This window comes from Apteryx mantelli, chromosome 1 (genome assembly GCF_036417845.1).
Source record: "Apteryx mantelli isolate bAptMan1 chromosome 1, bAptMan1.hap1, whole genome shotgun sequence".
NCBI lineage: Eukaryota > Metazoa > Chordata > Aves > Apterygiformes > Apterygidae > Apteryx > Apteryx mantelli.
The window spans coordinates 195,134,774-195,278,952 of NC_089978.1; the positions used below are offsets into that span (position 1 = coordinate 195,134,774).

General features: G+C 36.8%; 1 protein-coding gene across 3 annotated transcripts; it reads right to left on the bottom strand.

The window, feature by feature from the left end:
* Positions 1 to 615: 615 nt before the first annotated feature.
* On the bottom strand, positions 616 to 94,191 carry CTTNBP2 (cortactin binding protein 2). Of its 3 annotated transcripts, none has more exons than XM_067315146.1 (24): positions 94,119 to 94,191; positions 81,591 to 81,698; positions 56,618 to 56,842; positions 48,508 to 50,164; positions 41,740 to 41,943; positions 36,252 to 36,351; positions 32,669 to 32,819; positions 31,263 to 31,517; positions 27,901 to 28,018; positions 25,140 to 25,415; positions 24,074 to 24,169; positions 23,579 to 23,658; positions 22,559 to 22,645; positions 22,377 to 22,476; positions 17,905 to 18,057; positions 17,437 to 17,624; positions 13,376 to 13,554; positions 11,354 to 11,386; positions 9,455 to 9,660; positions 9,030 to 9,215; positions 7,123 to 7,183; positions 6,132 to 6,264; positions 4,038 to 4,139; positions 616 to 1,512 (listed from the first exon to the last, which is right to left on the bottom strand). In XM_067315146.1, exons 1-24 carry the CDS (start codon positions 94,185 to 94,187, stop codon positions 1,267 to 1,269), a joined length of 5,013 nt encoding a protein of 1,670 aa, XP_067171247.1. In that variant the 5' UTR covers positions 94,188 to 94,191; the 3' UTR covers positions 616 to 1,266. The 3 variants fall into 3 exon arrangements, with proteins under 3 accessions (XP_067171247.1, XP_013803195.1, XP_067171262.1); XM_067315161.1 differs by lacking the exon at positions 616 to 1,512 and adding an exon at positions 2,866 to 2,935; XM_013947741.2 differs by lacking the exon at positions 11,354 to 11,386.
* Between the last annotated feature and the right edge of the window lie 49,988 nt (positions 94,192 to 144,179).

Below are 144,179 nucleotides of genomic sequence, written 5' to 3' on the forward strand. Positions count from 1 at the left end.
AAGGTGAACTGTTAGGATACACTTATGCAATCCTTTCCTCTTCCAGAATTAACCTGAGAAAAATACTACTTTGGAAAGTGTAGGCATGACCATGTTACTGTCCATACCTCTCAAAGCCACCTCCTGATAACACATCAGAAGGCATCTAAGTCTGATCTTAAGAAAACTATCCATTTTCCTCTGCCTATCAGATGAGATACCTCGACAGCGAGCACACCCACATGATTAGAATTCACAAACATGTAACTGGCTACCGTTAGGGGAAATACTCCCTTCATATGTAGTCTCCCTCAGGGGAAAATGATCCATCTTGGGGGGGGGGGGGGGGGGAAGCCTGTAACCCAAATATCATTTCACAGCAATTACATCTTAAATCCACAATAAAAACTGATAATTCCATAGTAACTCATGTTATTGCTACTACATCATCTCTGGATAATAATGTAGTTAAGCTTGTGCTCTAATTCCTTTTCAGTAAAATCTGTTCCTGTAAAACACTATTATTTCCTGGATACTTTTTAAAATGTTAATGAAAACATAAAAGTTTTATGGTATACATGAAAAACTAAGTTATTAAATGACCACATTTTCTTCAATTATATCAAAGAATATGAGTCTGAGAAAAAAATAACTGTTTTATTGCATTTTAATTCCTCAGTCTCTTTCCTTTTCTAAAAGGTAAGAGGTATAACGCAAATTCATGACATTTTAGATGAAGAGAAGCTTGGGAGAAAGAGAATCACAATTCAGCAGGCAGATGATGGGGAAATCAAAGTACTTAATATGGCTTGTAGCTGAAAGTAATTGATCTGCATTTCCAATCATTTAATTATTGCCACATTCCATTAATTTTTCATTAAGTGAAGATAAAAACATGTCTTTAAAATGCATGTACATTAGCTTTAAGCCATTACTGTACATATTGTGCAACTCATCTGAATGCCATTTAACACATGAACTTAATAGAATATATTTATGTACAGTATATATACAAACAAAATTCTGTGGTAATACCCCTGAATATCATTTACACAAGAGTCATTTTCATAATAAAAAAAAATTATGAAGGTGGCAAAACTGCCCATTTCTGCACTTTAAAATCAATATAATTTCCAGCTGATTTACATACAAATAAAGCTGTGGTCCTGTACACACTTTACATTACAGGGAAACAGTTTATTTTTAAAAAGTATTTACATATTTGAGTACTTGATTCTTTGCAATAGCAATTATGTGAACACTGAGAAAATTGTATGGTAGGCAGGTTTATTTATTAGATTTTTCTACTTGTTCATTTTTGTGCAAATTCCAGATCTCTCTTTTTGTGTTATTATCTGCCTCTATTTGCCTTGTATTACTGCTGCTGCTTTTTTTAGTATTCTGAGAAGGCTGGGTGACTTTACTTCTAGGTATAGGAAGAAAAGATTTAACTCTTGAAACACCCAACTCTGTCTTTGATTTACTGTTGCTGCTTTCCACAGTTCGACTGCTGCTGAGAGGATGGATTCCATCCTATGAATAAAAGAAAGCATTTTTTCTGAATAAACAATTATTGCAGTTAGACCTGAAAAACAAACACCTCCGCCCCTCCCTCCCCGGAATGCTTTTTATTTACAGTTTCCTGCAGTTTAATATGACACATTAATATATATTACAGATTTTCTTCGTATAAATTGGGTTTCAGCACCTCAAATTATTTATGCTAACGAGCTACATTATTAGAAACTGGACCATATCCCCCGCCCCCAAATTTAGATACCCGATGTGCCAAAGTCAGATATGTTGTCGCTTTTTGTTCCTTTACAGTCAAGGAGAAAGAGACGAGCTAAGCCATTTTATGATGGTCACTAATATATATCTTTCATAAGAGATGCCTCTTTCCACATGCAGCAAAGTGAGTCTGGGAGAATTAGGACCTTAGTTTTTAGTGTCAGTTGAATCTAGATCACTCTCTGGGAAGCTCTATTAAAAACGTTCGTCTTCACCTACTACGCTACTGCTCTTGATTTAAAGATTGGTGGCAGGAAAACCAACTATTTGTCATTGTCTATTTGTTGTTAACATCCTTAATTCCACCTTAATTCCTTTGTGTCACATGTCAGTTTTTTTAATCTCTTATCATTGTTCTTCCTTTCTCCTTCACATGTGAAAACTGTTTTTTCAGCCAGTCCTTTTTTTTTTTTTTAAACCAACAAAGAAAAAAAAGTCAACACATCTGTAAGTTATTTTAAGTTACTTCTCACATTACTGTTGATAAGCTCTCTTCTCTGGTCATGCATTATTAGGTCTGTTTTTGTTACCTATGTAATTCTATTTACTTTTGGAGAAAGATGTTTTTCTAATATCAAACTCTCCTTCAGAGACCAGTTCTTGCAGCCATACAGACTTATCATCCATATAATTTCCTCTAAATTTTCACTTCTGTTTCTAAACTGAGAGTCCATTCTTCTACATTTTTGATAAATTTGTTGTGGTTGTTCTTTCTATGCATAAACCTTCTTTGCAGTACCTTGTTCACACTAAGTAATGACTAAATCTAGAAATAAAATTTGTCAGTCCGTTAGACCTCTTTCCCCTCTAGCAGAAGCTTGGGCTGTATTTCCTTTATTTTAGCCAATATTTCCCCTGTAAAGATACAGTGAATCCAATTTTTTAATTCTATATACAGCCTTTTGACCTATTCCAGTACCTCTTCAAAAAACTCAAAGGTAGCTAAGCTTGTCCATCTCCAAAGTCAATATATTTATGCCTTACTATGTGAGAAGGAATTTAAAAGGGAAAAAAAAATCCTTAGGAAAAATTTACAGTAGGAATGGGCAGGTCAGCTGACTTACCAAATTATCCAGGCATCACTACTATATGAAGCTCTGATCTGCAATGTTTGAAATTAATGTGTTTAGAGAAACACACAAAAGCAGTACATCTAATTGTGGATCTGTAAGGTTAAAATTGTTTCCATTCAGTGGAGATTGTTTTCTGGACTTTAGGTAAAATTACAGAAAATAATCTAACATTTTAAATATCTGAATATGAAAAGATATGGTAAGGATAGTAAGTCATCTCATCCAACTTTAGCTCTTCAATGCTTATGTGCCCAATTAAACTATTTTCTAGTCTACTTTCTAGTTGGGGAAAGAGAGAACACCTCCAGAAAACAATTTATCACAGTCAGATAAAAGTGTCTGGATTGCCCTGCAGAGGATGCTAACGCTCGCAGGGCCTACTGAGGGAACTTGGACAACAGGCTGCAAGCTGGCTAAGCGTAGATGAGCTGTGCACTTGGAAGCCCTCTTCTTGTTCAAAAACCAGAGGAGCAAGACAGAAAAGGGAAAAAGATGAAAGGAGAGAGAAAGTAATTTTTACATTAGCGTACAAAGAATGAAACTTAAGGTGGATGTAACCTCCTTTTAAAAAAGGAAATCTTTCTCTTTACAAATCCTGGTAATACTGTGTCTTCTCAAAATTTCTACCAGTGAGAGAGAGCTTTGTAGTCAGAGCAGCTCAATTCTACTTATATAAAAACCCTTAGGAAAACAGTGGTTTGAAATCATATATATCTGAGTAATCACAACAAAAGATGGTACAAAAATAAACCATAAACAAGCAATTTTACATTAAGAATTTAAAAAATATTGTTTTGAGATTTTGCAAACATTAAATAGTTTTAATTGTTAAAAAAACCTGAAACTGGGCATCTTGGAGCTTTCATTTCTGTAAAAATCTGATGCAAATGACTTATTGTTGAAGGAATGTTAACAATACTTAGCCTAGGGAGATGGCTTTACGTAAACATAAAAACTGTGAAGCAAATACATCCGTTGTTTACTAAATCTTTAGTTTCCATCGCGACACATGGAAGAAAGTTGGCATGGTGTGTCCAGTAAGTTTCCTAAGAATCATTCTCTTCGTAATGACAGTTTATTCTTGTAATAAACAGGGTACTGAAGCACTCATTCTTTTGGATCCAATCAGGAGTTCAGATTTTGGAGAAACTTTAGATACATTCCCTGTCCCTACTATGAAAGCCATTCACCTACCTTTTGTGATGTTGTTTTACTTGAGTTAGTATCACTTGCTGAATATACAGGATTGTTCTGGGAACTATTGAACATCAATAGCTCATCCTTAGAATCTTCAATCTAATATGAGAAAATAGTGATTTTTTTTTTATTATTCACAGCAGAAATTATATTTCAAATTGCCAAGTTTTGGAGTCTTGGCTTGATTTACATATAATTTCTGTTCAATGCAATGCATAAATATCCGAAGAATGATTAATACATCTTTCCTTTACTCTTGAGTATGTGTGTGGAAGATAGGAGATAAAGAGATAGATTTAACATTGACTACTGTCAGAGGAAGATTAAGCATACATTTCCAGGACAATACTGTTCAATGGAGTTTAAGGGCAGTTTCACATTGAATATTATCCAACTCAAGGGATGTCACCAAAAGGAGTGATTCTGTTCTCCTCCTCCTGCTCTTACCACATGTTTCTTTCCTCCTATTTTCTATCAAACCTAGTGACCACCCAACAGCAGATCTAGTCTGATCAGCTTTCTGATGTCTCTGAAAACTAGGTGTTTTATGCTGGGGAGAGCTGATCTGATTCACCCTACAATTGCAAAAGTGCTCAATCCCAACATAACAGCGGCAACAGGAACATACAGAGAAGGGGCAAAATAGAGAGAGTAGAAGTACTTATTTTGATGGCAGCCTGAAATTAGATCACATAAAGCATAACATGCAACAGCACCCTTACAGAAGCCTCTGCTAGGCAGCTAGGGAATTAGCAGCAGAAATTCCAACCATGGATGGTTCCACCCATGATGAGGAAACCAAACAAAAGACAGTGACATCTATTCTCTTTCTTATCTAACCCATGTTTCCTTGAATTGTCAGCAACCCAGCAATTACATTTTACAGGTTATTAAACACAATTTTAAGTTGGTTACCATTTCTTTAAACACATCCCATTCTCTCAAGGATAGATACGGTAAATCCCTGCTAACTGACTAGGGATTAGCTGGCCAGCTTTTGTGCATGTGACTCATGGTCTGCAAGTACTTGAAAGAAAAAAACACTTAACGAAGGATTTAGGTAAAAGGTTTAAAAAAAAAAAATCTTCCAAATATAGCATTTCTTTTTTTAATACAAACTTGGTTGACATCTAAGAATAAACAGAATACATAAAGCAAAACTAAAAGAACTGTTGTCTAGGGAGATCCTAGAGTACATAATGCACAGCCCAAGCAGACAATAGCCTAGGACTAGGGAAGAGTGCTTGCTTTGTCCGTGTTTGAGAAGACATGGATCAGCTACTCCAGGGAGAACACAGCCTGCTGCCACAGCTATCTACTTCAGCTGTGCTAAGAGGAGGGAAAGGCAAAGAATAAATAGCTATGCCTACAGGAGGGCTGGATACTTTGGGTTGTGGAAGGAAAAATGAGAGAGATCCAAGCCTCCACCTTCTGCTCCAATAGGCCTCCCATAACCACCCAAATCCCACCCCAGCTTAGAACTTTGTCCCAGATTAGTGGCTCTTGCCAGCCTCCTTCCCCTACCCCACCATCTAGGGCCCTCTTCTGCCACTAAAAAGAAAAGAAAGAGAAAGAACAAAAAATTATGCCAAACAATTCTTTCTTGCTTGGGGCAGCAAAACTCAATTTTGCCTACTCAGTTGAGTAGCTTTAAGCCAGTTCTGTGATGACTAACAGGATTACATTAAACAAAGCAAATATGCAATGGACATTAGGAAGAACTTTCTATTTCTCTAAGACTACAGAACAGTTTCCCAGTGGAAGAAGTGATAATATGAAAGGTAACATGGGGAACAATAATGCAGAGAAAGTTATTGTCTCTAGCATTTATGAATCCATAAATTTCAGCCTCCTCTGCAAAATCTATATACAACAAGACAGTAAAGGTGTAATTTGAAATAATATATAATGAACCAGAACACACTCTCTCAAATGCATAATTTATTACTCATTGACTTTGGCTTAATTCCAAATAATTTAATAATTTTCTTCAGTTCAAGCAGCATTTATAAATTAAAAATTTATTTAAAATATGTAGCAAACAGCTGCATATGATAACGATGCAAATTATTTAAAAACCCTGTTGTTTACCTTGCTTATATCAGGCTCAGATTTGCTGGAACACATACTTTGAAGTTCTTGCACAAGATCTACTTCATCGTCAGAACCAAGGGACAGCCTTTGCTCTAGATTTAACATTTTCAATTGATCGTTGTCTGAAGATCTAGTAAAACAAAATAAAACAAAACTAAGAGAGAGAACAATTAAAATTAAGCTATGATACAGAATTAAAAAACAAACATACATTTCTGGAAAAAAGTCAATTCCTTTAAAATGACTTTTACCACCTCAAGCAAAGAAATGTAAATAGTTGTTATATCATAATAGACTTTCTATGAAAATTAGTCTCTTTACTCTAAAATTCTAACAGGATCCCTCTGCTAACTATATTTAAAGACAGCTCCCCTTTTTTAAATGGAGCAATTAATTTTATTCCCATCTCCTTTTTGGACTTCATCCCAACCACTTCAATTTAAAAAGAAAAAAAAAAAAAACACACTGTAAGCACGAAGGATTTTACGTATGCCTGTGAATATGGTGGAATCCAAGTTTCAGATTGGAAGTGAAGTCTCAAATGCAGTTCCCTCTGGCTAATTCATAAACCTCTCAGAGAAACTCAGTATCATTTAGACTAAAGTGCATGTACTATATAATTTTGAATTACTATTCAGTAAGCTAAAAAAGCTAGAGGAGTTTAAGTATAACTCCAGGAAAAAAAAAAGCATAAGGTTGGCTTTTCATGGCAAAATAAAAGTTTTACATAATATTCTCAAGTCATAGACTATTCTTATACACAAAGAACATGCATTGCTGCAAGGTTAGAACTACTGAAATGGATTCCAAAATTATATTAAAGAACTCAGATTTTCTTTTCTCCTAGAAAGGAGAATTAAAAAGCATTCTTTTCTTCAGATGTGGAGCCAAAACATTAACAAATACAAACTCTCCATCTATTCAAGATAATGTTCTGATTTACAGTACAATTTGCTAAGTGTTACAAATACAAGACATTAAAGCTTACTTTGTGGAGAGAGAAGCTCTTTTGTTACAGTTTGGTTGCAACATAGTCTTAGATTTTACACCTGCGCAAAAGAAACATTGACTTTTTAGTGTATTACCACGTGTGCTGATTTCTTCATTCTAAAAAATCTGTGATGAAAATGGAAAACATGTTCACATTTACAGGCTTATTATATCAATAGGGTCTGCCAAAGATCAGAATACATCCCTTGAAACTGTTTAGATCAGCTTTAGGGCCATATGGAATGTCTAGAACGGCAAAATAGGACATGAGTTGCTCATTCGCTTGTGGAAAACAGCACATGAGGTTTCTGAGTGTGGCACTTAAACCACACCTGCTGGTACTCTCAAACAGAAATTATTGTCAACAAGAAAGGATTTAAGAAAAATGAGATAACTTACCCATACTTGTAATCAGAAACAACATTTGATTCTGATGGTCAGAAGTGAAAGGCTATATTAAAATTAAATTCACCATCCTGTTTTTCACTACTTTACCCCCAAATAACTCATATTCCCAGATATTATCTGAACTCCAAGAGCATCCCTAGGTACAAGATACAGTATCAATCATGCTACTTCAGGTTATGTTCCAACTGAGTTCTCAAAACCCTCTTAGCAGGATTAGATTTGTTCAGAATTCAAATGGAGAACTAGTAAGCAAAGCTGGGACATTAGAGCTACAAGCCAGAAAAAGCACTCTTCACTCTGAGTGAGAGCTAAAGAAATGAATAGCTCAATTTAACATTAAAAAGTACCAGGCATCAGGTATTTCAGTCTTTTTTTTTATATGAGGTAACTGAGGCTGGAATGTCCTTAAAACATTAAAAAAAAAGAAAAAAAAAGAAAGAAAGAGAGAAAAAAACAAAGCCTCTCTAACCCTTCCTAACTCCCCTGTCTTCCTAATCATTTTCTGAAAGCAAAAATAAGCCATTTGATTCTGTCTCCTAGAAGCCTGCCGGTTGGATGTGGTATGTGGATATGGTATTCTTCAGTTTTATTACTAGACAGAAGTATACTTTTAAAGAATGTTCATTCCTATTGCACATATCCAGATATTATACTTTTGTACTAAACTGCTGATGGCTTATGATCTTGAGATGAAAAGATATTTCAAAAGAGTCAGCTACTAATATCACTACCACATTCATGCACATGCATAATCCCAATCATAGTAAGTTTTCTCATCAAGCAGCATACTTAAAATGACATGGCAGCCTCTTAAAAACTTTACAGTATCTCTGGCTACACAGAATTTTTTACATTTATCTTTTGCAAAGTGAAAAACAAACAGAAATCTTCAATTTAAAACTCAAAAATCTTCCTTCCACTCCAGGAGTTCTAAATTATTCTGTTCAACTTATCTAAAACGACAGAACAAGGGGTGTGTAATGTGAGAATGCATAGATGCATTTATTTTAGCCAGATTCATATAATCAAATTAGTGTAATGAAGATATAAAGTACATGTAAAAAGAATACTTTTCTGTGTGTACTGTAAACCAGGTGCAGAATTGAAGGGTGAAGGAGAGAAACTATACAGAAATGAAGCTTCCTTTCCTCCAGTAGTGGGAAGGAGAATGACAGAACTTCATTCCAGGTCATATGGGGTGAAACCATTGCTCAGTTTCCCACCCCCTCAGCCACAGCCCACTCCATTACCAAACAGGAAAGGCATTAGTAGAAAGAAAGAAAGAAAGAAAGAATTAGACTACCTCAGTCACAAAGAAAGTTACAAAAAATGTGAACAATTTTACCAGCAAACATAAAAACAAATGCTGTTTTATTGAGAATTTTTAATTCATGACATGAAAATAATTTAGATTCATATCTACCCAGCTTAAGCCTCCCCTCCTTTTTTTTGGAATGAGAGCACACCTTTTTTCAGAAATCAAATAGAAAGCTTTACCTTCAGTATTTGTCTCCTGCTTATTCCATGACTGGGAGGATAAGTGGCCTGACTTTTTGCGAGGACTTGTGCTCACTTTTCTCCAAGAAGCATTCTCACCTCTTTTCTTACCACAATTTTTGTAGCTTGAAACCATGGATAAAGGGAAATTTCCTCCCTTGAAATCTGCTATGTAATTATCTAGCTCTGAAACAAGAGTAGAACAATGTTAAAAAGAACTGGCTGTTGCAAATGTTGCTTATTTGACTGCTCATACAACTACTTAGTTTAGTGACAGCGAATGGTTTTAACCACACACCTTCCATCATAACTAAAATTATGTTTCCCAGAACTTAAAAAAAAAAAAAAAAAAAGGTATCGAACAGTTTAAGTCCCACTTGAACTGCAATGTACAACTACTTGCCTTTCAGCCTGTTCCCTGTTACCTGTTCTGGGAAGAGGACAGCCATGTAGAACAGCTTTATTTAGCAAGATACTGAGAGCAGCTTTAACAACAGCCTGTTGACCTTGGCTAGCACCTTTTTTGGCTATTGTTTGTCCTGGTACAGATGGTCTTTTCACAGAGGCTCTGGAGAGTATTGCTTCTTGAACTCTGGGAGCTATCACAGCATTCCATAACTTCGACATCCACCTAGAGGCAAATAAATAAATAAATCCTTTGGCTTCAGGGCAAACTATCAAATCCACAATTTTTCTATTTAGGGTAACATATCAGATTTTGTGCTTTCAAGAAGCGTAAATATTTTGGACTACTTACTGTACCCTATTTGAGAGTAGAAGTGATTTTATTACAGCAGTTTTCTTTTTAATATTCAATTATTTGATCTAACTATTCTCAGATTGTTTTGGAAAACTATTTATCATCTGATGCTTTTCTTCCTTCAGATAAGGACTATAAAACATCGTTTCTATTTTAAGGATAAAAGCAAGAATATCCCAGAAAGATGTGTGTCCATGAAGAAGAGAACATTCACCTTTGCCAGTGCACAGAGAAGTTTCCGTGATAGCAGATGTTCATTCATAGCCTATTTGCTGCCACGTTGGGAAAAAGGAGCCATTCAGTTATGATCATACCCTTTCCAGTATTCTTTCATTTCCAAACTTGCCCAGCTTAAAAGAGCTTTCTATTCGTACAGCTGCCTTGCTCTCCTTTTGTGTATTTGATCTATGGTGAACTGTGCTTCCAGGACGCTGAGGATTTTCCAGATTGTCTGGTTTAGAGACTGGGTCTGATTACAAAAATTTGATTCAATGAGACAAGGCTCTGGCTGAATTTTTGCTTTTCTCACAGATTATAAGTATTAGACTGTTTTAGCACAGGAGTGAAAAATTAATCTTATGAAATAAATAAATGCTATTTGTTACAGCTTATGGTTCTCAAAGGATAAAGGTCAGGAGTTTCAGGAGCGAAGCTGAGTTCACAACTATAACAGATAGCGAGATCATCTGTTTTAGACCGAATTCTGTTGTGTTTTTTTTTTTCCTCCTTATACCCTTTATGGGAGGAAGATAATAAGACTGAGAGTCATAGGGCTTATATTAAAGAAGGTCTATAAGAAATTATAGGCTATACTGCTGTGTCTCAGCTTTGCAGAAGTCCATCCAAAGAAGAGTAAGGCCAAAATGCCCGTTTGACTTAAACAAACTGTTTTGTTGGTCTGTTAATACACAGAGGCTATCTTATTACCCAGAAGTCTATGGTGACTTTTTTGACTAGTTAAAAAGAAAACACAGGCCTTTTTTAAGTTAGAATTCCTGAATCATTTGTTACACATATCTTTGGTTGGTTATGAAGCATAAGATTAAGTTTTTATGATATATAGCTGGTACAAAGCGGAGGTACAAGTCTGATAAAAGTTACTTGCATAGCCAGCATTACTTAGGAAATGAATTAGTATAGCTAATAAAATAAGGTGTAAAATGTATATTTGAGATGTTCCTTGGAGCTTCCTCAGGATGATGCTATAGACACCACTCTATACACAATTTGTTTCTGCCTGCTGAGTTAAGCTGCCAAAGTAAGCAATTGCTTTCATTTTAGTAATGAAGAACTCTCAACTTTATCTGTAGATTTCTGCTTGTGTAAGCTTTTGGCATTCTGCAATATTGCCAATATAAGTGGTCAGAAGTAAACCTAGCAAAGATAACAAATATTAACTGAGCCCATTCTAATCTAACAGTCAGCAACTGGTGGGCTTGTAAGAAAGGATGGCTGTACAATGCCATTCTCTCTTAATAAAATTCCAGCCTGCTGTTTAAATTCAGCCCTACATTTGCTTTTCATTTCTGCACATCTTGATTAAGTCCCCAATTCTTTGATATACCTGATATTTCCAAAGGTATAGCACCCTCCACTCCTGAAAAAAAAAAAAAAAAGCTGTAAAGGGAGACTCTTTCCTGTTGGAACATCATCTTTAATTCTCCAGATCAGAAACAAGAAGAAATTGTAGTGAGAGTTTTCCTCATTTATTCGATCATTCCACTCTCCAGAATTTGTGAAGCTACATGAAACAGCATGCAGCACGAAACAATTTACATCTCATTTCTGCTGAAAAGGAAATGAGGAAATGCAAAGGAAATGAGGAAATGCAAAGGAAATGCAAAGAAAATTCTCTCTCCATTTCCCTCCTTTCCAGCTGCCTGCTTCTACCGCTTATCTTGTGCTAACTCTAATACTAGTCATCAGCAAGATTTAAACCCCTCGCCTACCCCAGAACAATCCCAGTTTGTGGATAGATGCCTACTGTGTTAGTGAATGAACTGACTCAGTAAGGTTCCAACAAATGCAAAAAGCAGCATGACAGTGCAGTGGAGAGGAGGGGCAAGAGGAGAGGAATGGCAACAACATGGTATATCAACTGAGTTATTCATGGTTCTACACCCTAAATTATCATCACTTCCAAAAGCAAAGAGATGAAACAGCTGCCACTATGGCTTTCTGAGTTTATTGTTCAATTAGACTGAAATAGCAGCAGCCAGTGAACTGCTAATGAAATCTATTTATTGCTAGTTACATGACTATACTGTTAGCCATCATGCTGCCAAACTAGAAACAACCAGTAAACGCTCACTGCAGCTGTTCTTTTTGTTTATTGGTGGACAAAAACCTACATTAAAATGAAGAGTCAGATGGCATATCACTATCATAAGAGTAAAAGACATTATGGGGTTGCAGCAATAAACTCAAAATAAAGCATTTGAATCCAGTCAGGATTACACTTAGAAGAAATCCCAAAGTCAGAAATGAATAGTTAAGGAATCTTAACAACAATTTCTCCATCCTCTACTAATGTCATTGCAATAAATAAATGATTAAGACATTTCAGAGGACGTGATTCAAGAGTAAGACAAGAAACAGATGCATAGTATACCTTATTCATGGTTTATCTCACAGCAACCATAAACTTTGAAGCCCATGCTAAATCCACATTTAGATTTTGATAATTACTCTGGATACTAGAAAATCTGGGCTTTTAGAAAGAGAAGAGAATGAACAAGAAAAATTTATCAGGATCTGCAAACAGAGCAAAAGAAGAGAAAGCCAGGTGCACAGGCTAAGCAAAGGGTCCTGGAATAAGGGACAACAGAAACTGGCACAGGAGTGAAATATCATCGAGAGTGAACAGAACTGGCAATTGAGGAGACTGTCACGAAGCACAGTGAGAAAAGCATTAATTTTGCAATGCCACATTTCAAGAAACAAACATATTGAATAAGTTTGAATATTAATTAGAGGCTCATTACATTCTAATATAGTCAAGAAATATTTTAATTAATAAATTTTAGTTTTATTAAAAATTATAAATTTCAAATTCCATAACTATTTCTTGTATCAACTGCATTTACAGAAAAGTTGGAATGCAAGCAAATGTTCATGCAATATGCACTAAGCAGGAAAAGAAAGAAAATTTTTATTGTTCTTCTATTTTACTGGACATCTAACCAAGCATATAGCTGACAAGTATACATCTGCCTTATTTATGAAGCTAACTTATCTGTGAAATTGTATGTGTGTTTAAAAAATGATAGGTGAAAAAGCACTCCACTTCTCCAGATTTCTCTCATATGTGACTTTACTAACTCTTCTAGCTCAGAATTCTGAATCTTAGTTTGATCTGTTCCCTAATACACAGTTTTCTTTACAGCGCGGTCTTGAAATGAAGAACAAAAACCTTCAAGGGTTGAGCAGAATTAGCCATTCTAGTACAAGCAATACTTTGGAGCTCCTGTGTCAGAAAATAACACTGGTGTCAAATGGATGGGTTTGGGGGAAAATATAGTTGATACATTCATAATAAGTATCTAATTGGCACTTAACAGTGTCAAATAGGAAACAGAAATCTTACTTCACTGTCACTTGGCCATGACCAGGCACCACTGGACAAGAGAAGAAATGTTTCGGCCCCATAAGTGCTTCAGGCGCTCCTAGACGTGATAAGCAAGAGTTCAGCTGGTGCCAAACGGCAAGAATCCAGTCTATGATCTTGCACACAGGATCACAGGGAGGAGGTACTTTGCCTCTGAACTACAGAGAGAGAAAAGATGATTGACAAGATCTAAGATCTCTACCAAGAACGCTTTCCTTGAAACCCCAAGAAGGGTTGTTCCCCCCAACCCCCAGCATACCGATACTATGAAAATCAGGAACAATCAAAAATTAATCAAGCCTTTCTGTCAAGCATACAGAACTCTTGATGTATTAAACTGTATTTCCCTAGCTACACATTAAAAGATATCTCCTTATCAATAAATAATTCAAATATTTTGCTAGCACAAATTTGTGCAGTGACCTATAATAGCCAATATTATAGGTAATATAATACACACCAGAGAGGGGAAACAAAAACACTCGACTTCCAAATGTGGATAAAAAGAAACACATATTCCTGAAGAGTAACTTCTGGAAGCCTAAAAAAGACTGTTTGAAATAAAGTCTGCTTTCATAATGAAAAGTTAAGGCCTCACTGCACAAACAGAAATAAAAGTGAAAAGGAGTGAAGAGAAAAAAAGCTTTAAAAAGAGGGGTTTTTTTTGTCAAACGATTATTTAAGTGAAGATGACAGAATTATCACAGATTTTGGAATGAATACGTGCTACAAAATATGCATATAAGTCCTTGTTTCTGTTTCCTAACATATGAGGCTTATTAATTCCCATTTCCAAAAGATCAGTTAGAAAGTTTTCATTATACCTTTAATTGAAAATCAACTTTGGGACTTAGGGCATCAAATTTGGAAAAAGCGAAAAACATTATTTAAAAAAATGTTTTTGAGGCAATAGCAAACAGCAGACATGTATTAAAACCGAATATAAGACAGCTCTGTGGACCAAAACTACACCTGCAGCAACGAAAGACAGGTTCTGGTTTTGGTTAATGGCATACATGCATACAGTACTTCATTCAGGGATTCTTTGAAACAGAACCTTTTTTTCCATGTTAGCAGATGCAGGTCTGTTACTCTACAGCCCAGGACTGAAAAGTTTTTAAAGTTTCTGAACCTTTATAGCAATGGCCCAAACTACTGTGGAAATAATAAGCTTTCTGCTTACAAACTGCAGTTGAAAACTGAGGTAAAATAATCTAACTGAATTTCCAACGGACATGCTTCTAATTTCTTGTGGGAAACTGAGACACATATGGCAGCACTGCTTTTTCTGTGGTGTTGAAGACTTGAATTACAAGAGGCATCTTCCATATCCTATGCAATGTATGTAATATAAATAGGGTATATAAAAGAACACACAACCACACTGAACAGGAATGTCTAATCTAGGCATGTTCTCAGAAGACTCCTGTATTGATTTTATATTTGGTAGCAACAACAGAAAGATGCCCTCCTCTAAGACTTATATTTTTTGGTAGGCCTTTGGTACGTTAAAGGAAAATTATTTGACCAAAAAGATCTTCTATCTCATCTAAACCCAAATTACAGTCTTCATTCTAATCCTAGGATTATCCTCTGGAACAGTCTGAATTAAAGGAAGTACTAAAAGATGCACTAGGGATAGTATTTGCCAGCACTGAAGTCAGAGTTTCTTGAACTACCAACACAAAGTCTACAGGTGAACAGTTTAATGTTAATGTAGAAAAGCATTTAAACTCTCTTCCTAAATATAAAAATTCTAAATAAATTTCTAAAAAAGGGAAAAGAGCTTTTAATTTGAAAACATTAATATTAAGGACAAACAAGGTATTAGCATACAAGAGCAAGGATTTTTGAAATAGCTGATTGTTCAAATGATAAATGTGGTTTTACTTTGCCTTAGATCAATCTTTCTTCTATTTTTAACATTAGAAGCCACTATTTTCAGACCCACACCAACTGGCATTGGAGATTACATATGGCACATGCATATATAAAAAAAGTGTAAAATGTGCTAACACACCAGACACTTGTATTCATTATTTAACTAGGGAAGATACAGGAAGAGACACATGGCTTTTTTCTCCAAATAGCCACTCTGAGCATACATGCTTTAGAGAAAAAAACCATAATGAGATGATTACCCAAACTCTATTCAGCTTCAGTCAGAGGCAGAAACCTATTACATTCTCAGACTCTAATCTATGAGACTGAGGACTGTTTTTAGCCTAAATAGAATAACCTGAGAATGACATCTGTTAACACGATGCTGCAAGTTTAGGTAGCCACAGTGGTTTGGCAGAATAAGTTTGATCCAACTTCGTTCTTTGATCAAGTCAAGTTGTCACTGCTTCTCCAATTGTCCGCACGTTGCACTGCTGTATTTCTTGGTCCTGTGCTCAACTGAAGATAGCCCTTCTCTCTGATCTTGAATGATCTAGGATAAAAGTGTTCCTGTCCTTTTATAAACAAGCTTAGATCACATTTTAGATATTCTTCAATGGAGGCTTGAGAATGCAACCTTTCTCCTCAAGAGGATGGAGGGGAATTCTGCTGCATGCTTTTGTTGCACCGTCCTCTGGCCTATATCTCATTTCAGCACTATGGTGTAAGCTGCAAGAAACCGGCTTCTACTGTCCCCTCTTCTGGCCTACACACAATTGTTATCCCCCATCCTTTGCCAGACTTCTGGAAACTATTCAGACCCTCAAACATACAAACACTCATAACGATTCCTGCTTACTAAATATTTATAGCTCATGGAAAAAAGTAAACAACATTTCATAGAGGAAAAAAATTACTTAAAGACAAATAGCTATGCACCTGAAAAAAAGTAACCTGAGAAATGCAGTTGCTTTTCCTTTTTTTCCAGAGTGCTCTGTTAGGGTTTCACTGATAAGACTTTTCATGCTACTCTTCCAGAGCAAGAAGAGGAATACAAAATATAAATACAAAATATCTAGGAATATTTTTCCTCAGTATAATAACTGAAATGTTCAGGTACCACAGATTTCATCTTTACAATCTCTTTGAGTCAGTAAATTTTTATAGATGAAAACTGCGGCGCAGGATACAAGAGGTGACATCCTCAAGGACAACCAAGACACATGTACAGCTGTACACTTAGAACTGACAACAGGTCTGTTGTTCCTGACAAGGACTCTTTACTACTGACAGTTTTTCCTGCTCCTAGAGTAATTTCCTTTTTTAAACCTGTCCAAAACTCTGCTGCCAAGATTATCTTCCTTTGCAGCTGTTCTGATTAAACTCCCTCTCCCAATGTCTAACATTGCCTGTCTGCAATAGCTATCACATTGGAATCGTCTTCTTCCAAATAACTTTCAGAATTCCACAATTCTGCTTTTGTCCACATCTTTCTTTTTTATTTCCCATCCTCTACTTATTTATTTTAAAACAGACTTACCCATCTTTATTATCTTCTGGCCTCTTGTTCCAACTTTTGCAGACCTATTAGTTCAGAACAACCTCCCTCCTTACTGATACATTTTCATCCCTCTTTTCCTTGAATTGCTCATGAAAACTTTTTACTGCATAAAAATTTGACAATACACACAGAACACACAACTAGCTTATTTTAGATGTATAGAACAGATTCATTAAGAAAGAGATTTTACATTTGCTGAACAGATTTTTACTGCAGTGCCCAGATACATGATGAGAAAAAAATACTGAAAGGGGTTTTCATGCAGTGGATATGCAAGTATCCACTGCATTATTATTTGCAGTCTATCTGTGTATTTACGACAATCAACCAGGGCCAAACACCTTCCTATATGAGGCTGAGCACAGTATTTGCAGATACACAACCCATTTATTCCTGAAATAGATATTGCATTTGTTTCACTTATTTGAAGGTAGCTTTTGGTACAAAGTTAGTATTCTCACTGTTTTCAGTAAAAACTGAAAGCATGTTATTCTCCTGAACAACTTAGCTATCCACTCAGCTTTTGACATTATCACTGTACATATTTCACAGACTTGGTGATGGACAAAATACTAAAGCTGATTCTAGTTGTTCTCACCTTGTTTATAACTTTTCTTCTTAAAAACCTTTGAAGCAAGCCATGCATTGGTTCCCCATCCCACCGAAGCTGGACCCAACGGAAATGTTGCTGAACCAGCAGGTCAGAGCCATGAAGATGACACTTTGCGATTGTCCCCAATAAGAAGCAGTTCTCATGAAAGTAAAAGGCATCAGAAACTCCATTTGCTAAAAATGAACCATAAAACATTTTACTGAAATATTCAAAGCTTCAAAGTGATTTTACACAAAGGCAAGAACCATTGACATAATTAGAAACAAAAAAAAATTATATATAAATGAACTACCCTTAGAGTATGCTATATTTGGCTGAGAACAACTATGTTTGCAATAATACATAAAAACTGAACTAATGACATTTTTCTCCTCTAAGTTCTCCATTTGGTATGTATTATAATACAACTTGTATGTAGTAAAAACATTTCTTTATCCCAAATTCTTTAAATACCTCTTTGAATAGTGCAAGGATTTTCCGAACTACGATTCTCAAGAGGTGCCAGAAAATCTCCTAGTAATTCAGATAAAGAAGCTCTCTCCAGATTTTCTAAAATCACAATGGTTGTCTTGCTTACAGGAGGCTGTTTAACTGGGACCAGACAAGCTGAAAAAAAAAACAAAAAAACACATATTAATGTCTACTTAGGAAAATTAATTTTTATTTATGTATATAGATTTTACCACTGCTTGAGCAATGAAACTTTTTTTGCGTTTTTAATATTTTCACAGAAGCAGACAGGCCATAAAATACATTTAAAACCAGCAACATAAAATCAAACAATTAAAAGAATATTATATTGCACAGTAAGAAAACAAAAAGTGAAAGCTATTATTTAAAAAAGAAAACCTGAAATGGCTATTGGTCTTCAAATATACAAAGGATTTCAGCATATGAAAATAAACACAGCAGAAAAGCTAGCAGGCCAAAAGTATCTCTGGAAACATTTCTTATCATTTGCTGTAATACTCTTAAACTTTTAACATGAACTCTTTATACCATGCAGTGATAAATGGATTCAGAATATTCCATGTTCATAAAAAACCTTCTATTCATTTTGTGACACTGCCTACTTGTTTGCTACTGTCCTCTCTTCAGAACATCCTTCTTTAAGAATGACCCAAATAATCACAGTTAGTTTGAGAGACAATTACAAATAGGAGCTCCTGAACCTAACAGGTATTAAAATTACACATATTTCATTTCATCACATTCCAAATCTTTCATTTATTTTTTCTGATTTCAAGATCTTATGGCCTAGAAAGATACTGCCTTTGCAGGTGTTCCTAGAACACAAAACCCCCAAAGAAGGCTTCTGCAATATTAATATTAAACAAAAGGCTTGCCTTGAGTATATTGTACCTTGCTCTGTTTCAGAACTTTTTGAGGGTGATATTAAAGACTGTCATTAAGGACAAAGTTGAGTAACAGGGCAAAAATCAGAACAGCTAACATATAAGAACACATGAATCACAGTTACTGTGTGGGTAATTCAAAAAAACCTCAAATAATTTAATGGGCTAAAATCAGAAGGGATCACAATCTTCATCATGAAATACACAAAGTACAAGCACATAAGGAGTATGGAAGAAATAGGTTTATCACGTTGTGCAGTCTTCTTGTTTTGTTTAGGAAAAACAAACTTTGCTAGAGAACAAGAAAGCTCTCTAAATACAAAACATATATACACTAGATGTAAACATTAGAAATGGGAAAGAGCTATTTAAAATAAATAAGCAAATTTAAAATAAAATGCTGTCATATAAACCACACATTAAAAATTCAGGCTGGAAATCAGATTTAAACAAAGAAATGAAGCCTGGAATAGACTTTCAACAGGAGTCATTTGAAAATGAAGAAAAAAAAAGAAGAGATAGATCTACCTAATTTTTTGAAATGTCTCATATGTTAAGGGACTGTAAGATAGCTGCCCCATGCAGTACCTAGACAATGGACTCAGTGACTCATTGTTCTTCACCATCTTTACTTCTGCCTAAATTAATCAACAAGACCTAAGGTCAAAACCGTCACCTAAGTTTCTGATGATTAATAATTATATTAAAACCAGATCAGTTCTAATACAATCTGTGGAATATTCTAGTCTTATTTGCTTTGTATCACTTACCTCTGAACTTGCTTAGCATTTATGACAGTAAGGGCAACAGTCTTTGCAAATTTGGTATCTGCCAGGAGAAAGCAAATGATTGAACTCCAGCAGAAAATAGAAATTTCTTCACACTTTAAAGCTTGGCAATAACACATTAGGCATTTGTGCTGGAAGGTGAGGGGGATGCAGATCAGTCTTTGAATATTTTCAGGTTTTGACTGAACTGGAGACATGGGTGCTAGAACTCTTGGTGATCAAGCAAAAGGCTTCAGGTTTCTCAATTCCACTGAAGCAGAAGCCAAAGCCAAGAGAGGCTTTTCTGGAAGCTCTGATGCTCTTTCATTAAGAAGAGACAACTTTTGTGTGGGTCTGGAGAGCTTATGAGGTTCTTTGAGAGGTACAAGAGATTGCATGCAAGGTCTCAGAAGTCAAAAAGAAAAAATAATAAGCCTTTTCTTAAGCTGAGGATTTTTCCAACTGACAGTTCCCTAAAGTTTTAGCTCACTGAATTCCTCTGGTTCATTGAAGACCACCTGGGATTGTAAGCTTTCTCATTTTTGCAGCAACTGTATCCACAGCAACTGTAGGTGATGAATGCTATTTACTTATGTACAGTTTCCTAAGTATTACTGCTGTGTTTTACTAAGAAGATATAGCTGGGTAGCAGAAAGGACAGGTGTTTGTTTACCAAGTCCTAAATACTATCCTCTTGGTCTGATGGAGCCACTTAGAGAGAGGGAGAGAGCACTCTCCTAGGGTAGAAGAGGCAGCCAAACAAGGGGGAAAGGGGTAGGCAGAAAAACGAGAGACTCAACCAGCAACACACTGCTGTAACACAAGCACAGACTACTAAGAGAAGTATGTTGCTGGCACAGAGTCAAGCCTCCAAAAGAAGCAGCATTCCTAGAGACACAGAAGCTAGTAAATAAAACAGATCATGAATGATTTTCTGGCCTGCAGGCCAAAAATCAAAGCCTAGGTAAATTCTGACTAAATTTTCTCCTCTTCTTTCCAAGTAATGTGGTGGCACTCAAAATGCCAAGCAGGAATAATCACTGATACATGCTATCTTCCAAACTGTGATCAGGATTTTCTGGAAGAACACAAATTAACATGGAATAAAATAACACCAGGAAGTAGCTAACAAACAGAATTGAACACTGCATACCATTCCACTTGTTCTAATAAACCATTTGTGTTAGGACATTCGAAGTCCTCTTGGTATTTCTGATCTGTCCATACTGAGGAGGAAAAAAAGGTAGAGGTAGATCATCTCAAAGCTCTGTCTGTCTCAAAGTTTCAACACTGCAGCACATGGGACTGCATCAATAGATTTACCAGTTTCAAAGACCTGAAGCCCAGCCTCAATACAAGAAGTGAAGCATAATGATAACCCCTGAAACATAATTTTGTTAATAATGTTATTGTTAACATGAATGACCATACTGCATGAAAAGTAAAGTTAAAATCCTAGAGCTCTAGAAGAGGCCAGAATAATAAAAGAAAAAGGTCCAGCATTTTTTCAGATGAAGGCTGAACGCTACCAAGGTTAGATTCAAATTATACTGCTTGGTTTTGTTGCTCATTGACCTCCCTTCCAACCCTCCCCAAACCTCAGAAAACTAACTCTTATAAAATAGAGATGGAAAAAAACAAAAGCAAGCTGCAAAGGGGCAAAAGTAGCTATAGAGCTGAGAACTGCTTTCAAACAGCAAAACTGTATTTGAGTCAAAATTAATCTGAAAAAGTACTAAGGAGAAGGAAGTATTGCATCTCTCTTCAGGCTCTTATATTATCACTGTATGTGTACAATACGGTTGCTACTATGGCAAAAAAAACCGCAAAAATCAGAGCTCAAATGCATGAGGTACAGGCATGAACGTGGTACAATCTGCATATGAACAAGCCCTTCAGAGAAAATTTTGTTTTGCCTCTCGCTTTTAGCATTATTCTATTCTTTTTTTATGTTCTTCTTCCTACTTTTGCCTGATCCATGTCCCCTCATTCTTCTGGTCCCTTACTTAATTTGCCCGTCCTTCTTGTCATTCATTTTTGGCTACTCTGTCTTCTCTAATTTTTTTCATTCTTATCAATTATTCATCCTGACCTTTCAAAGGTACAGCCTACTGACCACTCTGAGAATATTTAATTGTGGAGCACCCACAGGATGAGACTTTAGCCTACATGTGGCTATTCATATCCGTTAAGAGAAAACTCTTCACTTTACACTGACAGAAATTCAACTTTGCCCTGCAGTAATGTGTCGGAATACACACATAGTAACATTTGTCTGCCTGGGTGCCAACAGTTGGGCTCAGAGCCATACATAAGTATTTAGTAAATAAATATCAAAAGCAAGTGGTCCGGCTTTTTAACTACTTTTTCACTGCTCCTTAGATTCCCAAAGAGATCATAATTATAACTTACCTTTTCATAAGATTTTTTTTTTAATATTAGAACACCTCAGCTACAATAAAGCAACAATAGACTTTCATTTCTGATTCAGTAGATCTGAACCTTTGCAATCAACTTAAAGGCTCACAAACAAAGGGAACAAGGAATGAGACAGAAGAAAACATATTATGAACTATTTTTACATAAATGGCATCAACTGTACAGAGAACTCCCTACTGAATTATCACATTTAGTTCTATCTCAGCTTAGACTCTTATCATTATTCCTCAAGTACCTGGAAAACCACAGGTTCTGTTAAAATATGCCCCACTCTGTGCAAAATGTTTTAACGTATTTCTTTTGTTTGTACCATTAAAAATATGCCTACAAGTTGCCAAAATTAGTTCTGCTGAAATAATCTTACCACTGCTGATGAACAATTCTGCAAGCTGCTCCTTGGAGAAACCAGCATCCACTTCAACTTTAACTATTTCACATGAGGATCCTGCAGCCACTTGTTTTTGCTGTGTTGAAAATTTAGAGATTTAGTGAAATGGTACATACTCCATTTTCAAACTAATGTACTTTACATGTTTGTGTTGATACCTTCATGCAGACCGCTATCTGATGTGCTATATAGTCTTGCAAACTTCCTTCTGGACCATGGAAGATGACATTACGATATTGTTCAACCTATAGACAGACAATGAATCATACATGAAAGTTCATAGACTTGGATATTTTTTACCCAGATGTGACAAAGAGCACCTAATGGAGGTCAAAGTTGATAACCCTTATTACTGATAATCTTATATATTAGATTCAAAATAGGCAGTTTTTGTATACTACAGCTTTGAAATATTTTCATAAAGGAAGATCCTGATTCATAAAACTACACAAAAAAACTATTCTGTCATTATACCAATCATTAAAACTTGAAAAATTCAGGTATCAAGGATGTGTTTAAGAGTCACAGACAAATATTTTCTGGATTTGGAATTAGAGTAGATAAATCAGAATGACCTTAAAATCAGTGAAGAGAGTAGTGTAAGTCACTGCTAAGGACTTAACATTATTTTCACTGTAACTTTCAACTTTATTTCCAGTTGAAACAGGATCATGTTACCAATACTGTAGAATAAAAATGGATTTCACTATCTTAACTGTAAAATTACTTTAGCTATAAAAATTCAGTACATATGAATAAGCAGTTAGAAAATACACTCAAGTCATTGTGCAATTGCACATTGTTGAATATAGCAGAAACCTATGGCACACATATTCACACATATATTAATGACTTATTCTAACTTACTTTTCCATCAAAAACTGAAATGAAAGAACTTTGTAACGACATAAGATATCACAGAGTTTTTAATATATTTTGCTACGCAGTTCAGTTAATCAGATGGCAACTATTTAAAGAAAGTTAATGCCTTCATGTAACTAAATTTACTGGGGAAGGATGAGAGGGACCTTTATTTTAAAATAATCTCTTTCATCCCTTTTCTTTTTTTTAAATCTTGACATTCTTTCATAGAGCAGATCAATATTTTTAATAAGCTCTATTAAAGAAATGTTTTCACATATGAATAGCATGAGGAGAGAAGCTAGCCTAGTACTTACGAGGCGGAGGTAATTCTGAAGTGTCTGAAGATGGATCATAGATGCATAAGTCACACTATTTAGACAGCCTTCTTGAGGTCCTTTAAAAGAGATAAGCAAATAACTTTTTTAAAACCTTCATGTTTATATGCATTTATGATAGACACACACGCTTTTCATACAGTATCTACAGTAACCTAAAACTACAGGCTATGCAAATCCAAATGGTGAAGAAATTAAAGGCATTCATCTATTAACATAGATGCATGGCTATCTATGACATAAGTAAAATGGATATTATTATATAATCAAAAGACTATTCAGGCTTTTATATGCCAACATATTTTCTAAATTTTGTAGGTCCTTTTAAATATAGTTAAATAATTTCATTAACCAGATATATTTCTGAGGACCAAACAACACTGAAGAACAAAAAGAGTAGCAAATGATTCTCAAATCATATATCTCATGAAGCATTTTAATGTTCAAAACTGAAAATTACAAATTGAAAATTACCCATCAAAAACACTGTGATGTGCTCAGCTCTGTTCCTCTTCAAAAAGTCCCATGGTGGCTGGGAAAAAATCTGGCCTGTTGACCATGAAATGTTTCCTGTTTAAAATAAATAAATAAATAAATAAATAAGATATTCACTGTGTCTATATAAAGTGTTCCACACTCAAAGCCTATTCAGTTGCCTGCAAAGATTGTGTGCATACACCAATTTGACGAATAACTCAATCCCACATACTAAATCATACGACTGATAATACTGACGTTTTCTGCTAATGAAGACAGAAGTTTAACAGGCTAGCTTGTAAGGAATATTTACATGTAAAATATTTATGTTACAGTTTAGCTAAAACAAGAAAATATGCCCAGTCAAATATGAATAGTGTTTTTATTTGCTTGTTTGTTTTAAGATGAAGCACACAAATTTCCAGTATCCTATGCAACTGCTAGCGGTTCCCAATTTTGGGCAACTTTCTTGTTATTTAGATTCTTTTTAAAGATGTTTCCGTTTTACCTTGATAAGTGAAGCTACATAAACCAGGAGTTCTTCTGCTCAACTTACGCTTAGGAAACTCAGTCAAGATTGACTGCACAGATTTAGTTTTCTGTTTAACAGGTCTTGATTCACCTGTAATACAGATCCCTTCTCTGGAGCGCTAAATTGAGTAAAGGACTAATTAACCTAGGACCTTGTGGTCCCGGAGACGAAATTAAAATGCTTAATCCATTATACCGCCCACACAGCTGAAACTAAGTAATACTTTCATGCAGGCAATGTTCTAAGTTTCAAAGGTAGTATCTTTCTTAGCATAAGATTTAAAAGATCCAGAAGCCTAATATATTTTTATTGAATTCTACTCCTTTACAGTAAGTAGTACTTAAAGCAAAAGTGTCTTTGAGTATAATAATGTTTTATTAAATGAACGTAGTCGTGACAATACAGATTAAGCAACTGTCACAAGTAGTTTAAGATATACTTAAAACTATGGAATAAGATTTCACAAATTCATGAAAATCCTGATAAGTTTTGCTTTTCTTTATTAAGATATAGATATACCAATATAGCTACCTAGTTTGACAGATAATATACTGCTTGCACTGAGGCCAATGCTGGATTCTGCAGCACTATTAAATGACAGGTCTTCTAGGCTCCTCCATCCATCAGAAGTGATTGCTTGAAAATGGTTTGTCACTGCCTGACACACTGCCTTTGAAAAATCATCCCATGATGTCTGCTGGCGTATGTTTAAAGCGCATATTGTGTTTTCTGTATCGAATTCCTCTGTACCACAATGGGCTGGTTCAATGCCACCGACTGAAATCCTTACAGGTACATTAAGAGCATCTGTTAAAAAACAGAAAACTGAAAATAAGAAAAACTGCAAACTCAGTAGAAATCCTATTAAAGACCAGTAAGATCTAATATTGCAAAGGAAAGCCATTACTTAACTCCTGCTATGGAAGAGTCAACATAAAAGCAGAGCATAGATCAATACCATACAATCAGAGCAGTGATGAAAAACAAATATCAAAGTACCAACTATTACATTAAAAAAAATGAGTATTATGTTCACTTAATAAATAATAAGAGGCAACACAAAACTTAATCTTTGATTTCCTCTTTACAAACTATTTTCTTATAAATTAAGAGAGATGGTGGGTGATTTCTTAACATTGTTTATTGTGGTTATTCATATTTTTAATCATCAATACAGAAAGGAATTTTTTAGCTCCAGTATACAAGTGAAGAAGGCAGTTAGCCAAAACAAGTATTTTTAAATAAGAAGCTAAATCAGAAAATTCACTTGGAAATGTATATTTAATTTGCTGTAGAATACATTGAGAACATGTTAAAAGAAGAAAATAGGGAAGTTACATACACATACTAGAAAACTGATTTAATGAAATTATTTTACAACTTGCTCTTTGAAAAATGGAATACAATTCCACAGGAGCATACTGAAATCTGTATGGATCATTTAGATGACTGAGTGAAAAATGAAAACGTCTTTCCAACTTTACTGCAAGAACAATATATTTCAGATATTATTCATGAAATACAAGATAAGTACACTACAAAAAAAGATATCAGCTTATTCTGGAAGATTCCAACATTATCTTAGTTTTACTTTTTGAATTCAGAAGTCAAATCTTCAGCTAATACAAGCCAATGAAGTTTTCCTGATGTCAGAAAAGCTCTGATTTAAACCCATCAGCCCACCATGAGGAAAAGATCACTCAAAGGCATGCTTCAGATGTGGAATTGTGAAAAACATATCAAAGGCTTGCCCTTCTAAAGGCTGGACCTCCGGGAAATGAGTTATGACCACGAGAAATATAGGTGGGTATCTATTAGAAAGCAGTCCCCAAGGACATTTTAAAGGGTACACTTAAACTTCAATGCAGGTGACCTCTACAGCACAGCTGGCAATCCAGGCCCCCAGTCACCCAGACCTGTTGGAGCATCTTCCTGTCCTATGTGCCTGTAATTCCTTACAGTGGAGACCTTACTGGGTAATGAGGGAGGCAGAGGATGGTACCCCAGTCTACCCAAAATGCAGTCTTGGCTGGTGGAGGTATATACTCAGATCCAAGAGTGGAGTATCCAAGTTTCCAAAGATTAGATGTTGTGGGGGAGAAAAGCTAATTATGATTGCAGTGATGTGAACTATAGGTTTAACAAACGAAAGAAAAAAGAAATGGAGTCCAAAGATGCTGACCTGGGGAACTGGATCCATTATCAGCCTAAACAGACAGATGTTCTAGGGTACTAGGGCTGATGAAAATAGTACAAGCCTCAATTTAGCAGGCTACAAATTCAGCTATCAGGAATTGGTTTCAGTCTGATAAAGAAGTAGATCACAGAACAGAAGTTTCTAATAGAAATTGAGTTCTATTCCACACTGCACCTATGAGAAAATGGTAGGAACCCAGGTCTTATGGCAACTGAAGAGGAAATCAGAATGAGTTCAGAAAGCTTCCCTACCTTCTTGATAATCAATGAACTTGACTAGCCACAGGCTTACATCCCACAACACAAAACACACAAAAAAGTGAAGAAATATGAACCACACAAATCTACAAAGACAATAGTTCTGCCTATGCATAGGAATAGAAAATGTAGAACTTGCTAGTGGCTGGACAAATTTCTAACCCCAGAAATATACTGTCAAGACCTGGAACCAGGTAGGCCAGCTCTATTCAATTTTGAGACCCTGCTTGGAAATGATGAGGTGTTCCCTATGCCAAACTTACACAGAAGAAGAAAGAAGACAGAAGACTGGTCTTCTGGCAGAAGTTATTGATGCTGGAAAAAAGAAGTAGTTTGATGTTTTCAGTCGTTTTGAAGAATAAAATAAACAATCTCCTCAACAATAAACAAGTGACAAATAAAACTGCTCTAAAACAGATTCAGATATGACTGGAAGATTTTCTTAGTCTGAGGAAATACAACAGCTATCCACCTAGTGATTTTTCTGCAAGAATATGAAGAAAAGAATGAAAGTATAAGAGGATAATAGCTTTGGAAAAAAAATAACTACTAATACTAAATTCTGAAAGGATATGGATGTTTGCAGATGCGTACAATATATACTATCTTTTCAAATGATTTAAAAACATAAATATGTAAGTCATTTAATGCCTTCCAAAAAGATTTTATCATGTATTTTTGCAAAATTTGGAATAATAATAACTTGCTTACTTAAGGAAAAAAACTTATTTTGTAGTGACAAAAAATGTTAACTACCTTTTTAGTATTTCTCATTTGTGTCCCACAAGCTCTTTATTAAAAACATTTTTATATAGTGCTGATAGCAAGTATTACTTACTTAAGTTTTCTAGGAGATGTTTGCAATCATCAGTAGCAACATCATGCAGTGTTCGATTACACTTATCTTTTCTTTCAGCCTCTAGTCCACCATGGCTACAAAGGATTTCTAGACAGTTCTGCAAAGGTAAGAACTGTATTATTCACTTGTCTGTTTGTTGCATTAAACAGGCAGTTCTACCAATAGGTATTTAGACTCTGAATTGAAATTCTTACACATGCTCAACTCACAGAACTCACAGAAGTTCTAGTTACGCATGTTCAAATTATGTTTCTCACAGAGCTGAAAACCAGGAGTAAAAATATTTTATGGCAGATTTGAAATTCTCAAACCAAGATTTTGAAAAAGCAGAACACAGGCAGCCAGGCTTCTGCAGTTTTGAAACATCTAGTGCTGATGAGATGAAATGAGCAATTCTTAACATCTGCCATTAGTTTAGGTATTCAAATGAGGAAACAGAAGTCCAGCTAAACATTGTTTTGAAAATCTTTGCTTCAATGTTCAAGCAATATTAAAAAGGCAATTTTAAAGCCTAATACACACAAATTAATGAATCTATTCAGACTGCAATCTACAGAACCTGTTTCACTTAGCAATTCACCAAGTATTAGCAAAAGTATGAGCTTCCATTATGCTTGACATGTGAGTGGTACACAGCAAAAGAACGTGGATCACTCTAAAATCACCTTACGTGCTGCTTCTTTGGCAGGTAAATCTGAATTTCTGCAATAGTAGTAACAATGGATTTATACTAAATTCAGAGCACAAATATTTAGGGGATGCCAAGAAAATGATGCCCTTTTAAAATTCAAAGACTTAAGATATACTGAAGAAAAGTAATATGCCTTAAAAATGCAAAAATTCATTATAGTTCATTAGAAACAAGCCACTAGCAGATAAATTTGGATTGGTAATACTGTAATAACGAAAAAAAAAAGAAAAAATAAGAAAAAAAAAAAAGTAATAAGAAAAAAAAAATCAATTACACAGTTCCTCCCAGACTAGCAAAACAACCCCTCACGAAACTCCATTTCATGTGTTGATCCATTTGTGATGAAAAGACTGACTAAGTTCTGATTGTTAATGTTCATCCAACCAACAAGAATTCAGGTGGCCTACATGAAAGCATCATCATTCTCGGACATGTCTTTCAAGAATAAATATCCATATAAAAAAATCCACCATTACAAACGATACTAGTTAATACTGTATTAATAACCTTTGAAGTTAATCTTAGCAGAGAAGTCAAACCTTGAAAAGACAGAGAAGCAGGTATTAAAATCCTGATTCAGAACAGTGGCTTCTTGAAGGTTTGGCTGCTGTTATCTATTTTATAGCTGTTCTAACAGAAAGACTTCTGTCAGGGTATCGGAGATCTTGACAAATTTCACAAACATAACAGTAATTTAAGCTATTTCTATGAGATGTAATTTTACCATATAGAGGTTCCAGCACTTGTCAGAACCTTTCAAAAATCAACTAGCTCACTAACTTTGCAAGAAGAAAAAAAAAACTAACCTAGAAAAAAAACCCAGCTTTTTTCTTTGGTCAGGTTAGTAAATTAAAACTCTCTCTCAAATGTGTAGAATGCAAAGATAGCAGAACTGTGACACTGAAAGTGGGAAAGTAATATGGGAAAAGAGAAGTGGGAGAGGTCAAAGGAATGCAGCCCCTGTTTCCTCAGGAGAATTCAATTCTATGTTGGCTCTGCTGCCCGTGAAAGAGCAGCTAAGATGTCCTAGCACAATTTATCTGTAAAGAATGGCATCTATCAGTCTTCGAAGATTATGCTGCAAGTGCCAGCACCATTTATATGCAATGTCTCATGTACTGTCATCGGTGACATGCTACAGAAAGCACAGATAAATGACTAGCGAATGAAGTGTTAACAGTACTTGAGGATGGCTATTACACTTTTTTCAGCTTCTTAATATCTAAAACATCTCTCTTGAGTCAATAAATACATTTAATCAAATACAATTAAATCAAGTCTCCACAACATCAAAACCAGAAATCTGACTGCCAGCTATACATTGCCTTCATCATCTAAGAGCACACCCTCAACCCTCAGGGGAGAACTTACTAAACAAATGACTAGGAATGCGCTCAGAAACTCAAAAATGCAAATTATTAGTGAAAGGTATATATGAATAGTTCCAGTCTCTGTGCCTTCACAGAGAACACCTAAGCAAAACCTCTCTTAGACGATAAATAAAACCTTGCTTCAAAGTTACAGAGGATTATATTATTGCAGCAGGAAGCAGCATGTTCCAAACCATTTAGGAATTTGCAGGCAATAACTAATACCTTAAATTGCCATCTGAAGTGAGATGAATGAAGGTTATCTGAAGTAAATGTCTGCACCTGCCTAATGGATACTGGTAAAAGAACACCGACTTGGTTCCTAACGCAAAATGAAGAGTAAACAGTGGCTGGTCTCTGATTAAACATAATGTAATAAATCAGTTCTTAAATCTGTGGCTATTATAAATTTATCATAGCAAATTTATCTGAAAAAGACAAATATAACAATAGATATTGAATTAGGCATTTAATCAATAGCCACTTTCTAAAATCTTGGGCTGTATTTTCCTAAATTTGACTTTCTTCTGTGTTTAGTATCCTCCATTTATCTTCTCTCTAGGCAACAGTTTCACAGTAAGATCTGACTGACATCTGTCATTAAAAAAAAAAAAAAAAATCTTTTCAACAATCCATGTCAGAAATGTAAAGTTTCTGATGTCAAACCCTTCAAGCAATATTCCATGTCAGGAAATCTTCCTGTGTATAATCAACAAGCCCTGTCAGGTCTTTCCCCATGCTATTCACAGGGGGTGATAAAAAACTTAAAAGGCATACTAAAAAGCCTGCCCAAAATAAGAAATTAAACAATGTATCCAACTCACAGACATCTGACTCTACTATTCCTTCTCCTCCCTCCATCAGTGAAAATTGTTCATAGTTAAATTTTCTCTAATTATAAGTGGAAATTATATCCATCTACTATCTATATTAAATACAAGACAACCAATGAACAGGCATTTAGAGTGGAATTCACCTCAACTTTACTTTGAAAATCTGAATCTCAGGTAATCACTTTTTCTCTCTTTATAATCCCCACCACCAACAACACTTCCAAGGAAATAGGCATTTACAGAGGATGATTCATTCTGTTGGGATACCTAGCTTCTGGGGTAAATGATCTGTTGGAAGTACCTCTCTGTCTGTTAAATTAAGTGGAACAACAAACTAGACAAACTTAGACTCTACACCTGATTTTTAGTTCTTCAAAGTTAGAAAAAAGTAGGATTCATCTTGCCTAAATTCCATCAGGTTACTGGAATTTGTTCTTATAGACTGACCTTAAAGCCTTTTGATGCTGCTATATGGGCAGCAGTCCAACCCTCTTTGTCAGCATGGTTGATGAGATCTGGAGAAATAACAGGCTTGGCTTTACTGCTGAAGTTGTCTTCTCTGTTCTCCAAATCAAAGTAGTCTAAATTAGGCTCTGCATCATTCAAAGAGGTCCCATTGTTTGGCTCTTCGTAGTACATAAGGAGCTTGAGACTGTCAACATTACCAGAATCCACTGCTGCATGAATTGGTGTCCAGCCATCCTAACAAAACAAAAGAAAAAGCACACTCCCACCAAACACACAGAAAAATGTTTACAGAAATTGTATCAGCAATGAATCTGTATGGAATGCTGTGTCTGGAAATTAAAAAGATAGGCAACAGTGACATAATAATTCTTTGGGAAAATGGAGTTGCTTGTATGTGTGTGGGGTGGAAGAAAGGAAGGAAAGGAGGAAAGGAAAGGAAGGAAATGTAGCACACTAATTTTACAGTTTTTTCCAAGGACAGGGCAGTAAATAGACTTCGAAATTTTAGAGGAGTCTAAGTGATACAGGGCTGTACACACTGCTAAAAGATTTTCCTTATCGTGTATCCAACTACCAAGATTCTAACAATCAATAATTTGTTTCATGTGGCACAACTCAATTTATCAGTCAGATCTTTTCATGTTTTTGAAATCATAACTTTCTCTCATTTCAAGTCAAATATATTTACTTGCTAAAAAACAGCATAAATGAATCAAAAAAAAACAGCGTAATAATAAGGGAGCAGAATGTATTGTGAAGTTACTTTTTTTGTGCTGTGATTCTAGACTGCCTACACCAGACATTTATTGTCATGTTTATTTCAAATTTTTAAGAAATAAACTTCAGGAAACCCCTGAAAAGAGCAATACCTAAATTTTAATTTGGAGACAGTCTTCCCTTCTTTTCCCTTCTCCTGCATGCACAATTTCTTTTTGCCACATTCTTCTCTTTGCAATATGAGAGACTTTACAATACTGGCTGGCAAATACTGGAGGAATCTTTTTCCCCCTCAGGGACAACAATGATGCATCCTTACATAAAAGATGGAAGCAAAATCCCTATCTGCACCTTAGAGTAAGTCAAACAGAAGAGTTCTGTTTCTCATGCTTGGTGCAGAAGGAAGACCTGCAGCAAATTGCAGGCTCAATCTGAAATACATAAAATAAGGGGAAAGTAACGTAATTTAGGAGATTTTAGAGAAAATACACAGTTTAAAAGACCAAACTATAAGGTATGATGAAAAGAACAAAACACTAATTTCAAATTACATGGTGTATCACAGCTTTAAAGAAAACGTTAGATAAATACTTTAAAAATTTCCTAGGTTTTCATAGTTATTCAGTACTATACAAGGTACTTTACCTTTACAAACTATTTTAACTTACACTGGTTTTTACTGTTCGATCTGCTCGACCTTCCAACAACAGCTTAATACATTCATTATTTCCATTTTTACAGGCCAAGTACAAAGGTGTCTGTCCTCTTTCAGCAGCATGGTTAATATCAGCCTGATACATAATTAATAATTCTGCACACCTAAAGGAAGTGATAAGGTAATAAAATTATCCTCTATTTGACATTCAAAACTCTTTACTATTTACAACATTTAAATATTTAATATTTTTGATATTGTATGAATTTTACAGATAGAGAGGTACCTGTGATTTTATCTATCCCACACATATAGGTATAATTTTATAATTAGGTTAATTTAAACACATAAATCTTAAATTGCTATAGATGCATTTAAAAACTGTGAATTTAAAACATTTAACTTCACCAAGCTGATAAAAACTTTTCGTGACAGCTGCTTAAGAAAAACCTCCAGCTGAGTAACAAAATAACATTTCTTTCCTGACCACTGATAGCTAAAATAGTTTTAAAAGAAAAAGAAAACAAAAAAAATACAGCAACTCCCATTCCTTTTATCAAACTCCTGGGAGTTTTATTTGTTGGCAGGACTAGCTTTAGGTACCAGCAAGAGGGACAATTGCATAGGGAAGTAAGCTGGTAGGGACAGCATAACAGCTATGGCACTACCTATGTCAGATGCCTGAACAGAAGCTATACCGCTGTCACTGAAGGATGGTTTGGGGTGTGTTGGTTGCAGTTACTGAAGTAAGGAGGATAGAAGAGAATAGGCGGAAGTTTGAAGAGAGTTGGTGACCCATCAAGGGACCAACATTTGGATCCAAGGTCCTGTACTTCCTCATGAACCAGTAGCAGTAGGTCCAGTTTTCTTCCTCATTCTTATTCCAGCTTTGCCCCCTTTTCCCTTCCCAAATCCAGCTTTTCAGAAACTCTCAAGACTTTAGAAAAATCTTAATTCAGATCTATTCCCTCCCCAGTTCAGAACAGGACTTTAAAGCAAGAATCCCATCTTTCTGCCTGTATATTTATCAGTCCATTCAGAATGGAAGGATATCAACAAAAAAAGCCTGACAGCAACTGTGCAGTGCTGTATAATTACTCGTTAGGGGACCACACTAGAGCAAAGAGGATGACAAAGTACTTTAAAAAAAGAAAAAACAAGTAAATAAGAAATTACAGATTGAAAAAACACAAGTACAATAAAAAAAACTCAGTGAATTTTTTATTTAGTTAGAAAGTCAATCAAGATTAAGATAAAACGACCAGTTTTAGAAAAGTATAAAAGAGAGAACATTAATTTGAATGACTAAGCTGGACCTTCTGAAAATGACACTTCCATAAAACAACTGCAGATTGAGTTTCAAGTCTGCTATGTTAAAAATACCTATTTTGTCATTTTGCATTGTACTCAAGCCATTGTATTGTATCATTTTAATAGGTTCTAAAAATCTAACCAATCTAATAAGACTCTGAAGAAGCCTCTCTGATCCCAGGTCTGTAAATAAAAGCTTCAAGCAGACTTCATTGAATGCTCTGCAAGGGCTCCCTGGGGGACTGAATGATTCTGGAACTACTACACTGACTTTCCATCTCAAAGTCAGGTAAGGTCAGCCTGGTTTAGGCCACATGTGAAATGATTTTGAAAGTTTCCCCTTAATAGCATTTTCTGAAGTGGTGAGATTACTGAACAATCCCAAGCAACTATTAATTTTTTCTGACTCTAACTATGGCTGGAACAACAGTACTGTCACAGTTCAGGAATAAGGTTAATTGACATCTGTCACAGGGGACTTGTCAGCAAACCTATCACAGACAAATACTGCACAGTTCATTGCTGTCAGTAGTCCCAGATTCCTGCTGCTGTAGAAACACAAGTAACACAGACTGTGCAACCGGATAATCCAAAATGGACAGATTATACCATTGCCCAAAATTCTGCCCATAACAGAATTTTTCTGAGCCAGAACTTTGAAGGGATCAACAAGTCAAACAGCCTAAAGCATTACTGAAGCATTTGTATTCTGTAATATTTTCTTCTAGACCTGTTTTTATTCCACACTTACCTTTATAATTCATTTCACATTTAGTACGTAAAAAAATTGAAAGTAAGAAAAGTGTTTAGGGATATCATACTACATAGGTAACTCTACGGGAAAAAGAATATAAAGTCTGCAACATCACAGCACAGATGACTATATATAGCAAAGTGTTGTGAGGGTAAGTCAACGAAAAAAATAGCTTCCCATTTAAATGAACAACCCACCCCTCCAAGTTATATTTATTTTAGTGAGAGAATATGAAGACTATTTTTGTACATCTTGTTAAGTCACAGCTAATTTTTACAGATTTTACGTAAAACACTGAAGCGTTTAACTATATATATGTTTTTGTGCTCAAAACACCTACTGGGGATCTGCTACCTCTGGTTTAAAACAGCAAAAGGTATACCCTAGTTGATAAGCTTGAAGTCTTCTAAGAAGTGGCAAGATGGTCCTTATATACTCATGGAAGAACATGAGAGGACAGGGACAAACTTTCCCATTGCTGGGTGAGGGCCTATCACTATACAACGGCACTCTAAGACTGTGACCCCTAGATGTTAATGTCTCAGAGAGAAATCCTTAGGAATAGTGAAATGCAACATCAAAAGAATCAAAAGTTGAGAGAGAAGCAAAAATAAAGATACATAAAACAAACCTAAAGTTTTTAATTAAGATTTCTTGTCAGACTGTTTAATACTTTTGGCATCTGTGAAATAGCTCTGTTCTGTGTAAATGTGCTCTGGAAAAGGTTATCTAGAAGTTCCTTTGAACTTTCAGTTCTATTTTCTATGATTAAATGATATACAGTAAAGCTGCAAAAAGGAAACAGTGCCAGCCTTCAGCTCCCCCAACTTAAAGAAAATGGAGGAAAAAGAGTCATCTGGATGAACTGCTGTTTACTGGTTCTCAGTATAAAGAGATGACAGAATTTTCCAAACATGCTGTCATACACTGATTCTTTCTAAAATTAGCCATGAAAAAAAAAAGAGAAATTATTGTAACTGCATTTCAAAGAACGTTCTTAGAAACCATTCTTTGACCTATACATAGTTTTCTGTTTTTCAAACTTACTGATATGAAAAAAACTTAAACCTTAAAAAAAATCAGTTTCAGTTGAAGTAATTTGATTCTATATCACACATTTGAATACTCAAGAAATGCTCTTGTATCTCTGTATGATAAACCATAGTTCCCTATACTTAAAAAAATTAATGCAAAAATTATTTCTTTCCTCCTCCCCATGTTAATTCTATATTGTCTGAGGACATGAAGAAAATCAAGAAATTCAAAGGTAAGCCTGCCATGGAGACCAGTGTCACATCGTGGTTACAAACAGTACACATGTTCAGCAAACTTAAAAGCTGCAATTGGAAACAAAATAAATGGAAAATATTCAACCAGAATGGCATGTGAATATGAGATTCAATAGTTGCTTTCAATAAATGACAAATGCATTTATAGCAATTCATAGAGTGGAACACTAAAGTATATAATGTAAAGAGAAAGTAAAATAAAAAATAACAGCTGATGGGTAAAATCTTAAGACTTCACTTACTTGACATGTCCCTGAGCAACTGCTGAACACAAGGGTGTAAAGCCATTTTTATCAGCAGCATCAACTTGTGCTTCTGCAGTCAGCAGCAATCTCACACAGTCTATAAATTGAGAATAAACATAGACTGATGCAACAAAAATAAGTGGTTAAAACTGTGTGAAGTTTAAAAACTGCTCAAGAGACATCATTTTGGAGCAACAGCAGCCAATCTTTTTGACTACATACACCACATACCTTTGTGAACTGCAGTAGAAGCTCCAGGCTGGCAGGTGAGAGAAGAATGATTCCCTGAGGGCACCACCACTCTTCATAAAAAGGGCCTGGGTCCATACTGGGATCCATATATATGCCCATTAATGGCAACTCCCTTACTGACAGCTAATTTATGTACTTGCAAAGCTGGGAATTTGAATTATCCAGCAGTCCCCAATGACAGCACAGTCCCACTAGCAGTCACACAACACATCCCGAGCCACAGGGGAAATGTTCACAAGTTATCCGCAGCTCATACAAGAGGCTGGCCGCTCTTGTTTTAGGACCCTGATACGGGATTGCAATGACTAATAAGATAGGCTTACAAACTCCAGAGGAAAAAAACAAACCATTCATGTTCAAAATGTTTCCAAAATGACATGCCAAAAATAAAATCAGCCTGATTCCACCATTCTACAGCTAAATTAACTTAAGATCATTAATTGCATAGTAATTAGATTGCTTTTCATCCACAACAAATGGGAATATCATTTAACCCAAATAAGTTTGAAGAAAATCCTCAATCTGCTCCATATTCTTAGAATTGGTTCTAGACCAAAATAAAAAAGTCTTCTGGAGTTGAAACTACTACGCTAAAAATAAGCTCAGCTAGAACCCCAGTTATAAACTCCTGACCAATTCTCTGAGCAAGTTTAATGCTTTCTTTTCCAACACTGGCTAAGATCCTGGAGCCAAGCTTTGTCAGTGCAGCTTATCTCTAGAGATCAGAAACATGTATTTAGAATTATTCAGAAATCTGACTAATCTAACATATTTGCTCTTGTTACAATTCTTTCAAATATTACTGCAGATGTTGTGGAGTTGATTGAATGAGTAATTTAAAATTAAAAAGTAAGATTTTAAAACACTGGTATTGTAAATTAAGATTCTTAAATAAGTAACCTGATTTGAAATGGCACCTATTTTTTAAGTTGTTTGTTAGGATAAGCTACCCAGACTTCATCTGAAAGATTTTTTAAGTCATAAAGAGCTCTCATTTATCTACTTTATTGAATATTTCTACTTGTAAGACAATGCCAATTAAAATCAAATTATATTTTCAATCTTTTTGTAGCAGAAAAAATTCTATACTACAAATGACATAAACTTTTCTTTTTCCATTGTCAATCCCAGTCTTAAGGTAAACAATTAACTTAAAAATACAGATTCTTACTTGACATCCTAAAATTCTTCTAAAGCTCTTTGAATTATGTTGAATAAATTTTCTTCAAACAGTTTCATGTATTTGGCTAGACCACTGTTTGGTTTCTTCCCAAAAACATTTGTGAGCCATGCAGAAGCAACGAAGAATGCACAGAACAAGACTATCTCTCTAGAAAGGTGCAATTAACTTGCAATTAGTGATTAGCAGATCATTCAGGCAGTAGCTTATCTACGTGAAAATATTGCTTCTGATGAAAATCATTGCTCTGACCTCTTCTGTTCTCAGGGATAGGTGCAAGCATGAAGAAATAACAGTTACTTTCATAAGGCATAGCATGTAAGCTAGTAAGCCCTGTGGGACCTGTCCTGGCACATTCGGTAGAAGAACACTATCTCCAAGAAGCCTGGGTCCTCTGGGTAGACTTTCAACTGGCTTGAGAAAAGCATAGTTTGAGTAAATCCTGTCTCATTAATTCCCATTCACTGATGTCTGCCATAGAAGTAATTGGCAGTGGAGGGCACTGGGCAGAAGGGCAGGCACAAGAAAGGCACTGAGGTTGTCACTGAGTTAAAGGCTTTGGTCAAAGCAAAAGAAAAACCTGGATGTTTATTAGCACAAACACCTGGAGACTTGAATATTCTCCACCAAAGCTGGGTGGTTAGCTCTTCCAGAGTGCTGGCAAACACAGTGCAGATACATCCGGTGGCTCTGCAGAGCTGACTCTGTGTAGCTCCATGTCCCTGTACCTCACCCCTTTCTACTTCCCACACCATTCCAGTTTTTCCTATCAACCATGCTGCCACAGCCTCCAAATACTCAGGATAGAAAAGAATTGATTACACCATAAATACATATAATTAGCACATAACTGAGGCCAAAGGATATTATTCTCTTCACATCTCTCAGTTTCAGGGACTTTTATTATTTCATTCTCTCTTTCTCAGCTACCTCTTGCACGGCAGAGAATGGTCAGGATTACCAACACAGTGCAGATACACAGATATATTAGCTCAATGAACTACTGTACATATTATCAAGTAGGAAACCCTTTTTCAGTGTATAATAGATTGAGGTGGCTCCTGCTTTGTTAATGGATCAAATCAAGATGCCCTGACAAAACAATCTGTTCAGCTGCCCCAATCTAGTGGTTAAATCATAAAATCAGTTTCCCAGTGTCTAGTCAAACACAAAGAAAGTATTTAGTGTATATTTTCATGGTGAAGTTCTCCCTCTCAGACCTACAGAATGGGGGACAGTGTGTGTGCAGGAAACAAAGAAGCTGCTATGAGCTTCACGTGCTAGAAAAAACCCTCAGCTGCAGCTCTCAAAGTGCAACCATTTACAGAGGAAGGATAAAGCCTTGCAACTAAAACTGACTAGGAAAGAGTATCTCGAGTGTTCTCTTCTCTTGTGCAAGTCATTTTTCTCTATAGACTGGGCTTTGAGCACGCAACAGCTGCTGCCACCACATTGGTTACAGCATACTTTACCTTTCCCTATTAATCTACAAATCTTAAATACTGTATTTCAACTGTGTGTGTGTGGAGAGCATTTGCTTTCCATCCTCCTCAGGCTCTCTGTAATGCCATGTTTGTGTGTGAAGGGAGCTACTCACTATGCTGGCTCTTAATGAGTGTAGAGCTGCTCTTTTCTTTGGCCCAGCTGTTTCCCAGGAGTAATCAGAAAATCTGGTTAGTCAATTTATAGGATTTATAGGAGACAAGAGGGGTCCCAGAAATCTCCAAATATATTTAGTCACTAACTCCAGATAGAAAATGACCTCAATAAATGAAATCATGTTGCTATCACCCCCAGGATAAGTTTACATATTAAGTCATCCACAGAAAGAAAGAAGGAAAAAAATTGGTCAAAAGACAGTAACCTACCATTGAAAATACTACTCAATGCTATGAAAAATTTGTACAATTAAATGATTCTTTTCCTTCTCAAAATCACTTCATTATCAACTCTTTCCTAAGTCTCAGTTTTGAAGAGCTGCATCTATCCATACATTTTGGAATTAACTGCAAGTACCAAACAAAGGATTACATATTAAAGTTAAGCACAAAAACCTTTCATTCTTCAAAAATACTATAAATCCAGTTGTTCAGGCTGCTCTCAGTTTTCATACAATGTATTTGACAGAACATCAGAATGTGCAATTCTCCTATTCAGAATTCATATAATCCATTTAGTTGCTGAGAATGTCATGAAATTTTGATCGTAAAACGAAGTATTTTTCATATACTGTCAACTATAAATAGAAGTACAAAGCTAAGATCACACTAATATATTCTTTATCTGAAAAAGCAAAAGATACCAAACAATTACAGGATGCAAATGTGTGTGTTTGTTAGTATGCCTGTGTTTTCATATGTCTCTCAAGTGCCTCTTATTTGGAATTCTGACAATAAAGGAAGCAACCAAATTGCCTTTGCTGTCATTAAGAGCTCCTTAGTAATCGTAATTGAAAATCAGGGCATTTGCTTGGAAACATATAGGAATACAAGATGAGAACAGAAGAACTGGGCCAAGTTCAGTCTCCCACAAACACCACCGATGATAAACGGACTTAAGTCAATCAAGTCTAGAAGAATCTACAGAACATCCATTCTTCAACGGAAAAAAAAAAAAAAACCCCAACCCTTTTCAGACAGTATAACAAACTTGAGCCCAAAATGCTTGAGACAAAAAGTTCCAAAAACTACTAAGTCTCAGAAGAAGAAAATAAACTAGATAAAGGACTTTTCCAATATTTTAAAGATCTGGGCAGCAGCACAGAATCTGTCAGATGAAAAGGCCCAGATGTTACTGGGAACTAAACCATGGCACATAGCACACAAAGACAAAATACACCATTCTGAACATAGGGAAAATTCCTCTTTTCCTGATGTCTGGTAGTAAAATTAACCCTGCAAATGTCAGAGAGAAATATATAATCTCCCTTGTTTTGGATTTAGGAACCTAACTTTATACTTTTATTTTAAAAATCTTTGAGGAAAGAAATGGAACAGTCTCTATATACTATTTTAAACAGTGGATCAGGGATTTCTAATTATGTCACTAAGAGATACATTGCTAAACAAAAACACAAAGTACTCTTAAAAGCAGTGACTTTCAAGGCACTACGTTCCATTTTTTCTTGTGAAATAAAAATTTGAGTTTGCTAAAATTAATGGAATTATTGCCATTGGTATTGATGGCAGACATCAGTGGCAGACTTCAACATCCAAAACAGCAGAATGGTATTGTTTTAGATAAACACCTCTAGCAGGTTTCTACATTAGCAGTAATAAAAAATGTTAGTTAAATGTTTTGTAATTTTAAAGAAAGCTGTTGTTCAAGAGCCTTGTGTTAACAGTCCGAAAATCATTGCTCAGAGTTGGTATCAATGAAATTAACATTTTACTAATATATTTGCCTCATTTTCTAAATGTATCCATAAAATATGAAGTCTAACTGTTGAAACCTTCAGAGATGCTACCTCCTCAAGTCTGAGGATTGAGACAGTGGGGGAGGAGAAAGAAAAAAAGTTAACTACCTCAGAAGAGCTTGGAGAACAAACTACAGTTGTGTCATGTGGTTCGAAAATAAAGACAGTTCATTTCATTTCCCAAGTAACACACTACTCTGAAATCATTTTCATCATTTCCACTGCTGCTGCAAAAGCTCAAGACACTTCTGCTGACCTGTTCTTTCCCACTTACCCTCTATAGTGCACCACAGAAGTTCTTTCTTTCAAGCTTTTCCCTTTGTTAGAAAAGATCTTAAGTTTGTCATAGAAAATGAGGTGATGATATTTGATGGCTTTCTATAGGAAGGCAGTGGAGAATTAGAACAGGAGTTCCTGTAGGATTTTACTACAAGAGAGAAGGCTTTCGTGTTTCAAAACTCTGTCTTCAAAAGTATTGCTTATATGCATGCTTTTGTTGTAAAAATTATATATCTCACTTTTAAATTCATATTTTTAAAAGAAAATGCATTAGACCTAATTTAATATTATTTAAAACATGAAATAAGCTTCCAATACTTCACATGAATACCGTAACAACAAAACTGGGAATCATTTACCTGTATGTCCATTCATAGCAGCAGAATACAAGGCAGAATAGCCATCTTCACAAGAGTAATTAATGTCCAGTCCTTCTTCATTAAGCAGCATTGATAATAAAGTGACATTTCCCTGGGCAGCAGCTTGGTGAAGAAGGGTGGGCCTGCCACCCAGGGGGACAGGACCACCACTTGTTAACAAAGGGGTTAGGGAGGAAGACCAGCCTGTGAGTTAAAGCAACAGAAGTTAGAAAGAAGACACACAAATAAATTAAGCTCTGCATTTTCTCTGGTCTTTTAAAAATTAAACAGGACCTTCAAAATGACAGGGTTGGTTAGTTTAGCACAGGTTTTGTGATGCTGCTTTGTCTATAGATCAGAAGGCGATCTGAAGAATAAAAACTGCATATAAGGGTGACAAGGGGTTAATGCAAACAAATGGAATTTCATTACAACAGGTCAATATAAAACTCCTTATGACCTGTAGCAGCAGCTGGATGTCTCAGAAAATTTATACTACTAAAAAACTCTACTCAAAATTTTATACAAGTGCAAGTTTCAATTTAATTACTGATATGCTGAGAAAGTTTTTTAAAGTATCTAAGGAAAGGTTTCTAAAAGTATATTTATTTTCATATAAAATTTTATCCTTCTTCACAGTTTTAACCCAAACTTCAGTATTTATATCTCACCCACAGTTATATACACAAATAGGACAGAGAGCCTTTAATAACTTTTTAAGTGCCTTTCAGTAACAGTTTGTGAAAAAATGTAGAAGTACTTTTCAGAAATAAATGTATTTATTGTTGAACTGTGCCTTAAAGCAATGTTCATTTTACTCAGCAATACTTTAATTATATTGTATAAAATGGTCCAGTGTGAATGAAGAGCTGGTTACATAAAAATTACTAGTGAAAGCTTTCAGGTCACCCAGTTAAAAGGCAATATTCAATTCAAAGCTTTGAAAGCTTAGGAATTATATAGGTTAAGTGTTCCATTATATCATTACTTATCAGCTTTAGTAGGGAGTTTGTTAAGAATATGAAGTTTGCTGCATACAGCATAGAAGATTTTGTGCATTCTTCTTTGATCAAGGACTGCAAGAGAAAATAGGAGAAAGACCTTATTTTCACTATTACCTTTGGAAAATCCACATTATTCTTCTGAGTAAGAAACTATTTGTATTCTGTGGGCACACATATACCCTTATATGAGGCTGAAATCTGACAGTACAAAGCAAGTTTACCCAGCTTTTACTGTGGTTCCCCAACACCCAAAACTGAAGAGGAGCTGCAGAGTGATTACTTCCAGTTCCATCAAGCTGATCAAATGCTATCCAAACTTCAATACTTAGAAAAGCACACGGCAGTGGCTCTACCATGCTGGGATGATCTGCTCAGCATTTTGGAAACACAGAATTAAAGATGAGGGGTTCCCTGTAGAATTCTACAGAAATAATGTATTTGCAAACCTCACAAGATCTGGACAAATTTTAATCAAGGTGAAGATTTACACAAGAATACATAGCATATAGTTAGATCCCAGCTCAATATAACAAAAATAAATGCTTGAAGTAATTTTGTATTTGCTTTTCACGTAAGCTACTTTAAATTTATAATTTCAAATAAAGCTTACTAGTTTACTACATAAAGGAAACATTATACTTGCAGTATTTTCAGGATGTTACTTTATTACTCAACTTATAATCTCCTTTGTAGACTATAAAAAGTCATCACTATAGCTATGAAATTAGCTTCTAAATTTAATTTTAAACTGAGGATAAACTCTAAAGCTCATTCCATCTACCTTTATATAACTTCAATTCTGAAGTTACCTTCTGAATATTTTTCATATTTCATTCTTTTATGAAATAATACATTTACTAATATTTGTTTTTCAATACTTTTATCAGAGAATTTTGAAGACTTTCAAGCTCAGAAGTTTGTAAGAAACTAATCAATACACAAATTAAACTGCATCCTTTGAATGGTGAAAAATATTCTATATACATTTCAAATATTTGAGAACAGTTAACTCTTACAAAATCCCAAAGGGACTGACTGAAGAATAACTTTGTTTTTCCTTTCCATTATAAAAATGCATTTATTTTTCCAACACTTTATTATTCTTTGAACCAACTGTGTTGCAGCTGTTACTATATACCTCGAAATTTTTAAATGGTACTTGATGTGTAATTTTTTTTACTGTCTTGCCATGGTAGTTAAGGGACAGTGGATATTGTTTGTGTTATACTCTAAAGCTAACATTCTTTGTCCAGGTTCACTTCTCCAATTTAGGAATTCATCTAACTTATATTTGAATTATTTGGGGGCATTTGGAAAGCCTGACACTTAGTTATAAACATGAAGATCACTCTGTTTTGTAAGGTAAATAGTATTCATGGGTTCCCTTCCTTGTTGAAAATAATGCAAGTTTTTTTTAAAGCATCATTAATAGAGACATCAAAAAAAAAAAGAAAGAAAGAAAGGGGATGTTCATTGTGGTACGTGGTATCTTAATTCTCATTGCAACTCCTAGAGAGTAAAATACATCATTGCAATCCACTGATGAAATTCATTATACTAGATTATGACTGGATGAAAACCTTCTATGGAATAAGAAACAGAAACCAAATAATAACATAAATGAACATTTAGCTACTGTTATCAATATAAAGCAACATAATAAAGCTGTATTCATCCAGAAAAATATGTAGTCATGTTAGAAAATACCAATAAATAAAGCACATAATTTCAGATGCAAAAAGTTAGGAAATGTGAAGCATCTGTGAAAGCTTGTAGGACATGCAGTGATGAAGGGCAGAGGGACAGACAAAAACAGCTTCTGGCATCAGCTTCAGAATGTGAGATGGTTAATTTCAGAGCCCAGATCAGCCCCTCGCTCCCCCACTTTCCTCTTCTAAGCCAATTGTATAGAAAGGATAAACCAATCATTATAGAAATGAACAAAATAAGAAAAAATACTTCATTGAAGAGTGACATAAAAAGCGCAAAACCAAGAAGAAAGTGAAAGCAGAAGTCCCAGGGGTATGAAAATCCAACTGCCTAGAATCATTTCCATTTTGAACTCTTGCAGGCATTGAAACGTAGGAATCCAAACAGAGCAGAAGCACTTTGGCACCAGTTCAAAGGCTGCTGAAGTTAATGAAAACACTGTCACAGATTTTGAATCGGACCATAAACGTTCATTGTAATTTCTTTACATGCAGTCTGTTCAACATTAATGACAAAAGCTGGTGTCTTTTCTTACCAGGAATGAAAAGAGCAATACACAGTACAATGCCTCACATCTAAAAGAAGGTACTGTCTCGTTAATTTGACAGAATGCATAACTGAAACAACCTGTATTCTGATTTTTAAGTTTTCTTACAATACTTGCTCTGTCTAGAGCCAAAATACTCCCTATAGAAAATGATGCTATTGACATGTTCTTAAAGCAGTCTGACCTAACTAGGAAACTTATTTGAAATTAATAAAAGGAATACTTTAGTGATTAGGCTACTATCAACTCTTCTGACTCCACAGTCAGAAGAGAGATGCATGAATTTATTGACAATCCCAAAATCATGAAAATTCAGGATTCTTTCAATGTCTTTTTAATGTGTTAATTTGCTGTGCACTGTTTTTGAAAAGTATTAACAAATTCTGATTGAAGCTCACTACTTACCATACAATTAAATATAAACAAAGCAAAGAATGGTGAAATCTTAATGAAAAGTGACATTGAGATACTAAACAGTCTATGAAAAAAGTAAATAAATCAGATTAAAACCAACTAGAACATTAATAAAACTAACTGAAACTGTGGTAACAGGTCATGAAACTGCAGCTATGGGAAGGAGATTTCAGTAGTATTTGTAATACATTAGATTTCACCTCAAGAAAGATCACATTCAAAAATGAAAGTGAAAAGGCAAAATGGTGAATAAGTGACATGAATTCAGGCGTTACTGGCCACATCATGTTAATGAAAACTGTTATTAAATTTGGTTTAGCTTTTCTTTTTTAAGACAAAAATCTATTCCCACATATATATAGAAAATCTATTTCTTTTTTTACTTTCTGAGCATAAAATGTATATAGGAATACCTTTCCATGCTTACATAACATCTGCTGCTCAAAGTTCATTTAGTTCTAGTGCAGTTCATAAGAACACTTGACTAAAATAGATTAAGTTCCCATAAAAAATTAAATACAAAAGGGATTAGAGAATAAATGCAATTATATATAAATAAAAGTTTGAGTTAAAGACAAAGAAACTCCTGAATATTACCTGAATATTGCAGGTAAATTTATTAAAGTTTGTTCTTTCTGCCCAAGTTTGTAGGACAGTAAGGGAGGGATATTAAAATAACATCTCTGTATTAACAAAATAAGACAGCAGACCACCCACTAGAGTTTAAGCTCTCTTTCTTTGCACACTTCAAATTATGGAATATGTTTTCCATTTGCAAAACTTCACAAAAAGCTGTGCTACTTACAAAATATTAACAGTGCCAAATGTTCAGAGCAAGGATTATAAGGAGTTCAGATGATCCAAATTTCTACCCCTTTCAATATCAAGTGAATGGAGAGCAAAGTCCGAATTAAGGACAGCAATTTGAACACGTAAAACAGCGCAACTAAAAAAAACAAAAACAAAACAGCTTTTGACAAAAATCCTGCTGTTGCAGATTGCCTCTGAGAACTGTAATGAATTTCACAAGCAACAAAAATTTACAGTTTCGTGGAAGAGTCTTATTTAAAAGGCTAACTGTGCTCCTAAAGAAATGTTATACTTAGAAGTGCAAACTAAAACAGTAGTAGTACATGCAGTTATGCAGGTAAACAGGTAGGGCTTAAATTTTTAAGATTTAAGATTTTTTTATTTTTTTATTTTTTTTAAGAATAATGGAAAAACTGCCTTAATGATTATCAAAGATCATCTAGTTAATATAAGACTAACTGACACATACAGCCTAGTTCAAGTGATAGGGATTGTGCAAGCCAGCCTCTTGCCTGTAATGACTATAAAAACTATTCACTTTGAAGCTGATTTTCCTAATAATTTGTTGTATGTTAGTAAAATCTTAAATCCTTTAGGAAATTATAATTCCATTATGGAGTCTAATAGTATCTGAAGGCAAATGAGGTTTGGAAAATACTGACTAGGAAACTAATGATCTATCTGACATGGCAATCAAACCCAGCTATGAATAAAAATGAGGAATGACATTTCAGGGAATTTATATGCAAAACGGCAAACAAAGAGGCAGCCATCAAATCCCATGACTGTTTTGTCGGAGATGAAGTAGGCAAATGGAAGATCAGATTTCTGAGCTCACAGTTGTATGACATCCTTCAGAAAGGAGAGAACATTCTGAGCGTATGGCATCACAGCAAAATGTTAAAAGCACGACTAGATATCACTCCAGAAACATGCCAAAATTCTTCACTGAAGTGGAATAAAAATCCCTTAATAATGTTCCAAGGTTCCTTGGACCTCAAGACTGGAGATTTCGTTCAATTGCCTTATCAGACAGCAGTGCAACTACCAAGGGAAAGTGGTCGGTTGTGCAATGGGAGCAGACCAGCTGTCCTGGAGTTTTACACCCTAAAAATGATGATAAAGGGTCTAAAGTTACAAAGGACTGAAGAATCATTACTGAACTGAGAATACTGGTGTAAAATTTGAGACCATTTGAACACTCTTCAATGCTGATGAAGATTTTTGTGCCTAAAGTGTTCCAGAACTGTCAATCTTTCTTCCTCACTGCAGTGCATGTCAGGTTAAAGAGGGGCTACTACCAGATATTTCAGTGCTATTGTTTTCCAGCAGGGATATATGTTGAAAAAAAATTATAGGTGATCTGCAACTAATTCAAAGATAGATCAGAGCCTTTGTTCATTTAGCTGCCATGAAGAAGATACTCTGAAGTTGGCACAACATAAAATGTTACAGATTAAGCACAACTGATAAGAATAAGTCTCTGCAATACAAAATGAACAGCAGATGCATGCACTGACTCCGCACTTACTGGACTGTCAACACAGTATCTAGATTTCAACTCTCTCCAGCATCAAACTTTGCTGACATTAGTTGAAGTAAACCTATCTGAGAGATGCCATGGAAAAGCATTAATAAAGACTACAAACTATCATCATTAAACTACAGAAAAAATGAATATATTTCTCTAGGCATGAAGTGATATATTTGAAACTGCACTGTTATCCAGGCAATTATATACCTTCATCTTCAGGCATTTAGCGCCACAAGAGCAGAATACAGCAGCCTCAGCTACGCACCATTTTCTAAAAGATTCACAAAGCACCAAAAGGCATTAAAATACTGTATTCCATGGAAGAACAGCAGAAATAATTTGCAAAAAGAAAAAATGTTTCAGGCTGATAAAGCATTTTGAAGTCCAAAATAATAACATTCCAAAAAAGGAGTTTCTTTAATACAGCATAAACTGCAGACAATTTGCTCTAAACGTTGGTCCTCTTGACCTTAAAAAAACACACAAAAAAAACCCAAAAAAGACCCAATACTTCAATTTGGAGACCTTCTTCAGGAAGAAAAATAATTTATGACATTACTGAACTATGCAAAAGAATTCCCATACCCCTGAAACGTGGAAAAAACATAAAGGGAAATTTCAGCTTTTAGGAAGGTAAACTAGTTTAAGGGAAAATGATAAAAATAAATTAAAAAAAAGCAATGTAGAGATTCACAGGAAAAACAAAACATTTTAGAGGGAGACAGTTTGTAGCATATCAATCCCTTTACCTGATGCTGTTACCAGGAGGCTGTCTGAATCGCATGGTCTACAGGATGAAGCACTAACAGGGTTTATGGAGGAGCTACAGGCAATGGTGGTGGGAATGACAAAGGAATTTTCTGAACATGCAGGTTGGTTCAGTCCAGGGAAGTGGGAAGGCCAGGCACCCACCTGAGATGTGGCTATGGCTGGTATGGCACAGACTGCAGGTGCCACAGATAAATCTATAGCAGGTTTTGGTGGCAGCTGAGGTGAGGACTTAGAAATAATTTCCTCATTTATTACCCTGATTCCTTGTGGTGAACTTGAAAGAGGCGAGGTTGCGGTTTTGTTGTCAGTTTTTACACTTGTATTTGGGGATCGGCTACTATCCATTAAAACTTTAAGCTGCAGGTGTGGTGGTGAAGGAGTTTGCGAAAGCCCTGGTTTTTTAGGAGGAATAGGTGGAGGATTGCCTCTATCAATTCTTGATACACTGGGAGTCTTTAAACCCGTTCTACCGACTGGGGGGTACGTGCCAACTTCCATCGAATGTGACATCCCAGGTCGCAAAGGAGTGCTGCTCTGAGGACTTGTAAATCTGGAAAGGACTTGTGTAACTGTATTCCGAGCTACCTGCTTGGCAACTAGGTTGTCACGACTAGTAGGGGATACATCCCTTGAGGGAGGGCTTTGGGTTGTGTTTCCATTTTGGTCTTGATCATTAGCATTTGTTTGAAATCTAAATCTAGCTGCTTGGATTCGTGGATTTAGGCCTGGATGCACAGTAGTGTTGGCAGATGGTGAATGCAAGCTGTGCATAGATGAAGTTAATGGATAATTCTGAGTTGTGATAGTTGGTGTTGAAGGGGTGCAAAGGGAAGCATTATTCGAAAAAGGGGTAGTGCTACTTGGTAAATCAGGTGATAAGCCCATACTTGGTCCATTTTCCTCAATTCTGTTTTGACTCTGAGTTTGAACGGGAGTTGTGGGAGGGACAAGTTCACTGTACGAAGACTGCCTATCAATGACAGGTTTCACAAATGCTGCATTAGCACACACATTCGTTTTTGTATTGCCAGACAATAGTGGGTTCACTGTAGAAGGCTTTACAGATACAGTCAAAGGCAATTTCTTAACATTTTCAGTGCTACTGTCCATCAATACAGTATCTGTTTGGCAGGCAACAGTTTTTGAACTTGGCTCTTCTGTTTCAACAGAAACAGACACAGAACTCCGATCTTTATTTTTATGAGGAAGAGAAAGATTAGCTTTACTCTCATTTTCCTTTTTTAACTGCTCAATCATTTTTATCATTTTATCTCTCTCTTCTCTGAGGTCACTGGTGTGTGCTTCCTCTCTGTTAAGTTTGGCACGCAGCTGCTCTCTCTCTGTGTCAAACTCAGACAGCTGTTTTTCCATTTGAGCTTCCATTTGTGTACTCCTTTGTTTCTCAGCTGCAAGAGACTCCTCCAACCCATTAGCCTTTTTCTTTTCTTCTTCAAATTTTGACATCACTTCTTCCAGTTTCTGGGCTTCCTCTACAATTCGGCCAGACAACTGCTTACATTCTTTCACTAGCATCAATACTACATGTTTATTCTTGCCACGTTCTTCTTCAAGACGAGCAGATAGCTTTTTGTGTTCCAGCTCAAGATTCTGTAACTGAGATTTTTCCACCTCCAACTGTAAGAAAGTGTATATATAAATTCTCATTAATAAAATGGAAACTTTCAAAATAACATAGTATTAACATGACATTATTATTTTAACCTTTGAGAGAATGCCTAAAATGAACCTGTCTGACCCAGGAAAGTGATTCATGGTATCTAATGCAAGTGTCTGTAAGCCTATAAAAGCAAGAGAAGAGACAGGCAACTCTGAAGAGCAATTCAGAGACTTGAAGTAGAACATTTGCTTTTCTCCACTGACAACATAGAGACTCCCCAAAATGATCAAATGGCCTTGATTTCTGAGGGAGGAGCTACCTATTATCCAGAAATTAGGCAAATACTGCATGACTGAATAGGCACCTGATTCAGCCTGTACACAAGACATCACAGAGAGTCCTCTTCTAAGGCAAGGGATTCTGACACATGCAAGAAATTACCTTGAGCAAGAAATTACCTTGAAAGTTCCAGGCATTCCTCAGGCTGAAGGAGATGAAGGTAAAAATACACCATCCATCATGCCCCTAATAGGTGTCTTATGTATTGTGCTAACGTTAGCACAAAACTTTTTTCCCAAACTCTTACACAAGTCAAACATCAACAAAGGAAAAAAATCAGCATCTTTCTTCCTACTCCTCCCTTCCTATACCGATGCTGTAGCTTCCTGTATAACTCATCTGAATGACAGATTTTAAAAGTTCTGCATTCCATATTTATTGCATGATTATTCATTTACATTATTTATTAAATATCTTTATGATTTCACAACTTAATTTTATGTTCCTATTGTGATACCTGAAAATCTACTCATGCCATTTTGCCACCACCAGTATCCAAAAAGGATGCTGAGCACTCCTGCTCCTGTACAGTTTTTATCTCTTTGATCTTATCAGTTCAGATTAATATTTATGTGCAGACTGATAAAGCAAGAGCAATTCAGAACTGTACTTTCTACAGTGCATTTTCTAAATTGGTATTTTTACTATTCTGGAAAAATACTTTCAGGTACCTATAAAAAGTCAAGTGCTCACAAACATAAACATTTAATTTTAACTGCAACAGGAAAATTTCTTGCTTATATGATGCAAGAAAATTTCACAACAGATGAAAAATCATCTGAAGAGAGCTGTGGCAAAATAGCAATATACTTAAGAGCTTACTTAGAATAAATGCTTCACTTCAGTGAAGCATTTACAGCTTTTTATAGCAGGAGGAAGAATTATAGATGGTAAAATGATACTAATTGCAGAGTTTAAGACAATATAGTGTAGTGAATATATTTACTGTAAACTAATGTGGGGAACAAATGGCCTAGGGGATTGGTAATAGGATATGGAATATTTCTTCTCTAAGTTAGTGTTTAAAATGTCTTGGTTGCAGAAACAAAAACCAGTCATTACAATCTAATAGCTTTTTAGAAAGCCTTCTGTTACAGCATGCTATTCCCTGTCCTCTCCAATAGAGGACAAAACTTAGCTCTAGAACTATTTTTCCATGTCACTGTAGATGCATCTACAATTCATTTCAAACTAAACTGCATCTAATCTAAAGCTAATATAAATGCCATTTTTAAATAACACTTCAGTTACTCTCCAATTATACCACACAGCAGAAATGAAATTCATCCCATCAAGAGGTAAGTACAAGAGGGAGATAATCTGCAGTTAAAGAGAAACAAATCCCACTTGTTATAGCTCATTATGCCCAAGATAAATCTTTCCCCTGGGGTAAGTAGAATTCAAACACAAGAAAATGCTGAAAAGGGAAGGGAAAGAAAGGAATATTTCATGGAGAGAACAAGCAAAATGTCCTGAGGATTGCAGGATTTTGCAGGAATGCTTGTATGCATGTCTCAACCTCCCAACATTTGTAATCATATTACCATACTGTAAATTTCCTCCTCCTTTTCATAAAGAGGATGCAGAAAAAAGCATAAATGGGTGATGGCAATATTGACATAACGTATATCATGATGACAGTAAAATTTCCATCTGAAATTATACCATTATCATGAAAGCCAGTTAGTTAAGAGGAAGAAATCACTATAGCAAGCCATATCTACATTGTAAATGTCATCTCTGCTTCTTGCAATACCAAAAGACCTTCAAATACCAGGTGTTAAACTGTATTAGCATTGGAGGGGCTCCATCGTGGTTTTACAGCAACATCCCAGGGTAACCCAACACATCCTGTGCAGTTCAATTCACATAGCCAAGTTCACCCTTTGTTAAAAACGGTGTTAAAAATATAAAAAATAAAATACATTATCAGTCAAACAATACTAGCAACCATACCTCTCCAGTTATGTTAATGTCAGTACAGCTGCAAATTGAATTAATATGCTATTACGATGACAGTGGATTTAGGAATGATTCCTTTCACAAGTCTCCATAAGCAGAAAAATCACGAATTTTTATCTAGTATTTCATTACCTCTTTCTCATTCCACAAAATCAACTTTCACGGACAAACACAACTAGCAAGTAACTGTGAGGAAGACAAACCATTCAACAGGGCCTTTTTTGCTAAAACAGGTATGAGAATCATAGGAATTATATGTAATTTTGAAAGCTTGAAAATGCAGTAAGATTATATTGAAAATGGTTTAATCAAGTTTATCTGTACTTTATTACTCCTGTTAGAGACCATGAATTACAATGGACATTTCTCCATTTTGCTTTCAGATGAGGGACTGCTTTTGTAAAATAACTGTAGTGAAATTGTATTATTTTTAAATAATTACAAGTAGATTTTAACAAGAGAATATAGCTGGGATAATTGTCTTACCATTTTGTTATAGTATCTTATTTACAAGCATTGCACATAAATCAAGAATCCCTAATACATACATAATCCCTGCGAAGAAATTACTAGCAGTTCTGTATTTAATTTCAAATCAACAAGAGCATCAATTTCCCATTTTATGTTGTCTCCTATGCTCTTCCCACCTCCCTTTTATTTTTGGCTGTATCATCCTGAATAGGAAAAAAAAAATCTGAATATTTACACTGCATTTTGTCCTTTAGTTGACAGGTTTGGAACTAGCTGTAAATATTTATAAGCTTATGAACTAACTATGACCTGATTTTTGTGAGGTATACTGTATGCATACACTGAATTATACCAGTAACGTAAACATCTGGAAAAGAAAGATTTGAAAAAGAGTATAGAGGGATACTGAGAAAATTCATGGGGTCCAGCAAAGGACTACCAAGGTCCTGCAAAGGTCAGAGAGAGTACATGCCTTGTGAGAGAAGGTTGAGGGACCCTGGCTTGCTTAGTCTGGTGAAAAAGAGACTAAGGTATGATCTAACAGCAGCCTATTACTACTTGAAGGGCTCTGACAAAGATGACAGAGCCAAATTCTTCTTGATAATGGCAGGTGGGGCCCCATAACATACGGTACGAGTGATAAACTGAAGCTTAAGAGATTCAGACCGGACATTAGAAAAACGTTCTCCACAAGGAGAGTAATGCAGAAAGACTGTAGTATCACTGTTCCTGGAGAATTTCAAGACTCAGCTAGACAAACTGACAGATGACCTGATGTACTGCTAGTGATGGTCTGCTTCAAGCAGAACGTTAGACTAAATTACATCCATAGGTCTCTTCCAACCAACATTTCTTTCTTTGAACGTGCATCTCAATATTAACTTCTCTGCAAACACTTGACAGATCAAGAACTGTCATTTTGACGATATGGCTTTGAGTTCTCAGGAAACCTCAAAATGAATTTTTTTCAGCAGCTCCAGGAAAGATACTTTCAAAGACATGGAAAGGGATGAAGACTTAACACAAAGCAGATGGAATCTGGATTAGGTATTTGGTGTAAGGTAACCTAGGGCTGACAGTCATTTGTGCAGATCTTTTATTTTTTCCTGCATTCCTTTAAATTGTTATGATTTATTCCTTATGATTAAATAATAATTCTATTCAAAGAACGCTATAAGGATCACTGTATTAACAGATAGTAAGCCCCCAGGAAAAAGAGTTCAATGTGAGCCTGTTTGAGTCCAATAATATCCAGAGGAAATAAACAGAGCTGTTTCACAGACTTCATCACTTAGTCTAAAAGTGAGACAGTGAGGCAATTCCAAACAAGAAGATGGAGGCATCACACATTAAGAGAAGGAAGTACCACTCTTAGAAGGAGGACATGCAGTTGGCTCTGTATTTAGGTCACATTTGTCTGGGCTTTAATTTTTTTTGTTACTAAGAGTCAACCATATAGAAATCCTCCAAAATACCTTCACTACCTCTTTCACAGAAGGATTTGGGAGATGGAGACCAGGAAGAAAAATGTGGAACTAAGGGACAGTAAAACACTGAATGAATGGTTTGTGTAGGGTATTAATGGAAATAGTTGAGAGAAAAGTATGTAATCTGTTGGCACGTACCCAAGAAGTTTGGGATGGTACCCTGTTCAAGTAGCATTTCTAACTGATGGCTTTAAAAGAGGAAGGCGTGAGCTCACTAGGAGAGCCATGCATATGAGTGTTCAACACCATCGAGTTTGTTTTTAAATCCTGTCTTCAGCTAAATTCTCTACTTGTTAGATGAAGCAAAAAGGGTAGAAGCATAATGACACACTTTCAGAGCAATACAACATATTTTTTTCAAATCTGGTGCTTTGAAGTTTAGCTTAAAACTTACAGACTTCAGAATTAAGTCTGTAATTATTCAGAATAATAGAGGTTAGGAATATCTCAAAATAAGAATCAAAATGCAAGATAAATTAAGATCAAACTATTTCTTAAAATTATGATTTATTTTTTTTAATCTAGTTTTCTTCTAGGAAACAAAAAGGCAAGTGCATCCTTTTTCTGTAGATGCAGGCTTGTAGATACACACTTTGGTAATAAACCAGAGCCAAAAAAGCACCTATAATAATGGTGAAGCAAAAACATCTCCGGTATCAATTTTGGGCAGAAAAATGTCCACAATATAAATAAATGCATACATATTCAAGCACTTGAAGGAGCAAAACAGATGTAATGGCAGAAGTGCAGTCATTCCACTTTATTCAAAGTCAACATTAGATAAACTATTTTAGCTAGAACTTTGGACAATCCCTCCCCCCAAAACCTCAACTCTCTTACATAAACAGCATATAAAAAAAAATTAACATTTAAGAGTTTTCAAAAAGAAGTGCTTGGTAAGTAGAACAGTTCACTATATAGGCTATTAACTAACAGTGTAATCACTGTTTTAAGACCTAGATATCATGCATACCATATATATCATACAGTATAGTATTATTCATTTGTTTGGATATGGTATCCGAGTTTTTCTAAAGTCTAATGGATCAGGGATGTTCAAACTAAAATGAACAGAACTAAGAAAAAAAAAAAGGTTTGAATATTTAACTAAAGCAAATGATCAAATATTTCCAGTGTACAGACAGTAATTTTGTGAGTGTATTTAGTTCCCTTAGAGAAATTACTAGCAAAATGATGTTTATTCCAATGTAATTGCCTTTGTGTTGTTTTTTGTAACCAACATAAAACTGTATCCAAAATTCTATTTCATAGCTGCTGAAAACATTCTATCCAAGTTACACCCAGTGAGTGTGATTCAAAAACTAGCAAGCAATTATTTTCTAATTATTCAACAAAAATTGGTCTAGATTAGCTTCTTATATCACTGTTCCCCCCTTTCTTCTTTGAAACCCCTCCCTCAGCTCTCCTGTAGAATTGTATGGCTTACAATACAAAATATTAGTGAAGAATGCACAATAAAATTTTGTAAACAAGTTTGGAGCACAATGCACCAATTATATCAAGAAAGTAGTAAAAAAACATCCAATGTATTTAAGACAGATGATTCATTTTTAGGGCAGCAAGCGGAAAGTAAAATGTATTCTTCTGTACAGAAAGTAGAGTTTCAAAAAAAAGATAAGTTAGTTCAGAGTGGTATACCAACACCTTACTATATTCGGTATAGCAAACTTTTTTTTTTTTTGCAACATACTTGTTCCAAAATAATTTTATCTTTACAGCAAATGTCCTAGATATTCAGAAATAGTATTTTTTTTAAGAGTTATAATGTATTTTTACTGATTTATTAAACAGAGCTACCTTATATGACATACAAATAAATTATTTATTTTTCACTATTTAGGTTAAGAAAAAAAACGTATAACTGTAGATCCTCTAGGTTTTAATGGTGCTGGATTAAAAAAACCACTATGATAATGTTTCCCCCTAGCTCATATTGAGCTAGCCGCTTATGTAGTCCATTGACTTATACCAATTATATTTCTTCTACAGGTAGAGACAATATGGAATGAATGAGGTGTGCATACAAAATATCACCAGAAAACTAGCACCTCATCATATATGTCAAGGAAAATGGTAACATTTTAGCACTTGTGATGACAATCGAATTAGACAGAGATACAGATTTTTAAAAAGTGACATAAAAGAACAAATCAAGAGAAGGAAAAGGGAAAAAAATTGGTTGCAGGATACCTTCTTTTGTCTGTTTTCAGCAGCAACCAACTGAGCTGACATTCTTTCTTGCATTTTCCTGCAGTGAGCCATAACAGCTTCTAAAATGGACAGAGGGTTCATGCAGATGGGTTTCTTTTCCTTATCACCAGCACCTGCCTCAAAGTCTCTCTGAAGAGCCAGAAATGGGTCACTGAGATTAAACCTTCCATATCGTTCCTGGATAAAAACCTCTTTGCGCCGGGCCTGAAAAAACCCAAACAAACAGATAAAGGAATAAAAGTTAATGTATTAGGAGTTCATCCACACATACAACAGATCTAAACCTTAGGGAAATTATGATACTTATTTATATTTTTAAAATGTTTTCTTTGGGTATTTATTTACAATATCAAAAAGAAGATTTCATTACAGTCAATACAATTCACTACATAAACAAAAGCTTTCCCTTCTGAATTTAACACAGAAGTTTCAATTTGTAACCATTTCAGGAATATCACAAAAAGAATATTTTGTAAATCAGCTGATACATAGACAGGAAAAGAATAAAAAAACCATCTAAAATAAAGTTTTATATTTCAATGCATTAAAATGATGCTAGTAGAAAGCATGAAAATATGTTTCATGTATTTAGTGCAGTACCAAAAATGAGTATTTTTTAAAATAAACAAATCTGACAGTATGTTTACACATACAGAGATTTTCATAAGTAACAACAGCAGACAAGCAGAGAGGGAATATTCCTCCAACAATGCTCTTCTGAAATTAAGACTTTTCTTAAATCTGTGTTCAGGACAAACTTCATGATCATGTGTTTCTCCATACTATTATTTAATAATTACATTTCCAAAATGCAGTACAACACTTCATTGACAAAACAGAAATATTACACAATAATGCTTGGACTTAATTTTGCTTGAATTATTTTTTGTTCTTCAACTGAAGATGAAATCAGTGATTAAGATCAATTTCAGAAAAGGTATTTTTAAGATATTTAACACACAGTACACAAGAAGGCACATATTAATACTAGCTTTTAATACTTTTCATAGAAAAGTATTGGTTCATATCGTTCCAAAATCATCTCAGGCTTAAGTGTGTGTGCACACACACTCTTGTACAAATGACAGTAGCAGAAGGAAGCAATCCAAACCATTATAATACAAATTCTGGAGGAAGATGAAGGCTTGTTATCTTAAAATCAGATCAATCACCAGAGCAGGTCTTTAAAGAAGCATGTCTCAAAAATCAAAACCAATAAACACAGTGCAGAGAAACACTACGAGAAAGAAGAATCCCTCCAAAACCAGCATTACTTATCTGTGATTTGTTTCAATCTCAGGAAGCTGAATTTTGAAGAACAAGCAAAATTAGAGGAAGAATAAGCAAATTTCAGAGGGCAAAAGAGGAGGAATCAGCCTAATGGTTACCAAAGGGGTTAGCAGACTGTTCCAAAAGCCTGAAGTTAAGATTGTAACATACGAAAAGAAAGTCGTAAAAGGTGACACATATTTCAGAACATGAAAAAAAAAATCAAAGAATAGTATAAGAACTGTGTTTAAAAAGCCCTCTAAAGACTAAATACAAATAATGTACCTTAAAGAACCCCTGAATTTTGCCTAGATATATTCTACAAAATTGCAACATTGAGGAAAATTAAATGATAAAGAGAATTTGACCACAGTGGAAATATAGATGCACCTACTTATTTTGATGCTTGAAATAGCTTTAGCCTACTTTCCAATTTGATAGCATAAATAGAACTTGAAGAATATTTTAAAATCAGATCTTTGGGGCTCAGAAGGAAGAGGGGGAAAGGGGAAGAGGGGGAAAGGGGAAGAGGGGGAAAGGGGAAGAGGGGGAAAGGGGAAGAGGGGGAAAGGGGAAGAGGGGGAAAGGGGAAGAGGGGGAAAGGGGAAGAGGGGGAAAGGGGAAGAGGGGGAAAGGGGAAGAGGGGGAAAGGGGAAGAGGGGGAAAGGGGAAGAGGGGGAAAGGGGAAGAGGGGGAAAGGGGAAGAGGGGGAAAGGGGAAGAGGGGGAAAGGGGAAGAGGGGGAAAGGGGAAGAGGGGGAAAGGGGAAGAGGGGGAAAGGGGAAGAGGGGGAAAGGGGAAAGCAAGAGGAAAAAAAAAGCAGTCAATATTGGTGAACATTTGATGATTGGACACAGGCAGTTGAGTTTGTGCTCTCAGTTGGGGCTGCCCAGCAACTGTCTGCCGCCTCTGTATCCGGCAGGCTCCAAAAGGATCCTAGTACGCGATGGAAGGTTCATGTGGATACCAGTGACACAGAGACAGGAAAGAAATTATCAAGATAAAAATGTAGGCTACTGCGTAGGAAGTTCATTACTACATGGTGGCAGACATTATTCTCTGAAATGCTCCCTCTAACATACACAGCGATTAACAGAATAAGCAAGGCAGTCTCAGTGTGCAGCTGCAAAAATAGAAGGAGTGGGTGTTCAGATCCATTAACTAAAGAACAGATGTAACTAGATAGAAGGGATGGGCTCCATCTGAATGAAAATCAAATCAGACTGCTGGCATTAAGAATTAAAGCGGTTATAGGAAAATTTGAAATCTGAAGACTGTGGAAAAGCCAGTAGGTCTAGAACAGCACATGGTTTGGGATGACACATCCTCTAGGGCTGAAGTCCTAACTCTATACCCTCAGGGGTAAGATAAATCAGCAACTCACAAACAGGAAACAGCAAAGAAGTCTCAGAACACTTCTAATTCAAAAGGGAGCAAAAAGCAAAACATATAACCAAATGTTTTTATGCTTCCATACAAGTACTAAAAATCTAAAAAAATAAGATGAAGGAATGAGGATACCTAATTTCAAATGAAGGTATTGGAATAAAAGATACAGCAGAAGCTTGGTAGAAGGAAAACAATCAGTGGTACACTATAATACTTAGACACAAAGTGGCAGAATGACAAACTAGGCTGTGTTGGTAAAGGGGTTATGTTATATGCCAAAGAACAGTTATTACTCAGCTTAAACAAATACAGCTCCTATGGTTTGAAATTACTAGCCTAAATAGAAGTACAGTATAAGAACTGTTTTATCTACCAGCTGCCTGATCAGATGGTAACTGCAGCTGTGATCTGCTGAGGAATATCAGGGAGACTGTGGGAGGCAGGAAACACTACAGTGACGGGACAACTGCAGTTACTTCCATGCAGCCTGGGTAAATACCACATTAACTAACTTTTTAGACACTATAAGTGATTGCTTCAGGAAACCCACAATACCAGGTTATTCAGGACAAAAAAGACAAAGGCTGACTGTGAAGAGCTGCAAAAGGGCCCCTGAACACTGAATGACTGAATGATAAAATAACAGATGTAATTCAATGCAGAGAATCCTAAAACGGTGCACATGAAATAAATGGATACTAACTTTATGTATACAAAGATACATTCTAAATTCGCTGTTACCAGTAAACAACATGATTTTTGTTAAAATAGATATTGTCACAGAACTTTCAGTTGAATGCTTAATAAAATTCCCACAACAAATAAACAGATTTTCAGGGATCATTAAGAGCAAAATAAAGAACAAAAGAGCAACCATCGTATTGCCATTGTATAATTAACATTTTGCCTGCCTCATGAATATTGCATGCAATTGTGATGATCCACTGTAAGGAGGGTTGTATCAGATCTAGATAAGACACAAGGAAGGACAACAAAGACAATCAAAAGCTTGGAACAGCTTCCATAGTAGAAATTTTTATCTAGGAAAAGGACCTTTTTGCTTAGAAAAGACTGTGGGAGGATACAATAAACTACCCTGAACACAGAATCACAAGTGGCATGAAAAAGGTGAATAAGGAGTGACAGTTCACTCTTATCTTCTACTACAAGGATTTTGGGGCACTTAACTCCAAGATGGTAAATCAATACATAATAACAATAAGTAAATAATAATCAATAAAAGATGGATGCCATGAATGAATTCTTGCTAGAAGCATAATGATTCAGGAGAGCCCTGTAACTCTGAAATCTATCGTGGCCAACTCTTTTATCTGGTATGTGTCATGCATTGACAGAACCAAGCTTTCCAGGCAGGACTATCCCTCAGTATCACCTGTACATATCACAGAATTTTGCAAAAACCATGCTGAGTGCCAAGAATACCTAAACCGAAACATGATTTCGCTGGGAATAAATCTACCTCAGTGATAAAGACATGAATCTATACTGTGTCACTGGCATCTTTTTTCACATGAGAACACTTGCCACAAAAGATGCTAAGGGCATCTGTATTCAAGGAAGGCAAAGATATTCAAGAGGAAACCAGACAAGTTAATGGAATTGAAATCCATTGATGGTCCCTAAACACACAAAACCCACACCTAATTCAGGAAGCTTCTGAAATGAAAACAACTGGAAGATGGGAAAGCATCAGGAGGAAACATCCTATACGCTTGCCCTGTTCTTACATTCTTGCTTAGGCATCTGTTTACAGCTACTGTTGGAGACAGGATACTTGTCTAGATGGACCTTAGGTCTGAAATGGCATGACTGTTATGTTCTTATATAGCTTATATAAAAATGATTGACTGGAACAGAAAGATGAGAACAACAGCATTTTGACTATACTGAATCTCAGTAGATAACATTAATATCCATCAACATTTGTCTGTATTCTCTATTTTTGTTGCTCCCTCTCAAAAGCCATAGTGTTGGTCCTAAAATAAGACACATCTAGTAGAAGACATTGCACTGGGCAATCTGTGCTCATTACCCAAGAAGATGTGTTGATCAGAGCTGAATTAACACCAATATTCATGTTCCCAATTAATCTTGCATACATCACCAGGGGTGAATAGAGCTGCACATAGAGTCTCCAGCACGTCCTCCTCCTAGCTGCACATGTGTGTCAACAGTCATCATGCACTGGCACAGCCTTTCATTGTATGTGTGACTTACTACTCCATTAAACAGAAACCCAGGATTTACTGGGCTATTTCTGGAATGTGTCGTGCCGCAGAAAAATAGAAAAGAAAAGTAGTTTAAATAAAGAAGCTTTGAATAAAAGAACATAATAAAAATACACTGCAAAGTAAAACCCTAACACTGAAGGAAGAATGTCAAAACATTAATTGATAAATGAGTATTCTGCACAGAGAATATCTGTAAAAGTATTTTTAATGCATTTTCTGCTTTTCAAAAAATATTCAATCTCTTTTAGGTTTCTGGTCCTAAGAGGTTATGAAATTAAACATTGTCTAATAGAAAAATGAAAAGGTCTCTTTTTTTCCTGTTACCTTATTTCTAATTTGCTTTTTAATTTAAAAACTTTTAAAACCTGTAGAAATATACATTTTTATATAACACTTCATAACACAGGTAGCTTTTTTAAAGCCAGAAAAAAAAAATAATATACATTTCTGCTTGTAAATCCTGCTATTTTAATTTCTTCTGAATCATGCTAACCATCTTCTACAGACTTAGGATGTATTCTACTGACACTATAAATAGCAAAGAATATCAGAAAGTCATCTTTAGTGACTATCCATGGTTAAACTTAAGCAGATGAATAGCAACACAATGTTTAATATATCATTTCCACACCAAAATGTAGTACATAAACATAAAAGAATAAACATAAAATGCATACTTACTCAGAGTGAAAGCATCACAGCCCTTCCCATATATCAGTATCTATTATAATCCCCAAATTACAATTCATGTCAAATTTGCAAATTGCCAAAAACCTACTTTAAAATGAGGACCAAATATTTTAAATGAAAAGGCAATCTGGATATTTTGCATTAAAGAACTTTATGAAACATTGCAAAATCATGGGGTATTCATTCGAAGTTACAGTTTTCCAGAAATTTTATTAGCATGGGTGAGAAGAGAACTGATGACATCTTAACATAAACATAACATTATTGTTAGAAATCTGCAGAATTCACCAAAGTACTAAATTTCTGGGCTACTGCAGAAACTTCCACAGTCAGAAACTTGTTTGAAGAAAGGAAGAGAAAGGGAGTGGGAGAGGGAGAGAAAATAATACATTTAACTCTATTAGGGACATAACACAACATGGCCTTTCACAAGCATCACCTCCAGAGTCTCTCTTCACTTTCTGCTAGGTCATTTTTAGGCTTTGAGGAGCTTGTATTCTCAGCCAAAAGCGGCCTGACTTAGGCAAAGAATGCTACTTCCATACTTGCCTTTGCCAAAAGGAGAGCTATAAAACCACACAAGAAGGAGCACTGGGTTTGAACACTATCAGTTTAACAATACCTAAAATACAAGTCTGAACGAATATAAACATGACATTACTCTGCAGAAGGAAGTGCCACATTCACTTCTTTCTCCTGCTGCCATGCTTTTGAACAGAATCCTGTATTTTCTGAGGAACTAAAATGTTTTCTGTGTAACACTGTGTGTAGGTGTGAGTACACCTATGGCATCTGGCTCTTAGGGACCTCAGATGTAAAGACACCTAATTTGTGAATCCCAAAATAGCCTTACAGTGGAGCCAGGTGCTTACATGTTTAGCCAACTTGGTGGAACCTTCAGGCACAGGAGAGTGGAACTGCTGGCATGTAAATGAAATACATCATAAAAACATAGGTGCCTATCGACTCCAAGGGACCCTGGTTTCACAAGGCAGTGTCTTCCACATTAAAAAAGCAGACTGAAGTGTTGACATCCTGCCTGTCCAACCTCCATCGCCATGCAATGCTTACTTATTAATCCTGGGAAAGCTCCCTGTGGAATGACACTGTTAACAGGGAGAGGGGAAGACAAACAAAAATCCCCAAGCTTCTTTTCCCAGGTTATCTTTCTTGCAGGATCAGCTCCACAATCCTCTTCACGGGGCAGCCCACAAACAGATGTGCTGACACAAATAAGGAGGCAGCAAGCTACAATGGGTAACAAACTAGGGGGGAGAGGGAAAAGGGAGATAAACTACTTTAAGCTAGTATGACTATGAAAGACTTCCGTTCATGAAGCTAATGCTGGATATGTATAACCAGAACTCTTTTTGCAAATTTTTATTTTAGCCCTTACGTACTACCTCTGTTTCTTTATACTTCTGAAATGAAATATACATTTCATATGAGAAACAAACACTGGAACTGGAAAATTTCCTCTCTTACACTGTCTCTCTGCATTGAATTTCAAGAGGTAAGAACTAGTATCAAGATAGCTGTTCTTGATGGCACACATTCTCTCACAAATGGACAGTCTAATGTCACAGGGGTAACGGATTCTTTAAGATAGTCTCTGCATAATTTGGTGGCTGTGCTAGAACAGTATTAGCAATGTTTAATATATTAAACTTGAACTGCACAGCAACATATATAGAAAATCACAAATTTAAATTTTTTACTTGCAAACACAATCAACTGAATGTATTTTCAAACATAGATTTAAGAGACAGAATACTCAGCTACTATAGGAAGTAATCATGATAGCTCATTGTAGAAGGTGCTATACAAATTCATAAAGCATTAGCTTTATTTTCCTGTATGTACACACACACACACACACACACACACACACACCAATTAGCCTTTTAGTGAAAGGCCTGAGATAGAAAGTATTTAAAAGTATAAAAAGATGCCTATGGGAAATTATACTTTTTGCAGTATATGCCACCAGTATGCAAAATTATGACTTAAGACAAATCCTCCAATAGCTAACTGGTGAACAACTAATGAAACTGATGGCAAACACACACAAATCAAGAGGAAACTTCTAAAAAATACAAAACCCCCATAAATGTTTAATTCATGAAATTCACTACTGCAAGAGGACAAAAGCTTAAACTGATTTACAACAGCTTTTAAATTCACTCCAATAAGAACATCACAGCTGTACAGAATTTTTAAATCCTTATTCAGGATTTGAAGCTTTAAACAAGGAGACTAAAATAAGCCAGCAACCACTACTTAAAAAGAACAAGAATCAAAACTTTCTTTATGGGCAGGCTGATCTACAATGTCATGTTAGACCAACAGTAGACTACAAGCTTATATTGCTAAAAATACAGTAGGAAAGAAGATTGGACCGAATGATCTCTCTACATGCCTTCCAATCTAAATTATTCTGTGATTACTGGTTTCTTCTACTACAGTATTACTTTTTCCTTATAGATGCTAACAATCTGCTCAAGGAACAAGAACAGAAAGAAGTTCTTAGAGGAAGGAAAACAATTAAATACTCACTGGTGGAACAGGTCTTATGTCTTGCTTTGGATCATAAAAATGCTTTTTATGACTTAGAATAGAGAAATTGCAGTTTGTCACATTCTAAAAAATAAACAATTATCACTGAACTCAGTGTTTCTGAGCTAGAGATTATGCAGATGTGTGATACAAGCAAGTCTACTCTTGACTTTTCTTAGGTCTGCAGTCAACATGAAGCTGGAAGGAAAGGCTATAAAATAAACTGCTTATTATATTATTCTTTCAGGGAGCCTGTCTCCTACCACACATTAGCAAGACACCTCACTCACCCCTAAACTTACTCTTTTCACACTATTCAAGCCACCCCTCCACACCCATTTGCCAGCTCCTTGCTGGACATTTCTGCCTCTCAAGTCAACCCTTTGTGGTCACTGATCCCATTTATCTACCAGCAGATGAAGACGGGCAGCGCTGTGTGTGGGGAAAGGGGTAAAAGGGAGTGGAGGTATCAGGATGATCGGCCATGGATGGGGAAAGCTGCAAATCCAGCACAGGAATTGTTTGGCAGCCACATGTTCTCTGTGTTCCGCCTTTTTTTTTTTTTTTTGGGGGGGGGGGGAACAGATCTCTTTCCAGTGAATGGACTGTCAAAAAAAACCACAACAAAACAAACAAAAAAACTAACACGATGTTTTTTTTCCCTGTTATTTAAAGAAGAATGTAAGGTGGTAGGGAGGACCTTCAAACATTGCATGTCTGGTGATAGACCTAAAGCCACAAGCATAGAAAAGTAAGGAAAAAAAACCATGAGCAATTAATATATAAGCAATAAATAAGCCTAATGAGGAAAAATTAAAAATTAATCACACAATATAAATCATATTGTTAGAATTCTTTCAGTTAATAATCTAAGGTGATATTAATTGCACACATTTGCTGAAATGAATTATAAGGCAATAATTGCCTTGAAAGGCATACATAATCAGTAACAGAACAGATGAGCAATAGTACTTTCAAGATTAATACTGCACTTTTCCCCCAACTTATTGCAAAGTTTCCTCTTCATTTACCTGCCAAGTTTAAAGTTCAGCAAGTCCAAGTCTTCCATGCAGCAATTGATGATAAACATCAAAAACAGGACTGCATGTCCTACACCGCTGTGGAACAATGGAACTGAATTAAGTCTGCCCCAGGACCCTAAACAAAATTTCCTTCCGTTCAAGAGAGTTTGTTCCTCTGATTAATTTCCTTTTCCACATATACTAAAATTGCTTCAACAGATGTTCATAGGTTTGTATTAATATCTTCTCTTGACATATATATTAAAGAGTGGTAAAAAGTTTTCTAAAACTAACCACCACAGAAGAGGAGGCAGTAAAAGCTTATTTTACAAAGAATATGTTAAAGAGGGGACAAATTCTAGGTTATAAACAAAATTGAAAAGATAACAGACTTTTTAAAAGAGGAAGGTGGCTGAAAGATAACATTTTTATAAACCTTACTCAATGCTATACAATGTATTCAAATTATTTGTTTGAGCTATTAAAACAGAAGAGAATTACCAATGAATATATAGTCATAGTAAAAGCAATACTTGCAAAGGTATATCTGCAGGAAAAAAAGGAAAAATGTATGTCTCACTATGATTCATTAAGAATGACTCTGTAAATAATACTAGCAATTTTACTTACATATAAGAAGTTTTACAAAACAAAATAAAAATTTAAATGTTAATGGCTGTTGATGAAATGGTATCCTGCAGCATGATTTTCTATCGTCAATGAACAGGTGATACTGAATTCTCCTTAGAACCTTAACTTAGTCTAAATACCTTTCTTCAGCGCTGTGACACTGCATACCTATGCAAAGTCTACAAGAAATTTAGATTTTAATGAACTCAATATTATGCCAAAAATACTGGGCTAATGTATTCAAACTGGTTGTTTTCCTGGTAAGTGTCAAGTGCCCACAAGAAAAAAGCTTGTGTGTACATTTTAAGGATACTATTGAAGCTGAAAAACTCTGAAGAACAATGATGATCTTAAACACACTATTACTTCTAAAAGTGCAAAAACAGTAGAAGGAATGAGAATTAGGGGGATGCAGTCACTAAGTTAAATAAAAACAACAAATGGGTTGATTATGCCCTGGGAGACCTATCGAAATTGTTTCATATGTGCTCCACAGACCAGTGATCAGGTTCATAAGACCATTCATGTCTTTTGACAGAGGTATTGGTAAAGAAAAGAAAATACACTTGTTTAGTAAATTTTGATGCAAGGCACACATAAAAAGCATTCAAAACTATCTGAAGGAGTGTCTTATGACAATCAAAGCTAGCTTAATTATAGCCACATGTATGCATCAACAAAACTAGTTACAGTAAAGTAGGCTGCACTGAAGTGGAGATACAACCATTTTTCCTAGAAAAATTATCCAAAGCATGAACCACTAAAATAAGACTAACACCAAAAAGTTGCATTATTCCCTCACTCACATTTTCATACACAGATAGGCTGTGGAACCTTCCTAAAATTCATAACTTGCGAAGTGTCCCCTTTTCTCAGAAACACATAACTTTAAACTCAAGCCTTTTAAAAGCAATTTTCAGGGCAAATACAAAAAAGCAAAGCTCAAAATATAAAAAGGCAGTATGTTGTTTTACAATACTAATCTTAGTGACTCCTGGTCAAGACAGATACACAAAAACCTCTCAGTTCCCAAATCAGTCTCTAAAAAGGCCTGTCAATGCACTGGATCATTTTAAGGCATAAAAGGTCTGGATCTTACCTAGCAGCTGATGAAACAACAGCAAACCAGATTTTTTCCATTTCATGTCAACTATCCAAATGCTAAAATGGTTTGCAAAAAGTGTACAATTCCCTCTTCTCCTCTGCACTCAAAAGTTCACTTAACATAAGTGAAACAACGTGCCTAACAATAAAGTTAGTTCTTATTCAAGCCTAACATTTTGACAAGTCTCTCTACGTATGGGAGAACAAACAACATTTAATTAACACTTACATAATCCTGATTTAGAATCTAACAGAAAGTGCTGAAGAAGAATTATACAATGAAGGTAACGATCAAGCCTGAACTTCCTCGGGGTCTGACTCCATAAAAAGAGAATCTTGTATCATCAGTTCACAATTGCACCAGTCCTGCTAAGTAGCACAGCCTCCTTCCCTTTCTCCCTGTTATCTCACAGAAACTTCTGCGAAAAAAAAGAGGTACAGACAGGACAGATCAACATGTTTCCAATTCTTTTTTTTAATTTTTATTTTTAACTTTTTTTCCCCCTATGTAATGAATTCCACACACACCCCTCCCCCAAGTAATGAAAATCCACCATCTTGAGATTGGGGGAAGAGTTTAAAAATAAAAAGGCTACCTCACAATGCTAAGATCAGTTATTAACAGTTCAGAACAAGAGAAAAAACAAAATAGTCAACGTAAAATATTCTTCACTTTTTACAAATGTAAAAGGTGAAATTCAGGCTCTACACTGAGTTTCTCCATGAAGAAAGAGGAAAAGCTCAAGTCATGAAACAACATGTGCTTTTAATTGAGAAGAGTCATCCAGATGTTCTATATAAAGATGACATTAGGCCTGTTTTATGACAGCTTTGCTGTCTGATGCTTAAACATTCAAAAATTATTGGCCAGTATTTTGTAAGGAAGTATCAATTATTTACACTCTGATTAGCTAACCACCCAGAATCTTATTATTTCTGCAAATAATACAGATTTACATACTGATAACCAGTCTCAAAGGATACAAGAGAAATAAACTTACTGGTTACTTTAAATAGTCATTTGCCACCTAGACTTTTTTGCATGTTCAAATTTATTAGTTCAAATTCACACAAATCCATTCATAATTTCTTGAATGGAAATCTGTCAGCCACTCTTCTGAAGTACTAAAGACCTCTAATAAAAAAGAATGCTTTAACCACCATGATCAACAGTTAAAAATTTCATCACCTCAGTAATATACAAAATATACTAAAGGCGTAAAAGACTTAACTACTTTAACTAAATAGATCATTTTTTTAAATCATTTACAGCATTTAGCTTTCCATATTTTCAAACTCTCAAAATCTCAGTTAAAATATCACCCCACATTCCTGTATTGCAAGTACATGATTACCAAACTTTAAGTACTTTAATTGAAAGGTATGCAAATTCTGAATTCACAATACTTAACAGTATAGATTTATTTGAGGTATATTGAGATAATTCAATGCTTTCAAATGATATCCAATATTCACTTTGGAAGATAAATAGAGTAATACCTACTGCCTCCAAGACGAATTTTGTTCTTGCTACCACCCTGGTGAAGAAACTAAACAAATGAATACATTTAACTAAATACATTTGATTTCTAGGATGGAACATTTTAAAGCAAACAGAATACTCATTCATACTATCTATTTTGGATTTTATGGCCTTTATTAGAACTTTAAAGGGAATTTTCCAACTAGTATCCTGTTTACAGATACTGTTACTCATAAGTTACCAATTTTTAAAATGTCATGTAATAGTTTAAACTTCCACAAAATCTAGCTAAAATTTTACTCTGCTATTTCAGAGAGAACTCACTATAATCACTATTGTTCTGTGTTCCCAAGTTTTCCATTTATTTGTAAGAACGGAGCATGGGCCTTTGTTAAAGATCTAGTGCTAAGTCTTTCTAACGCACTGCTAGAGCTGCTAACACAGATCCTGCTCTGGGAGAACTGCAGGTGGAAAGACCTATCCGCTCATCCGAACAGCATCAAAAAGGAGCGGGAGGGAGAAAAGCATCGGAACACATACTCAAGACATAGCAAAAGTAATTGCAGCTATGTGAGTATTTTCACAAGTGTGGAATTTGAAAATGAGTCTACCCATCTTCCTTCACCTTATTTACAAAAATATTCATATTTTTATAAATGAGTATCTCCATTTAACAAATGAACCACAAAAAAACCTTATACATTTTCTTAAAATCTTCTTCAATAACAGGAAGAAGCACTAAAAGTAAAAAGTAAAAACAAACACACATGAGAAACAAACAAAAGAAAGAGAAAGGTTATGTCTGTTGCACTGTAGTGCTACCATCCACAGAATTAACTGTGCCATCAGTACAGAGGAAATGTTCTATGTTCCCTTAATTAAAAATGGAAAATTACAATTAATATAATAATAGAGATAGGTTGACCCGGTTACATCCCATTGTCAGCAACATGAATAACCAGACAAAACATTTTTTAAAAGTCACTGTAAGAATGAAGTCACAGCAGGATCATTTAGAAAGATCACAGAAACCAAGAAACAGTTGCATGGACATGATGCTGCAACTTTTTTATTATTATTATTTACAAATACTGTGTGTATCGCCACTCACTAGTTTATACTGAACTTTGCAGAAAGATCAAATAGGGTAGGAGGAATAAAGTAGGAAAGACAAAACAACTATCCAAATAAGCAGCCAGTAGAATATCTGCAACTAAATTAGTAGTTACATGTCTGACAACAGTAAAGATATTCAGATCTTATATCAAAAGTAAGAAGAGACTATTGTCAGTTTAACAGTCACTGTTGGAAAGGAAGGAGTGAAAAGGATGTTTGCAATGTGAGGCTAATTCATAGAGTTTCATACTGGGCTCTCCAATCTTAGGAGGGCCTGGAATAAAGGGACCTACCTGAGTAGCAGGAGGCTTAAAAAAACCAACATGCATACAGGACTCTGTTTCAACACGCTTTACTGAATGCTTTGCTTTGCTTAGTGTTTACTATCCGCCTTTGGCAAATAACAGAAAACTAGTAGAAGATGCAGTTTGACACTGCTAAAAGTTTATTTTGTCACTAGCTTCTAGAAGAAGAGCTCTTTATAGATGTCCAAACAGTAGGATCTCTGATTAACAAAGATACAGCACTGCTGCTGCTACAGCTCCAACATCTACTGGCAGAGGTAAGACTTGGTTCCATTCAATATGAAATATGAGAAATACAGCTATCCCTTAAAAAGGGAATTCAAATACCATTCATTTTAACTGTTCATCATGCAAAAAGACATATATTTACTGTTAATTGTCCATGCTCACGGAAATATTGCTACAAAGAAAACACTGAATGTAAGTAAATACTTTCATAGGCATCAGAAATGATCCTTTAAACAAAATATGTATGCTAAGCCAACCCAGCAATACCATAAACAGTATTTCCAAATTATTAATAACATTGGCTCTGACAGTATCAAGAACAAGGTATAAGATTGTCCTTTAATTTTACAGCATTTCCTGCAGTGCTGTGCTAGGTTTTGCTGTCTCTAGAAGTCTTGATCATTATCTATTATATGAGACAAAAGATATTTTCTCACACTGTAACCACAATTATGCAATTCTTAAAAATGAGGCCCACACAGATATTTAGCATTAGCATATTGAAATGTTAGGCAATAAAACAGTTTATCCAAATATGTAAGCAATTTAATAAAAAAATAAATTTAGCTGACATAATACATAAACTACAAATGAGATCTAAAAGAATGTTCAAAATCTGATTCTCTGTTATGTCTAACTGCTTTTCAATTAGCTGAACAAAAAGCATGCTGGATTACTTTTAAACTTAGAATGAACCACAAAAAGCATAACAAGGCATTCTAAATGAACCAGTGAAAGTCATTTCATCTACTGACCTGTTTGAGATTTATTCATACTTCATAGTGTCCTTTTAATCAATTTTAAAGAGTTTGCAATAGTGAAATAACACTTTGACAGCCATGACAATCCATGAGGACTACAATAAACTGATTTTATTTTTTTTAATCAGTTTTTGTTCATAAACGGAATCATTTTGATTGTCAATGGACAAGTAAAGACAAACTGGACTCACAAGGAGAAGAAATTCAGTTGTAATTGAAGTCAATGAATCAAGAGTAATGGTCAGATCAGTAAGGACACAAATTACAGACTACTGCCTCCATAAAAAATTAGTGAGAATTAAATTTTTGCAAAAAAATTGCAACATGCAAAAATGACAATGCAAACAAGGCAGTCTGATTCCTATTTGATGGTTCACTTCTGCCACCAAGACCAACAATTGCCATCAAACTGTCTGAAACAATAACCTTCTGTTACATACAGTTTAACATATTCTGCTCCTCCTTCTAACTAATCACCATTTTTCAAAGACACCTGCTACAAAACAATCTGTCTTACTGGCTGCCAAAAACTTCTAAAGTCAGCCTTCTGTGTCCTTTTAGCTTCATTCTGTGATACATGAGAAAAATGGTATTTGTATGGCAGAAGTTTAGACTGATTAGATTTAGATTTTGATTTAGATTTTGAATTCACAGCAACTTAGCACAACTACTGCATGTAAGGGCCTTGACAATTTATAGTCTATCTTCCTTTGACAGACTGCACTTCTTATAAATGTAATTTTCTACATTTTTTGTTTATACCTGTCAGCCTATCTGTGAACAGCCAAACTGTATATGGCTTCATTCCCTTTTTCCTGATAGCTCACAGGTTTTCCCCCACTCCTCCAACTCTGAAGCTCATTCTAAAAGTACTAAGCCTATGGTATCACTCTTGTTGGCTTTATGCAGTAGTTTGGGATAAAAACTTTATCCAAACACAACTGACAATTCCGTTGGTAATAATTCTATTTCAATGTGTAATTCACAGAGCACAGGCAAAGTAAGTATCATCCCATGACAACTTGCATAATGCAATAAATAGCATACAAAGGACATGAAAGCTGTTACTCATATATCAGATTTTACTTATTAAGTAATCTCTCAATGTACAGTAGGCAAAAGTCTGCCTTGGCCAACTGAAGGAGACTTTGGTAGACACAACTCACTGAAAAGCAGACAGGTCAGTGTAGGAGAGAAGAGCTTGCACGTATCTACAGCTTCCCTCCAAAAGTTTTGCTTATTATTTACATGAATTTTTTTTTCAAGGAACATCTAAATCATTACTGAAATGTAGAGCCATGCATGAAAGGCTCCAATTTTGCATAATTATAAATATCTAATTTTCCAGTATCATTCTAAGTTACCTTCCAAAAATAAAGTTGTTACTTAGTATATTGTCACGATAAACTAAATATGACACACTAAGATTTTTTACGTCGTTTGATCTTCACACACATTTAAAGAATTACAAAAGCTGTACAGAAATATGTACACATAGCAGTTACCATAAAAATAGTTGTTTTCACTGAAATTAAAATAAAACTACATTGCTCTGTCATTATGTCAGCTGAAAGACAAGTTTACTAATAATAGCCTTCCACAATCCAAACTCAAGACCTGAAATAAAACTAGCTTGAGCAGAAAATGTGTTCTGCCCTTTGGGGAGAAAAAAGCTCAGGAACAACATTTTACAACGACCAATCTGGCAATTTCACAAGCAAGTTCCATCTGTCTTAAGAATGATCATAATGGTAGAAAGCTTGGGGGCGTTTTTGTTTTTAAGAAAGTGAATAGTTGGGATATAAAATTAATTTTTAAAATCTAAGCAAATCATCTCATACTGTATTTCCCATTACAATTCACCAAATCACCCAGGCAAATGGGAATTATAGGTATACAACTACGGTAGCACATAGTGCAGCCTAACAGGAACAAATTTGTAGAGCAACGCAGTTTGTGCTGAGGATGTGCCTACCCTCCTTACATTTGGAAGGAGATGTTACTTTGGGCTAGCTCGAATCTCCTTGTATAGACTTAGCATCCATTAGCGGAAGCATTTTAGAGTTACAGTTGGAATGCACCTTTTGGTTTAAGTTTATACAAAAGCAGTTCAGTTCACAGAGCTTGAGACAGGTCTGTGAGGCAAATCAGAGCACAGTTAAGTGGAGTAAATGGAGAGATCTGAACAAAATGCTAAGGTAGATGCACCTCATGTAGTTCACTTAATATATTTACCTATATACACAAACACACATTTTGTGTTATACATGTAACCCAGCAAACCACAATATCTTATAAGCTACACATACCACTAGTGAGGAATTTTCTAATAGAATGTTGGTACAAATAAACATTTTTTGTTCTAAAACACAATACTTTGCAAAACAATATTCAATTTGATGATACATATTATTAAAAAAATGGAGCAGAGTTTCCAAGTAATGTTGGACTATACCATTATAGCCTTTGAAACTGAATGTTTTGTCTTTTCATTTCAAGTTTTCATAATAAACTTCTTAAAAAGTCCTATCATTTCAAAACAAATTAACCTTTTTAAAAAAGGTTAAAATACTTGTGTTTGTTTTCTTTTTTAAGACTTGCTTTAAACTACAGAATTTCTCATGAAACTGAAAACTCATATCCTAAATGTTGGAAAATGATTAATAGGAGAGTTGGAACCTGAGACCTGGCCTTTAATGTACTATAACCTATTTTAAAGTGATATTTCATAATCTACACAGTGTTAAATGCAATCAGTAATCACTGAACTTTTTAAAAGCTGTTTGTCCTTATTTTTAAATCTTGTCTTTTTAGGTTATAAGTTTTTCTAAAGGTAAAGCTAATAGAATGGGATCTTAAACTTAATTATGAGTGTGAGGTGTTATTACATCATGTATTAACTTATGTCTATTAAGAATTCAGACACACAAAAATTTTAAAAATTAATTCTTTAATCTTGTAGCTATTCTTATAATTATCTTCCTAGAGGTATATTTCATTATATTAATATCTACATCTTCATTACAAAATTTGACAACTGTTCTTCAGGAACTCGCATAACTTCTGATGTCCCCTAGCAAGGTATCTAATATGGATCTCCTCCTCAGACATAATATAGAAAAGTATGATTCATTTTCAGCTCTATTGATTAGCCTGCAGGCCTGTCAAGCTGATTAGATTCAGGAAGATAGACTGCACTAACAATTCTTGCAGAAGAACTAAATTCCATAGCAGAGATTTTTTCTTCTTGCTTATCTTTTTATAAACTTAGACAGTTTAACTTCAATTCTCTAAGCAGCTAAATTAATGTTTTGCCCTGACTCTGTACTTCATATACGGTGTGTAATAACACAGACATCATCCTCACACAAATCTCAACCCTTCCTTCAACTATGGTACTAACACAGTATGACTTCTCTTACATAGCTGCCTGCTTTTATGAAACTACTTATTTTTGAAACTGTGAAGACTTTGTCCAATTTTCCAGAAACTGGCTAAAGGGTTCAACAGATAGTAGTACAAACACCTACAGAGAAGATAAGTCTTCCTTCCTTAGGAAACCACTGTAAAAACAAAATATAGTAGGGCTTTACAACACTGAAGAAACGCAACTAATATCACCTTGCCATCCTCATACTGTCCTCCTGACCCTGCCATCACATAAACGGAATCCATTGACTGGGTGCTCCCTTAATCTCAGAGAAAAGATATTGCTCCACAGCAATATCATTGATTTTGTATTCACCTTTAATGAAACAAAAATATATCTATTGACAATTGACAATTTATTGACAATTTATTGACAATTCTTTTAGATATTATATTTTTAAATGCACAATGCTGATTTTCCCAACAATCAAAAGAAATTGTTCTAAATCTCTGCAGCGTAATATATTGAAGTATCCAGTACAAAAAGAATTTGCTTTTTTTTGTTCACACTAATTAATGCACACCATAGCACCAAGCATAATATAAATTTTCATTTTTCCATTCACCACCTACTTACACAGGCAAATGAAATTTTATATAAAAAAAGAAATCCCAGCTAAGTCTGTGTTATAAAATCTTAAAAGAAAAATAACCCACTAGTGATTTAATTTTATGAGAAAATCACCACTAAGCACAGTATTTAGTCTTTATAATTCCATGCTTGACAGCTAACACTAGCACTTCAATTCATCATATGAGGGTCAATGCACTTTAAAAAAATCCTCTGGCAAGCAGGCAAATGCAGTGACCACTTTATGGCTAGAAAAAAACCACAAACGAAGCCTGTATTTGAGGTCACAGTTGTGTGAGGCCAGTCCTGTGTCTTGATTATGTGGCCACATTACCTCCACATTAGGAATATATTATCCCTTTAATACAGGCAGGCAGTTTATCTGGATAATTGAGACAGATGCAGGCAGCAGTGATAGTCAAGTCTCCCTTCTTTTTTTAACTATATGCTTTCCAAATAGCAATTAAACATCATTCTATTGCTTATTAATGAAACAACTCTAATGATTTAAGTGGTAATCTGAACTTAAATTTAACTGTGGTGCAATCCACATTGTGGGTCTACTAAAGTAAAGAAATCACAGATTAAAAAAGAACTATCTTAAGTCATTCACTGTAATAGTTATTGCAAAGCCAGAGGGATAATTAGAAAGATTTACACAAAGATCACCTCCTTTGAGATGAACTTTGACACTGCCCTCAACAGCAATGTAACTGTTCACTTGGAGAGTAAATCTGGAAACTTGACCCCAAGTGTGACAAAGATCTGCTGTTCCAAGGATCTTGGTCCTCACAGGCCTGAACTTGACCTGCAACTTAAATAATTTGATAATTATTGTACTTTTTTTCAAATCCGAATTTCTCTGACTTCCAACTTCCAGGTAGTCAATCTTTTTTAAAAAAGCAATAGGGTTCAAATAGAGATAATTCAGCAAAATACTATGATTCTGTATTGTACAGGTCAGAGCATGCCATAGGAAATACTAAGGACAAAAAATCTTAATGCTTCTCTATTTATAACAAACCACCAAACTACTTTATTACAGTAATAATGGGAGATATTGGCCCAGTAAGATAGCATTTCAATCACTGAATCAGGAAGCAATATCCCTTAATTTTAAAAAATAAGAATGCTATGTGTCATTATATATCAGCAGTTGTACATATTATAAAGGAACAAGAACAATGAAGTATCATGAAAAGGTAGAAGTAGACAAATGTAATTTGCGTATTTCTTCTGAATGTAGTTTGGATTTGAAGTTTTATTTTTGTTTCAAACCAAACTTCAATATATCAAAAATTTATATAAAATACAATGGAAACATTATATTCCATTATGCACAGAAATCTTCTAAAATGAGTTAATTATTGCTAAGTTGTGTCACCTTGGGTTTTGTTCTCTCTAATTTATCATGTGGCACAAATTCAAGCGCCTTAATAAAATCTATCACATCAACACTATTAACTTTACTAACTACATTTTTATCTCCCCCCCCCATGAGATGACAAGTTAATTTAACAAGACTTATTTCCACAATCTCAAACTGATTAGCATTTCTCACTTTTTTTTTTTTTTAAAAACAGAATACAATATCCTCTTCGACACTCTCCTATTTTGAACTGGAACAATAACCAGCTGACAGACTTAAAATTACCTACTTTTTTTTTTTTTCTCCAAAGCAGAGTAACAAACTCTTAAGCCATTCTTCTTTATTTTCATTTGATAGAACTAAATTTTAAATAAGCACAAAAAGTTAAATGTCTTAAAAAACAAGTGCCATATGAGGAGTTGATAACCATTTTCTAAGACAGTGAAAACACCAAGAAAAACTAAACTGAAAATCATGAAATACAAATTCCTTTTATGATACAATGAATACATTGTAAATAGACAGCCAGAAGAGAAGCATCTGAAGATAACACAATTCTCAAATCCAAGTTCTTTCCTTTTCAGAGTAACAGTATCACAGCAGTACTAATTGACGTAAAGTGAAAGAAATGAAATTCCAAATTTTTTACTGACTCCTAAAGCTGTGTATAATTTTATTGGTATTTATGTAGAAGCTACAAACACATAACATATATATTCAAAAGATCAGCATTTTAGATTTCTATGAGCTATTAGGTTGCGGAGTTCACTCCCAATATAAGACTGAAGTTCATTCCACAAAAATAAGAGGTCAGCAATGTTTTCTATTTAATACACCAGAACCCACACAGTTAAATTACACTCTTACAATATAGCAAGATGTGTTAAACTGTAATCTTGAAAAGCAAATTTCCAAGATGAGCAAAAAGAATTAATTTAAACCATTTTTAGAATTTTAAGTGATTATTCCACAATGTATACATAGTATACACACATCATAGAAAACAAACTGTAAGGAACAAGTTCAGACTTCATATCTGTTCCAGAAATATTGTTCCTGCACCCTAGTTCTTAGTCCTTAACTCACTGAAAGAAATTTGTGCTCGATTTCACCAGTGAATACTGCGGGCAAGGTGTTCATTGCTATGGTACAGCATATATACCAGGAGAAAGACATTCGACACCCTGAGAACTACGCTCCTGTAAGAGTCAACCTGGAAAGAAATCTCACCTATGGATGTTGAAGGATGGGTGCGTTTTTTCATAACTTGTTTTCTAGACAAAGAAAATACATAAGCTCTAATATGTCTCAGAACTTCAGTAAAGCATGTGATATGGCATCACACAGAAAATTAGTTAATTGAGAAACAGAGGTCAGTGTAATAAATTATAAAATGGAAAAGGTCAGACTAACGGAGATGCATCAAACAGGTCCTTTTAAAAGGGAAACTTCATGCTCGATGTGGGTTACTCGTAGAGTACCACATGGATCAGTCTTAACTAATTATACTGTGCGTTATCAGTCCTTCTGTGATCGATCAAGAGCTACCCGCTATAATGCCAGGATTTTCCAGGAGAGATATTTCCAATAGATACATAAGTAGTATCAATTGCACAAATTTTTACAAACCTTCAGTGAAACCCTGCAAAAATCCGTATGGATAAGGCCACACACATTTAGAAATGATGAATTTAAACTTGTGTGATTCTAGAGAAGAATCTACAGTGACAACCAAGAGACAGATATTTTATAAGAGAAGATTAAAAGATCCAATTTTTAAAAGAACAAAAACATATAAAACTACTTATAAATAAATAAATAAATCTATCTCGCAATGGCTAAAAACTGAGAGGAAAATCATTTAAGATGAAAAGACAACACACGTGTTATCTCGTCACAACTGAGGCTATAAATTAGCAGCTTTTGACATATCAGAGGAATTAGGCTTTGAAAGAGCCTCAAGCATAAGTGGGATTAAAAAAAAAAACAAACTTTCCTAATACAGCTTGATCACCTTTTGAAAAAGAATGTATGTAATGGTTGCCTGCAGTAGCAGGCATAATGACATAAGAACTCTTTTCCTCATATGAAAACCATTTTGTTATGACTGTTAAAAATTGTTTGTTTTGAAGCAGATTTTGATAAATATTGTGTTTTTCTTCATTCATCAATTAATGTTTCTTTTGGACAAATGTTCAAGTTAGTACTATCTTGCATTTTGAACAAAATAGATTTCCTTTAGTAAGGAAAACAAAGTATTATTCAGTGTCCCCAGTAAAATCTACATTGCAACAACCAATTTTAAAAACACTCAGATCTCTCAAGAGGATACAAACAACTCTCGAATCACATGGACTTCAGAATGATTTTAACAAATAGGACATTAAGGACTGACATCTGGAAGAAATCTAGTTTGAATATGCTGATAATCAAGTACATACTTGTTAGGGGATTGCAGAATTTAGATACAATTACATTATTACAGCTGCTGCAGAAAGAATATATGTATGAATTAACAGGAAATAGTTATTAAACATATTCACTTTATGAAAAGTCATTTAAGGAGAGTTCTAATGATACTGTACTACTACAATTCAAGATTTTTCCCTAAGCTTAACTGATTAAACATATAAATACCAAGAAAAAGTGTCTACTTTAAATCAATTTATGGTTCTTTACTATTGAAAGAACCTACTTCTAACCACAGCTTAAGTTTGAAAACAACAGTGCACAAGGTATGTTTGTCAATAAGTTGAAACAGAAGCACTCTGAGAGCTTGTATCAAATTCAACACAATTCCCACGGAATTTTCCTGTTATTCACTTTTAAAATTGGTGGGCTGCTTGGAGGCTCCAACTGCTAGTATTGCTGACTTGCAGTAACTCAGATTCTCAAATAAGCCAGAAGATCCAGAAGTGTCATATTCCAAGATATCAGACTCCCAGTTCTTCAGCAGATATAACTTCCAAGTCTCCCAGTACTAGTACAGTTAAAAAAGTAAAATGCCTGGAGAATTAAATTCCACATGGATTTTATTTTGGGAGTTATACTTAAATGTACAGGAATTGGGAACTTAGAAGCAGGAGGAGAAAAAAAATTTTTTTTAAATGTTTCTACATCTTATGTGAAATTGAGCTATGTTTTGTTTTGATCTCTCTATTAGTCATCAAAAAAACACTGTTACCTACTACCAACTTCGGCAGGTGCGTGGGAATCAGTAACGTAGACTTTTTCTCTCCTGAGACTGCGCTATGCTGGACATTTAATGTTCACTATTATCAAATGTGTACGGCATTCATTTTTCTGTATTTCATTCAACAGCAATACATCCATTATTTGCTATGTACTTTCTATTAAGTAGGTATGAGATACTTTACTATAGTAGCTTGTTCATGAGTATATATTAAAGAAAATTATCTGAATATTCTATTTGCACTCCTCCAAAGTTAGAATAGTCAAAAAAGAGATTCTGAATGGGGTGTACGCATTGTTTTCCCTTTTTACTACTTCTATATAATCTTACCTTGGTAGTCAGGGAAAACAAAATGTCCTGTTCTAAGCAAATGAGATGTGAAATTTTAAAGCCACTAGACGGAAAGGCAGTACTTTTCAAGATATGCATATACCTGAAGGCCAAACACCAAATGACTTCAAAGTGTTGTAATCTCTCAGAAACATATTGCTTCCAGTGTCCTATTGCCTTTACAAAATGGAAACAGTATTTTTATAACAGAGGTTTATGCACATAAACTCTTTAGTTATTAATACAGGTACATCAGGGACAGCTACTTGAAAGCTCCATTTGCATCAAGTGAGCTGAAGCTATAACAAAACAAATTAAAACTGAATAAAAATGTGGTTACAATTGTTATTGTGACATTACAAATGGAAAATGTTCCAACATTCCCTCATAATCATTATATATATTACTAACACTTAGTATTAGATATATTTTATTATATTGAGATTTTGCTTTAAGAGATCCTAAAGGCCATAATTTGCCTCTATCCAACTATGAAGCGATAAATATTTTCAAATCCATGTAAGACTATTTTCCCCCTAAACCTGAAGTCTGTTTGGCAACTCTGTTAAATTTTATTCTGTTCATGATCGATTTTAAATTCATTACAGTCATAAAAAAATAATCTTTTGATTAAAATACAGTTTTGTTTGTACATTTTCCAGTCAAATTGTAAACTGCCTTTTGGAGCGCAACCTTCTAAAGCAGAAACTTTCACGTATGTGCCTAGCACAGTAAATATCTAATCAAGCATTTGTGAGCACTATTAGAATACACATTCTGTATTTCACCTTTTATTTTTTAAAAAAAAAAACTTTTCCCTAATCAGACATGATCATCTGATTTTGTTCCCATCTTGCAGAAGATGAACATATTGAATACATTAGATGCACACAAACATATAGACCATCAGAACAAATGAAGAATGGACTGAATGTTCCTTTGAAATTATTCCTTCCTTTCACAAATAACAGATTCTACAATACAGCAGAATTTAAAGAGGAAGTCATTTTGCCTTTTTCTCCTCCACAAGATTTCTCTGAATTTTTGTTGGTATTTTATACTAAATTTTATTTTATACCAAAATTACATAGAGCTACTGAAAGGTAACAATTCAACAAGAACTTATTTTGTGATTACTGAGATTTAATCAACATAAGACTCTTATAAAAACCACGATTTATTCTTCCACTAATGTTTTATGTACAGTAAAAATGAAGCTGCAAAAAAAGAATTTAAAAAATAACCTTGTAACTTACCCGCAGTGCTTCAATTACAAGGTCTCGTGCTTCCAGTTCTCCTTCCATTATACTCAAAAGCATACGCAGTTCTGGTTTGGTCAGGTTATCCACATCAAATTCTCTTTTCTGTAAGAAAAAAAACACTGATGAACTCACTAATTAAATGACTGTATTAGTTAATGTAAATCAAAAATGTAGACCATCAAGTCCTAATCATAGGTTCCTCAAACTTTCATAACTGTCAAAACTTGAGGTGGCTTTATTTGTAGTACATAAGGTCAAAAATCAATAGCAAATAGTCCAACTCTTTATTTAAACTAAAGAAATCAAAAGTCTTCCAGCATGACATATTGTTTCAAATCCTATACTGTTGCAAGGAATTGATCTTGCAGTCCTGCGAATGATAAGGGTGAAATGGAAAAGAAACCAATTTTGTGATTGACAACTCCTATGTTCAGTCTCACAGTGACAGAAACATTTCAGCTGACCTGAAAGAGCATTTCAGGAATGAAGGTGAGAGAAGGTGACAGAGACCTAGATCACAGGGCAGTGCACTTAATCCAAAGTAACCTGTCCCTCACTGGCAAACAGCTACCACGTCATCACAGTATACTAGGCTGAATGCCGATTTTTGATACACGACATGTGAAGAGATGTATGAAATCATATCTGTATGCTTTATCTGCAGTTCCATTTGTCTGACTGGAGGACATACGTCAGGTTTAAGAAGCACTGACATACATTTCATAGCAACAATAACTTATATTGATCCTGATAACTATAAAGTGATAAGTCTGACTTACACTCCTAATAAGATGGCAGAATGAGTCTATAATAAAGAATAAGATCAGAGAGCACAGGCATAAACCCTGTCTGCTGGGAAAGTCAGTATGGCTTCCATAAAACAAAATCCTGCCTTACAAAGCTGCTGGAGTTCTACAAGAGTGTCAACAAACACATGGATAAAGGGAACCCACTGGACAATAATGTATTTAAATTTTCAAGAAGTTTTTGACAAGGCTCTATGCCAAATACTATTAAGGAAACTAGTGTGCCACAGTTTTGGAGGAAAAGATATCCTATGGATAGGAAGCAAACAGTAGTGATAACCACTTTTCAAGATAGAGACAGATCAGCAGTGGGGGACCTCAGGAGCCAGTGCCAGGACCAGTTTTATTCAACAACAACATCAATAACTTGGAAAACGATAGGGAAGTGTCAGGGACATTCATCCCAGGTGGGAGTTAGGCACATATTCCCTCACTTACAATATCAACATCCTTATTTTGCCACTGTATATAAACCTGCTGCACCCACATCTCAAGCACTGCATGAAGTTCTTGTCTGAAGGTATAGAAATGGCAACTAAAAGGATGAAGAGAGAGGGAGTAACTACTGGATGAGGAAAGACTACAAGGCTGGAAGTCTCCTCTTCGGAGGTGCGGGGGGGAGAAGAGTTACCGATATTTACAAAATCGCAAAGGTAGTGGATAAGCTGAATACAAATCTGTTGTTCACCAAGTCTCGCAATAGTGACACCAGGGAACATCTAGTGAAATAAGAAGGGGATCATTTTAAGGGATACAAAATAATAATTACAAAGGACCAAGGCAGTAGAAGAGGAAGGGACCCAGGAAGCGACCAAGTTGGTATTTTCTTCCTAAACACTGTCTCCTAATGCTGTCATGTCCTAATTCTGTCAGAAACAGAACACTGGGCCACATGAACCCTTGGTCTGATCCAGGAGGTCTGGTCCAGATCTGATCCAGGAAGGCATTTCTTATGTTTGTCTGTACACAAAGCCAAATACGTAGATGCAGTCTGAGGAGACGCCTCTCTCCCACTCCATTCCTCATGCCAGACTCAGCTGACCAGCCAACATGCAACACACTATTCACTGCAAGGGAAATACTATGGCCTTTGCTATAATGTAGATGTGTCCCCTAGCAAAGACCTGAGATGCAGATGACTATGAAGCAATCAGTTGCCAAGTTAGCTGTACTGCATATCTGGATATACTGGCTATTTTCCCTGAGGGAAGAAGACAAATCTAAGAGTTGAGCTACCCAAGGGCTTAACTTCTTCTAAGGAAAATCTAATAAAAATTAAAGCAAGTACCATTTCTGCTTTCTCAAGACAGGAGGAGAGCAAAACAGTTTTTCTTTCCTCAGGATGGGAGAGGAAGCCATAGATCAAAGTTACTCAAAAGCCATAGTTGTTTTAAGTACAAAATAAAAAAGGAATCCAGAGTAAATGTAACACACACAGAGGTGCATAAATGGCTAGGTAGATCTGTATGCCAAAACTTTATTTATTTGTATTTGATGCACATCATATTGAGCTTCTTTTTTTATTTGAACAACATGGATCAGCAAGAGGACAAATGATTGGACTATTAATTGTAATAAGTGTAACTGTTTCTGGCACAGAGCCATCCAACTCCAACCAAAAAATTTCCAAACTGACCAATAATTATCCTCTATTTCTGCTGCATGGGTCTGCAATCTCTCTAAAACAAAAGATACCTCTCACCCTTCATGGCAATAGATTGAGAAAAGTGACCAGTTTCTCTGAAGGCTTTTTTCTGACATATGCTGCAGCAGCTTCTCACAATGTTCCTCACAATTCTATACATTGCTCACCAATCTGTGGATGTGTATAAAGTGCAAAGTCACTAAAAGTATACTGTTCCTCATGTAATCTAGTCCCAATTTTTTTCCTCAGACTGCAGTAGAATTACCTCTCAGCACCTTTAACTACTAAATTTAATTCAGGCAGATAGTAGGACCTACTGATCTATCTTCCTTCTTCTATGAACCACTTCATAATATCTAAGCACATCATTTAATTTATTCATATAACTTTTTAACTTCTATTTTTCAGACGGAAAACTGATGCAGAGATATTAAGTACTTTTTTCCAAACCACACATGAAGTAAGTAGGGCAAAACTCAATATTTAGTAACAGTCTTTTGAGTCTCCATTTAGTGGTTTAACCACTAGACTGTCTTTGCTTTCTAATATGCTTTCCTCTTCTGACAAAAAAGGCACCCAAGGCTCTTTAGACAGAAGAGGACAGCTCTTTGTCAAAAGATTGACAGTACATCACAGGTAAAACTTTATTACTGTGGTCTTCCACAAGAGTTAAGTTAAAGACATAAACGAAACACTCTTATATTCTTAAAAAAAACTGAGGCATTATTCAACATATGTGATACAGTGACGGGCTTTTTTAATTAAGCATTTGATCAAGCAATTAAAGTAAATTTTGCCCAAGTACATACTACCAAGCTAGAGCATATGAAAAGGCAGCAATAATAGACAATTGAAAGTGCTATCTCATAATTTAAAGTTAGATATAAATAAACACATATAAAAGTTAATAGAAAGACATACATAACAAAGACATATGCAGCTTTTATATTTTCATATTGAGAACTTGAAGTGAAAACTAGGAAAACAACCTTGCATATGAACAATTATAGTATATCAGACTAAAAGCCCCACTTAGCCTAGTATTTGTCTCCAACAGCAGCAAATAACGGATGCCTTGAAATCAGTACCAGAACAGGACAAGCACACAATGACACTCTCTCAGCCTCCACCAATTTGCAGCTTAAGCACCTCCTGAGCCAGAAATAGCAATTTTGCATGTAGCGGCCCTTGACTGATACACCTGTTGTGAATCTGCCCCATTGCTTTTTGAATATCTATGGAATTTTTGCATCCACATCTTCCTGTAGCAAAATATTCCACAGCTCAAATTGTGCAAGAACTACCTCCTTGCTTGGGAATCTGCTACCAGCTACTTTTGCTTGATGCCTCAGATTTATTAATTTATTAAGAGAATAAATAAAGTCCATGCTACTCACTCTATCAGATAGGTCTTCATGTACATATGAAGAACAAAATTCCCCTCAAACTGATGTCCAAAAATCAATCAAAAGAGATGCACAAAGACAAAAATAGAAATAAAGAATTTAAAAACTGTTTAGGATGAAAAAGAAAAGAAGTGAACTTTTGGGCTTAATTAACTGCTTTCCTTTATGGAAGGATTATTTTAGTGTAAGAAAAATGGCATCAATCAGACACGCATCATTATTTCACCATAAAATAAGAAAATGGGCTATCATTTTTCAAGTGCTGTTTATGAATAATTTTATGCCTATGGAGGCTTTCTTATCATAAATTTATCTGACAAATTTTGAAACTGGAATGATCACTTTTTTTCCAGTACTTTAAGGATTGAAAGTTTAAGGTCATCTTAAATTTGTTATAAGCAACCTTGAACTGCCTGACACTGGGTAAGAGTGTATGGCAGTTGCTGAAGATGCCACCATGCCTCCCCTCATGCACACCTCCAAATCAACACATACAGAGCTACAATGTAGCTTACCCTGACCTCAACAAAACATACAGTTTAAAGATTTAATGTATTCTCAAGATGTGGTTGTATAAATATTTTTTAAGATTTGGGTAAATAAAGCACATGATTAAATACAACTATCCTGCCTCTTAAGCACTTCCCTGTCTGCCATCATTTGGGGACTGGGATGTCAGTCATGGCAGGCTTGCTTGTAGTTGTTGTTCAGATGGAGCACTATTTGCTTACATTACACAAAAAAACATTATTTAGATTGAGAAAAGTAATCTTCCTAACATCTTCCAATAAAGTCATAAGTCTTACATCTCTAGAAAATAAAGTTTCCATTAGTAGCTCATCACTTATATGTCATCTGAGATTTGGCTACAATACATCTTGTCCAGTGCCAAGCTGGAACAATTTAACCAACAATTTAACAAGTACCTAACCAAGCCATCCATTATATTGGTTTTACAACACAAATGTAGGAGTATGTTGCCTGAGGGTGAAATTTGGCATACGCAACCCAAACACAAGAAAATTTTTCTCTCGCCCTTTTCAGGATTTTAAAATGTCTGGTTTATGTGATTGAGAAGAATAAAGTACCTGAAAGAGACTATGGCTTCTGTTCTCTAAGTCTCTAAAACTCCACATTTTATTTTGCAGACCAATTTTGTAAGGAGTTTGTGTTGCCTGAAAGCAAGTGCACAGACAACAGAGCAAACAGCCAATCAGCTAAAATGCATTTAACAATCTCTGTAAGCAATCTTTGAAAGAGTAGAGGCAAAATGATAACCTGCATCATTAAAGATTAAATATTTGGCTCTACCAAAAGCCAAAAAGAAAACAAAAGCATATCTTCCAAATAAGAGGGGGCTGAGCTAGGACATCAGTCATCAAATGGGACAGGCATTTCCCCCCCTCCATCATCTTTAGAAAAGACGGAAAGAGCATGGAATGTATCCTCAAAGGGAAAGGTCACCAAGAGGCAAAGGAACAGAAAGGACTGTTTCCCACTTAAATAGCTATTTAGGGCAGTGATGGCAAAAGTCTTCAGGATTAATTTATTCTCCTCTTCCCCCCTCCCCCCCCCCCCCCAAAAAAAAAAAGTTTACTGTCAGGGATTGGCAGTGCCAATAGTTTGACTTTGCTGGTCCAGCCCAGTAGATACTACTGGCCACTTCAGAAACTAGCAGTGCAGTTCGTGCTACCACAGCTGCTGTCACAGACTCAGCTGCCTCTAGCAGAGGTCTGAATAGGTAGATAGGAAAGTCACGGCTTTCTAATTTCCTTTAAGCAGGGCAGAGGCAAAAGGCAAATTAGGTGTGGATTAAGCACAAATGACCAAGGAAAACAAGCTCCTTCCTGCTCAAAAAGCAGCTACATAGCCTTTTTAGAGAGGGAGCTGAGTAATAACCTAGGACTTGAAAAAGAAATCTGCAGAGTATAATTGAGGGTTGAGGTGGAAAGATGGAGGGAGAGGAGAAGTATAAAAATGGTGTACAGAAAAACACATAGGGAAAAGCTGTCAAAGAGAGTCCTTTTAGAAGAGAAGGGAAAGGTACATATCTACATTTGTTACATATTTTATATTGAGCTCCATTAAATACACACAAGAGTCCTCTTGAGGATTCACAAAGCCAAGATTAGGTTTTAAAAATAAAATGATTTGCTATTATTCATTAGGCCATAGAGAGTAAACTTTTAATATCATGATGGCTTCATAGCCATCAGTGCATTATCATCAGACCCGTGAAATCACTGCACCAGCAAAACAAAACTCCGATTCACACATTTTACGATATCAAGCACGTTCCCAAAGTAGAATTCATCTGATCAAGCATAAAAATCTGTTTTGACTAGTTCTCTTTAGTTGCCTACACCTAAGGATCCAGTGCAATCTGAGATGTCCTGGGGATCAGAAAGATCTTTTCAGGACAGGGATACACGACACAGGACTTACGAGAATCATCCATGCCATCTGGATTGGTAGTAGGTGGCCAGCTGGGATACCCTAGAGCATCTCAAATGCTGTTAACACTTATATGTGGACTACTAAAGGGAGTCCTCAGGCAAGGATTAAGACACCCAAAGTTAACTGTCAGTATGCGAGCAAGGTGCCTAATCTCCCATTATTGTCAATGGAGAGCTTTTCATCCTAGTCAAAACAGCCAAGAACGCTATCCAGCTGACCAGCCACTAGAACTATTTGTTCATTACACTGATTAATGGGATATTAAACACCATGCATACATATAAACACCTAAATTCAGAAGTCTTGTACCTCCAAGAGTCACCTAACTAATCACTTTACTCAAAAACAGAGGAGTTTACAATTCCGTTCATCCTAAAGTAAATTTCTAAAACAGACCATTCTATTTTATAAAACAGATCATAACCACTTCTTTCTTTCCACCGACTCTAAAAGAAAGTCTGAAGAACTAGCTCAATGTAAACACAGGCACGTGGTCAAATGAATCCCAATCCTTTTCTAATACAGAAAACTCTGCAAGTAGTCAGAATACTGAAAGAAGTGATTATAATGTCCATACAGTGTTCATGGAGGCTCCAAAGACACCATGATTTTTTGCTTTCAACAGGTAGTTTATGTTGTCTTTTCTTTAAGTCAGTGTGCTTGGAGATGGGTGAAAGAGGTGCAAGCACAGGAAAAACAACAAAAAAAAGCAGTAAAACCTAAAAAGTTTTAGAACCACTGAGTTAGAAAAACTAGTATCAGGTCTTGCTTGAGGTTTCTTGCTGCAGAGAATATCATCTGAGGATAACTTTCAGAACTTACATAAAATGTAATACAACCATATCTAGGGACCATGAGGGAACTTAACATGCATTTAATCATGCACATCCATTAGTTCACTGACTTTTATTGGATTGTTCACCACATGAAGTTACTTGCTTATTCTGCTCATCTTCCCCAAGCGCAGCTCCCTTGCTTTCCACCGTTTTCAAGTGTTTGTTTTTTGTGTTTTTTTTTTAAGTTTGGGAGATTTTGTTTACCTGCTGCAGCTTTTTGGCTTGGGCTAGCAGTAAAACTTTTAACAGCTGTAGTGTTAATTGTAAATATACCTAAAAGTTGAGAAATTTATTTTAAAAGTCAAGAAAAACCCCAAAAGCAAAAAATTAGTAAGACAGTGAGCTTTATACATATCCAGATAGTATCATAACTACTAAAACATATTTGCAAACCATGAAGACCTAAATGTATGTAGGCATCTTTGATTTCAGTATGAGTTAAGTACCCAAGTCCTTTTTATGGATTCAGTCCCACAACTTTCCAGTGACCCTGTTTATACTATTCCTTAAATTTAACAGGCTTTTTATGTTCAGAAAGTCAATTTCAAATAAGTTACTTCTAAGGCAAATAGTATATGATTAGATCCAGACATAGGCACACATTCTTGAAGTTATCTTTAGAGCTGTTTTTAACTCCTTCAAAATTTTAAACCTTACACTGTGTTATGTTAGAACCAAGATCAAGACCCAAGAACCTTCAATTCACACACCACAGAGGCAGTATCTCTTACCTAAGCCTACTTGACACCTTCCTGTTTACACATTCAAGTACTACATAGGTACTGTAATCAATTGCTCCCTTTTTTTGGAAGGGGCGGGTGTGGATGCAGACGTTGGACTGTCGTCTTCCTAAACTCTGAGTGCCTTCTTCCCCTTCCAATTTCTTCATTTCCATCTCTATTCCTATCTCATTACATCACCTCTGAGACCAAAACAATGCCTTTCTCCCCCATGCTTACACCAATCAAGTTCAACTGGCTGGGAAAAAGAAGAGGAGGACATACTGCATCTTACAGATCTGCTCCTCCATGCCACTTCCACACAACTGACTCACAGCATTGCCCCTTGCACTTCATCTTTAATGACAGACAGCATGACAAGTCCACATTTGGAAGAGAAATAAATATTTACAAAGCAGATTACATTTAGTGGCTTTCTTTTCTCATCCCTGTGGACCTTCACAACAAGAGAAGAGAGGCTGTGCTGCAGGTCAGGGAGGAGAACACACGGGAGAGGCAATGCTGTAGGTTGGGGCAAGGGGAGAAGGGGCAGAAAGGAGGTTGTATAGCAAGGCATAAAGTATATTACTGCAAGATGGATGGAGTCTAGTCTCTCATTACAGAGGAGGTATAGAGCAGTAGCAGGACTCCAACAGACGGAACTGCAGCTCTCTCCACATTTCACTTAAATGTTGGAACACCTCAACAGTGTTGCTCATCTCACTAGATGAAAACCACTTCTCTGAATGGTAACAGTACACCAAGAACTTGTATTCATATTAGGATCATGGTAGCTAGCCAACGTCCTTTTGCAAGTGACCATTTTCCAGGACGTAGTCCCCAATAAGACATACAGTCTTTGCTCTCAAGGGTTATGGCCTCCTTTTCTGCTACTTGTAACATTTTTCAGATAAGAAGCTTACCAACTCATCTAAGTCAGCCCGTATAATTGATCTGACCAAATCATTATTCAGCATTCCATTATATTGACCAGAGTGGCAATTCTACTACAAGCATTCTTGCAGATCGATAGATCCTGAATATACCAAACTAAGCATACAAACCTACAAAATCCCACCACGAAGTGTCATGGAATATCTCTCCATTTATTTTGTTATCAATTTTTAATCCAACTAACATAGACAGTATTTTCCATAGTGCAACTTTCGGGTGGCTGTGGGACAAGTAATAACATAGAAGTATGTTATAAACTGTAGGCCTAATATTTCATAAATTATCTTCCATCTCTCCCATTACTTACCACTACAAGCAGTGCAACGATATAGAGAATTGCTTCAAGAAACAAAACTTTCTTGCTTCTTGAATATACACTAGCACCTGATCATTTCAAATATGTGTACATCAACTCCCAATGAAATTCTGACTGATGAAGTCAGTAGCAAAATTCTGACTGACTTCATAGATGTCAAAATTTCAGTCCACAAATATTCTCTTTACATACAGCTTTACAGATGGCAGAAGGTGCCATCTTTTAGAGAAAACTATCATTTAAGCTTTCAATCACTGGTCAAGCAAAATCCAAAACAGGAAGATTGTACTGACTGCTTTTACTGAACAATTTTAACAAATTCTGTTTGACAGAACAGGCTTTTCATAGTCTTTGTTTCACTGAAGCTGTAACACCTGACAGGCCAGACCTCTACACACTGCATGCTGGTGCTCAATGTTTCAACAAAAAAAAAGTCAAGTTGGATTATTTCTTGCTATTGTATAATCATTATTAGTAGATATTATACAGATGGAAGCCATTCAAAGATATCCTGAAAGACACACACTTTTCCCCTCAATTCTAGTTTATATTGCACCAATACAATTCCACTGGCTTCGGTGCAATCAGTGTAGGTATGAAAGAGGACCAGACTCAGTCCCATGCCATTTTTCCTTGTTGTTCTTACCATGGTAAAAATACCAGTATTTCTGTGGGAAAGAAGTGGTGAGCTTACCAACTGCTGTACTTCATCAAAGGAAACTCAGAATGACAAGATTGTTGGTTTTCCTCCTAAATGTAACACCCTATAGAACACTCTAGACTTTTTTAGTCAAATTCCCTGGTGAATATAAAAAGCGAGGGGTCATTTTTTATCCTTTTCTACAAGGTTTCTAAGAGCAGCAAAAAAAAGCGCCTTTTTTTCCAGTGATGCTACTGATAGCGTACCAAGATGTAATCATAACAGTATTTAGTATAAGGAAATCCTACTGTACTGTCTACTGTTATATACCTCCCTCTTACACCATAGTATTTTACACAATAATATATTACTGAGACAAATTATCATCTCCACAGTTTTTCACTGCACTGTTTGTGCATTCAGGGTTCTGAGAATTAAAAAATGAAAAATCTAAAACTGTACTGAAAATAGAGTATTTCATTATAACTTGAAGTTTAGTGTGACTTACAAAATAGTCACCTGGGTGCTTACTGTAATCCTGACAATAAGCAAGATGATTCAATCCTTAATTTTGTATCTTGAGTTTAAGACAGAAAATAAGCTCTTCATAATAACCCTTCAAAAGGAACACTACAGTATTGTATAAATATTTTTAAAAACCTTTTCATTGCATAGGAGAGTTCTTTCTACTTTCCCATACATGAAATAAAAGGAAACCAAAAATGAAAGTTCATACCAGCAGGGAAAAAAGATGACAAGGAATATTAAATATTTAAGGATTTAAGGCAAATTAAAAATAAAAGACATCATTTAAAAATATTTTGTAATTACTTAAGTACAGCTATTACTTAAGTTATAGAGGAACACAGAGGTTACTTTCTTGTATCTCTTTAGTTTTTAAAAATATTTTTAAAAACAGTGTGCATTGTAGAGTTATTGCTTCTACCTTAGACAATGAGATCATCAAACTGTATGAGTGGCTTACACTGCATTGCCTAAAAGTGCAACATTAGATAATTATTTGTTTATGAGCTACTGTTTCAAGTTCTTAAAACTAAAACTTAATAACAATACGAAACTAAAACTTAAGATAATAATAATACAAATATACGAAAGAAACTACATTATAAATAATTTTTGCTCAAGATTCATTTTCAAAGTATTTAATATTTTGCTTTTATGAATTTTTACCTTAATATTCATTCACATCACAGTTAAGTCATTTTTAAAGACAGTGATGTTACAAACATTCACTGCCTAAGGATTACTTTTTTTTTTTTTTTTTAAGTAAAACTCAATTTTTAGGACAACCGTCTGGAATTTAAAGCAGTTAGAACACGGTTTCAGAGAAGTAGTGCCTGTTTGAAAGAAAACAAAACAAATATTAACAATATCCTCAATTTCACAGAAACTAGTACCATCCTCCCTTCTTGGGTCATTACCTTCAGAAACCATCCAATGTAAGATTGGATTTTATTATTTCATTATCCTAAACAATGTATTTCGTTACAATGAAAAGCATCTACAAGTCTTGAGAACGCAGCCTGATGGTGGACTTTCCCATCCAGTTCTCACCAATAACTGTCAACTGGACTATTAACACAAGCGGATTAACACCAGACAATCCACACACCAGTACCACAGATGTGGATACAACATATCTTGGACGTTCTTCCTTGGGTAAGGAAGAGCACGAGGGAGATTGATCTGCAATTGCTCTACACTGTTCAGGTTCACTGGACAGATGAGAAGTCAGGACGAACAAATTGAGCCGGCCACCTGAGGAGGCTAACTTCTGCTCTCCGGCAGATCGATTATGTGAGGAGCAGCAGAAAGAAGCCTTATGGCTTGCAAATTTAAGCAGAGGAGAAAAGACTCCACTTAGACAGTTTACACTGACTGGCACCACGTTGTGTCTGTCTTCTCCCAAGGTATCTCAGCACCTGCGGAGAAAGACACAGGCGGGTCTTCTGCTTGGGTGCTGTTTTCCCTCCAAGCGGGGAGCGGGTCCTGCCCCTAGGGCACAGCCCCGGCGCGGTGCGGGCCGCTGGGCCCTCGCGGCCACGCCGTGCCCATCTCCGCGCGCCGGGCGGGCGGCGAAGGGGCGCTGCCCGGCTCTGGCCACGACCAAGCACAGGAATAAGAATGGGCAGAGGGGAGGGAAAAGGAAAGCTGGCTGCTGCGGGCTCGGCCGCCCGGCAAGGGTTAAGCTTAGCGTTTCCCCCGCCGCTGGCTGACAGCTCCCACCGCCCCGGGCGCTGTCACCACCTCAGCCCGCCCGGGGAGAAGGGGCGCAGCCCCCCTCGCCGTGGCAAGAAGGGGAGCGGACGGAGCAGCCCCGCGGGCGCCTCGCCCTCCCCCGCCGCCCCGCCACCCTGCCCGGCCAGCGCCCTTCCCGCCGCCGCCTCCGTGCCCCCCGCCGCCGCACGCCGACCCCGCGCCGGGGCAGCGCGAAGGAACAATGGGGGGAGCCGCAGGGGGCTCGGGGAGCAGCGGGGCAGCCGGCGGCAGGGAAAGGACCGCGCCGCCGCCGCTCCGCGCCTCTCTCTCTTCCCCCCCGGGGCGGGACGGGGCTCGGCTGCGACGGGTCCGCCGCAGCCGTGCCCCGTCCCGCCCCGGGGGAGCAAGAGGGCGGAGGGAGGGAGCGGGGGAGGCACGTCTCCAGGCGCTGCTTCGTCCCATCCCCACACGAACCCTCCTCGCCCCGGCCGGGTCTAAGCCCCAGGCCCGCAGAGCCGGTTACCGCTGCCGTGGCCGCCGAGTCCTCCTGGCCGCCAGAGCCCGGCTCGCCGCTCGCGCCTTCCGTCGCCATCTTTCCGCTGTAACGGCTCCGGCGCGGAGCGCGGAGCGGAGACGAGTGGCAGCCGCCGCCGCCAGGCGCTTAACCCCCTCCCCGCCGGCACCAAGCCCACCGGGAGCGGGGCGCTTAACCCCTCCGGTGCCGCGCCTCGCAGCGAGGGCTGCCGAAGCCCAGCCTCCTCCGTCTGCCAGCCGCGGCGAGCGACGCCCGGAGTTGGGCGACTGCCGTCCAGAGGCGCTCGGGTTTCCCCTCCTCCTCCTCCCCCAGCCGGGCCAAAGGCAGGCGAGGGGGGGGCAGCGGGACCCCGCCGCGGGCTGCCCGCACGCAATGGTGGCTGAGGGGAGTGCCCGGGCCCCGCGCCGGGCCGGGCCCCGCGCCGCACCTCTCCCGCCCCTCCCGCCCCTGCGCTTGGGAGTAGCGGAATGAAAAGAAAGGAATGAAAAGAAAGGAATGAGAAAAAAAAAAAGCTTCTGCAGTGGGCTTGGCTCACCTGCCCAGTTAGATCCTTAAACCAGCTGAAGTGTATTAGGGAAGGGGACCTCTTTAGCGATACCTTTTTCTTTCTGGCGGTGCTGACGGAGTGTACTGGAAAGAGCACCTCTCTCTTCAGACCTCCTGTGGAGGGGCGGGGGGACGACATTGCTGTTGACAGACCTTGTTTACTCGCGTATTTTCCAGCGAGGCTGGCTCAGAGCCTGCGTTACCATGGACCTTAATCCAGGCCTAGCACTCTGGGGCCAGGGTAAAACCTTCCTGTGCCAGACCCAGAGCCCACCCTGGCCTGGCACTGCCCTTTGCCTTTCCAGACCAGCACCTGCATCAAAGCCTGCTTTAACTCCTCCAGAGGAAGGTTTAGGAAGGTTTGGGTTGTGCTTCCCTCACTGCTACATAGGCTAAACAGCGCATCCCCCAACAGCACGAGTTGGTGCTACACCATCTGCTTGAAGGGATGTTCCCCAAGGTTTTGCGTAACTGTCTTTCTCCTGCTCTGGGACCCCAGCTAGTTAGCTATATGCCAAAACCAAATCTGAATGTACCCTCCTCTAGGACCAACTTAAATCTGTTATAAACAGAATCCAGGACATTATTTATTCTACAGTCACATATAACTTTCCCCAGTGACAGGTCCCACTGAGCCTTGCCTGTCTCCACCTGTACTAGGGCTGCTTCAGGTCTTGGTCTATGCTCAGTTCCCTTGGCACTGAGACCAGACAGGGGCCAGCACCTTCCCTTGATTAAAGACAGCAAATGTTCCTCCAAGCATGCAGTACCCAAGGATGTAAGTAAAAACATGCATGAACTTTCCCCTTTACATACCCATAAGGCAAAACAATAAGAAATTAGTAGAATAAACTTCAACTATAGTGGAAATGTGCACTGAACAGAGTGAACAGAATTCAGTATATAGGATCCGTTACAGTGCACATAAACTCCAAACAAATAGATGCATTCTGGGTTGGTTTTTTTCCTCCATAAAAGCCACCTAACTCTCTTCCTATTCAAGTTTTACACTTTTTGTAAGTATACTGTGTGCTCACATCTCTTCCACTGCTAAGGTTGAGAAATGGCATTGATGGCACAGAGCCTAAACCAACTTATTTTTCTCAGTTCCTCAAACTCTAATACCATTTAATTGTTTTTTAATGTAAATTGTTGCTTGCTTACTTTATTGATGGCAAAGTACTATATATTACTTATCATTTATATAAAGTTCTAGGAGTATGTGGTGCTTTGCCATTGAGAAGCTTAATGAAAAGTCACTTATCTCCTATGCACTTTGTCATACTTACTCCTCTCCAAATGGGTTTTAAACACTATAGTGTTTTGAACTGGTTTGAGAATATCTTTTCTCTTATTGATTCCTATCTATTCTTATCATTTCCAATATTTCCCTGGTGTTTAACTTTTATTAAAATTATCTGCTGACCATCACAGTTACTAGACTGTCTTTCTAACTGAGCTAGTATAAAGCATTCACAGAACATCCTATGTAAGTGCTATTTTTTAAGTCCATCCACATCACATGAGTGATGTAGCAAAGGCTGCACTATTTATCTCTTGCTCTGCTGAGACCATAAACTCTGAGGTTTAGCTGATATTTTATCAATTACCAAGAGAACATTTATCAAAATAACAATGAATATTAGATTAGTCATAACTTCCCATCTCAGGCTTGAGAATTGATCTCTCTTTCCTCATCTGAAGATAAATTTAGAAATTATTTCTGAGAGGAAAGGGGGCCTAAGTCTCAGATCTCAGCCAACAAAAGTTAATGGGATAGATGGACCAGCAAGACTTCAGCTAAAAGCCCACCCCTATACAACTAACATCCAGCATATCATCCAAGTGTTGGAAGTAGTTTGACTTGCTGTTGTGGCAGAAAAGATCAGAGGCATGCTTTTGAAGGAGGAATGATCTAGATTTCTTCTATATGCCACTAAATTAATCATCACAACATTCTGAAAATATTATTGATTTTTGTAATTGTATGAGTCTCTACTGGGTGTTTGTGTTTCTTAACTTTTTCCCCCCTAATGACAGCAACAAGGCTTATTGGTGGCATGAGAGCGCTAAAATCCTTATTAGATATTACTAATCACTACTGTGAGCAGATTCTCATGCTGGGTAGCAGTCATTACTGCATTGTCCGTGATGGCGGCTGGGCACAAACGTCTGAGGTTTTGCTGCATGAAGAACTCCTTCAGACTCAGGACCATCTCTAAAGTAGGAAATATTCTCCCCTTGATTGTTAACACTGCATCACTGGACAATGTGTTACTTGTTCTCTGGCTGCTCTGTTTATGCTACTGACATCCTCTCTTTCATGACTGGCTTTATGCTCTCAAAAACAGCATCTACACATACAATATATGGGTTCGGAGAGATGGCCAGCATGACTTGGTGACTGCTCCCATTATGCACTGTCATTGCTATGGCTGTAGTATACAGAGTAAAATGTCTGTAACACGTGGCCAAGTCAGAGCTTTGCTGGAGGAGAAATTGCTTATGCTTTTACAGACAAATTATTCTGTCACTACATTGAGGCAAAGGAGGTGCTTTTCTCAGATGAAGGCGCTCCCTATTTTAACAGTAGCACGTAGCTGGCAGACTGAAAATAATTAACTCTTTCTCTGCTACTCCAGTTTTACTGGGATTGAGTGACAGAAAGGAAAGGCCAAGCCTAGGAGTAGTCCCTACAACTGAGTTTTGAATGTGTTTCTTTCCTATGATTAGAGACCTGGCAGGCAAAGGTGGAATGTCCACACCTCACAGGATGCAGCTGCTGTACCGAGCAGCGTGCTCATTCCCTCCGTTAACACACAACTGCTGTGATAGAAAATGTATGCCTTGGCTTTACACTGGCAGGGAAGAAAATTGCTTTGCCTCTAAATCATATAGTGTGTTGAGGCCTTGCCATGTTGTTACTAACTATTCTCATAAAATAAAAATTATCAAAATGGTATTTTATTCAGCCTTTTCTAAAGATAAACCTGTGTCTGAGTTTAAAGCAAGCAGGAGATATTGAAGCCGAAAGGTAAATTTTTATGGAAAATTAGGTACCTGAAAAAAGTAAGTAATCGTTGTATCATTACAATCTTTTCAAAGGTCACCCCAGTGCTAGCTTAAGGCAATTCTGCCGTCACCCTCATCTAGGACTTATCAAGCCAATGTATACAGCATAATCCAGATACTGCACTGATTACCCCTTTGGGGATCTTTGGTCTTGGAGATTTGTAAGCAATACAGAAGATTCTGATAGTGAACCATTAGCCTGAGTTTTGTGAAGAAGGGTTTGCTTTCTTTGGAAGATGGCACTCTATAGTCTGGGTGAAATTCAGTAGAAAGAGAATCAATATTCTATAAGGCATGATGGCTGTTTCTGAGGATGTTAAACTAACATTCAAAAGGGAAGGTGGAAAGGAGATATAAAATTATACTGTTGAGAGCAAAATGGACTCTCCAGTTGCCATCAACAGAAGGGATACTGTAATTGACTATGCACAAGGAGCATAGACAATGAATAAAAAGTATTGGAATTATTGATTTATGAGCATAAATTCAACAGTGCTGGGTACTACTATAACCCAGTGATGTGATTCACATGATTGGAATGCTGAAAACTGGCTATATGATTAGAAAGATACAAGTGGACAAAAAGAAGGGAAAGCACTCTATCAAAAATGGTATTTTGTGTGTCAGCATTACTGACATCTCAGAAACAAGTTATTTGAATTTTTATGAATTGCATTTTAATATTTAAAGCATAAAATGAAGTATTAGATTGTGTCTACTGTAAGCCTCCCATCATACTAAAGAACAAAATGACAAGCATCTTTTATATAGAAAGAAAAAACTGCTATCACCATGGCTTTACCTTAAATGACACAAAATGTCATTCTGCCAATACTATAACATCCTGGAAATATCTAAAAATTACAAGTGACAATTCAGGAAGTTTACCTTGAGCAGGAGGATTCTGAATGAGATTTCATTTTAACACATGAAGAGAGAAGGCTAGATCCAGCTGGAGTCCTAAACACCTAAAACTTGACAGTTTGCTATGCTTAACTTCTAGAAATCTGAGCCCAGAATAGAATCCAGAGCCTAAAAATGGGTACCATCTTTGGATTTGAAACAGCATTTATTTTAGAGAAGTCTTATAGTCTGTGTTATGCAAAAGAAGAGATCACACACTGATCTTCCTGGCCTTGAAGTCTATAAGCTTCTATTAAGCTATCAATATATTTCAAGTCTCTGCTGTAATATCTGATATAGCTGGATTCTTGTTTTTGTTTGTTTCACTATGGGAAGAAGATGAGCTATCCACATTTGCTGTCAAGACAAAAAAGGTGGTGCAGCATTTTAAATTTCTGAAGGTATAGAAGAGTTAAAGTTTTCAGACTGAAAATATTTGAAAATGTTCAGAAGAAAGAAAACCCCTATCATTTCTCACTCTCACTCATCTTCTCATGTAGGCTGGGTACCAGAAAGAAATATGAAGTAGATCCACAAGTGAAAGTTAACTGAAGAAATAAAAGTGCAGGAATCAAGAATTCTTAGAGCCAGTTTTCATGAGCAGGCATGATGACTAATCTCCTTTTACAGGCATCAGCACTTCCAGGCAAAAAACACATTTTTTCTGGATGTAGGAAAAATGCATGCTGCTGTGATCATATTCACTGTAGTGGCAACAGGCAGGGGAATTCATACTCAGACTGCCAGACTTGGAAGAGGTTGTTCCTTCACTGGCAGGAATTATGCAGTGATCTGCAGTGTTGGGAAGTACACTACCTCATTTTGGAATTTAACTCCTGGCCTACAAATCACCACACTGTGAAATTAATTTTTTTCAGTGATTGACAAATCATTTTATTGCAGAACCTCTTCTCTTTTTCTGAGAAAGAATCCATTGATTGCTATCCCCACTGTTTTGGCATTTCTCCCTGTTCATTATATGAAAGGATAATTTGGAAGTTTTCTTATGCCACTGACATCCTATGAACACAATTGGATAGCTAAATCCCCCCTCCATAGCGATGAAGCTCTACCACTGCCAAAATGGAACCACTGTATCTTAGGAGAAACTCGTCTGGAATGGAAATGATACTTCACACAGTGGAGGCTGTCGTCTCTGTGGGAGCCGAACGATCGCTCCGAGGGCTCCCTGTGCAAGTGCAATACTGGATGCAGGCATTCATTGCATGAAACAGCTTCAAGAGAAACTTTATTCTGTAATTGTAGAAATAAAATCTCAAGGTAAGTTAATCCATTCATTGCCAAGAAGGATCACTCTCACTAAGGTGGTAACTACCTTAGCATTTGGATAAAACCTCTATGTAGGGACTTGGTAATGAAATGTTGTTTGTGTTGAAATGCTCCACGAGGGAGAAATTCCCTTGCTAATGAAACAAAACTGCTTCAATAGGTTGTTAGCTTCACCACTGAAACAGGAGAATTAGTTCCAGTGTTGCTGACACAGAACAGAAGTCATGGTGCTGAGGAGTTAACTCCCTCCTGGAAAACAAGCATTTGCCGGGATAAAGGAGCGAGTTTTCTTGCCTCTAGAAAATGATGCACTTACTTACTCACTGATGAAATTCAACTTTGCAATGTAACTGTTTATTTATACCCTCAAACTTGAAAAATAATTCTGTCAAAGGACAGAGATCTGAGGGGGTGTATATTCCATATCCTAAATTTATTCGAACTTATTACTGAGACCCAGAGTGGCCTGAAATAAAGATAGACAACTGGTATGTAAGTCTCTGATTCAAGTTTATAGGTAGCACAAGTGCTGATGAATGTTATGTGTCAGCTGTAATCAGAAAAAAAATTACAGTAAAATAGATTTTCATGGTGAAATTACGAGTAAAAAAAGTGAAATTATAATTCATGTGGCATTCAGTATGTGTGCAAAATTCACTTATTTACATACAAATGAGACAGACAGAGGAAAAGCAATGAACAGGATAAAGATAACCCTGACTATTCCTTCCCGCTAAGCACAAGCATCTTTCAATATACGACTGCAATGAAATCTTAAAATCAGGGATTCTGGATTTTGCCTCAGCTGCACTGTTTAAATTCTGGGTATCCATAAGATTATGTTTCACTAGAATTTTCCCTCTCATGTACCCCAGAACTGTGATGTTTTACACTGTCATTTAGTATGAGAATTTGGTCCCCAATGTGTCAGTTATTGGGAATTAAATGGGAATGAAATACCAGAAATGAGTATGAACTGGTTGTGTTGCAAAACCAAAGAAAGAGTGGTTAGGCTCCCAAGTTCCATCAACCTTCAATGGATGCTGGCGACTCTCTTGCCTTCTGCACTTTGGCAGTTTCCTCACAGATTTGAAGACCCATCATGAATATAAAGCCAAAGCTCTACAAAAGATCTGGTGCAACCAGAAATCCATATCAATATAATGATTTTACAAAACATCTCAAAACACTACATAAGCTTGCTGCAGGGCAAAGGCAGAAAGAAAGGAAAGTCAATGGATTTGGAATGAGGAATATTTAAGTATTATTTGATCTTTGTTATTTTAAAACAGCTACAACATATGATTGACAGAAACACAGGATGAGATTCCTGATCAGTTAGCCTAATCTCCAGGGTTCTGGCAACCATATTACACCATTCTGTTAGTAAAATGATTAATTTTAAAGTAAGAATTTTTGCCGTACCCTTTCTATTCATCTACTGCTGAATGTGTTAGAGTAAAGCTAGTTAAATTTTGCAATATTTATGACAAAAGTAAATACATCTTGCTGTTGATGACCTTCCCTTCAGGGCTTTCAAATGACATTGTAGCTGCATCACAATATCTTCTTGACTCTGACAATATTTGGCCAGATATTTTGATGGAAGAAAACAAAGAAGAAGAAAAAAAGCTCAGTGACTTGCTAAGAACCACAGAACAGTTCAGGAACTGTAGCAGAGAAAGGAAGCTTTAGAATACTGATTTCCAGCCTCTTGTCCTTATTTAAGTGACCATCTGAATAAATACATAGATTGAATGAAATGAGATTTAGATGTCCCTGGGCCAAGATAAAGAGATTGCACTGGAAGTGAACTGGTACTTAAAAAAATGGCAATATCAGAAAGGAATGCTTTCACAGCTGGGAAAGGCTGCATTTCAGTGAAATTTCAGTACTCTGTACTGTATATACCACCGAGACACAACAGTATTTGTGTAAAGGAACTTCACAATGAAACTCCTCTTTTAAATTCTATTTATGGTTTGTCAAAAAAAAAAGTTTACTGTACAAAAAGCAGTCCAGTCAGGCAGAGGAAATGATTCCTATCAGAAGTAGAAATGAACCCACAGAAGCACTTCCTTTGGAAACAGGCATTATTACTGGAAGATAGCAGTAGGATGGTGGTTGTATTTCTGATCATAAAAGATTTCTCAAAGTACGAAAAACTACCATGTACTGCATTTTGCTTCCTTTTAGCTGTTGAAAAGGCTCTAATGTCTTAGGGGAGATTTGTTTTCCTGAGATGCCTCTAGAAACAGCCCGAACATAGCAGCAGGCTTAGAACAAAGCTGCCTCTCACCCATCTCGGTAGGAAACGGTCCCTCCCTCACATGTGCGGCGGCCCCCTTGGGAAGCTGGCAGGCCTACCCTACCTTGGTTGCTAGGCAACCACAAAAGCAATGGTGTTTATACCGCTAGGTATTAATTATTGTCTTGGGGCTTTTCCATGGAAGGGTCTGAAAATATGCAATTAGACACGTCACAGGATAAGTCATTTTGCATTCTCATGGACAAGCATTATTAATCTGCAGAAAATTCAGACTTTGACAAATTGTTCAAAGGTGGCTGGCTGTGCCAAGCTTAATATTTTCCTTTTATCTCACTGTTTTTTTTGTAGTTGCAGCAAGGGTGTTTGAGCAACAATATGGATACAGTAAGCTGTTTGAAGGTTCTGGACTAAAATATAATAGTGCTTCACCAGTTTCCTTGATTAGGGCGCCTAGCTTTAGACTGATCTTTACCAACACTTTATTTTGAGTAGCTTAGGTCAGTGGTTGAGCAAAAAAAAAGCTTTAGAATCTGAATGTGAAAACTATAAAATAAAAATGTTTATAGTATCTGCATGTAGCAAAACAGAAGTAGAAATAAGCAACTTGGCAGCTTATATCTTGTGAAAGAGAGAAGATTCGATCTGGTAGTTCTGGCCTGGGAGTTTTGCCCTTGAGATATTTTTTTTCACATCATTCATGGCACTGGACACGTAATAGTCTCATTTGTATGAGAAGGGGGAGTGAAGATCACGGTAGTTGCTCTTCCTCCACTAGCACTGCCTACCTAGCTAGTCGTCACCAGCATAATGAGACATATCCCTTCCAGTTTTATGTGTATATTTATCCATTATACAAGACAGGTTATACTCACTGACATGTACTGGGGCAGTCAAGAAGAGACGCTGATCAGTAGAAAGAAAAATGGAATTCAGACTAAAGCAAGTCATTACCAAGGGTGGAAACCTATCTGGCAGCATATTGGAAACTCCCATGAAGTGACAGTGACAAAATGTAACCAACACCAAAGCAAGTAAATTAAACTCTCAGCACAATGAACTGAGTAATAAGAACATTAGAGAAAGAAATGATGAGACTTTGAACAATTACTGCAGGAGAAAGGGCTTATTATTTTCCTGTTGAGGAAAGGAGTTGACGTTGTAGATAGGAGAGGACCGAAGAGACACTAGTGAGAGGCTGTGTGGCTGAAAAGCTTTGTACGCACAAGGGTGCCTTCACCCACATCTTATAAACATTCGTATTTGTGCAGAGGGAGTGTGAAACGCAACAAAATCAGACAGGGAGCACTTTGGCTTGGCCCACATGGAGATGAGATGCAGGGTTGAGGATAAAGCTCCCTTCATTGTTCCCTGAGTCACCTCTCCTTGGATGGATACACAGCAGTAAACTGTCACGAATACGGATGTCTGAGAAATTGTCTCAGGATGCTTCAGAAACTGAAACATTAGTCAGACTGGTACTGGGCTGCTTCAGATGCCCATAGAGCATGGTAGGAAGCAGAACTGTCAGGCAACAAAAACGATAAAGTCAGGAAAAAAAAATCGGAACCTGCCTTTTTCCAGTAAACAGTGAAGACTCTGGACATTCAGTGCATTAATTTTGATCAAATGGGGGCAGGAGGCATGAAAATTTCACAGCTGTAGCAATTCTTAGCTCTGAAACATAACTGCCGAGGTGTTAAGGCCACTAGCTGTTTTTCTTTTCTCCTTTACTGCTTCCAACCAGAAAGGTCTGAGGAGCAGCTATTTCATTCCCCATTCTGATGGATATCTAAATGACAAAATTACTATCCTTTGGTTATTCATAGGGACAAACGTTCTTCCATGCAAGTCGGAAGAATATTATTTTGGGCACGGTTTTTCAAAGATTGTGCTTTACCAATAGTCATTGTACCTTTAAATGAAATAGTATGTTAAGGAAATCAGTAATTTAAAAAAATTTAAAAGATTGTTCCACAAAGTTGTGCTCCAGGCAGACAAATGTAGCAATTAAATTAGTCTTCTTGAAAAGAAAACTAATATGTTCTAATTTTGCAATGAGTAAGAATGCATATGTTGATAAAATCATATTGCTCAAATGTTTGTCACACAGAATATATTTCTAGTAGTGAGCAGAACATTCCTTGGTAGTGCTTTAAAAGCTGTCACTGTCTAGTTCTGACAACCCAGGATGCACTGCATGATGCAACCATAAATTTCAGGCTGGCACAGGATGTGTTTCTGTATTAGAGCCTGACCAATACAATTTGTTGACATGACAGAAGTCACACAACAGCCTACAAAAAAGTGTGACTCGCATGCTCGTTAATTTGTAATACTGATTTTTGACTACCTGCTACAAACTCATGAATCTTCATAGAAACCTCATCTTTTCCTGATGTTTGTTTGATCTATGTGTTTGTATTTTCTCTCAGTTGTCTGATTTGAAAGCATTAGGTAAGAAAGGAAAAGAAGTGTTTATTATTGTTCTCTATTTCTCTTACATTTTGTGAGTGTGACTATATTACTTCGAATCATTCTGTAGCATGTCTAATCATTTGACACAGTGAACTCTGGGCCTCAGGTCAAGGTTTACTTATTTGCTATAGTGTATCTTTTTTACTTCCATCATACTGGAAATAGCTAAGATTTATTTTATGATTCATCCTTTGATTGGAAGCTTTCCTGAATCAGCTATTGTATTCAGTTACAGACTCTAAGACATTCATCTCATTTCCACTTCAGCGTCTCTCTGTGATATTGTTATGCTAAATCCAGTCTTCTTAAGCAATGTCTTCTCTCAGGGCCAGATCCACAAAGAGATGGGTATCACGGTGCTCCACAAGCTAGGGACCTAGCTCCTGCCAACAGCAGAATCAGCCACCTCGGGTTAGAAACTTACACTTAGGAAACCAGTTATTTTGGAGAATGGACAGCAATAGCAGGGCTTTTTGCAGGTCTCAATTTAAGATTCTGAAGCCTCACTCCCTCTTTGTGGATATGGACTTTACAGGATCTGAACACACACAGTTGTTCTAGGTGTAGAGCAGTTTTAGCCTCTTTTGTGTTTTTGAACTTTGTCAGAGCTAACATAATAAAATTTGGTATTTATTGGAGACCAGATTCTTGGCTGATGTAGAAAAAGAACAGCCAAAGGAACAAAACAGTGCCAGTGCACATCAGCTGAGGAGCTGACCCCAGCCTACAATTTGTTTAAACCCAGTACAGTATTTTTCACTGACATTTTAAAAAAAGGCTATCAAAAAATTCTAATTTAGTGTTCTGCAGTGCTGGGTAATAAGAGCTTAACCCCCTTGTCCCCTCTATTTCACTTTTCCTTCTAGCTTTGCTGAAGGTTATATTACTATTTAACAAAAAGAACCATTCTTGCATGGAATTTAGCCAGCAAGATTGCAACATGAAAGATCCCTCTTGTTCCAAGAGCTGAGAGCAACACAAATGCAAATGGTGGCTGGTCCCTGGCCTGAAAATGCTAAAAGAAGCCAGTTTTCTCCCATTGGAGATGTTGCTAGGGAAAAGTTTTGTGAAGTCCTTAAGTCTGTTTCTAATGAATGTACTTGCAATAGAACAGTTGGTAGCATTTGTGGCAGGGCTAGACCTGGACTCAGGTTCAAAGTCAAATAACCTTCTCTGAGTTTTCAGGTCGATTTCATAGATTCATGTTAACTGAAATGTTAACTGAAATGATATAAACCTGACACTCAGTGGCTGTACCTCGATTTCTGTTCCTGCAAACTGATTCCTATTAGCCATGCTTTTTTTTTTTTTTTGCCTCATGCATGTTATTGAAAAGTAGAGCACAGTAATCATTAAGGAATACACATGCATTCATATCTACCCATCCTCTCTACACAACTTCACATTTTTCTTGTTTTCCTCCTTTTAAATGGAAACATTTTCTATTTGTTTACATTTCCTTTGCAAATCTTGACCTCAATATGATCTAGAATTCCAATACCTTTATTGAAAACATGATTTATTAAAATCAGAGAAAGTCAAACATATTTAAACAAACTGACTAGACACAATCCCTAGTTTTATACTCTGTCATAGCTAAGCTATATCAGCGCATTTTGGATTACTTGTATTAGGAGAACAACAGATCACTTCCAGGGAAATTTTTGTCTTTATCTACTAGCTGTCCCATTCAGTGACAAATTCTTTTGGATTCCCTCCTTGCTGAGAAACAGAGGCCTCCTTCATCACATACTCATAATCCAAGAGAGCAAAAAATCGTTATAGTGGCTACTAAAAGCTAGAAACACAGATTAGTGTAGACAATTTGAAAGTGTTTTCAGTACATAGAATTAGAAAAGCTCATTTATCTGGTTTACAGCTGCCTTTGTAAAAGGCAGATCAGCACATGAGATGTGTCCTGCTCTATAAACATGTTACAGTAAATAATAGCCAGAACCTCAGCTAAGGAGGAATAGCAGATTTCTGTATACTTTCTTAGCCTTTTTTTTTTATGTGTGTTCTTTTAAACTGTTGTGTTGCTTTTAGGACTCAATACTTCTGTCTCTGTAAAACTAGCATGCCCTGACTTTTTCACTTCTATGTTTTTAGAATTTTGTTTCTGAGTGCTGTATTGAAATTCTTTATTTTTTCTACCTATTTTCCTAATTAGTGTTTACTTATGCTCTGTTTTCCCAACATAATGGCACATTAATAGGCAGGAACATAGTATGGTTTGTCAGACTGTTCTAAATATTCTGGCAATTTTAGAAACTTTTGTTGGTCTCGTTGGCTGCATATAAATATAATGACCTACATGATGTAGGAATGAAGGAAACGCAGTTGAAAATAATGCATTCATTGACGTAAGTAAACCATGACTGCTATGAAATGAGCCTACACTATTGGTGCCAAGATCACTATAGAAACAGGATGATCTTGTGGCAAAATTCAAAATGCTAATCAACTGAAGAGAGGCGCAAAGTCTGTGAGTGCAACAGAGGGGAAGGAAAATAGCTACCAATGCCCCTACAGATAAGGCAGTAAGAAATCCTTCCACTTAAAATGCCATACAAATGTTTGTGATCCCAATTACTTCTTAAAAAATAGAACTTTTCATGTTGGAATTACAACCCCTCACATTTCTATATTTGCTATAGCTCTACTGCCACAAAGCAGATATTGTAAACCTTATGTGATCATTTGGAGAAGGTTCTCTATCAATTTTTGAACACTTTATGAATTCTATTAGATTTTTTGGTTCCTCTGTGTAGATCTGTGTTAAACTACAGATTCCATTATGAACATGGAACTTCTCAGTCTTCTGTGCTTCCCCATCACATGAGGTAACAGAAGAAAAATCTGCATCTTATATGGAGATGAGAATATGTGATCTCTGAGCTTTAATGATTATCCATTCAATGGGATAGCACTGAGTGAAAGAACCGTCACAACTCAAGACAGATTTTCTGAATCTGAACAAGATAATGGATTTCCTCATGAAAGCTCTGATCATTTCACTGACTGATCATAAGGTCACCTGACAAAGAGGTCTAGAAAATATGAAGATGATAGATTTTCAACAGATTGCTTCAGACGAAATTTAATCAGGACAACATAAAGGGAAATGGACGGAGTGACTAGACCAGGTGTTAAAAATGGATGAGGTACCTGATCTAAGCTTAAAGAGTGCTTACTCTGAGGAAGAAACTGAGGAAAATAAATGCATCCTGATATTTTTCTGTTTTATTTTATGTGCTAAGTAAAGGTTAATTATAAACCCAGTGATCCAAAGAAACTTTTAGAAAGGGCATACAAAAACAACTGGATAATCACAGATGGTCACCAAGAGTTTTGGAGCCCTAGGACATGTGGACCACAATGTTTATTTATAAGAAGGTTTAGCAGACAGAAAATCTGTTACTCAGGAAGTGTTTCACAGAGGCTAGAGAAAGAGACTTCACTGGACTATACTTGCTCAGAGATGACCTAGATATTTTCTACTTAAATTTCCATTGTAAGAAACTTGACTTCTTAAGTAATGGAATACTAGAAAATTAATAATTAATGCTAGAAAACCACCTTTGTTTTGAAATGAGATCTTTCAGTATGTTGAAAGACCCTAATCTTCACCATCTTCTAATAATAACTTTCAACAGTGGTAAAATTACAGATCCAAACACAAAGCAAAAGTCTTCTTCAGCAAGGACCTTTCTTAGTCAGATGGATCAGCGACAGTGAAAGTACTTCATCGGTTGCTATGCAAACAGCCTAGTTAGTATATAGACTGGTATATAGGATAGAACCACAGTTCTCCTTTCGTCTTAGTCTTCCCCACCCTCTGCCACTGTGCTTATTTGGATTCCAATACGTTTAATGAGAGTAAGGCCTTTTCGAAGGGAGAATACACTGATTGCATGTGGCATTCATATGTGGCTGGAGCTTTCTTGATGATCAGCAGTAATCACTGTTTCAGAGGTTTACAGAGGTTTTGAGCAGACAGCTGGAGATTCAACCACACTGCTCTTCCTTCATCATGGTATAAAGGTGAGTCATAGCCAAGTTCTGGCTGAGTGTGAAATGAGTAGTGGTGGGAGAGAAAAAAAACAAAATTGTTAAAATACTGCATAGAATACTGTCATTTTGCAGCTAAAGTGTGATTATTTCATTATAACCTGACTCCTCTTTCAAAGGAAACAGTGTAATCTTTAATAGAGTTAGTCCATACACTTAGCTTCCTTTTTATTCCTTGTGTAGAGAAGTCATGCCTATATATTTGACTGATGACTGTTACCCAGGAATAGGAAATCAGCAAGGACCACTCTTCTGATCAACTGCTTTGGAGCTTTATTTAACTATTTACTTGCCAAGTGAATTGGTGGTGAATAGGAGGTATTTACTGAAAGGCAGATAACATGGATGCTTCCCAGCACTGAGATATCATGTACACACAGTGCTGGGAATGGAATATCTGCATAGTAGTAAAATGACTTAACTTCAAATGGCACAGCATGAAGCCCATCACTTGAACTGCATCAGGAAAGAAGCTGACTGCCCACATCATCTTGTGAGACTATTAAATCTAATAAGAATAATTGCACAAGACCAGGAATGCTTCCAAGTAAATTTGCTTAATGATCTTAAACTCCAAGGAGATGTCCACCTATTGTTTAATTATTTAGTCTTTTAAAGGACACATGCATAATGCAGCAGCTTATCTGCTCATCAGTACGACTCAGTAGGAATACAACTCTCTCTAATTGTTCTGTGTTGCTTTCCCTTTTAGCTGAGGAATCCAACCAAGGACTGTGACAGTCTGCTATGACACTGGACCTGCTCAGACAAGCAATCGCCTTCTCATCCTGTAATTCAGTTAGCCTGGCACATTACCTGGAAAAACAAAATAGTCCACAGACACAAACAGTAAAACACTATCACTGCCAGGATTAGACCTGTCCCAGCCCTGTAGCTTCACTGATGGCTTATGTGAACATGTAACCAACCTCACTGCACTGACAGCTACATGCAAAAGCATTCACTTTGACTTAGTTTTTCCATAATCATCCTTGCAAGCAAAACAATATTTTCAGATTTTTTTAGCCATATATGTATATTTATATATGCACATGCATGTATATGTAATGTAAGTATATATAAAAAAATCTGAAAAAAACAAAGCTTGCTCCTGCTGGCAGAGCTGGAAAGACACTCTGCAGATTTTTCTGTGTCACATATCACACAGATACATGATCTATACATATATGTATATGCTTGTGTGTGTATGTGTATGTACAGTGTGTGTAGATGCACTGTACATTAAAGATCAAGCATTCATTGACTACTAAAGCTTGACTCTGCATCCATCTAAATTGATTACTCTGGATCTTCAGCAGATAATGCAGATTCTGTACGAACCCCTCATCACTGGGCTATTCCAGCATGAACTGTGTCTTGTTTTCTTTGAAGGTTTTTGAAAAAACTCAGTTTCAATCAGATAGGGTGGGGGGGAAGGCTGAGGATTCTGCAAGACTGGAAAAGCATTTCCTGTTCTGCTCTTCTCTGTTCTTAATTCAGATCTATGTAAATTAAGAAGCAATGTAGTTACACAGTTTAAGTCAGTGGAGAATCAAGCTAAGAAATTTAAATGGAAAAGCAATGAGCCACGTAAAATTTAGTCACACAACATAAAAGGTTCAAACTTTAGTCCTGGATTGATCAGTCTGAACAGGGGAAATAGAAGGTGATTGTTTTGTTTGAGGTTACTGCGATCCCTTTGAGTAAGAATGCTTGGGTTTGTTCCTGAAATATGTTAATGGCTGGCTTTCTTGGTCTTGCCTGCTTTATAGCAGGAAGGCCTATATTGCAAGCTAATTTGTCTTCTGATTTCTAGATATCTTTTGGCTTTTAGCTATGTAGCCTGGTAAAATATGCATGCTAAGTGGCCAGGCAGTATACACCCACTGATGGACCAGTTATATGCTGCTAAACAGATAGCGTTGAATTCTCTCTGCCTTTACTTCAGAGGAAGCACCAGTAGGGTCTCTCCCCTTTCCTCAGTCTCTAGATTTCAGAGTGCACGTGAACATTTGTCGTATTTGATCTCTAGCCATCTGCCAAATAGGGCTGAAGTTGGTCAATGTGTACCAAAGAAAATGAGGAGGGAAAGGCAGGAACTGCCTACTAGTCAGCCAAAAGAAGAAACAGTGTAATTTTATAAGTCTCATACTATTGGAAAGGTGGGGCAGAAAACAAAGTGAAGATACCTCAAAACAGGCAAAGCTAAGCCTGTTGAAGTACACAGGACTTACAGTATATCTTCAAAGTTGTTTAGGAATGATTCTTCGGCTTTCCTCTAGGAGCTCCGCAGTAGAAAACGCAAATCTAGGGAGCCGATAGCTTATTCTTGAATGAAAGTGAGGGCAGGGAGCAGACCCCCTTTATATTCTTCATATTTACGGAAGGACAATGAAGTAGTGGCCTGCTGCCAAGAGATCTGTTCACCAGCATGTGATATTATTTGCAGTGTCTCATTAAAACAACTGATTTTTCTGTTAGTTTGAAATGAGAAAGCTTAACTGCACAGGACCTAAACAGCCAAAGGCTAGGCTGTGTCTTCTGTTAAGGCTTAAACAAAGCATGCTGAGTAACCTACTCTTTCCAGAAGTAGCCTTTGGAGGTGTTATGTCTCTGATGCATAATGCTCTCCTTTCCCTTGAATATGGGACAGAGAAAATTATCGCGAACACCTATATCTGGTAGCTGCTCTGGTCTCTCCCACGTTGCTCTCCCTTCACACACTGCCTCGCAGGAAACAAATGAGGTAAGGACATCTCACTCTTGCTCAGCAGCTGGAGCCCAAACTGAGAAGCACTTCTAAGAGCAGAAAGAAGTCCTTTCCCACTGATGCAGATAAGAGCCAGGACAAGTCAGGTCAAAACAGTATAATATATGATAATGAAGATGTTCTACAACGGCTAGAGTTACCTTCATATTTTCATCTGAAACTAAAGAATATAATTTGCCCTTATAACTGACCCACAAGAAACATTTCACTATTTTTACTCTTTTACTGAATAACTGCATCTTCCTTTTTTTTTCTCTTTGCTTTCCCTTTTTGGGGGTATTTTTCTTCCCTCTGTCTATTCATGATCCAAATAGAATGTTGCCATGTGGCCTTAAGATATGAATTTTTTTATTCCTTGTTCTTATGCGTTCTTCTGGAGCTGAGAGACTATATGGTTTGTATTTAGAAACTAGAGCTCACATTTGACTGGGAATGCACAGCATAACCCCTGTACTCCTGACAATAATTCCTTTCAATTTTGCTGTGACCAAAGAAAATTTTTGCACTTACTGTGAACTATGTCTCATGGGTATTAAGGAAACTCTTTAGTGTTCCTTTTTTTATATCTCTTCTGTAACAAGTGGAAATAGTCAATCGGTCGGTAAAATATTATTCTAAGATTTATAGCAATATACAAAAAGAAGAACACATTTCAAAAATAAAAATGATCACTTGACTTGCAGAGAAACAGATGGGCATGAATTACTCAACTGGCTAGAATGAAAAATAGACCCAAAGTGAATTAAATGCTGGTGGGATGAAAATTAAGCATTTTTTTTCTGCTGAAGTGAGAAAACAATCCTAGTTATAATGGAAAATTATTCACTCTGTGCTGTAGTGTAAGACAAAATCTATCACACTAGAAGAAGATTTTACTAGACTGTAGAAATACAAGCTCTCACCAGTGGAATGAATTGTCTCACTGAAGGAGAGGCTACAAATATAATTTAAAATCCAGCAGTTCTGGACAAAAAAAGAATGCTTTCAATACTTACATATTTGAAACTTTTGCTGAACATGTAGAACAAACAAAACAAATGTTTTTTTAAATGCGCTAATGTTGCAAATCTGGTCTTTGCTGTAAACTTGCTATGACATTTCATCACATTTTTCTTTCAATAGATTTTGCTGTTACCATTAATCACAGTTGGGTTTCCAAAAACATCAAATGTTCCTATAGAATCTATCACTTCATCTTTGGCTTTCAAAGAGGAATTGTTGTAATAAAACCAAAATTGCTAAATATCAGTTAATTCCCACAGTAATTATTGAAATGTTATTTATATCACTGTAACCCAGAGAGGTCTCAGCTGGGACCGAGGGCCTTTGTGCAAGATGTTATCTAAGAGTATCTGTAATACTCTTAACTCAACTCAAAATAGCTCAACTGAGAATGGCCACATTGCAAAGTATCAGTTGTGCTGCAGTGATCAGACTTTTGTGGGAGTAGTTTTTAGAGAATGATCTAATTGTTCTATGTATTTCAGGCAGCTGAGCTGCTCTTAAGTTCCCAGTAAACTGCAGGAAAACATCTTTATTCTTTCTGGGCGCCCAGAATAGTGTTGTGGGCGAAACTGTGGGAAAACCACTGTTGGACTAACTGTAAGACAGGACCACTGGCACCCCACAGGATGGTCCTGTAAGCATCTGACAAATTGTTAAGTTGCACTTTTTACCCATTAGTGAGCCTGCTTGATTTTTAGAAACCTATGTTACAGAAGTTTGGACTGCCACATGCTGATGTTACTTGACTTGGAAATGACACAGGTTATTACAGAAGTTAATTTTACAGAAAAGGCAAAATTAGCAAGAGTCTTTGTCCAAAGGGATTTTAGTCTAAATAAATAAACAAAGAATAGACAGATGGACTAGGAGAAAAGAAGCATCCTCTTTATTTACTAGATGGGTAACATGAAGATTAGGAATTAAAATCTTTCTCTGTGCTGGTCAGTGGGAATTTTGCCAGTGACAACTGGATTAGATTTTCACCCACAAAAATGTGCTGGCAGTGGTACAGGCAGTATATGGCAGAGACATGAACTGAATGCCGGTTTTCTGAACTCTAGACCAGAAAATGAACTGTAGCAACACTTGTTGTCTTGATTAGACTTTTGTAGGCATGCAATCATTGTACTGTACACTACTGATACAATTATAGTGATGCAACAATGTGGTCAGCTACAATCATTTCCATCCCAATACCAACTTTTGGAACTTTGACCATGCCAGAAAATGCCTTAGAGAACTTTTCCAGGAACATGCATATCCTTCAGGAGGAATAGTCTACCATTTTAATAATTACTCCAACAAGCTCATCAGGGTGCCAGTTGCAATGCATTTTTTACCATCTGGTTCTAATCAGTCTTTGTGTGGCACCATGCCTACCATACAAAGGTTCCCTGCTGTAAAATGACATGTTACTGCACAGTGGCTACTCATTATTCCAGTCACTGTGTCCTCACAATGTCATGCAGTGCCTAGGGGGTCTAATAAATATATGTGCTACAGTGAAGAGCATGGTGTAAGAGCAATGTTCATAATGGACTTCATTACAGCTGGCTTCAGTGGTTTTAGACATGTTCCCCATATTTTAACAACAGCTTTTGAGCATTACAGAGAACATTTGTTAGCAGAAGAAGGACCACCGCCCTGCAGCATACAGTTCAGGATGGGAATAAAGAACAGCAGAATGCAACACTGACAAAAGGAGGGATGGTGCTAGTGGAATCACACAGTTCACTTTTTCCTCTGCAGACTTCTTGTTTTAACAAAGGACCATGCTTCTAACGTGGAAAATTTAAGAAAAGGAAGTTTGCTTATAAAGATACACAATTTATGCTGTGTTTTGTTAATGAATGCTACAAGCTAGGCAGGACAGAGGTTAGAAATTCAGCTTGGAGTATCTTAATTAAGATTCTGATCACCCACACCCATCACCCACACTGAAATATGCAGAAACTGATCTCAGTCAAATGTCAAATCCTGTAGATTGGGAAATTAAAAGAGAAAATGTCGAAACTGTAGATTACTGACCTACTCTTTAGACAAAAGACTGAATATGATACATGCTTTGTGAGAATTGGACACATATAAATAGAGAAAAACAGCTAATCTTCTGCAAAGAACAATTCTTTTTGCTAGTGGAACCTTACATCTAATGAATCTCTGAATGGTGAAGCTAGCAAATGTTTGAAACTTTCAGCATAGTAACTACAAACTTTCATTTCCAGAGAGGCTATTTATGGACCCTTATACATGATATTTAAAATGTATACAAAAACTATGGTCTAAATTTTCCCAGTAAAAATTTTTCTCCCGTAAGATAAAAGATCCCCATGGATCACAACACTTTAGATCTGTTAAGGGTCCCACTGTGACCTCAGATTTTCCAGCATAAAATGACTGTTGAAATAAGTGGGATGACAGTAATACAAAACAGAGGTAAGTGAAATCATGTGTAAGGCAATATTAAAGATTTTCTTTCTGCAAGTGTTTTCAGATGCAGTAAACAATCATGGATTTTCCTCTCTCCCCAAATAGAATTTTTTAATAAGATAAATTAATCAAGCATTGATTTAACATAGGGCTTGAAGATCCATGGCTTAATATGCACAAAATTGTTTACTGTTTTCAGACAGCAGCAGGACATTTTGGTATACATGACACACTTGCTTTATTCCCCCAGTCCCCTTTGCTCAGGAGCTCTGTCTCCCCTGGTCTCACTGCCCTCTCTGCCCTTTTCAGCTGCCAGACACTTTTTCCAGAGTCTGCCATGGACCTGCAGAGCACCCCAAGGTGCTGGCCCTCACATCTGTCACCATCTGGTGCGTCTCTTGCCCCACCGTTGTTACAACTCTGATTGCACTGTGCATTGCATGTACGTATAGCTGACAATCCCATGTTAATATGGGTATTCAAATTCCGGACAAAAAAAGTCCTGTCTCGAAATACTGTTTTTCTTAGCCTTTTAGGATCCATTGCTTTGTCAAGATGGTTTCACAGTGAGGATCAGGTTTAATTCTGGGTAAGTACACAGAAAAGATTTACAAAATCAGTTCTTGCTTATGCCCCTGCAGAGGAGATGATTTCACAGTGATTGTTCCTGTCTCTGAGATTAGTACCAGAACCGGAGTGTCATTAGGACATCTCTATGGACTGCATTTACTATTTTATTCTCAACAAAATGTCAGCTGCAAGGGGGATATCACTCATTGTTTTCTGGCTTTTTCATAGGACAGAACGTTTCTCAGAAGAAGGAAAAGCCTCTTGTTTCAGTGTTTTAAAATGTCTTCTTTAATAGTTATGATAATAATTTACAAAGACTGCAAAAGTCTTTAATTTGTGCTCCAAATGTAGTGTTGTCCTCAGATGAAATCAAAGACTTGTGGAGTAAGTATCGAATGCCAGAAACAACCACTCTCATCCTGGAGTTTTTAGGTCATTTGCACTGTGTGATTTTGATGCTGTTACTACATTGGCGGCACTTTATTCTGAAAAAAAGGTCTGATTTATACAGGGTGTCTTGCAGAAGAAAGTGCTTATAAATATATGGTTGTCTGAATATGTTTCTTAAAATTATGAAAGTAATTTGGAGATGTCAAACACTATGTTAGTATTAAGATGAAAAATATGAATCTTCAAAAGGATTTTGCAAATATAGAGATATGCAGTGACAGTTTATGGTGGGAGCAGTAAAGCCCTTCCCATTTAGAAAGTAGAGCCATTGGGAACATCTGACCAGGGTATCTGCACAGTCATTGAAACACATCGCGTCTGGTCTGTCATTTAAAATACACTTTTCTGTAATCATGTGAAATGAAGCTCCAGGGTAACTGGGTACACAGTCCACTTAACAGGCTTCCTAAGTACTTTTCACATTATATGATAGAAACACGTTGGTTCTTCTAGGTTCTTGACTTTCAGCAACCTTTCCCTGGGCCATTCAGATAAGATCCTAAGTATTATTGTAGCAACAGCAGAACTCCAACATAGATTGCCTCTAAATGAAGGAACTGCGGAAGGAAAGTGTTGTTATGAAAGTACATCTCAGAGTCTAGTATATTAACAAGACCCTGAAATTCAACATTTCCACTTAGCATTCCAGCAGAATCTGAATATGAAAGATTACTGTATATCAGCTGAGAAAATGACATTTCCATCCTTTTTTCTTCCAATGTTAAATCCCATGTAGCCAGGTTAATTTAAATAAAATTGCTACCAGCAGTTCAGTAATTCTTGTAGAAAATGTGATTAAATTCTCTGTTCACACTATACATGTGTACACAAACATATTTAGCATATTTTATGTGTTCAGTTCATTAATATACTCTGCTTTTTCATTGTATTATTAGGTCACAGAATATTCCAAATATATAAGTTTGTAAATGTAAATGCAAAGAAAACGTACCTGCATATTTCATTTCTGATTCATATAAAAAGTTAAATTTCAAAGCACTGGCCATGAGAAAAACACTGAACACCCACTGATAACCATAGGAGCTATCCAAATACGTGAAAGTAAAATTTTAAAAGTAAAAAAGTTTTTCCTTCCCTTATAACCTCTCTCAGGCAAAGCTCTAGTTACGGTATTCTGCTAGTTTACCCTTTCCAGGCATTTGACTGGGTAACTAAGCTGTATTTGGATCTCGGGGTGACAGTAACAGAAAGCTGCCAGCTTGCATAACCAGGCAGCCTGCAGTTGCAGAAGAGACTAAGACCAGTAGAGGATTAACTTCAGTGTCCTCGTTCTGGCTTCACATCCACTATGAATACAGCTTTTTGGTAGGCTGAGCTGTGGCAGGCTGAGAGTGGACTTCATAAGCCACAGTTTGTGTGGGAGTGCTTCAAAACGCTGCAAAGGGAAGGCCCTGGAGAATTTAAACGGAGCTTTGTGGTGAGTGAGCTCCTTCAGTAACAGGGCTGCCCACGAGACAGGGCTCTTTCTAAGCCAGATCTCCCCTGTGCCAACAGCACCAGCACATCAGTGACCTCGCTCAGAGTTCAAGTGTAACATTTTCTAGGTATAAAACCTCAGTTGCTGTCCTGCTTTCTCCTATTTGGGGAGGCACAGTTGTATTCATGGCACTTAGGTAAATCCCTAGATTTCCTCCTTTACTTTCCTTGGTTTCCTAAAGAAAGGAGCAAATGTAACAGATAGAAACAATAGCCATTCTTCAACGTATGTTATTCTTCATGTATGTTAATTTAGAATCTTGCTCAGAAGCTGCACTAATTAATGACATATATTTTGATTCCTTATTTTCTTTTTCCCACAGAGCAGACAACCTCATATACACTCTAATGGCAATTATGAATCGGGAAGAAGCCTTCCACCATACCTTCTCTATTCCATATTATAGAACTTAGCACAGAAATATGCGATTAATTAAAGAACACAAAGAACAGTAAGAGGCCATCCTCTGCCATTTATCCTCACCAGTCAGCAGGTGCTCTGTCACATACTCAGCACAGCAGTGCAAAGGCAGACAAACCACAAAGTGGTCCCCAGAGCATAGACTGGTGCAGCAATGCTTCTCAGGTGTGCCTGTGCAAATCAAGAGTTACACAATGAAGACCTTTGAGTTTTGGGTCTCTCAGGCCAGAGCAAGCTTAAGAGATACAGTGCTTTGCAGGAATTTCAGATCATTTTCTATGAGGAAAAGATTTACAAGTGACTGGTAGGGTTTGGGACCACTTCCTTGCTACCACTGCCCAACACAAAATGTGTTCTCCATCCTGTCTCAGGGCAGGAGCTACGCACCTTTCCTCTCCATGCACGCAGCCCATGGCAGCTATGTCTGTATCTGTGTAGATTCATCCGTTGCCTTTTGTTGGCACTGACTTGTGGAAAATGTTCGTATTCTATTCAGGTTCTCACAACTTGTTCATCACATTGCTCTCTAAGTTCGCTACAGCAAAGCTTATTTTACAGTTGTTTAAGATGTTGAGTTTTCTGAAATTTATTTTTCAGTTTGCTCAGTATGTGTATAAATAATCCCATGTGCAATAAAAAAATTTCTTTTGCGTGCTCTACTTGCAACCACATAAAAGAGTTTTATGTGTCTGCAACAGTCAGGATGCATGCTGTGGTTATTCTCTCTTCTGAGGTTTTTGTGGTTTGGATTTCAGTGAATTTCTCAAGGTTTTCTTCTGGATTTTTTTCTTTTTGCCCATTTTGCATTTGAAGGAATTAATTTAATTATTGAAACCCTTTGTCTGTGCAGTATTTCTGTAGAATAAAATTTTATTGTTACGCCCCAAAATTGCCTTGATCAGTGCAAGAAGATGAATTAGATGGTTTCTTGAGACCCTTGCAGCCTTTCATTTTTGTAGTTCTGTGTTTTTGCTGCTGTTGGGATGTGGGAGTCATACTGGAGGTGTTCATCTGTGCTGAATGCTCTCCTGTGAATTATAGTCTGTATTTTGCCATCTGGATGCCTGATAATTAGTCCATCTCTTTACCAAATGAATGGCACACGTCTTCCTTTCCTCAATACATATGCAAAACTGTATATTTTGAGAAGGATTGTTTTCAATTTCAAAAAATAGCCAAAAAGTGGTGCATTTCCACAGTCACGTGTACGTCCTCAGGCAAACCAAGCCCCCGCATCATGCTGTGGCATTATGTGTTCAGAGTACTGGATTACAGATTACGTGATGTTTAGAATTTTGAACATACCCATACATATATACATAAACTGAGGTTTGGATGATATATTATTGAACTATATAGCTACAATATGTAGCTATATTTTCCTACATTCAATAAATAAAAGAAATATGGAGTTCATCCTGCTTTCTCCTTGACACTGCTGCAAGTGTGTTGCCCTGAGAGCTGTTCCTGATGGGACACCATGGGCATGGGGCCTGCCAGGGCGAGCCAGCTGAGCAGCCAGGTAGCCTTAAAGAGGTCAGGGGAGCATGAAGAACCAAACTTCGGCTACTGTGGCTACTACAAGAGAAATCTGGCGTTCATAATCTGGAGTTCAGTCATGTGGCATGTGATATATTCAGTGAAAATCTACCCCCATCCTGGGGAAAAAATGCATTTTCTGATCAACTCTGGTTAAAAGTAAGTTTGGGCAGTAGAACATAGCAGAAATTCTTGTCTTTAAAAAAAAACTCACAAATCTCTGTGCGAGAATACACGTAGATACACAAATTCAAAATGTATCTATTGTATTGTAATATTTTTTCCACTATCATACTTGGTTTTCCACTTCATATTTTCAAACTATCTCAGGTAGCATGCATGTCCTTTTGTACTGGAAAGAGGCCAGAGCAAATAGAACACACTTCTCATCAAGGGTTCTGGACACTATGGCTTGGTTTAAAGGGCAGTTTTTATCATCATCGCTTTCATATCATTGGTACCTTCTCTCCCTCATGCATTCAGGTACCTCTCTTCTTGCACACATTTCTTCTCATTTATTGGGATCCCCTGGGAAAAGGTTGTCCAGAAGGAGATGGAAGGCATTTTCTCCATCTGTGAGGCTTGCTACCCTGTTTTGGGATGTTGACTATCTATGCTGGTACTTAAGTACTCTAATTAATGAGTTCCTAGCTATGTGTTAAATGCACAGGGAAGATCTCATTTACTGATATATATTTGGAGAAAGATGATTTTGATCTTTAAAAGTTGAAGAAGCTGTCTACTTTTTGAGAAGTTAAAAGTTTATTGTTTCACACTTCTGAAAAAAAATACAACACATTCAAAATTAAAGGTGTGTTAGCTTGTGAGTTAGGGCAAAATATTTTTTCCTGGGTAGAAAGAATTTTTAACAGAACACGCATACATTTATGCAACTTAAAACAGGTTGGTAACTGCCAAAGTGCCTGGAAAGACAACCAAAGGGACCAGTTCTGTTCAATCATTGTGATTTTGATAGTGTGAAAATCATCTGCTAGAAATTTATTTGAGGCAATCATATCAGTCATCAAAAGGAAGTGAATAAAAATGTACCATAAAGTCATAATTTTTCTCACACCTCATGCACTGAATGAGACTTTTAGCCATAACCAATCTAAGCTCTAGTCAAGTTGACAGTATTAAATATATATAAAGAAAATTACCTTTTTCCTGAAGTCCTATCTAGTCAAAATGTACATGTGTTAATTTTCTAGCAGACCTCACTGCTTGTCCAAAAGTTGTTACCAAAAAGTAACAACTGTCCATCCCCTTTCTTTTGGAATAACTTTCCTTTTCTAATGCAGTTCATCCTACTATCTTTTGAAACCTAAAACAATATTTCTACAAAGAGATTTCATATTTTAAAAAAATTTTTTGTCATAATAATGTGGATCAGGGTAAGCTCTTCTCTTTTTAATATGTACATATTACAGTAGTGCTATTTCTTCTTTTTATTGTTTACATCACTGTAAACATGGCCAGAAAGGGAATTCTTCCTATACAATGATAGAACAGGGGTATGTGAAGATAACAAAGCCCTCTGTTTCGTATAAGTACAGCCAGATCAATCTTTGGCTAGTTGGAGGTTGCTGCCTATTACACTGCTTAAACTGTGTCTCCATTTCCTCATTCTGCTCCAGTCTGTTGTATCCACTGTTATTTCTCATTAACTGTACAGATGGTAAGGTTTTGGGATAGGGCATACTTTTTGTCAGAAATGTGTACAGCGTATGCCAAGCAGGGGCCCTAAACTCCAGTTAAAGCTGTAGGCACTACTGCAACACAAACAATATTCTTTAAAACAAATATTAGCTCCAATAAAAATAATGGAGATTTTTTTCCCAAGTTACAAAAAACCCCTGCAGTTTCATTCTTTTTGTCTGCCCACAAATATGCACACACAGATACACACACATACACAAATACATTAGTCTGGATGAACATCATAACTTCATCTTCCATACTTTCTTTATTTGATTAGCCAGTGTAATCAGATAGAACAAAATGACCTTAATAATGAAACAGAGTAAAGCAAATAAATCAGAAATAAGAGCTCAGGATGCTACAGATATAAAACAAAACTATTATGTCCCCAGATACATATAGCTCACTTTTTGCTATAATGCACACCACTACCACAATTTTATCTCTTTCTGCTGATGTAAAGTGCTTCTCGTCACAGAACTTCAGTGTGGTCCCTAGAATGTGAAGACAAGACTTCCTAGATGCCAGCCATTTATCCCATCCTGTCCATACATTTTCTTGTGTCCTGGTCTTCAGAGTAATAGCATGTCAAAGAGATGAATCTTGAAATACGATATGGAGACAGAAAGGCAGGGAAGATCTTTTGGGAACGCTTCTCTAAAGCACTGCACATAACGACGTGAGACCACTACTTCCAACTCCTTTGCCTACACCTCTGCTCTTGGACTCCCTTTGCTGGATGACCAGCCACCAGCAGTTCCTGGCGGGGGCGGGGGGGCGAATGATTTAGTGATTTCAGGTCTTGAAATGCCTCTTTAGATCAGTTTGTAGTTCTGCAGAGATAAAGGCTTCTTCTTCTCCAGAAAGAGAAGGTATACTTGCAGATAACTTTTTTTGAAAGCTCTGCTTTCCAATACCCAGTAAAGCCTTGGACAGACATGAATCCTTGGGTCCAAGTCTCCAAGCAGTTTTGAAAGGAAACTTGATCACTGCTTGTTCACGACGTATATCATATTGTATTAATTCTGTGCTTCAGGGCATTCACTGGCTGCCTTTGGGCCAAGAAGGACTTTTTTTCTCCTCTCTCTTTATGTATAAATTGGCTTCTAGTTTTTTTGGTTTGAATTTTGTTCTGCTCCTCTAATGATCAGCCAACTGGAAATGGGCCACATGTCTAGACAGGATGTAAAGCACAGTGCTGTACTGCTCCTGGTGCCCCTTGAAGTAAGCTTATAGTTAAACCAGTAGCTAGATTTAGGGTCAGGAAGAATTTTTCCCCAGATCAGAGTGAAACAGTTAGGAGTATTTTGTTGGTTTTTTGGGGGCTTTTTTGCTTTCCTCTATATTGTGGGACACAGTCTTTTGTCCCAGATCCCCAGTGAATTTTGCGTAATAAATTCCCTGCTATGCTGGAATCTACAATATTAGCAATATCTTCAAATCATCCTGCTTCCTTTCTGTAGATCATTATAGATCCACTTTTTTTACTGTAGGTCTTGAGTTTGTTGCCAATAGAAAACGGAGACTTATTATAGCAGGAGGTAGATTTGTTTTTAGCTCAATCAGAACTAAACATTTCTTGTACAGCTGCCTGCTAGTACAGAGAATTGGATTTGTTGACCTTGGTTGTCACTTCAGACTGGAGTTCCTATAGAAGCTGAATCCTGCTTGCAGCTACATCATTACAATTTACTTGAGATCCATTTATTACAAAAGCATGCAACAGAGCAGAATTCAGGCTGCACACACATAGATGCAAAATGACAATCACCTTTTCAAGGCATGAAAACGTAACTCAGATGACCAAGGTGATCATCTTTCTATCAGCTTATTACTTAGTGTGATGAAAGACATTTCTCTAAACAAATGTTTATGTCGGAGAAAACACCCAAGCAGTTAAAAAAGAAACCTTTGAACATATGCTCAAGTTTGCTGAGACCTTACATTTAGGCAATATTTCTGAAGTGTGTTTTCTGAATTTTATAAGATGCATATAGCAAATATAATAGATTTTTATAATTTGCTAAGAAAAAAAAAAACAGCATCTAAAAAGTGAGATCCTTGTCCTGTTCAAAATAAGCTTATCTGCTTTGTAATCCTCTTGTGCATACACTTGCAGCTCTGTACTGTGTTTTTTCAGCTTAAGGACGATTTCCTCCACTGGAAATTCAGTACAACAGAAATGGCAACTTAACTCTTGAAAAGATGTCTAGTATCAGTAACAAACTGTTAGCATTAAGTTAATTTTTGAGTGTGGTTTTTGACAAGATAATGTCTCAGTTTAGAGTACATAAGGTAACAGCTAGAACCAGTCTGAAAATAAGATTTTCTTTTTTTTTTGTTCAAAAACATGCCTATTTTTCATTCACAATCATATTCTGAATTTCTTTCAACTCTTAGAAACATTTAGAGTAAATTCAGCTAAACAGAAAAGCAACTTTTATTTGAGGTAAACAGAGATTTCTGCTAATATTGACCCTATGCAGTTTATGGGAATAGCAGGTGTCCACCTGTCAGTCTGTCTGTTTTCTGCAGCTAGAGCCCATACAAACTCCTGGCAGTTGGATGGAGGTGTTTTCTTTTTAAAGGTCTTTTGATAGAGGATTAGAGGATTAGTGCTGTATATTACTGAAGCTGCAGATGTTCTCAATTAATCATCAAGTACAGTATATAGGTATGTTTAGTTAATGCTAAAAAAGTCCATAGCACTTTGGAACATCACCAAGTTATGAATTTTGTACCATCCGGACTGCTTTTATTCTCATTTTTATGAATTCTGTAAAAATGTGAGATTTCTCTTGACTTACAGAGAAATGTGTAGATTTTATTGTGAAAAAAATGTAAAATTTACGCATGCTACCAACAGTACTACCCTAGTACTACCCTTCAGTCATGGCATGGGATATCAAAGCAGTCTCACTAAGCCATTTAATACTATAATTCAGAAAGACATATTAAAACAATAATCTGAACCATGACACTAGTGCTGGTGAAAGGGTTAGCAGTGAGCTACAATACTTAAAAAAATTTTTTTTGGACCAGAACCCACAAAAGATTCTCCTTAGGATCTGTCTTTCACTGCAAGCACCTTCACACTGTTGTGCCAGGGAATGGGAAAGTGTACCCTCTTTCTCGTAACGTAAGCACAGTGCACAGCCCAAAGCCATTTTTCCCTTCTTTTAGGTGCTGCATTCTGCAATGTTCCCATCCCTAACTTTGCTCATAGAAGATGTCCGACTTTCAGAATGGTACTTTCCAAAATCTGTCATCTTTTAGCAAACCATTACTACCCACTATGTACCTCATTTTCAGTCCTTGAGTCTTCTAAATCAGATCACAGGCCTGGCACTACCTCTCCCTCAGCATGTGACAGAGTTCGTGGTGCATCATGCTGTGCTAATAGAGAGGTATAAATCTGCATTTGCCCAGTAAATACATGCCTGGCTCATGGTAGATACTATCTACAATATTTTATGATGCCTATTATCATGACTAGTTGCTGGCCTCATAATGGCTGCTAAAAATACTATTTATGGAAATATGTCATTAGCCCTAAAAGGATTTACCAGAAATGATTAATAGAAATAATAGGCTGTTAGGTAAACAAGAAGTTACAGCAGCTTATGAACTGATTCCTAATGATTCACAACTGCACATTTAGGCACAAAGCCAGAGACCAGACTAATTTGGTGGTAATGACCATCTTCAAATATTTTATGATGTTTAAATTTAATTTTAAAAAATGCGGTAGGTACATCACTCCTAACTTCCCCGCTCCTCCTGACATCAGGTCATAGGGCTCCAAAAGCCACGCAGCGAGGCAGCACCCAGACTGTCGTTCTGTCAATACCCGAGCTCCAAACTGTCAACCAAAGAATTGCTTGCAGCAAGTACAGTCTAAGGATTACCTATTACATTCCCAGGCTGGGATAGTTAGAAATGGGAAACCTATGAGAGTAGGTATCCCAGATACAAACTCAGGCCAGACACCAACACACACACTGCTGGATCCTCAGCCTACATTTTCATTCCATAAAATTCTGAAAACTAACTTAGAGTACATCGAAAATATGTTTTCAAATGCTTTAAAACTCTCTGCACTCTATCTAAGCTGTCATTTCAAACCCGCCTAAGGCAAACCCCTAAGGAAAAGCAGACTGGCAAATGACCAGGCTTTCTTTTTGTACTGATTAAAGTCAAGTTTGAAAAAAGCATTGCACTCCACTTTGTAAGGAGCAGGAGCTAGTGATTTGGATGTGTATTCATCGGGAACATCTATTTGTCTTAATTGTTGCCCAGGCACTTTAAAGGACATCTATTCTAATCCCTATGATGCAACACTTTGGTTTTTCCGTTAAACTATATTTATGAGGAGCAGAGTATTCATCACACAAAGCAGCGAAAACAGAGAGTCGGATTCTGATTTTCCTTGCAGTGACATAAATCCACAAAGGCTGATGGAATTATTGCAGATTTATGCTCTGGTGAGTGCAGAATTTGGCCCAGCAGCTCTATAAATTCTCTAGTTTTCAGCATAGCAGGACAGCTATACACACCATGTAAGCCTTGAACCATCTGTTTTCTCTGAGAGTGAAGGAGCTTTTCAGGGAGTTCTTTCTGTCTGTAATTGAATTTTGGTTGTTATTTCTTTCCTGGTGCTATTGACTACAATGATCCTTTTAAACATGTTTTAATTACTTCATAAACTGTACAGCACTTGGCTTGGTGTTATTTCATTAAATTGAAGAGACTATATAAAAACTTGAACTGATTGCAGCTCATGTGAACAGAAGGAAGCGAAGCCACAAGATCTGCATTCAGCAGAACGGAGAGAGATTTGTGGCAGCTAAGGATTGCTAGCAAATGAATGTCTGTGGAAGTAAAGGTGAAACACAAGCTGAGATTGAAATCCTCTTTGTTTGTAAACCATCAGGGGAGTGATAGAGTATAGCAATAACAATTACTGATAATAGGCACGCTCTTTTTGGAAAAACATAGCTATATAGATCACATATAACCTAAATTTACAAATGCTATTCCCTATTGTGCAAACATATAACCAAGATTGCACAACTGGCAGGATTAAGAAAGAGAAAAAAAGAGGATTTTCTTAGAGCAGATGTTATTTTTACAGGCACATCAAGACCACATGGCTTTCCAGAGATTCTTTAGGCAAGCAAAGAGATTTCTTTTGCAAGTGGTTTACTAGCCTCAGAAAGACCTTTGTCAGCTTTAGGAAATGCTGCAGTTTAAAAGATGCTACGTAGTATTTCAGAAATAGTTGTACTGTGCTTACAATTAGGACTATAGCCGAACTCCTGATATGTGTTCGTCTTTCATGGTTATACTGATGCAGGGGAAGCTGAACTGACTGACAAGTTCTGGAATGTCAATAGAGTATTACAGCGTATTAGCCAATGTTCAGCCAACCAAACTGTTCGATTAGCTCAGCATGCCAGTATCCTTTTTTCCGGGATAAATTGTCTGATGGTTCTGAGCAACTTTAGCCTTACTTTACCTTTAGGGTAGCTTTACCCTACCATTGTTTAACTTCTAAAAAAGGAAATGTTCTTTCCACATAAAAGCAGAAATGGGACTCGCCCTTTAGAAAAATAGCCATGGAGTATCTGGCATGAACTTTCTCAGCACATTTAGGAAGGTATATTATATCTTGCAAGTGACCAATTTGGGTGACAAAAATAACACACTAAGTAGATCATTCTTTATTAAGGAAAACCCTTCCTTGTGTCAAAGGCAACAGAGTGCTTATGTCATCACTGCAATACTTGTAATACATGTAATAAACCCTTAGCTTTTTGGCATGAGGAATTCACACAGCATGAAGCAAAGAAACTGTTTGTTGATCTTGGTTACCTTTGTGAAACGCTACAGAATTTAGAAGTATAATGTACATGTCAAAATGGGAGCAGCAACTAGCTCAAAGTCTTTGGTGTACCTTGTACGATAGTTAATGAAACTAGCAGTTAACCTTTAATCAAAGCACCTTTAATGAAAGCATTTCACAGCATCTCTACAGTAGTTGAGTTATTTAGCATCTTTTTAGATGAATAAATATATATTATATATATCAGATATATTATAATATTACACATATTTTTATATATGTATATATATTTATTACATATATGGCAAAGAGGAGTTAAAGCATTCCTAAGAGCCCACCTAACTTAGACAAAGAGTGGCATAAAGCAGAACTCAAAGGTTTTGTTTCTTCCTTTAATTTTTTGTCACTACAGCATTATTGTAAATCTCACTAATGCACATCTTCATTTTGAAATTATATTTCAGTGAGCTCTAGCAATGCTACCCATTCTGTCCAGTGCCATACTTTCCTTTCAGACTAGCCATACCTTTTAGGAGCCCAGTTGTTGAAACATCTGGAAGGCAGCAGCCTGAGCCTGAGACACTCACTTCCTCCCGCTGCGCATCCTTTCAACACCCCCCATCAGTTCATAGGACTGACATAATCCAACCACCCTTGACTCTATCCCCTCATTTTTCTCCGCAACAGAACCATGTTAGTAGCAACTCACTGTTGATTTTGTGTATTTTCTTAACTGAATGTGCATTAGAGAGTTTGAAAGAAGTCCATTGTTCTAGTACATTGAATTAGGCCTGAGTATACCAGTGTTTTTCACAGTGGTATGCAGACTGAAAATATTCAACAGTGATTGCTCTGGATGGTATTATGAAATATGCTGATTAAATGTCAGTGTAACTTTGCCATTGAGGTTAAATGTACAGCACTATCTTTTTAAAAACCTCACGCAGCAACCAGCATGCATACACGCAGTTCTCAGTCACTGGTGGGCAGGTGACATGTTTGCTAACCAAATGCACTGTGCCACTTCTCAGCCACCCTTCTGTCTTGCCTCCAGAGGAAGGACAATGCTGCACCTTCCTCCTTTGGACAACGCTGAAGGGGACGTGCCACCCACAGTCTGCCCACTGCTGCTTAAAGCGTCAGCTTTTTTCTTTAGAAACCCATATACACATTTTTCAAAAGCAAATGTCCTACATATGCTGCCCTAGCTTAATTTGTACTTGTTCTAGATTATCCATGCCTTCATTGTATATGGGTTTTTTCCTCTCCTGCTCCTTTCCTCCGGATGATCAAGAGGCAGCTACTGCTCGCTTGTGATATGGGTTGGTGTCGGTGAGCAGCAGTCTCTGGAGCAGCGAATGGGACTATACAGAGCCTGAGTAAAGACAGAAGCCATAAGAACACACTACGCTCCCTAATTTGGAGTCACTGAACTTCGGTTCATAGGAGCGTGCCTGGCACTTTGAGGCTAATAACCAGGAAAGGGTCACACTACTCATCCCATCAAGGGACCCGTCTCTGTCCCTGCTCTGGAACATCATAGCAGAGATTAGCTATGGCACGTAGGAGACTTCAGCCCCTAATTTCATGGTGATATATTTTTATTCCTTATTTGTATTTGTGTAAATGTTAGGAGATGGGCAAAGTTAAAGAGGAGTGCTTGAAAGCAGTCCAAAAGGTACTAGCAGATCATGAGCTAAGCCGTGTGCTTCCAAAAGGTCCAGAGCTACTCGTTTCTGATTTTGAAAATGTAGTTTTTCTTTGAGTTTGTTGTCTTGGCTCTGTCAAAATACTTTCCCTTTTCATTTCATTTCTGTTAGGATTTAAAATTTCACAGCTTTGTTTAGTATCTTGTATTTCTGCCACTGAATGCAAATTTTATCATGGCCTTCATAAGACAATTCCAGATCAGATTTTATCAAAAACATATTTTATCTTCCAAATTACTTTGCAGGTATGATGAGCCCAGAAAAGTTAGAAACATTTTTAAGACAGGAGAACAGAAACATTTTCCTTTGCTTTGGATTGAGCATGGCAAGGTGTGTTGAATTGACTGCAGCCGAACAGGGTATCAGCTCTCCCCTCACACGCTCACAGATTGCTTGTCTCTGATCTGTTGGCATAACTTCACAGATGGTTGCATCCTACCTGGTTCTGTCAATATGACTTAGGTTAGTGGAAACACTATATTTAAGCACTCTTTTAACCTGGATCAGCTAGATAGTCTGCATAAGGGAGCAACTACCTGCATAATTATATCAGGGAGTGCATTAACTGTTTAATCCAAAGTTCCTAGAGAAGGAACCATTCAAGCAATTGTGCTCATTGAGCCAATGTGAGTTGTTCTCATCCCCGGAATAGGAAATTTGTTGGAGGTAAGGAGATGAAAAAGCTGAGAAAGCTGGAGTGTCCAGCTCTGATTTGCTCTGGAAGCTGGACTAGGTTGCACTAGTTTGCTCCACAGGAAAGCAGCAGCAGAGCATCTGATCTTAAAGCATTAAAACTCCTGATCCTTTGCAAACTTCAGTATAAATAAATAAAGGAATTACCCTCAGGGAAACTCATGTAAAGAAATCTGAAGAGGGAGCTATGACCCTCCCACCCTTAATAAGCCAGTATTGTAACAGAAGTTGGTGACAGTTTTGAATATGGAACAATTATTCCTGTTCCATAGGAGGCAGAGCTTGAACTACAGCTACCTGCGTCAACACGTATACAAATCACAGGGAGATCCTATTATGCCAGTGTTTTCTACGTATCTACATATCTGGCTTTATCTTTTGACTTTACTTGAATGTTTTCCACCTGGAAAAAAAAAAACAGTCTCAAACAACAAAAGAACAAAATAATAGCACATTTTGAAGATACCAATATCCTGAAAGTTATTGCTGTGCTAATTAAATCTTTAGTCTATGCTCTGTGTTTTTGTTAAATCTTTATTTAATCTCCCTCTACATAAATCCTCATCATGTTAAGTAATTATAAATAGCGCAACTGGCTAGTCTCTAATTAGGGGAGGAAAATACTCAGTGATGCGTGAACTACAGGTTAATGTAGAACAGTCTGTAAATCACTCTGCCTAGGGCTCAGCAGATTGTATTATAGTCCTTAGGCAACGGCTTTAGAAAGCCTGTGTAACATAATGAAATCAAACCAGTGTATCATTACATGCATATTTGTAATTAATAAGAACAAAATAAACTTTCACTGAGAAATCAGTGAAGCGGTGTGCTATTAAAACACCACATGCCTGAGGTTTAGGAGAATTTTTTTATAAAACTGAAATTTAGTGTATAAAAGGAATGTGCAAAAGAGCTGAAAACAGCAAAGTAACATAAGGTTCCTAACTTTAATGTCTCCCGTTGTATTCAGATGAGATAATGTAAGTTACATAATAATTCCTGGGAGATACTTACTTCATTATCTCACCAATTAATTGAATCTTATCAGGGAAAAAAGTATTGCATATTAAAAGAAACCAGAAAAATCTGTACATTTGTATTATATCTTAAATAAGTGAAATGTCTCATTTCACTTCTACTTTCTGAAGGGCAAAAAACAGAACCCAAAAGTGTGGACATAATTTAGGGGGAAAATAAATGAAAAAAACTGTGCTTTTCATTACTGGCACTCAGCCCCCAGTAATACCTGGGTGACTTCCTACAGGAGGGGATTTTGTGCACCAGTCTGGTAGCAGTTGAACCAGCTAGTGCTCTGCAGCCATTGTTTCTTCTTTCAGGATTATGATTTTGTTTTGCTTCTGTTTATTTCTCGGCTATTTCACTGCAGTCATGACTTCCATATGTTTTTATACTAAGGATCTTCATCCTTACAAATAAAGGCATTAGTGCAGCGGCCCTATTTCCCTTTTGGTAACTATTTTCTTTGAGCACTTTGAGATCTGGGGATGGAGCCGGGTATCATGGCTGAGGACTCAACTGCTGCGCCCCAGTGACAGGGCCGGGACTTGCCTAAGTGGGTGATCGGGCATTCAGTGACCTGAAAGCAGCTGTGGCAAATTGTTTGAGACCTTTGAAAAGAGCATTGGTTGTCCCTGATAAGTCCTTCCTTGGTTTTCCAGTGCAAAGCTCTGACGGAGTTATGATGGTGGCTTGTTTGCCATAACTGTTGATGTTTTCATCATTCATTTACCATAAGATTAATCCTTTTTTTTTTTTTAGCTTTTACTGGAAGCTTGTGGTGATGAGTTCCTCCAGTTATTATTTGTGGTATAACTGACCCAGTTTTGAACCCTTCTTCTTCCTGTTTATATCTCTGTTGAGACAAGACGAACAGAACTGAACACAGCGTTCCAGGAAAGACTAATTTACACAATATTAGATTACTTTCAATAGTATTTTCTACTCTGTTCATTCAATATTCTAATCTTGTCTACTTTTCAGAACACACATTGGATAGCAGTGAATTCACTGAGCTGTCCACCATGGTGCCAAGCTCTTTTTTTCAGAGCTGATACAATTAATTTAATATTCATCAGAGTTGTATGAATAGTTACAAACCTTTCTTTCCATGGTTATTGCATTGCATTATCACTTCCTAGCTTTCTTAAGAATACAATGGCTCCGAACTGTTTTTTTCTAATATTAACTAATTTTAACAAACAAGTTTTGCTATCTCATTTTGCTATCTGAAAATGGAACTTTGTTGACTGTTTCATCTTATGCCTCTTATCTGCTTTCTGATTCATGATAATGCTTTTTCTTTTGCTTCCAACCATAGCATAATGACCATATGGCTTCTTTAACAAGGTTTTCATTACAGAGTATGTGAATCCCATGCTGATTATAAACAACTTCGTTTTTAGCCATTACTTCAGAGTCTGCACACAGGGAATTCTACTGTATTAAAAAGGTATGATTTTTCTATGCACCAGCCTTGCCCCTATAGGCATTTATAAGGCTAATACTGAAGCACATTACAGACATTCGACATTTCACTGCTTGAAGTATTTTATTCAGTTCACCTGGCACTGAAGCAAAGCTTATTCCAACATAATCTATTATGCTTTCTTCAAATGTTTGCTACACCCCAATCCTCCATATCACTGAAGTACTACAGTAGCTGATTCTACTGTAAGAAGTTCAACATCCATTTTATATTCCTGGCACTATTCCCAGTGGAGTTATGTTAATTTGCAGCAGCTGAAAATATGACCCAATAGTATTTTTTTGCTGCATACCCCCCACCCCCAAACAAAACAAAGCATTTCAATGCATAGAGGACAAATTGGTCATATGTAGAGTATTATTTAATAACACACTGACAGAGTAGTATGATATCTAGAATGCTGTGATGAGTGACTTTAATCTGTTTCAGTAAATCTGACAGTGCACTGAAATACCTGTTTGATTTTATATAAAGCATATTAATAACACTTCCCGAACCATGTATAATAGTGATCCATTTCTCGTGGCTTTTTTTCTCCTGCTTGAGAGGCAATAATAAAAACGGCCAGGTTTACCATCTCAGCATATCCTAATTTTCAGTTTTCCAATGTCAAATAATGGTTAATAAACTGAAAAATTTCATGTATTGGAAATAACCTTGTCAGGAATGGTTCACCAATGTGGTAGGAGCAAAGTAGCTTCCAAGTGTATTGCAAAGAAAGTAAGTCTGGTTTGGGAAACGAAAAAAGACCTCAGTTACTGACTATACTTCTCTGCAAAAGTCAGCCCTCAGTGCTGTGAGGACTCTGCGTATGAATGCTGCTTGTGGAGAGACCTGCCTAGACATAGCCCACTGGAGAACGGGCATTTAAGTGCCTTTGAAATCTGTATGCAAGCATAAAACTCATGAGTAGAAATAAAAATATTGATGAGAACCAGGAAGATAATTAAGACACAGATTTTGACAATTAAAAGAAATATAGACACCTTTTCTTTTTTTTTTTTTAAGAACAGAGAATAAAAAGAAATCTAATCCATTTGGGGGAATAATCTATTCCCATTATGGTCCATTCCTGTTTGGTTAGTTAAACCTGTGTTCTTTCTTCACATTGATGATCATGTGATTTAGACAGATATTTAGACAAGGAGTTCCCTCCTGAACAGGGCAGTTTTCTTGAACTGGGACTGAGTAAATGCCATTACTGATATCAAATGGAATCTCTCATGAAAAAGGTGAAGCAGTATTTAGTTTAGACATGAAACTCTGAAGTAGGTTGACTTTCTGTTAAATATCAGAAAATGCACATTCATAAGGAAAAATAACACAAATATTGAAAATATACAGTGTGTGCATTGCTCTCCCCGATTCAAAATCATGCTGAAGTTCACTCAGTCAAGGTCTTGGTGAGCATGGGAAATTCCCAAAGCAGAATAAAAAGCAGAAGGCCTGAGTGCCTTCATGTAGCAGCTTTGCAGCTGGAAACAGCTTCAGAGAACAAAATCAATCATTCATCCTACATGGAGACAAAAAACAGAGGTAAATTCAGGTTTTTAGGCTAAGAACTTTAGGCATCTGTGTCATTAGAGGTAGAGAGGGAAAACACCTCAAAGGCTTCTGTGTTGGCGGTAAATCTTGCATTTTAAAGATGAGGAAAAGCTAATTCCTGTGTTTCTGGCTGCAAAATCACTGCCTCAAGGACAGCAGCATGTCTAAATCCTGCCCTTTGGTCAATCCATGCAGCACAAAATATTAGAAAAAGAAGTAGGTTTTAGCCTATGTAGTGTATGTGAAGAATAGCTTAAAACACACTCAAAAGAGCCTGGAGAAATATTCCAGCAGGCATTCAGATTACATTAGATCTTTACTCACATTTTCTTTCTCTCCACTTCTCATGCACCTATTTCTTTTGGCTGTTTGATAACTCAGTGCACTATTTCACAGCAATACTGCAAAGTCATCACCCCGTGGGAGATTTTGCCTGATTATTAGTAAAACCTGCTACATGGAGAACTGCTAAACTACAGAAACAACATAATTATTCTAAAACTGACAAATCGTTGCAGGACAACGCACAGCTATTGTTTGTAAAACATGCATCTTGACTTAGCATAGTTCTGAATTTCAACTCTAGTGTACTCTAAGTACGAAAAAATTGTGATACTTCTGATATCTCTTAGTTTTTCCCACAGCATCATGGAGTAACGACAGTGCTTAACAGGTATCTCTCCGTGCTTTGCTCACCTGCATAGAAGCTGGTTTTGCTGTATGTATTCAGTGACTGCTCTCCTCTCCAGTATTGTTCTTACCCCACTCACAAAGCAACACTCCACATCATCTTTGCCTGAAGACCTTTGCAAAACTCTTCCCAGCAAACTGAATTTTCTGTCCTTCATGCACCTGAGTTTTCAGCCGTTCTTTCAGCCTTATCCTGTTCCTCCAGCCTTGCACACGATGGCTCATGAAAGTGTCTTGCCTGATTCTTATGCCTGTTTATGGTCCCACAGAGAAGCTAAATCCACCTCCTGCATTTTGATCACATCTTTTGACCAGTTACAGGGTCTTTCACATTCTGGAGAAATTTAAGCTCTATTGCTTTTAGAGGATCCTTCATTTATTTTTCTTCCTTCCGCATTTCACCTTCACCCTTTTTTTTTGTTTGTTTTTTTCTGAATTGATTTCCTTTATCCTGGTACACTGCCCTCCCCCAAGGTTATGTAACAAAGCTCCCAGGTTTCATCTTAAAGTCTCTTCTACAGTCCTCACAATATATAAAGTCCCACAGACTTTCAATAAAATCATTGCATTGTAAATACAGTGTGAAAATGCCCATTTGTGTCTCTGCTAGACTTTGGAGATTATTTGAGTGATATAAAGGTAATTGGGATATGGCCCCATTCCCCAACCTTTTCCTCACGTATATTCCTCCATGTGCAATAGCTATCTTGCTGAACCTTGCATTCAAATAAGGATTTAAACTAAATAGCCTAAATATCTAAATATCTAGGCCATTTCTTAAGCTAGGTTCAAAGATTCAATCCATCTGTCACCTTTTATGTAGATAAGTCTATAGGAAGCTGAAATATGTTTCAAAAACTTCTACAAATGCTAACAGGAGCAAAGATCCCTGAAACTGGAGTGAGAGATGATAGATGGGCAAAAAAACTAGTCTCCATTCAGAATTATACATTTAGATATTAATGGAATAGTTTCACCTCTTGCTTAGTTCTAGGTCTAGCATTCACAGAGTCTCCTGAAACCTAAGAGTGCTTGTTCCCAGGTTATTTGATGTTTTTTATCAAAGATCTATAGAATAAAATTTACAGGTGCCACCAAGATAGGGGAGACAGTAAATACAGAGATTAGGGACAGGTTTCTGCTACAGAGGAATAGAATTGCTAGGATGACTGATCACAGTCGAACAAAATGTACTCTAATGTAGGCAAGTGCTATGTAATGTATTTGGGTACAAAGAACACCAGGTATGCCTATGGGATGAGAGGCTCTTTGAAGCGATCACTAGAAAAACCTAAGTGGTTCTTCACTGACCTGTTTCAGTTTTATGGCCATCACACTTAATATGGTCCTTGGATATGTACCAAGGGAAATTCTAGAATAAGCTGGGAAGGGACTTTGCCTCTGAGCACAACGTTGCTAGGACCATTACTAGACTACAGTCTCTTACTCTCAGTCTCACTTGAGTAAGGATGTGGAAACTCTGTGGAGAGTTCAAAGGGGCTCACAAGTAATTCAGGTCATTAAAGACACAATTTACAATGTGAGGATCGAGGAATTCTATTGAATTTATTAAAGATTTGATACATGAACAAAGTGGTTTTTTGCATAGTGGAAGGTTTTCAGTCTTGCAGGGAAAGGCATTGGAACATCCAGTACCTGGAAACTGAAGCCAAAGGGAAAAAAAAAGTCAAGTTTGAACTCTAAACTAAGATATAATTTCCCAGCTGTGAAGTTAATTAAACATTGTACCAGCTTTTAAGCAGCAGGTAAGTTCATCACCACCTCAAGTCTTTAAGAAAATACTATACAACTTTCTATAAGATAGCTTTAATCCAGCTTCTGAGGAAAAGTCTGCATTACAGAGAAGGTCAGACCAATTGATTATACTGGTCATTACCCTCTCTGAAAAAAACCTACAAAGAGCAAAGCTGAGATTTTAACTAATCACATTTTTAAACTAAAAGGTTTTTATTCATGTTGAATTTTGCTTCTTTCTTTTTGTTCGTGAGAGTGATTATCAACTCCATACAGAAGAGTTTACAGTAAATAGGAGTAAGAGCTCAACAATAATAGTTTAAAGCTGAAGTATCATTTTACCATAAATACTTAGTGAGGAGTCTGTGGTGGAATTAAGTCGTTTGGAACAAGTAATGCCTATAATCCACTCACTCCCTTCGTTTTTTGTTCCTTTTAGTATTAATTCAAACTTTAATAGTATTGGAAAAACACAGCTGTTTCTTGTTGGAAAGATGGTTATTTTCTCTATATTTACAGAAATAATTGATTCAGTGAGATGTAATCTATAAATCTGACTTAAAAATGAAATTATATAGTGAACCATGTCTGTCCAAGCTGCCTCCAGGGAACATGTGTCATTAACCCTTTTTCTTATCCTTTAGATGATTTCATTCCAAATGTGATTAAAAGGCTACTGTCAAGATTTAGACACAAGTATTAATCTTCATACAAATTGCTCAGTTCCACTGTGGAAGTTTCCTACATTGTGTTCTGTGTGATCTAGAGCAGAACTTCTACTGATAGATGTTTATACGACTATCAAGGGACATAAAGAACAAAATTAAAGCCTAAAACATAGACTAAAACATGCGTATATATTTATACATCAGAGTTATTTTTTCAAAGAAGATCTTAAGGGCTTTGCAGTACAAAATAAAACTATATGATGACACGCAGAAGTAATATCAGCAGGATATAGGATAGTTATTTACAAATAGGTGGAAAAACAAGAATAAGTGACATAGTTCATTCAAAACTCATGTCTGCAAAATTCTCACACCCCCTGCAGAATATATAATTTGGGAAGATGTCACATATATTACAAGGGAAAAAAAAAAGAAGACTGTTTTAGGGGATTTTTAGAAATGTTACTGAAGGTACTTTTCATATCCCTGCTTTATCTATCAAAATACTACAGGAAATGCTAAAGCTGTATAAAATATCTGAAAATAGCCTACCTTACACTTCCAAGTGCATTATCTTGAGACCTAGGCAGACAGCTAGCTATGGGTTCTATCAATAGGCTATGAATCTCTTATACTCAAAAGGATAAAGTTTCCATTTCCGGTCCTGTAATGTCATGAGATATTATATTTTATGCATGGAAAACCTGTTACAATTTTATGTACAGAAAACCTGTTACTAAGATTAATAATGTTTGTTGAGTATCTTTTTGTGTGTTTGTGTAGGAAAATGTTTGCTCTGGAAAGAGTATTTGTTAGCTAATATCAGAAACAAATCAAAATGTGTGTGTGTGTGTGTATGCTTGATTCTCATATTTACTAAGGCTGCAATGTAAGCAGATATGATTTACATGCATAACTATGCATCTCTGCAATGACACCATGAAGGAGTCTTAAAATTATTCGATACATAGACCCACCCACATCCATTCTAAACAGAAGAAATTTGAAGAAGACAGTTCTGTTTTGTGGCATCCACTGAGGTTTTGCAATGATAAAATGAAACTAAAACTTTGCAAAGAGATTCATGAAAGCATTGAGTCAAATATCTGCTCAGCTGACTGAAAATATCCACTTAATCCCAGCAAGAAGGTGTACGTCTAACTGGTTAAGGTATGGCCCAGGGTCTGGGACATAGCGTCAAACCTAAATCTTTCATTCAGATCATCTTGAAGCAAATAGGAGAAGGCCTTCATTGTGCACCTCCCATCTCTAGGGCCAGTACTTTAGTGACCATATTGCTAACATCTTTCTCTCTTTTCCCTTTAAAACTGTTGATACAACTTTGAGAAACATTTGTATTTGAGACAATGTCGTTAATTCAGAAATGTTCCAGCCAGTTCTTATACAAATTTGCTTTGTAGTTCCTATCAAAAGACAGAAAAAAGTCCCACTACCCTCTGCATTATACAACTCTCATCCACCCTTAACTTATGGGCCCTCTTCCAAGATCAGCGCTAACATCAGTGATTCTTTCCCAGAAGCAAGAAGATTTTGCAGTGAGTGCTCTCTTGCAATACAGAACAGCTATTTCATCTCTAGTCACAAAATACAGGGAACTAAATTAATCAATAATTGTCAGAGAAAAAAAGGATGGGTTTGGAGAAGAAAATAAAACTCTTTCACTTCTATATGGTTTTTTTTTGGAGTTACATCAAAGCAATATTTTAACAGTATCTCATATATAAGCTACCCAAATAATGATTGAAGAGAAAAATATTTCTATCCCAGTTTCTCCATCCCAGTGGAATGCTGTATGAAAACACAGCGATCAATATTAATTAGTACAACCTCACTGAGCACAAAAACATACAAAACATAATAATGTTAAGAAAAATTCATACAAAAATCCTCTAGAGGCTCTCCAAAGGCAAAATGGAAAATCTAATCGACTTTTACCAGTCTAATTCAACAGCTGACTTTGGTACTTTGCAAAAGTCTTGGAGGAAGGCTCCAGAATGTGGGATCTTCTGGTGAGGGCACCTTCACCCTCCCGCCTCCCACATGCCTGTGTGGTGGCGAGGACCAAGATTACCCTGTGCTCTGGGCAATCACAGCAGCAATAGCGGGGATTCTGGAAACTGGTGCAAATGAGAGCAGCCCTGAGGCTACTGTGCTGAAACTAGAAAGCAGATCACCATACAGCTGGTCTAGGACCACACAGCAGTGACATGGCTTACAGCCACCACTGCAAACTGTTCCTGAATTATACTTTATATCCTTCAGAAAAGGATTTGGGCCATTAGCTTCTGTCTGAGATAATCAGATTGGTTAATAGATACACTTCACAGTCTCAAACATCAGAATTCTTTAAAACTTTGTTTTATAATTAAAGAGGCATTTAAAAACAAACTTTCTATACAAACTGCATCCATGATCCCCCAACATTAAACACTCTATTTTAAAGTATCTTTGCATATCCTTTAAAGCTATGAAAGCTGTCTGTTAATGATATTAAATATTATCCAAAGAGCTGTAGTGCAATAAATACAAGCATTCCTAATATGCTAAGATCCCTCAGTTTTAAGCAGCCTTCTTTTGTATCTTCATGGTACTGTAACTCCCAGTGTTTGTCTAACAGCAAATATATTAAATCTGGTTAAATGCCACAAGTAAGGCTTCAGTGGAAAAGACAGCATAATCTTACAGTGCCTAAGGGATGAACAGCTTATGCAAGTGGGATATTGTTTTGCCCTTAAGTAAATCATTACATTCTTTCAGTGCCCTACATGCGTATAGATGTACGCGTTGTATCTGAAGAGTGTTGTAAAATACCCTCTTTTAAACTTCAAATACTGCAAAAGCTACAAGCAGATCATTTCTCCTTTGGGAGAGTCTGTCTGTTATGCTGTGTGCTAATGTGTAAATCCTGGACCACCATTTTCTCAGTTTCCTTTCAACTGCTCATCTAACTTGAATATGAACATGCTGGCACAGCTCAATACATTATCTTCCAAAATGTATATGGAATGAATGTTGGTGATTTTTTAACTGAAAACTTCTCGCAAAAAATAGCAGCTGTTTTGTGTAGTTGTTCTGTGTGCACTGTCAATCTGGTAGGTGGTAGGCAATGAATATTGCTCGCTGTGGACCATGTATGGACTAAAAATGGACCATATTCATATGGAGTACTTTAGAAATGAGGGATATCTCAGCTACCTGAACCCACTCAAACTTGGAACTCCGCTCTGAATTAACAATGCAATCTCCCCAAGAAATCACTGCAGAGAGAGCAGTTCCAGGGGCAGATTCAGCTTACACTAAAACAGGTTTCTGATATAGATGAGAAGAATTGATCCCTGGAAGTACCTATACCTCATCACTGCAGAGAGAGAGCTGGCATGATTACTCAGGACTAAACATCTATCTTTCAGGTGACCTCACACAGGTGAGATGAATCCAACCCTTGCCTTCTAATTCAGATGCTGAAATGATTTAAAAATAAACATTTCAGTGTGGTGAAGAGAGAAGTAGCTCAGATGGCATCTTTAGCTCTTTCTCTTAACTCTGTAGGTGCTCGCATGATTGAATGCCTGTGTCAAGCATTGCATGATCCTGAATGTTGAGCAGGAAGATGCCAAGAGCTAATCCATAGGGAACCCTGGACACAGGTGGTGTCTGAACAGGCTCTTCTTTGATCTCTTGGGAGAAAACGTGCCAAACTAGGGGTAAGTTGGAGGATAGTAGGCAGCAATCACTCAGCTTGGTAGGATAAAAGCTCATCTGGAGAGACCTCAACCTAAATAGCTTCCAACCCACCTGCTGCTTGTGGGTGGTGGCTCTAAATATATGATTGTGGTGGGGTTATTTTCCAGCTCCATTTTTAAGCTGGGACACTGTGCAGCTAGGAATGCAAGATGTGAAGGGGTAAAAAGGAGACTAAATAAGAGGAGTACTGACTTCATCATGGTTAAGTCACTGTCCCACTGGTTAGTTAGTTAAGACCCAGTAGTATTCCGGTCCCTAGGACTCCTCGTGCATTTTCTATTTAAGAGTCACTGGGAGAAATCCTGGAACAAAACTGGGAGCTTGGATCAGAACTGGTGGTCCTGGTGTCTAAGATCATAAGCAAAACAAAAGTCCTTTCAGACCCTCTTTACACAGCTGGGAGGATTCAAAAAGAACAATTCTATGACAATTATCACAGACCTGATAAAATTCAAATATAATTGATACAAATTGTTATTCTTGTCATTCTTTTCCACTAAGGACTCACTTTGGACCCAGTAGCTGGGCAGACAATAGCTCTAATAACGACACGTTTGTGAAGCAGGGATATCAGGTGCTTCCTGACCCTGTTAAATGTGCATGGTTTTGGCACACAAAACCCTTCTGTAATATGGGAAGCACCCACTCTGCTACAATATAGCAAATCTTTCCTCTAAGCCTGGCCCTGGGAGAGCCCAATCACCATAACATCTGTTTCGTGAGAAAGGGGCAATAGTGCTGTTGACGTGACAGCCCTGACTATCTCTTTGTCTTATGCCATGGCCTTCCATACATCTCAAATCAGAAATTTTCAGAAAGATTCCTTAGGATAGCAGAGGAACTGGGACAAGATTCTGCTTGAAACAATGTCCTGGAACCTTTCAGAAAGGAAATAATACAACCCATAAGCACATCATTATACATGACAGCCTGTGCGGTAAGTAAAATCTGAAATGATCGAAAAGCTACTAATATAACAAAAATCAAGGTATGAAAACAAAGTCCTAAGAAAATCATCAGCTGGAGCTTAGAGCCTGACTCTTCTGGTGCCTTTGAACATCTCCCACAGCCCATATTTAGCAGTGAAAGGAGGTGGCAGTTCAGAGAGCAGTACTAAGTCTCTTCACCGGATTCCCCAAGGGAGCACTATGGAGAACTAATGACAGTAAGATGGTGCTTCCAGTGACTTACAGTGAAGCTTATGCTTTAGGGTGTTTGTCTTACACCCTTAACTTTGAATTAAAGGACTTAAAACAGACAAGGCCTTCCAGGCAGAGGTGGTATCTGAATGTGTGTTTTATCATGCCCATTGCTGTAGGGCCTTAAAGATGATATAGGTTTCTAAAGACTACTGCACCATAAATCATCTTTACCATTTTCCTCCCACTGTGACCTTCACCTCCCCCCTTATAACAGATCAAAGTCTGTTATAAAATAGCTGACCATTTCAGGCATTCATCTTCCTCTGTTGATAAACTGCAGAGTTTATAAACAGAACAGGGCCCCATTGTGAATCAGCTCACCCATTTGAATCCACCTCACTAAACATTACACATCCTACTGAAGAACCAGCTCAGATGGAATTATATTCTCAAGACCTAAATACTATTCTTTTTCTCCTTGCCAGTGGAGTCAACAGAAACTTGTTCTGTAGTCCTTTGAAAAGCTAGTATTTCAGACCTTACGTCACCTTATTCAAACCATAAGAAGTAGACTTTGGTCTGAAACGTAGACAAGATTTGCAGGCACAAGGTTAAACTAAAACAGAGCAGTGGACTTTTAAGTCACATTGTGCCTGACCAGGATTATAATGCTCCCAGGGCTGTGTCCTGAATCCCTTCTTCAAACACTTCAGCATAATCAGCTTTTCAGGCCTTTTAGTTCTATGCCAAATGGCAATAATGTCAATGCTGTCCACATGAGCCGAATGAACTTCAAATAAGAAATAACAATATCATTACACCACTCCAATAACACTATGACTTGTCTATATGGCAATAAAGAAATCAGGTTTCTTTATCCCACATTGGAATAGAGTCTATCATCATTTTCCTTGTTAGAAGCAGGGTTATCAATGCCACAACATAAAAAAAACAAACAAATGGGAAATAGGCTGTTCATGTTGCCCAAGACCAACACCCCTGTCATAGGAGATCCTGATATTTCTGGAATATAGCTGTGTTACAAGAAGACTTAACATGCAGCATTACTGTATGGACATCCTATTGCAGCTCTGGACCACTTCTGAGGTTTAATGAACATTTCTATGGGAAATATCCTGCTGTTTCCTGCATGGGAGAACTGAGGGCTTCCCTGTATATAGGGGGGCCACTAGAAGAAGACTGTCATTGATAAAGTCCTGAGGTGGAACCTCATGTTCTTGCTGGGTGGGTGCAAAGGGAGTGGACAGAGACTTTATCCAGAAGACATTCAGGAGAGAGGTAGCCTAGAAAGCTGTTCTGTGATTGCTTCCTGAGATGAAGTAATGGAATATGTGGACTCTCCCAGTCCATCCAGGGCAATGTTAAACAGTTCAGTGTACACCCTGGTGGTCTAAGCTACCTGACTTTTCGATGGAGTACTTACAGTGAACAGCCAGGTCTCAATTGGGAAAGGGCAGCTAAAAGGTGAAGAGATAAGGAACAGCTTCTTCAGCGGTCTGTCAGCTATAACTGGGCAAAGTTCTGGTCTTAAACCATCACTGCCAGCTCACTCAGGTGGACACCAGTCTCATTTGGCAGACAACGAAAAAAGCAATGACTTCTGGTGGTCCCTAGTGAGGCTGGTGACCAGCATCATGTGTTCTTCTGCAAGGCTGCTCTCCACTGATAGTTTATGCTTGCACAATATAAAGGACAATGGTTCACATAGCTAATTACCAGCTCTAAGCTGGCAAACAGCCTGAGCTTTGTCTCAGTTGTCACTGGGACTTTAGCCATGAACATTTCAGCTGCCAATTCCATGAACATTTCCATATGTAAGTAAATAAATGTAGGGTGTCTAAGGCTCTGTCATACTTTAAAACAAGTGTATTTCTGGCATTAAAGGCAAGAATGTACCACCTTGGCCATGACCAATATCACCCTTGCTACTTCTGGGCATTACCAATGCACTGTGAGATGGCAGCCTCTTCCATGGTGGGTGTTAAAGAGGTTTGGAATAGCTAGCTCCCTCTTTGCTTCTCAGGCCAGCATAAGGAAAATATTTGAGCATGATCATGAGGACAGGCTTTCTGCTGCTTGGTAGCTATGGATGAAAAATCGACATGTAAACAGATGTACTCTGATGAAGCTTGAATTAGAGTTCAATCTCATAAGCTGTAGAATTATGTAAGCAAAGACTTCATGAAATCAATACAGATCAATTAACTCCTGTCTTCTATTCAGGTATCTGTACACTGACCAGCATAGTGGGTCCAGACTACAGCTGTTTTTTCAAAGAAAAAAAGGCTTTGAAAAAATACCATTTTATTAATAACTAAACTTTTCATAGAAATAAACCATTTATTACAAGCTCTTGCTAGGAATTTCTTTTCAAATCCAGAATGGAATTCCTTTTGAAATGAGCAAAAACATTGAACTTCCTCAGGACTTTAGGGGTCTGGACCTTCTTGGGATAGGTGGGCAGCCTGGGTTCAAGTCCCTGTTCTGCTTTCCTTCTACAGCTAAAGCACGTCTTCAGCAATAGACTTAGCTGGGATGGTTTATCATGCTTACACTAAATTGCTCCAAGGAGATTTGGGTTTGTTGTGATGCAGAATAGGAATATTATTTAAAAGTGGAAGAGTTTTGCAGAATGGAAAAAGCAAGGTTCATCCAGCTCTAATCCTGCAATTCAGGTCAGCAACTTGTGCACCAGAGCACT

Excerpts from the sequence above, each read along its gene's own strand:
- CTTNBP2 (XM_067315146.1), bottom strand. The coding sequence starts at position 94,187 with ATGGCGACGGAAGGCGCGAGCGGCGAGCCGGGCTCTGGCGGCCAGGAG. Across the intron at positions 81,699-94,118 it reads ACTCGGCGGCCACGGCAGCG|AAAAGAGAATTTGATGTGGA; the intron begins GTAACCGGCTCT and ends TTTTTCTTACAG. Across the intron at positions 50,165-56,617 it reads CTGAAAACAGACAAAAGAAG|TTGGAGGTGGAAAAATCTCA; the intron begins GTATCCTGCAAC and ends ACTTTCTTACAG.